This window comes from Electrophorus electricus, chromosome 17 (genome assembly GCF_013358815.1).
Source record: "Electrophorus electricus isolate fEleEle1 chromosome 17, fEleEle1.pri, whole genome shotgun sequence".
Taxonomy (NCBI): Eukaryota; Metazoa; Chordata; class Actinopteri; order Gymnotiformes; family Gymnotidae; genus Electrophorus; species Electrophorus electricus.
In genome coordinates this window covers 4390318-4533333 of record NC_049551.1, presented here as the reverse complement: position 1 = coordinate 4533333, position 143016 = coordinate 4390318, and the positions used below count along the sequence as shown (strand labels likewise).

Genomic DNA, 143016 nt, shown 5'->3' with positions numbered 1-143016 from the left:
GATGTGAAAGGGTGTCAGACTTTAAAAATCTTTTCAAAGTCTTCCAGTGTATGCTTAGAATATTTGAGACTATAATATCTTACCGACACAAGTGCAGATTCTTTGGTCAAACCACAGGTTAGGCTGAATTTCTGATTGTATGTCAATTTATGCACTTAGACGCTTCACTGAAGTATTGCGAAATCTCTGTTGAAATGTACAATGCATAAAATAGACAAAACGTTCAAATGCCTATCAACTAAAGTTTGTCGGTGACCAAGAAATCCATAAATATCCATGTTCAAATTAGAGAGGGAGATAGACAGCAAGAGAAAGGGAGAGAGAGAGGGAGGGAGAGAGAGGGAAAGAGAAAGATAAGCACTCTTTGTTCTTTTCCATTATTTTCTGTCAAAGTGAAGCCAGGATCCAGGAACAGCAATCTTATCTTCAATTAACCATAGCAAAAGTGAAAGCCCTTTAACGGAGCTTGTTCAGCTAAGCTGTGGCTTCATTCCCTGAGTATCATGAGTCTCTCTGCTGTAGCCACGGCTGGCGGACGCAGATCTCTGGAGTCACGCTGCACAAAGCATACGTGGCCAGACAGCTGATCAAAGCCTGTTGCAGGGATTATGCAAAGCAGTTATAAAAAGAAAGAAGCTGAAGAGATTTTTTTTCAATTTAGTGAGTGATTCAGGCTATTTCTCAACTGTGCAACAAAAGTGTAACATGTCATCATGGCCCAGCGGATACAATGAAATGAAATTAATTTAGTGTCAAAAGCATTACTTATATATGCATGGGTACGCATAAATAATTTGGCGGTGTGGATGAGTGAATGTGCTTTATTTGTTGAACATCACTGGCCAAAAAGAAGTTGGCATATGCACCGATGTACATATATACTCCATGTTGGATGAATGAAAATGAATTCTATGGAATTCATTCTCTGAGATTTTTTTGTTTGTTTGTGCAAAGTGGTGGAAACACAACTGTATACTGAATGTGTTGTGTTCTGCCGTGGAGAGCAGCCCATGAGTGCTAACCTAGCACAATGTACATGATCGTTGCCTTTGTAATGACTGTTATGTGCTCTTTGATCAAAATCTGGTGACAATGAGAGCACATCATTGACATTGTTCTTCAAGTGCAAGCACTCCAGTGCTTCTGTCAGGTACGTGTGAAATTGTTCACAGTCAAATTATATACTCAGGTGCTCTTTTGAAAGAGGAAAGTCGCACTTATAAAACTGAAAAAAATCTGACAATAAAGCACAATGAAAGACAATGGACTGACATTACACATAAGAGGCTTATTCTTTCAGCGAACATTTTCTTCTAGAAACCACACATTTCTCTAGTTCTGTTGGGTTTTTTATTCCTTTATTAAGCCTTATGCCCTGGCTATCACTGCCAATAATTATTATTTGAATATATTTCAACAACTAGCACAAACATATACTTAATCAGGTGCATCACTGCGGGGGGGGATTAATGCAGCGGACTACCCACGGTTGCCTAGGTTTTAGGTTCTAAGTTCTAGGTTCTAGGTTCTAAGTTCTAGACTTTTATATCATGGTTTAGGATGATCCACGATATTGCTTAAATAGTTAAGGGATTACGCTGACTCTAATGCTTTAAATTGCTAAAGATAATATATTACTCCATGTTCCCCTTCTGTTTCATATTTCATTACCAGTATCATCTAAACCTGTACACACTGCTAAATACACTGTGTAATATGGAGTAATGCTTCACTTGGCACAAGGACCTTTTTACCTTCACCAACATGTGGGTCAGATCTGGGGCTTTCAGGAGGCTTTTTGATGCCAATAGATGATCTCGGGCATCCTTGCTGCTGAGGAACTGTGTTGCTCCCAACTGTGTTGTCCCAATCTCCCTGACCTTCCTTATCACCGGACAGCAGGAGCTCCCTGGCAGGAGCCTGGCAGGCGCCTCCTCTTTCCTCACTGGGGTCAAATCCTTCCTAGAGACGACGTCCGAATACTGAGGCTGGAATGCCACGTAGTCTGCAGGTGAAGTGCCTACAAGGATGGCAAGACTTTAAACAGCTTGGTTTTGCTGGAGGACTTTAGGGACCCATGCTCCGCTGGAGCACGCACCTGACTCTGGCTGAAGTCATGAAACCCAGTCCGCTTGCTTGACGTAAACCTGGTGGGTGCAGCTTCAAGAGAAATAATAATGAGAAATATGGAATGGAAGATTGGTATAAGAAAGAATAAAGTGTAGGTGTGAAAAAAAGCTTATTTTTAGATAAGCATGGCACACAATGCGTGATTTTCAGTGTGGTGACTGTCTGAGTCATGTTGCAGCTGTTTGTGGTTTACATTTATGTTGGACTCCAGGGTTTCATTTCTCACTACTGAAACAGCCTTGGGGAAAAAAAAACGAGAGACTGCACAAAGTCATCATTAAAGCAGATTAGTGTAACTGAGTTTCCTGCATAAATATTTTATCAAAAATTCCCAAGTTTGCCCTCACTTTTCTATATGTAGATAGTGGGTTTTTGGGTTTTTTTTTTGTGGTACTGTGTTAGTTTACATGCACAGGTTCACAACTGTTAGTTGGTAGTTCACAACTTCAAACCTCAAAGGTAATAATAAGCAGAACTCCCAAAGAGAATGGCCAAAGGTTTTCTTTCTGAAGGGTTTATCTGGGATTCAACAGGCCCCAGTTCAGGACCATGGATAGAAACAAACAATCTATGAAAGACCAGGATTCACTTGAGAATTAAATAGCATGTAGGAAGGTCAGGGATTGTATATCTTGCATACCATTTTTCATAAATGTATGCAATTTAAGATAATTGAGGGTTAAAGGCAACAGGATTTTCTTTTGACATAATAGTGTCAGCAGTGATTTTGGGCAAGTTTCTTGCTGAAGGAGGTATGGTTATCAGAGAATTTACAGTTCTCTGTAGGCTATTACTTTATCTTGGCTGTAGAGCATAAAATGTGGAACCAAAACCTATGTATAAGAATGCTGTTTTTGTAAAAATACAGCTGAACTGCCAAACCATTATAATTCCCCTATGCTCTTTAATTCAGCATTATACACTAGCTGTGTTCATGTTGTTTACAAATGATCATGTTATGCTCCTAGTAACTGCTTTGTTAGAGATGTTAGGTAGATCACCTGTCAGTTGTAGAACACTTCTGAAAAAATGGAAAAGAGATTGGAGTGGGTGAGTTATTTTTTAGGTTTTTAATCAAAAGACGTATTGTATTGTATTTCAAATTATTCTGATTACATTATTTTGATATTCATTTTCTGATGAAAAACAGACTTCAATGTCTACCTCTTGGACACAAACAGTGTAATTAGGAAGTACCCTAATTAATTCAGAACTCTCCAAGCATTTACAGGTTCTCTTTTATCAAAACCCTTGTTAATTTTCTTGTTTCTTATTTTCACAACATGGTATGGTGAAGCAGAGTATTTTCTTCTGATTTGAGGGTCTGGAATAGGCCTGTGTTCCCGAAATATTTCCGGCATCACCACAGGAACCACAGAACCGATACCTGCCACAGCATTCACAATGGAACACCACTGGCATGTGTCCACAAGTCAATTACAAAGCTGTGGAAGACGTGCTGGGGCACCATTAAATGCGTTTGAGGTGAGTCAGAAAGAGGTCTTTACATGTGCAAAGGGGAGTCATATACTGCACCGAAATGAATCACACACAGCCTTCTTTGCCATGGAATTGTTATTTATGTCAGGTTAATGCAGTAACCATGTTAGCGTTGTATGAAAAAAAAGCGAAAAAGCAAAAAAAAAGCAAACCCTCTGGTTATAAATGCAAATAGCCTCCTATTGTGAGGGAGGAGTGCTTCTACTGTGGGTCATTCTCCTTGACCACACAACATCACATTATCCAGACTACATGACTTTATACCACATTGAACTTTCCTTAAAGTAATATAATAATGTAGATGAGAGTTACTACTGAAGATGATACAAGATCTTCAGACCAAAACATAAATAAATAAACAACTAATAGATTAATTAATCAACTTTTAAAAAATATTAATATCATATTGTAAAGTTTCGTTGTACCCCTATTTCATAACAAATAATCCATACACTTGCAAAATAAGACTAGGACTAATCTGTGATGGTAACAAAACTGCACAACACACAAAGCTCAGTAAGCTTTCTAGTCTGTTTCTCAGGCCCATGCCAGCCCCATTCCTAAGGGAAGCTTGGGAGTGCACACTGGGATGTGCTCTGAACAGGGCCTGCCCTCCCTGGGTCACTCATTAAGCCTGGGCTTCCAGTCTTCCAGTCTGGGGCTTTCTCCTTGTCAGTCTGATTGCTGCCTCTGAAGCAGTCCTCCCACTGCTGCTCTTTTCCTGGGATTGGCAATAACAGCAGTTCACAGTCAAAGTCAGCCTGTAGATTCTATTCTTAAAGAAAAAAAGAAAACTGTAGACCTAAGCAGCCTAAACATGACAGAAGTGCTCTTTTCATGTGCATAACTTGGACTATTGTGAAGAGCGTGAGCATACAATTACAGCAATGGAGAAATATTGCTGATTGCAGATCAGCACCACCAAGTCTAATGTTTTATCTCCCGCAGTGGGAGGGCATCCACCCTCTGGGTATGGGGTGAGAATATCATCCTCATGGAGGGGTTTAAGTAGTGTGGGGTCATGTTCGTGAGTTATGGGAAGAGGCATTGTGATATCAGCCATAAGTTAGGTGCAGTAGCTGCAGTGGTGAAGAAGGAACTGAGCTGTGACATGAAGCTTTTAATTTACCAGTCTGTCTACATCCCCACCCCATCTATAGTCATGAACTCTGGGTAATGGCGCGTACAAGAGGTCGAAATTAGTTTCCCCCAATGGGCAGTGGAGTTTGGGCATCTGATGCCCCCTGGTTGCCTCCCACTGGAGGTATAGCACAGCCGAGTGGGAGTAGGCCTCAGTGATGGGGAGGGATTATATCTGATGGCTGTCTTGGGAACACCTGGCAGTCCCCCAGGAGGAGCTGGAGGAAGTGGCAGAGGACAAACACCAGGTCTTCTCTGCTCACCCTATTCTCAATGCAACTCTGAAATGGACTAAGTGGAAAATAAAATATGGCATGACATAGGTACTATTTGTTTTCAGTGCAACCTTTGAAGTAGCCTACTGTTTCCAAGGCAGAATGAATGAATGAATGAATGAATGAGGAACAGACAGAGAGCGAGGGACTGACTTTATAGCAGGGATTGAAGGAAATGAGGACTTCATGATCTATAACTCTTAGACTGTGTAAATAGTGTAGGATGCTACATTGTCTATCCACATCTATTGTTAATATGGTAATAATCTACTGTTAGATAGATAGATAGATAGATAGATAGATAGATAGATAGATAGATAGATAGATAGATAGATAGATAGATAGATAGATAGATAGATAGATAGATAGATAGATAGATAGATAGCAAACATGCCTAACTAAACGCGATTGTACCGCTAATCTATAATATAGCTTCCCCTTATAGCTCGGTGGATGGTACTTATACAGGTACATTTACGGTAAACATCAGGTAGCCAATGATACTTGCCTGTTTGTAATTACAGAAACTGCGGGGAGTCTAATTATTAGCTGTTGTATATGTTTACGAATATAAATTGACCTTAGAAAAATTAAGCGAATTGTAAAACGACAGCTTGAAACGTCCGGAGGACAGCGGCGAACAGAAGACTAGGTTTACAGGCTTAATGAAGGGGTGACGTGTTATTTCGGGTCCTTAGTCCTTCCTGCTCGTCGAAAGCTGTGTGAGTTACTCTCAGACCCAAAAATGTAAGTGATGGTATTACCCAACTATGATTTGACAAATATAATCAAATACCTCTCTGTTGCGCTAAAGACATATGGTACTGATTCTGTAACTTTTGTTTATGTCTTAGGTCGAAAGTAACGTTTAAAATCACCCTGACATCGGACCCCCGGCTACCCTACAAAGTGTAAGTCTGACAGTTCATCTCATCTTCAGCTCCGTCCCGTACCCTCGCCGTCGTCTCTGCCCCGTCAGATGGCTCTTTGTCCAGTCCGTGTCTGGTAATAATCTAAGAAAGTGTACGAGCGTCGGCCTTGGATGTAATTAAAGTTATAGCTAGGTAGATTAGCTAGCTAGCTGCGTATCGTATCGGAGTTTTATGCTTTACTGGGCGAAATATTCGCGCTTGGCTAACTAGAGTATTCACTGCAGAGTATGAGCGTGCAAAAAATAGTACATTTCTGTATACCACATGTCAGAAAGAGCATGTGCATCTAAAATAGCCCAGATCACCAAATCATTCCACATATGGTAACTCCAACGAGAGAGCGAGAGTGAAACCTTCTAGTCCAGGTATCTTAATGTACCTAGTATTGTATCGCTTATTCCCCAACACACTTACTAGGAATAGTTTGTTTTCTAGTCTATTACATGTGTTTTCTGCTTCTAACTTGCTTAGCTAGTTACGTATGCTGACGCCAATGCATAGCTAAAAATGTACAAAAATAGGACGAGTCCTACTACAGAATTCAAAGAACCAGTGCGTAAACTAGCTTGAAAGCTGGTTGTTTTTACTGTGTTCATCCTACTCCTATAAATAAAAGCACCACGTCACATGTAAATAAGTCCAAAAACCATAAAAGGGCTTTAGTTTGCTCATGTAGGTCATGTTGGCCATACTGGCCATAGTCCCCTGTCACTCACTCCTGCTCACGAGTGCTGTTTGTGGTTATCAAGCAGTCTGTACCATGGTAAAACCATGGCGTGAAAGTGAGGTTTGGTAGTCGTGTTGATGTTAATCTGACTTCTGTGAAGACGATGTGTGTTTGATGACTAACATCACTTGTAAGCAGAAGAGAGTAAGAGGCAGAGGTGTGTGGCCAGTGAACAGTGTAGCTACTTAATGAGCACTTTGCAGATTTTCTGTGGTTACTGTTTCCCATCTAATCAATTTCCTCTGCAGGCCTCATCCTGTACTTTCTTCCCTTGAAAATGTTGGTGTATTCCCTCCTCTTTTTGTGTGTACATAATCAATAATCATTAATTATTCAAATGCTAAACATGCTTTTGAATTGTACATGTTTCTTGAGACAGTCACAGCAAATGGTACTTCCTCCTCAGAGCCTACTTAATGACCTCAGTTTACATTTGTTCCCATAAAACCTATAATTGATTTGTGAACTGTAAGTGCATAAAAAATTGGTGCTATTAAGGCACTTGACTGGGATGTTGACGAGTACTGCAGTTCATATCCCTCGTAAGAAGGTGAGGGAAGGTCAGTAGGCCAGGTTTGCAGTGGCTTGCGCATACCTTAAGCCTAGCTACCCTTGTAGAGTGTTTCACCTTTCATTCCAGATTTTTTGGTTTGGATTGTGAATGAGGATATAAAGGTAAACTAAAGCACCTCTCTTTCAAATGGAACAAAATCTGGGTAAAAAAAAAAAACCAACCTTGCCGTTGCCCACAGTGTGCACTATGTTTTATTTTAGGTGGAGTAACCAATTATTGGTATGTTTAATTCTTGCAGTGAATGTTCTTTGTTTGATGAGTTCTTTCTGAAAGCAAGCCTCCCATACTGGCCAGTACTCTGCATGTTCAGCAGTGCAGCCCTACAGTCTTGTAAACTAGAGGAACAGCAAAGTCTACTCAAGTCTCGCAGAACCAAATGACCACATTGGCTCCATGCTTTCATCTAAAATGACTATTATGGACGTGCCCATGAATGAGGAGGTCTGAGGCAGCTGGTTTGGTGTAGATCAACATTTTTGGTCTATAACACAAATGATCACAAATCTCTGTACTGTACACTGTTAAATATGCCATTGGAAGCATGCTGCTTACTTAAGAACTGGGCCTGGGCCAAAACGTGTTCTGCTCTAGACTCTTTCCTAGTTCAGGAGAAAGTACTGTAGCTCTGACCACCGGATTTAAGAACCTATGAGCAGTAGCCAACAGACGGTGAGTCAGTGTGTAATGTTAGCACAGAACAGATTTTGGTGTCTGTTGTGAGTGTTCGAATTATAAATCAGCATAAATTAACTGAGTTGGGCAATCCTTATGTAGGATAGATTTATAAAACAAGTGACTAAAAAGCTTTTTAATATTCTAAGTGTGGACTTAGCTTGCCCAATAACTGCCTGTCCTTTTCTACTAGGTTCAAGCTATTCTCTTTCAGGGAAGCATGCTTCGATCATTTTGAGAACACTTCACTAATTACTTGGCATTGTGTTGGTGCTTTATCTTAATGTCTTTCATTTCATGTTGTGTTTCAGATTAAGTGTGCCTGATAGCACACCATTCACAGCCGTGTTGAAATTTGCAGCAGAAGAGGTGAGATGGTTATGCCTGCCCAGTTCTCCTCCTGCAGATCTACTGCCCTGCTGCTGACTAGTTATAAGCAGCCCGACCGTAATATATTTCAGATCGGTTGTGTTTGCGAGACTGGATGTCTGAGATTGGATGAAGTTTGGGGCCTCTGTAGATCTCCAGGCCTGGATGGGGGGTGGGGGGGGGGGGGGTTGGGTGATCTTACTTGCGTGCTCTCGCGCTCTCTCTCTCATTCCATTGTCTTATTAATTTGTCACATTAAATGCCATCATTTTGGGCTTGATTGCTGCCTTATATAAAGGCTGATGGCTTTGTGCCTTTGCTGTAGGTGCAGCAGTGGGTCCCTCCTTTTTCCTCCATTCTTCACCCTTTTTCCCCTCTTCGCTGTGTTCTCGTCTTTTGTCACGTTTTGTTTTAATTATTTTCTCTCCTTCTCTTTGCCCTAAATTTCCTCCTGTCTGTTGGGTAGCAGATGGTACAGCGCAGACAACACTCTGAACGCCGTTCCCGTCTCTGCCGCGAGTGTGTGAAGGGCCCATTATGAGGGAGTCGGCGTGAAGGATCGCGCTCGTTTCATGACTTTCTGAGCTCCCCGTGGTGGCAGCGCGTTGTGCCCGAGCCGAAAACCCAGCGGCTGCGCCGGCCGCCCCAGCACACTCCTCCCCGCTCCCTGGGCACTGAGCACGCCTCCCCACATTCACAGGACTTGGAACGCGTTCTTCGGATTAATTTTCCTCGGTGCCTCGTGAATAAAGCGCTGAGGCTGACGGGGTCATAATGGGCTCGGGGGAACGTGTGGACTGGAGAAGAAGGAAAGGAAAAAATGATGAAGAACTCGGGCTTTCCCTGCTTTATTTCCTCAAACGTCTGCTGTGGTGTCGGTGAACATTTTGAAGGGGTTTTCATCTTCTCTCCTTGTCTGTCAGTCGCAGTCCGTCGCGCTGTCCCGGTAGTCCCTGTGGACTAGCGTGATGAGGCACTTGCTTCGGTTCTTTTACCTGCAAACAAAGGCGTGTGCTGAAAATTGCCTCAGTTAAATGTATTCTTTCTACAGAGGACTTCTCATTAGCTTGACCCGGTCCTCGCGTTCAAAGTGCAACATGATTTGGGAAGGGGGCAGGCAGTCATGCAGTGACACCGTGGCTCTGCTGAGAAATGCCATGATGCAACCCCCACTGATCCCTCGTCTCTCCCCGCCCCGCTCTTATCTCTTGCGCCACTCAACCCCAAGAGCCTCTTTTGTCATTACCCTCATGCTTTTAGACCTCAAATTACCTGCATTAAACGGCATCAGCGCCGAGCCATCGCTGAAAGCCATTGAGTACCATGCATAGGGCTGTGTGTGTGTGTGTGTGTGTGTGTGTGTGTGTGTGTGTGTGTGAAGCCATGTAGCTCTTTTCATCTCTCTCTCTCTCTCTCTCTCTCTCCTCTCTCTCAGTTTAAAGTGCCTGCCGCTACAAGTGCCATTATTACAAATGGTAAGTACAGATAAATGCTTTTTTGGTATGTTTTATTTATTTATTATACTTTTTTCTTTTCTTTTAAACACAACCTCCTGGTAAACCTGGCTGTATATGGTGCCAAGCCTTAAAATACAGTAGGGAATGAATCAGTCACAAGTTCCTGCACGTATGTGTTAAACCGACAATAACAGCAGGCAGACATGCAGAAGTCCTGCATCTGTTTCCACGCGGAGTGGATGTGGCAGGCGAGGCTGTGCGGATGGACTGCGCTGAGGCCTGAAGTGTGCGACGCTCTTCAGTGCTCTTTGCTTGCTCATCTGCCGGACTTATTGTCTGCTCTGGCGGTCTTGACTGTTTTGTGCGCATATCTACCACAGGGATGTGTCTAACGCTTTTCTGGTTGTTCTTATGCAGATGGCATCGGAATCAATCCAGCCCAGACAGCAGGTTTGTCTCTTCCTGAGCGGACACCATGCAGCCGGTAGCCCTGAGGGTTTGATAATTACACGCCCAGCTCCGTTACTGGCTTACATTGAATTGGCCTTTCTCTCCAAACCTGTGCCCCTCCTTATAAAGTCCGGCTCATGCAAACAGAGCCTGTGGGGGCCCCAGGGTTCGGAGGAGGGGCAGAAGGTCTCCTGACTGATGGGTAACAGCCTAGTGGCATTTAGGGAGATCACATTAGACTGAAATAGAATGCTTCACTTTGAGGACCTGTATGTAAATTTCACATATTAGATAATGAATATCGATGATGCTGTCTGGTGTACTGCAGTTTATATGGCAGTTTGTTTTTGCCTTTGAGATCTCGTCTCTCTTTGAGGACTGTAGTTCAGATGTTTCATTTCATATGCAGTCTCACCCTTGACATATGTGATGTAGCTATCTGGACCTAAGAGGTGTCATTTTCTATGGTCTTATGTCCTATATGCTCAGTTGAATCATGTAATAAAAGTGAGCATAAGTCGATTCTGAAATTGGTATAAACTGATCTCAAAAAATTGTCTCTGTGGGGGGGGGAAAAAAACCTGACCTATGAAATTGTTCAGTGGGAGCCCTCGGGAGCCCTGCGAGTCGGTTTTAACCTTTGGTGCAAATGGATAATCAGTAGAGAGATGGATTAATGTACATAATCTGGTATTACCAGCATCACACGATGGTCAGTAGCCTGTTTGTTTACCTGAGTCAGTGACTAGAAATAACTTGTAATAAGTCGATGGTGCAAATGTACTTTAGGTGTCATAAATGCTTATTTGCAAATGTATTTCTCAGTGTCCTATGACAATTTACACAATGAGGCAATGATTTTCTCTGCTTGTGAGCACATTGCTCCAAATCCAATAATAATGAGCCCAGTGACAATGAATTAAGGTGCAGAATGTCAGTTATAATTTGGATATCCGGGCTGAGTGAACAATTAAGACCTACTGGCCCCACCACCAGTCTTCAGTTATCAGCTTGCTTGTGTTTTGGCCAGCTGGGTCAGAACACAGTTGGCTCTGGTGCAGTGAAGCCACCAAAAGGTGTTGAGTAGATTATGGGGGTGATGGCAGAAGTCTGTCACTGTGCGCTCGCAACATTGGGGCCCACGGAAATGTGAGTTCCACTAAAGCAGTTCGTCGTGCAGCTGAAATGAAATTTTAAAAAAGCAAAGCAATCAGACAGCCAGCCAAAACATTAGTCAAATGTATTAAAAAAAAAAAAAAAAAAAAAAAAAGCCCTAGCTCTTTGGCACACTGCTCACTGGTGAGCAAACACTGAGGAAAGAGACCTGCTTAAAATCAAGAATGGTCTCTAGCCTGGAGGGATAGATGCACCCATCGGTGTGATAAAATGCAATGTACCAAAACGACCAGACCGAGCAGAAGTATACCCCAGTATCACCAGAGTTTTCATAATAACACGTACACCCCTGGTAGTCCAACAGAACCTTAAAGATTTTCAAAACGAACGGCGTTCTTGCAGAGTTCCGGGGCTCCGGTGAAATGAAGATTAGACAGTGTTAGAAAGCAGAAGGAAGGAAAAGAAACTGCACCAGTAAGGCACAGTACATCACCTCACACGCTGGCATGGGCCTAGCTGGATGACTCACGTCTTTAGTGATGGCGAGACTGCCAACAGCAGTAGCTTGATGAATTCTGAAGTGTCGCAAAGCATCTTAAGAGCTTAGCAGATGGCGCGGCCCATTGAGACGGGACAATGACCCGAAACCTGCAGCTAAAGGCACTTAAAAAAAAAATAAAGAAGTGGTCCGTTCTCTGCCGACCCATGGTGATCGTGCATTTTACTTCCTGGAGTCAACCCCCACCCTCACAAAAGCAGGAACTGGAAATGGCGGAATTACAGGCCTAATGCGTTACAGGCCAGTGTCTAAAAAGGATTTCCATTATATATAAACACCTTGAGATTAAAGATAACATTTTAATCGTTTCATTTCAAATCCTGTGTACAGCAATGCATAGTCTAACCAATACTAATTCTTTACAGACTACAATGTTGTTTTTAATTCTATACCTTTGTCACTCCTATTTTGAACCTTCTTTAGATTTAATGATTAGAAAAGTTCACTGAATAATGCAAGTTGCTTTGCCACAGTAGGCTTTTGGATAAAGATTCCAGAGTGGACTGAAGTGCAGTGATTCCAGGTCTAGATGGTTGCATTCATTCTGCCTTGGAGTCCTAAAGGTTTGGTCTGATCAAGACCTTCACTTCTCATCTGTAGCTGGGGTATTAAGATGGCGCTAGCACTGCGTGAATTTCTGGCGCCATTTCCGTCTTGTATGAGTAAGTGTTTTTAAAATGGGTTGCAAATGTTGGTGGTTCTTTTTTTCTGTTCCCCCCCTCTGTCTCTCCAACTTTGCAGGAAATGTGTTTCTAAAACACGGCTCCGAGCTCCGCATCATACCACGGGACCGTGTGGGTACAGGACGTCCCCCCGTGGCCCTCTGACTGCCCTGGCCTTACCCTTCACCTTGGCTACACAACCGGCCTGTGTATTTATTGTCCTGCCCCAAGACACCAAGCCTTGCCTCCCGTACCAGCCACAGTGGCAGGTACTAATATCCATCTCCAGGACCTGGGGCCATGACCCATAACCTCCTGCGTTGATTCATGGTTTCTGGGCACTTGGCTTTCAATAAATTTCAGTTCACCCACTAATTCCAACGACCACCAGTCATTGATGTAGTGGTTTTAACTCTGGCTATGTCACATTGTTTCTTCAGTTGTGAAATGCTATATATACAGCATGCTGTGTAATTTTTATACTATATTCTTTATGTGAAATGTACTGTGTCAGCATTTTTTAACTGGTTATGAGTTACCTCATGTCTAGAGTTTGTGCCATTAGCCAGTTTAAAGGAAAATTTGAAACTTGCTTTGCAGTTCTTGAACAAGTGATCCTCTTATCACTTTAGAACTGAATGAATATGGCCTCTGTCTTGCAGGAATAACATATCTTTGAAATAAAAGCCTTTCAGGAAAAGAGGAAACAAAAATACATAGGACTTACACTGTACTTCACAGAGATTTGGCTTCACGAAAATCGCCCAAAGTTTCCAGTGTCTTGAAGCTTCATCCCCTATTTCTTTGAAGCTCAACCACATATTGCTTAGAAGAAATAAAATATATTGGCCTAAAATGAAGGTGGGAGGTTTCTCAGAGCCGTGACGCATCAGCTCCCGCTGTTTTTAGGATGGATCTGCTCGGATGGCTGGTTACTGTAGATCGGAGGTCTAGCCGATGCGAATGCCACTGTGATGGACTGAATGCGTCTACTGCAACAATGTTTCCGGTGGTACCACTTATGGACGTTTGAGCTGTATGACCAGTATAGTATGGAGAGCAAATAAAATTCTATTTCACTAATTCATTCCCTTACTATTAAATCCAAAGCACATACACACTTCTGGTCTCTGTCTCCTTTCTAGTACAGTATTATTTATCTCCACTTTCTCTCCTTAATCCAGTCCCTTTCGCTCCTCGGATATTTTCCGGTGTCGCCGCTCAGAGCAGAGAGGGAGACCGTGGGCTGCTGAGTCACAGTCTCCCACCGTTTCTCTCCATCCTCCATTAGGGCCGGGCGCCGTGGGAGGGTCCGGGTATTCAATCGCCCATCATAATGGAGCTTTCATTTGTTTTAATCAGACAGCACGCAGGGCCCATTGCCTGCCAGTCATTATAGAGGAAGGGGGAGGGGGCGAGGCCATTATAGATTCAGCGGTGCGGTTATTATTCTAATGTAGAGGGCCTACTTTCTGTTGCGTTTAAGAAGCTGTCACTTTTCTCCAGGTTCGTTTGCTGAAGCTCGCACCCTTTTATTAGCCGTGAAGCAGACGCTGCATTTGTGAAGGCGTTCGAACGCTGCACTCAGTTCAAGGAGTTTTTCATTTATTTGGTTGTTTGTTTATTTTAGTCTTTGATGTATTCTGGTGCATTAATGTGAATAATGCATATACCGGTGATGTCAGCTGCTTACTCTATGCAGTTCTTTGTTGTGTACTTTATTTGTGCAAACGCTGGTCCTGTTTCTCACTTGTTTTGTTTCAAGTGTGTGAGTAAGCATGTGGCCATACCCGGGCGTACTGTTGGCCTCCTAAAGCTAAAGGATACACAAAATTACACAAATGTCTTGCATGATGAGAGGAGGCATACAGCCATATTATGATTTACATAAATTCAGGTCTACACTAAGAGTGCAATCATGCAAATTAATAGCATGAAACTGTTGAATATTTATGAAAGATGGTACATTGATTTAGTACTGTGCAGTATGATAGTGGTGTGTGTGTGAGAGAGAGAGAAAGAGCGAGTGTATTCTGTTTATATTCTGTTATGTGAGGTTTATACACTTCATTGTCTGAAAACTGGATACTGTAACCAAGACTGAGCTCTCAAAGCACAGCTTTCCACACATTTATTCTTATCAAGACACATTTAGTTAAAGACATTTAACAATGTCAGTGCCATGACTTTGCAATGCATTCGAAAGAAAAGTAACACAAGAAAAGTAACACAGGTATCTAGCAGTTCAACACATTCCTTCATATTGCAAGGAAAAATCAAACGCTCGTGTCATAAGACGTTTTAAAGATGAAAATGCCCCTTTCTGTGTCTTTTGACCTAGCAGCATGCACTTGTTTTTATATATATAATGTATAAAAACCCTCTTGCGGGGGCTTGGTGGAGTGAATGCACTAAAGATAAGCTGTCACCCTCTGCCAGCTCTGTGCCTCTTACCGTACAGCTGAGAGAAGGGGAAATGAAGACAGTTGCGTGATTATGACTTGTCTTTCTGCTTTGTGCTCCACCGGCATAATTGTTTTTCTCCTTTCAAACTGGTAATTAATTTGCTGCTTTTGGAAGCGGCCCAAACAAATGCCGCCTGAGCGGGTACGCAGAAGCGGACTGTCTCGCTCTTAAAGGAGACGAGCTCATGAACGGCTGTCTTCTCCCATCATGAGTGGACATCTACAGGAGCCTAAGTAGATATGAAATATGCAATACAATTGGAGTATCAAGCAACTCAGAGGTCACGTAAACTGATGCTCAAGCTTAAAGAGAAAGATTGTTTTAGAACATTTTTTTTGCCTAGCTACCTGTTCTTGCCTTTAAAAAATGACTCATCTTTTATGAGTCCTTTTTAAAAAAAACAAAAAACAAAAAAAAAACTAGATTGTCGGTCTTTCTGATTGCCACGTTACCTGTCTGGGGCCTTAATGTGAGTCAGTCATCTGAGCAGATCAAAGTGCAAAACTTTTACTTTTCTATTTATGGATTCCTGAGATGCTCTGACCTGCTTTACATTCTGTTAGATGGAAGTGTCACGGTGGCAAGACCAGGTGCCAGTCCTGCAGCTTCCGATTAATTCCGCACTTGATCCCGCAGAAGCGAGGCAGCTGAATCTTGGCCACGGTGGGTGGAAACTTCTGGGAGCCGGAATGTTGGTGCAGGATCTCCATAATAGAAACTGTTCTTAGACCAGCTGTGGGCTTTCGCATCGTAATGCTTAAGGCTGGAGAAAGAGGCAGAGAAGCCGGTCGCCCGTCAGCAGTGAAGCAGGGCGAGATCTTCGTCTATGTGTGCCCGCCGGGACTGAAGGACCTGTGAGAGTGTGGGTGATAATAAGACACTTGGGTGAAGGGACTGGTGCATGGTGTGTGTGTGTGTGTGTGTGAGAGAGAGAGAGAGAGAGTGAGACAGTAACACCTGCTCTGCAGAGCAATGTGAAAATAAAACAAAAGGCAGAAAGATTCCTCAGCAGGATGTCAGTGGCGCTCTGGCAGCTGGTCGGGTGAGGTGACACTGGGAATGTAAATTTAGAGGCGACGTCACCTTGTCGCGGCTGAGTTGACTGAGGAAACGGAGCCCTTTCGTAGCATGGCACAGCTGTGAACGATTGATGAAAGGTGCTCAAACACGTTGCTACCGGACGTCTTCATTTGACGGCGTAAAAACCCTCCACCAAGCACGCATCGTTAGAAACCCCGATCTGCGCTCTGAACGGAATCAGGTTGCACGGCACCAACAGAAATACGACTGCTCGAAACTTGGCCCAAAATCGTGAGCTCCGCGAATAGATTGTGATGTCGTTATGTACTACGATTCTGGGTTTTGCGAGGTAGCCAGCAGGCGCTAGTGTCTACAGCACATCAGGCCCAGCACCAGTGTGTGTAAATCTCCTCGGGAGACTGCTTACTGTTATTGTTACTGTTATTGTTGTCGGGACGTGTTCTACATCCCGAATGGCCTGTAGTCACAAAGGTGCAGATGAACAAGCATTTTCCTCCGTCGAGGTCTCAAGGTTTTATGCAGATCCACAGAAGCATATGTAAGATCAACTGTATTTGCGAAAAGCCAGAAGACAGATTGCAGCGCTAGACGGTGAGAGTTGGATTCTGTCTTTCTGTGCAACCAGTAATTACGCCCTCTCACAATCTCTCTCTCCCTCACTCCTCTATCTCATCCTCACCCCCCCCCCCCTTTCTCTCACTCTCTCGCTCATATCTCACATGAAAAAACCACGATGCAGTCATTCATAATGGCTTATTATACTCGAGTCTGCTGTAAGAGGCTTGAGACGGCGGTTGCCTTTTCAAAGCCGTGCGTCTGCTCTCTGGGGAGCGAGGTCAGCATGTAGAAAGGGATGTTCCTGAGACCCGACACCTCCATCCCCTTTAATGACGACCATACCATCCAGACAGCGACGGTGCTAGTTAAGGTATCAAAATACAGGCAATGGGACGGCCGTGCAATCACCAGAGCATAGTGTATTAGAAAAGTCTTGTTTCAGTTCACAGAATTGTTCTGGGCGCAAGCATGTTTATTTGCAGACCAGCAGACTACCGAATAGCCCTTGAGTTGACTTCACGCCTATGCGTACTTATTAAAAAAAAAATAAAATTAAAAAAAAAATAAAAAAAAGACCTTTTTCCCAACTGCCAGTCCTACTTGATCTTGCATAGGCGCAAATGTTCCGCCGGTCTGATCGGCGCCAGCTTCCCGTCTAATCTGTCGCGGTTCGGACAGCGCTCCGGGCGCGTCTCCGTCACGGGCTCTATGGGTGAACGAGGCCAGATCGCTTTGCCTCCCACCGCTTGCATTATCGGAGAGCTCGCGGGTACAACTGCACCGTGGCCCGTGAGACGTGCTATCTGCCCACCCTCCGTGGAGGCCCCGTTAGATTTCATTTTAGATAGCCACTTCTAACAGAAATCCAGGATTTCTCACTTCGCCGGACTGCGATTGTGACAACCAGGAAGAGCTATTATTTAATTTCGTCTTTGTGTGTGTGTGTGTGTGTGTGTGTGTGTGTGTGTGTGTGTGTGTGTGTGTGTGTGTGTGTGTGTGTGTGCTGGGGAGGGGGGTTGGGCTCTGTAATCTTACCTGTGGAGGTCATTTCTGAAGTTGTTATAAAAGGCAGCATGATTACGTCGTTACGTTTTCTATTTCCAAGTAATTAAGGTTACACAATAGTGCAATATCGCCATCTTCTGGATATCTTGGTTTATTGTCATATAGGCTGTGTATTTATAGTAATGCAGCCTTTGAGGCAGCTTGCTTAATGACATCTTGCCTTTTTGATCAAGAGAAAAGGAGCTGGCACGGGACTAAGAGCTGCTATAGTTGCCCCAGCACTAGCTCAGAATGTATGAACCAAAAGCCTGGAAAACATACACACTGCACATTTCTGTGTTCCTTTTGTCTAACGCCATCATTTAAATGCCTTTGTTGCAACAGCTCTAAATCCCAGCCTGCTAGTTGGTTGAATTCCTGGATGGTGCTTTAACACACCAAGGACTTTTGTTTTGTTAAATATCCACCTTTTTCTCGTGAGTTCCATTAGAATCATTTATACTGCTGTGATTTAATAATGCTAAGCAACACTGGATTCTTTGTGCAAAACCTACTTGCACAGCCTACCTGAAATACCACTGTGCTGCTTTTAATGAGTAGCTTTAGCTCTGTCTAGGAGTGTGTGCTTGTCTGAATTGAAGCATTTGTAATGTCCGGCTGTATATAAATGGTATGCGAAGTAGAGGGGCACCTCTGGACAGTATTAATTTGTAGCTGTTGGCTGCTACAGAGACACACATAGGTAATAGTATAGGAGACACTTTCCCAGTAGAGGGCTAATGAGCACCAGTGGGATAGCTTCAGCCTCTCTGTGGGTGCTGAGGAAGAAGTTAATGCAAAGGTTGACATTTGGACTCAGTTGAATACACATTTGAACATCTCAGTTCAGATTAATTGATCAGATTTGTGCCGCTGGAGAGATACAGACCTAAAATAATCATTTTATTTTATAAAAGCAGAGTGGAATTATTTTAGTCCATATACTTATATATTATTAATACCAATTTGAACTTCCTCTAACAGTATTATGTAAGTTCTTATGTGGCTCGGTAGTTATACTCTTTAATAGTGTTGTGTTTGTTTGTTCTTTACCTTTGTTCTATCATGGCGTGTTCTCAGACGCCATCTGTAAATTCTTCAAAGGCTTTGTCATCCGGAGTTAGTCCTGTGGGGAGAAAGAAAAGAACGCCAAGTGCCATGCCCCCGTCCTGTCTTTAATAACGTAGGGAGGAGAAGGAAGAGAAGATGGTTGAACTTCGCAGCTCAGGGTATGCCTTAGCCTGCATGGAGCAGGTACAGCTCACTGTTTGCCATTTCTCTGGCAACTATCATGATTACAAACTACAGTGCTCATGGTCAGTAATGGGTTCTCACACTCTACTTATGTACAGCTCTTTTAATAGAAAGGACTATTTTGTTCAAAGAAAAATGGTACTTTTCCACATTATTTCTCTCTTTCTTCCTGCATGTCTTTCCTTTCCCTCTTAGGGGAAGAATATTAGTGATGTCCATTGGGTAGAAAGTGTGATTACAGATAAGACAGTGTATGGTTGTGAGACACACTTCAGAACTTTTATGATGTGATACTATCTGAACACGTTTTTAACATCGCGAATACTCATTAGAATATATGTGTATATATCTGTGCATTTTACATATATATAGGGAGAACTCCACTGTACTATCACAACAGATGCTGAGAGAGTAAAAACGTATACACAATAGTACACACAATTTGCAAAAAATAAGATGTTTCTGACAGAGGTCCTTCATGAGCTTCACATTTGTGTTATACTGGTAAGTGTTTCATTTGTACTGACATTCAGTGGGAGGTAAAAAGGTACGGTAATGACTTGGGTTTAGACACAGCTACACGATTCATACTATCAAATTCCATTTTATGTTTTTGTTTCCACCACTAAATAAGAGCTATTAATCAATGCTAGCTTCATTTGATTTATTCTATTAAAAAAAAAAACAGCTTCTTGACAACTCTTCCTACTGCAGGTATATTTACAAATGCCATATATGCACCAATGACCAAGGCTGATCTTGCCCGCTCTTGTAGTGCCTTATAAACAAAACGGCTAGAGCGTTGATAGTGCCATTACCCATCTTCCATGCAGCACTATTAATCTTATAGATAGCTCTATTAGGTTGCCATAAGTAGGCCTTCTGCACTGCTGGAAGACTTTCGTTTTTTTAGGCTTGGTGCCCTTGGGAACTGTCTAGCCTGGCTAAAAAAAAAAAAAAAAACACAAACACATCCTAAAAATAGGTATATGAGTAAGCAAAATGAAGGACAAGTAAAATGAAAGTGCTCTGGTGATGAATAGACATTGTGTGGTGTGTTATCTTTCCACTTCAGTAAAATGTGATTCACACAACCTTGTGAAGTTCAGAATCAAAAGCTCTCTTCAGTTTAAACAAATCTGCATATGCAAATTAGCTCTCAATGCCTGATTCCCCTGTTCAACAAAGGACTAATGACATGGCCACTTGCAATACATCTTCACCTGCAAGGTCATTAACTTTGTTTTAGGAGGGGGGAATCGCCCACATACAGATCATGCCTTTGCCCCAATAATTACAGAGAGTTCCAGAAAGAGCCAAATTTAAGAGCAAAGTGCATGTCACAACATGGAGAAAGACACCCAACTGTAGACAGCTTTTACGTGCTGCGTTCTCGTGCGTTTCAGCTTTTACATGCTACTAAGAAAGTCTGTATCATTCTACCCATGCGGGTCAGTCACTCTGTGGTGTACTGAAAGGCAATAAAGCCATCAAAGCACCTGCTGATCAAGGGGAAAACGGAATCCTGCTGTTCTTTTGCTATAATTCACAGTCTAGCGATTGTTTCAAGCCATAGATCTCAATGTCGATTCCGCACTACTGTCAACTTCTTTGCGTTTTAACTTTGATTTGCCCTCTAAACCCAATTACTCCTCGCCGACCTATTCAGGAAGCGCCTGGATGAACCTATGTGTGTCCTGAGCGGGCTGCCGTTTGATCTCTAGATCTGTTATTGCCAATCTGACTCGCCCCCTCCAAGAACGGCCGGCTGTGGCTGCTTATCCCAAAATGTTATTTAAAGCTCTGGCGGTTTCTTTTCCAAATCCACCAGAACAGCCAAGCCTTGCTTCATGTCTGCAAGCTGATATACTTTGTCTAAACACATGTCAATTTTCTGGGTAGCCAGTAATATTTATCTGCTGTGTGTCCTTAAAACATAAGATTTAAACAGATGGCACATTCCACTGAAGAGAATCGGTTTTATTTGCCAGGTTTATTATGCATATGAAGAATTTGTCTTAGTGAGTGTACATGTAACATTCCAAACAGACTAATTGGACACACTGGATTTGTTACAAATGTACAGAGAAATGCAAAAATATATTTTTAAAGGGTATGTAAATAACACATATGCAAAAAAGAAAACAGGTATGAGAGTGATATAAAAGGGTAATGCTGAATAAGTACACATAAGCAAAGTCGGAGAAGAACTTATAGTATAATATACAGACTGTGCAGGGTTCCCAGACTGTTCTCTTCCCTTGACTCTCCAAATGGCTTTTTAGTGCAGAGATTTGAAGTTCTATGGAAAAGTCCTAGAAGATACAGGAAACAAGGCACTGGTAATGGCCTCACATTCACTAATGAGCTAGTTCACGGGGAAAAGGCAAAGAGAATGGCCTTTTGAAAAATCCGACAGCTGGAGTAGAAGCCTTGAAATAACAAAGCAGAGATCAGACGAATCTTCTGAACCTGACGCACACGTAGAGGGGACGGGTATGCGGTCATATGTTGTAATTTCAAGCACTTCGTCTGGAACATTGCTGCAGACCGTTTACCACGGAGGAAATGTTTATTATGTCACGTTTTTACAGACTTCTTGCTGAGAGGTTGTTTTAAATAACTCAATTTTGTATCAGCAGGTGGCGCTAAAAGACTCGTAGCAATGATGTTGACTATCGCCGCTTTAATACCCAGATTTTTTTTTTTCACAGATTCATTTTTCACAATGTATTTATATATGGCGGTTTACAGAATCTTTTATATATTTGTCTTATATGTATTTAAAAAACATCACACTGAATATTTGGTTCAGTGGAATTCTCTTCTGACTGTTCTAAAAGAGAACTCAGTACGCATATATTTTAAACGGACCGTTTCGTCCAATAGGAAAGGCGGGTGGGCGAGCGCGTCCCTCTCCTCCAATAGGAAAGGCGGGTGGGCGAGCGCGTCCCTCTCCTCCAATAGGAAAGGCGGGTGGGCGAGCGCGTCCCTCTCCTGCTGCTTACACATACAGAAGTTAAATCCGAGTGCGCGCGCCGCTGGTGCGAGAATGCCGCCTGAGCATCCTTGTTCGCGCGTGGGGTGTTGCAACTTTCTGCGCCCATTTCTTTCCGGATTTTACGATAAGAGTCGCTTGTCTCTGTCTGAGCATTTTCGTTTGAATGGACACTAGGTCCTGTTAGCAGGATAAGAGATGATGGAATTCTGCACGCGTTTTATTCTCCTGCTCTCAGTGACAGGTAGTTCTGCACAAGGAGTTCGCAGTTTTGGACTGTCGTACGCATACAGACCAGAACTGTCGGAGGACGCAATACTTGTAGCAAACAACGGGATACGCGTGCCTTTTGGGAGATCGGTTTTCATTGATCCGATCAACGATTTGGTTATTGAAGTTCGGCCGGGTGATAGGTGCATCTTATCAGTGCTTGATAACGACCCGTTGTCTCAAAGACCAGGGCATCTTTCTCCCAAAAAGTTCCCGTGTGAATTCGGTCCCAACGATGTGAAATATTCGCATTTCGGCTCCAGGAGCCCCGCTGAGGACAGAGTGAGACTGCAACTCAGGTACGACACTCAAACTGAGACTATAATCATCCCCTTCATGCTGGAGGTTCAAGTCCTTTTCACGCAGCTGGAGATTGTTACAAAAAATATGCCTCTGACTGTTGATAAACTACACGGCACAAGTAATCCAATTAGCAGAAAAATACTTGAATTTGCATATGACCGAAAATCTGAGCAGTGTGAAGTCGCATCGTTGGCTGCCCGCAGCGAACTACCTAGATACGGTAAAGTTACTGATGAGAGAAAATTAGAGAACACGATGGATTGCGAGGCGTTCCTCGTAGCAGATATTCGCTACAAGCACACTTCTCTTCACAAGTCCCCAAACAGGGACTACATTCCAATGACAGTGGAGCTACGAAACCAAGAGAATATTGTACTGAAGCAAGAATTCTTTCATGTTATGATCCGCATAAAAGAAGGGCTAGCAAACACTCCTCCCAAACCAAGCCTTGTGGCAATGATGATGTTGGAAGGGGATCAGTTTGTTATGACAGCTTTGACTCCAGACATGTTAGCTGCCGAGGACACTGAATCTCATCCCGATGATCTAATTTTCAATATCACTTCCCCCCTTTCATATGAGGAAGGTTATATTGTGAGTACAGATGATAGAAATTTACCAATAACGACTTTTTATCAGCGAGACCTAAAGGACCTGAAGATAGCTTACAAACCTCCATCCCTGGACTCAGATACAGAAAGGATATTTCAAATTGAGATTGAAGTACTGGATACAGATGGTGGCATCTCAGATCCTTTTGCCTTTATGATTGTTGTAAAGCCAAGGAACACACTTGCTCCAGTGGTAACTAAAAACACAGGACAGCTCCTGTATGAGGGTCAGTCCAGGCCTCTGTTCACTCAGAACAATTTGGAAATCAGTGATGAAGACAACCTGGATGCCGTGAGGATAACTGCTGTAAATGGTCTCCGTCACGGAATGCTCACTGTTCTTGGATCCAGCGAGAAGCATTTCACTCCAGCCGAACTGCAGACTGGCACCGTTGTCTACCAGCATGATGGTAGTGATACATACAGTGACAACATCATTTTCAGAATGTCAGATGGCAAGAATGAAGTGGAGTTTTTGTTCCCTATTACAGTCGTACCCACTGATGATGAGCCCCCCATTATAAATGCTAACATAGGATTGGTGTTGTTTAAAAACCAAACATTACCTGTTTCTCCCCTAATGCTCAGTGCAGCTGATATTGACTCAGAGGATTCTATTATTAAGTTCAGCATTGAACCTCCATTCTCTACTATTGGTGAAGTGCTGCTGAGGCAGTCGGAGGCTCCAGAAGATCCGTCCTCGTGGAAATTCAATATTGAAGATGGTGTGTATGAGAAGGCTGTGATCGAATGGCTACAGAAGGACATCGCTGATGGAAAGCTTTTCTACAGACATACAGGGCCCCATATCACTGAGGCAGTATCTGATCAGTTTATCTTTAAAGCCCAGGATGATGCTGACCCTCCAAACCAATCAGATGAGAACATATTCTTTATTAGGGTTCTTCCTATTGATGATATTCCACCTGTACTTTTTCCCGGCACGGCGTTGCAGATGACAGTCTATGAGTATAAGTTGACTCAATTTAAAAAAGATTTCCTTCGTTATACTGATCTGAATTCTGAGGACAGAGACCTGAAGTATATCATAACTCAGCCACCAACTGACACAGATGAAAAGCATCCAGTTGAATTTGGATCAATAGTTTTAACAGAACACCCTAACACTGAGGTAAGAGAATTCACTCAAGCACAAGTGGACCATCATAAGATTTCCTACAGCCCACCAGACACTGATCTGGGCATCACAGCACATATTGTGCAGTTCCATTTCACAGTTGAAGACACTGCAGGAAATAGTGTAGAAGGAATCTTTACCATATTTCTGCAGCCTGTCAATAACAAACCCCCAAAGATAACTAACACTGGTTTTACAGTCTTTGAACGGGGCACACATATAATCACAAAAGCTGAGCTTGATACTACTGACTTTGACACAGATAGTAAACAGTTTTTTTTTTCTTTGAGCCAGACTCCACAGCATGGTCAAATCCAGCTTAGCTTTATTGATTTGGTCAAAGGAAATGCTTTCACCTTAGCAGATATCTCCGATGAAAGAATTTCTTATGTTCAGAATGGAGACGAGACAATGAGTGACTTCTTTAAACTGGATGTCAGTGATGGGGTTCATGTGGTTACAATTACAATAAGAATAGTAGTGAAACCCACTGATGATGAGATTCCAAATCTGAGTTTCCCACCTGGTACCATTGGTTCACACCTGGATGTGCTTGAAAATGGAGCAACTGAGATTACCACCAGTGTAATCCAGGGCAAAGATAAAGACACAGATGACCTCAGGTTGACCTTCATTGTTGAAGACGCCCCTGCATTTGGAGAGATCCTGGTGAATGGAATGCTTTCCAACAGGTTCACCCAAGCTGATATAATCAGCGGTTTGGTGGTGTATGCCCACACCAGTGGTGAGATTGGTCTTTTCTCCAAGCAGGACAATTTCAACCTGACCCTCACTGACATGTCTGATGACTGGGCATTAGGAGGAGGTAAAGTAAGTGGAGTCTGTGTTCTTGTCACCATTCTCCCAGTAGATAGCCAGGTGCCAGTGCTAACTGTTGTTCCAACATTTACTGTTCTTGAGGGTGACAAAAATACAATTGGAGGTCATCAAATAAGGGTTGAAGATGCAGACACAGTAACCGAAGACATTTTGTGTACTATCATTGTGCAGCCAACATCAGGTTATGTGGAAAACATCTCCCCAGCACCAGGTTCTGAGAAGTCCAGATCTGGCATAGCTGTCAGTGCTTTCACTATTAGAGAAGTAAATGATGGCCATATCCTTTATGTCCAAAGCATCCATAAAGGAGTTGAACCAGTAGAGGACCGGTTCTCATTTAGGTGCTCAGATGGTGTAAATTTCTCAGAGAGGCAGTTCTTTCCCATTGTAATTATCCCCACGAATGATGAGAAGCCAGAGGTTTTTATAAGACAATTTGTGGTGATGGAGGGCATGAATTTCATCATCAAAACCGCTATCCTGAATGGTGCTGATGCTGATATTCCTGCGGAAGAACTGACTTTCATCATTTCAGAACCACCCAAACATGGCTTCATCTTCAACCAGCTGACCACTGGCTCCATACCAGTCACCAACTTTACTCTGGAGCAAATCAAGGAAGCTTCTAGTATTATTTATGAGCATGATGATTCTGAGACCACAGAGGACAAACTGAGTGTTATTCTGACGGATGGAAAACATAATGTGGAAGGCACTGTCATGATCGTGATTACTGCAGTGGATGATGAGACTCCAAGATTGGCCGTTAACGATGGTTTGGACATTGAAGCTGGTGAGACAAAAGAGATAAACAGTAAGATTCTGAAGGCTACTGATTTGGACTCAGATGATGACACACTTGCATTTATAATTCGTTATGGTCCAAGCCACGGTGTTCTGCAACGCAAAACAGAACTTGGTTCTTTTGAGAACATCACAGTTGGCATGAACTTCACACAGAGTGAAGTAGATCAGGGTCATATACTCTACATTCACAATGGGCAGGAAGGCATCCGTGACCTATTAAAGTTTGATGTAACAGATGGCACAAATCCACTAATTGACAAATATTTTTACATCACTGTGAGTGGTATTGACATGGTGTTCCCTGAAGTTGTTAGCAAAGGGGTGTCTTTGAAAGAAGGTGGAAAGGTGACACTTACTACTGACCTGCTCAGTACCAGTGACCTCAACAGCCCAGATGAAAATCTAGATTTTACCATCACCAGAGCCCCTGTGCGAGGACATTTGGAGAACAACGACACACCAGGAATGCCCATTATGTCCTTCACTCAGCTTCAGCTGGCTGGAAGTAAGATCTACTACATCCACACATCAGATGATGAAATCAAGATGGACAGCTTTGAGTTTGAGGTCACAGACGGCTACAACCGTGTGTTCCGCACCTTCCGTGTGTCAATAGTTGACGTTGACAACAAGAAGCCTGTCCTTACAGTACATGAGCTCCTGGTGACAGAAGGTCAGAGCAAACTTATCACACCTTTTGAGTTGACTGTAGAAGATCAGGACACAGCTGAGCACCTTTTGAAGTTCACTGTCATCCAACCGCCTATCCATGGCCAGCTGTTCTTCAATGACAGCCATCCAGTTACCACTTTCACAAAGCAGGACCTGAATGAAAACCTCATCAGTTATAAGCATGATGGCACAGAGTTGAATCAAGACAGGTTCTCTTTTACTGTTACTGATGGAACACACGCACATTTCTACGTCTTCCCTGACACAGTGTTTGAGACTCGTAGACCACAAACCATGCAAATCTCTATTGTACCTGTAGACAATGGTGTCCCACAAATTGTGGTAAACAAAGGTGTTACCACTTTGAAAACCTTGCCTTCTGGTCACCTGGGTTACCTTATCACCAATATGGTACTAAAGGCAGAAGACAGGGACAGCAGCCCAGAGACCCTGTTTTTTTACATTACCAGGCAACCAGAGCATGGCTACCTAATCAACGTTGGGAAGGGAAATGATTCCATCAGTACCTTTACTCAAGGTAAAGTGACATTTCCAATATATCATTATCCTACCTATAGTTATATACCTCTGAGTTTTATGCTATGAAATGATATGGATGATGTGGAAATAATGTGTTGACAGGGATGCTCAAGTATTTGACAATAATAGAAAAAATAGTAGAATATCATAGAATATGTTGAATATTGTTTATCATTTTTCAGCTTCAGTTTTACTAATGTTTATAATGTTAGGCTGTTATCTCAGCAAAAACTGCAAAATGAACCTGAAAACATGACAACATGAGCCGTTCTTTTCACATGAATACACACACACACACACACACACACACACACACACACACGCACACACACATAAAATGTTTGATGCATTTAACATAAACTATGCATAAAACTAGTTTATATACTATGTATAGAAGAGGTGCTAAAATATAGAAACTGTATACATAAATAAAACAAAGAAATGCGCATATAAAGATAAACAGTCTTATATAGCCTACATCTGACTTACTTCATTGAGATCAAAACACGAATAAACACACCTTATTTTTCTCTGAATTGCATGTATAAGTTAAAAGATGTAGAGATCTGTGTGCTCAGTAGTGCATATAATGCAGTGCCTGTGACCACTGGCATCTGCTACACCTTTCATTCTCTTAGAAATACTCTATATGTATAATTTTGACTCTGGTCAGTAAATGGTTATTTAGGACAAATGCCAATGGATACTGACATGGGAACCCACATAGAAGAGTAAGTTAAATACAGCACTGTGTCATATTGGGTGCTCATTATATAACTTATTCAGTTTTTACATTTCCACAATATATATAAATATATATATATATATATATATATATATATATATATATATATATATATATATATATATACACACACATATATATACATATATATTTCATGGAAGTACCTATGTATGGAAGTACCTGTTATGATCTTTGACAATTTCTGTACTTATGGTTTAAATCTTTTGTTCATTTAATGAACAAAAATTAACTTTCACCTTTACTGAAATCCCACACTAATAGATGTGTCAGATATATCTGGTGAAGTCCCACACTAAAAGATGTGTTTAGCCTGGAGCCTTATACTCGGTCAGGAAACTAAAGCCTTCACATATGCGCCTTGTTATGATTCATGATTCATTAAGCACACTTTGCCTTAGAACACCGCTCTGCAAGACGATTTTTTACGTTAATTTGTTCTTTTATCCCAGTTAGCTCATCAGATAAATTAACCGTGAACAAGAGGGAAGTGTTTAATGCTGCCTTAATCGACTAGAAAAATGGTTAAAAGTCCGTTACCCTCAATGAGCTATTTTGGCACTTATCATTTATTACTTTAGTTTGTTATTGCTTAATTTTACTTTAAGGAGCAGTCAGTAAACCACTAACGAAGATGCTCACGTCGTGATGTCAATGTAAAAACACAAAAGTCTGCGTGGCAGTGACGGTGGGCCTTCATTTCCCAGTTAGAATAAGAAAACGTAATTACAAAAGAAAAAGATAAATCAAACATAGAATTATAGATCAATACACATGGAGTGTGCGTCTTCACTCCGTTCACTTAAAAGGAAAAAAGTTACCATACGTTTAATGTTAATTTCCTGCCAGAAAAACCATTTAGAAATTCACATAAAGGTTAAACTTGATGTTGAAAACTATGTTGTGTTTGCCTCCACGCTTATATCCCGGGCTTTTACCTTCTTGAATGAAGGGTAAGCACACCCGCTGTCGTGGAACGTCCCCCCCCCCCCCAAGTGCAGGGGTTTATTTGTTTGTAGCCACACCCCCGTGATGGCGCACACTTGTACGGGGTTTATCGTTAAGTGTTTGTCAGTCTATTTAAACCCCCGTCAGGACGTGCTTCACTGTTGGTCATTGTTTGTTAGCGTCTGAGTGCAATGTTAATATTCATATGTGTCTAGCCTGTGTTAAGTGTGCTGGTGTTGTGTGTGTGTGAGTGCCACCATTGTCTTTTACGTTCAATGTTATTAAATGTTTCACAAAGTCGGGGGAGTCTGTGCGTCGTGTTCCGCGCCGTGCGGCACTCGGGTGGGCTCTTGCTCAGCCGCTGGGACGCAGAAGTGGGGGAGGCCCAGTTAACAAGCTCGTCAGACAAACGGTGCAGCTTTTTTATTTACCAAGTCCTCGTCCCGATGGGCCCCTGTCACGTCCTCGGTGGCTTCCGATAAATATTTGACGACGAGTGGCCATGCTGGTGCAATGAGAATGGACGTGTTTCTCAATATAAAGAGAAGCTGTCTGTGTGCATAGGGAAGCGTAGATTTACAATTTCCTGAAGCTTCCTGCCCGTATCAATAATGTAGCGCCTGTGCTGGGGATGGGCAGCAGCTGTGAGGGTGATGGCATCTCCAGTTTTTCTTTCACATGCCGTTCACTTTTATAATTTCAGAATGAGATGTCAATGAGATTGGTGCTGGGAAACAGTCTTTAAAGACCTCTGCCTTGTCTGTCATTAGAAGAACCATGTCTGTTCTGATGGTTCTGAGACAGCTTTTTTGGCGAAGCATCAGCCTACACTTGTGTGAAAATTACTTGCTTGTTTCACTGTGAGGAGCAAATAATTGGAAGAAATCCCCAATGCAATGGCTACATGAGTCATGCATCATGATAGCCAAGACTCCACTGAAGCGATAAGACAGTGTAGCGAACTGAGCTCATCACAGATGCTCAATTCATTGAGCCTTTCTGAGACTGTTGGCATACTTACTATGTAGACTAGGTTCATGGATCTTCAGCAAAGACCAACATGAAATTTTAAGGCTTGCTTATTTACTTATTTATCTATTCATTTTCAGCTGACATTGATGACCTGAAGATCTGCTATGTCCTTAAAGATAAGGACATTGCTACCAGTGACATCTTCCAGTTCTCAGTGGAAGACCTTGGTAAGACACCTGTCACGTTCTCCTAAAACTGGTGATCTGAAGTGTGAACAATATTCACATGTATGTTTTCTTGTTGTTTTTGAAATCTCAGATCAAGTGTATTTTAAAAAATCTATTTCACATTGTGTGATGGAGATACTCATTTCATTCACTTGTGGCATAAATACAGGAAATGTTTTCAATGAGAAACCATGGAATTTGTTATGCAAGTACTTGCATAAACTGTTTAAAATACATAATATTTAATGTTAATATTGAAATAATAGTTGATATTGGGATAACTGGGGTTATATTGGGTTTAAGATTAAGGCAATCAGTTCCTCTTTGGCACACATAATCGGGGTGTGTGTTTGAATTTTCTTCTTCCTTTCTAAGAGGGAACAAACAGAACAGAAGTCCCAGTTAGGCCTTATAGTGGGGGGGTCTTTCGCTCACCAGCCCCGACCCCCTACTATTGGAATTAGATACTCTCCATCAGAGCCACAGAAAGTCAAACTGAGGAGCTGATGCTTAGTAAGACCTTCAGTACAAAAGAGTGTTTGATATTTAAGACCCGAGGCAAGATGGTAAATAATTGCAGCTTGGGGGTGGGCAAATAGACTGCACTCCTGTCCAGACTAACAATTACCCAGAGTATTAGAGGACTCTTATTAGTGGCTTGTCAGCATGGGGGGATGGGCAAACATAAGCTTTCACCCTACAAAAAAAGAAGGTTCAAACACTCTGGGTTTTTCTGTAAAAGGATGCCATAGCTGTCCTTTTCTCTCATGCTTGCGCTTAGCCCCTTTTCACATGGCTCTGATGGGAGAATTTGCCGTGTTTACCAGTTTGACAAAATTACTAAATTCCCTCCAGCACATTTAGGTCCAGAGTAATCTAGCCTCATGCAGGATTTTATCACCATATGCGAGGTAATTTATTCGCATGTGGCTTCACTGTTTCACTCCCACACTTCCGTTTACCCTGTGCCATCGCTGTAGTCCCGGGGGGGTTCTTCCTCTGTCTGCTTGTCACTCATCCCAGCCTGAGGGAAATATATCCATCCTGTTGTCCTCTTCTCCATCCAGACAGGCATACTGGAATAGAAATAAAGGGGCTTTAACTTTCGGAATGTGGTGGCAGAGGTTGGCACACCAGCCTGGTCTGATCTCAGACCTGTGGAGTTTACTTCTTCGAATTCTTGGCGGTCGCTTCGGTCCACCAGGGCCCGTGGCGATTCTTTTTCGTGAGAAAGACTCCGGCTGAGGAGGAATTTCTCATCTTTTCCTTCCTTTTTATGGCAGTGGACCAAGACAGAAGGGTGCTGCTGACTTGGCCTGGCTCGTTCTGCTGCTGTCTAAAGAATCCTCTTCCGTTCCAGACTTTGTGCTGTAATCTGCAGGTCCCACTGGCTGCTGCTCAGAGATTACGAACACTCCGCCATCTTTCGCTGTGTGCGAGAACAGGGCTAATTAGACAGTTTTGCAGAGATTCTGCTGCTTTTGGAGAAACTGGGCTCAGTGGTGCTTGAAAATTCTTTGATGACTCGGAATTCAATTTTACAGCCAGTCAAGCGCAGAAAGTGGCAGTGAGTTGCATTTTGTAGTATTGAAGCAGAATGCTGCCTTTTGCATCTCTTCTATGTGCATGTGAGCATGTGCAGGCTCTGTGCAGTCACAAATAGCCACCCATGGCTGGAAATGGACTTGTGTCGTTTCCATATCTGTCTGCAGCCAATATCTTGTCAGCCACCGTTTAGCCTAGACACCCCTTGCTTTCTTCCTGTCAGGACCTTATCTCCTTTTGCTTCAGGCTATGCCCTCTACACTCCGTCACACACCTATGCCCCTCTAACTGTTTTTGCAGGTACAGACAGATGCTTTGAGCAGAACCCCCCGGTTGTCTCTTAAAGGTCAAAACAAATACTGCTTTTCCTGGCTTGCAGGGTAAAGAAGTTGTTGTCATTCAAAAGCTACTTTCTCTATAAAGAGGGGTTTATTTATATCCTTTTATAACAAAGGGAACCATACATGCATGGTTTCTTGGTTGTGCACAGCCAATGTGTTTTTTAAACTGGTAAAGATTACGGCATGGAAATAATAACATAAAAACATAAATATGCATATTTACCTTTGTTGAGTGAGCACACAAAATGTTGTTTTTTTTCCTGACAATGTAATGAACTAGAACCAAAGCTTTTGAAAAGCAATATAATACACTTATAGGAAACATTAAAGCCCTGGCATCATGCAGAGTGCCGATGAGACAGCGGGAGAGCAAAGAGGCCCGTATGACTCAGCAGCACGGGGTGAGTTTTTTTTACCTCGCACTGCAGGACCGAGAGGTTCTGTTTCGTTTTTCGTCAACTCCCACTTCTGCCATTGTAGATTTGTCACCGCCTCCCCAGCGACAGCCAGAACGTCTCCCTCTGTACTTGGAGGATGATGGCATGCGCCTGAAAAGAACCCCCAACCTTTTAGCCCGAGGTTGAACCCTGGCGCCCTCAGGACACAAAAAGCCCCCAGGGCAGTGCTGCATGAAAAGCGAAGTCAATCCGAGAGGCGTTTCGCGGGAGCACAGCAGTCGGGTCGCATCAAATATTCACAAGTTGCTTTCATACGCCAGACGTGGGACCTGGAAAACCTCGGGTCACCGCCCCCCTTTCTTTAGTTGACGACCTGCCTCTTGTAGACGAGGATTCCGAACAGCATTTTTGGGGCACCGAATCTTTCCTGGACTGTATAGAACTGTATAGAGACTTGTGGTCTGGTGCTCAGGACTATAGAGGAGAGGGTGGAGCTGTGTCCTGCTGACCATGGGTGGAGCTGTGGAGCCATATGCCTGACCCAGTTCCTGGGCTGCATGCTGTAGCACCCTTGCTTAGCTGTGTGAGTCACCGGCTGACAGGAATGGTAACACCAGCTCAGTCTCCAGTCAAGTGTTTCCTTTAGCCTCCTGAAGCATTGGAGACATTTTATGCCACTTCCACATGTCTGTTGCTCTGCCCTGTTCAATCACTGAACCTACTAGGAAATGAAATTGCACGTTTAACTGGTTGGCATTGGAACAGCTTGCATTTTATTGATGCTAACTGAGGCATTTAGACTCTAAGATTATTGTAATGTACATACTCCCAGTTCTTTTGTCTTTCATATTTTACTGAATACTTTATGTTAACTGGGTTGGGTGGAGGAACTGATCTTAGCCTGCGATATTTGACACACATAAGCCCATACCCACAAAAGTCAGGAGAAATCTCATATATTTAGGAGAATTAAACATTCATAGATGCCATTTATTTTTATGGTGCCTCAATTTAGTTGTCAGTGAGAAACTATTTAACAGAATATTGGTGTAGCCTTTGAAATTGCACCTAGGTGTGATATCCAGGTACCTGTCAATCCTAAATGCCAAGTCAGCTAGTTTTAAAGTTAAACACAAATAGAAAATAAAGATTCAGACTTCAGAATTAGTAGAAGAGAATTACTGGTCCTGTCCTTTATTGCAAGTTAATATTAACAAACATGATTGTTAGACATTCTCCGGAGGGTACCTCAAGCAAAGAACCCACATTTCTAGACATTTGTCAGACGTGATTATGTATTCACCCCACCCCACCACGAATGCAAAGACTAATATGTAAAAGATTACATATTAGTCTTTGCATTCGCCACCATTACATCCAAACCACACATTAGGCAATATATGCAAACCGATATTCAATACCCACACCAGTTGGAACCTGTTGCCACTACAGTCCAAAAGAAGGCTTCTCTTGAGCTTATCCTAAAGAAGATTGTTTTTCTATACAGTCCTGATGCTGGTGGAGAGGTAATATATCTTACACTGAGGTCCAAAGAAGCCTACCCAGGATCCTTTTCAGAAGCCTGCAGAGGCCTCTTCACTATACGCAGATCATTCTGAAAGGACACAGAATCTCTATACCCCCTTATGCTATATGTCATTAATATGTCTAATGCAATGTTAAACCTCTTTTCCCTGTAAACACTCTTTTTATTACCTCATACTGCATCCTCATTGTTTTTTTGTTTTGTTTTGGGTTTTTTTTGTCTTTGCATGTGGTCCATGCAGGCATCATGCATGCACCATACATCTTATTTATGTACAATTCCTTATTTTTCCCAAGAGCCACATTCCTATTCAACTGGTCTCTTGGTTTAAAGCTTTCACTTTTATTTTGTTGCTATTAAAGATTCAGATCTGGGACTGAAATTGCCAGGGATGACAGTTGGTGCTTTTTGTCAGTGGTAATGGTATGTTTGTTGGGCCTCTAAAATTGTAAGCAATAATTAGTTTATCAGCTTGATAGCTTCATTGTCAGAAACCTCAGTGATTTTCTCCCACCCAGTAGCAGCCAGTCTTAAAAACCGGGCCTCAGTCCAGAAGACCTGAGATTTAAATCTCAGGACAGATTGGTTATGGAATTGAGCTGGCAAATGGGCAGGTTCTTGGTGGTGTTTTATGGGTGGTGGTGGACGACTGTCCAGGGATGGTGTCTTGGAGGCAACCTGGCTCTCTCCCAACCTGTGTCTCTCAGTCCATATTAGTTTGGGGAGAGGATAGACAGTGAGAGAATTTCTTTTTGGATTGCACAAATGAGGCCACATGCTGTTCTAAGCAGAAGTGGAGATTCCTTCCATTTTGGCAGAACAGCCAGTCTCTGACATGCTTGTAAATCAGCATGGAGATGTTTAAGGTCCCCCTGAGGTTCCGTCATCTGACAGTCTGTTGGAGGTTATCTGCTCACGCTGGCATTGAGGCTGCTCCTCTGCAGAACAGAGGAATCACATTAGATAAATAATTTCTTGGATGTTTTTCTTTTCCCTCTGCATGGCGAAGTTCTGTCAGTGGGCGGTGTGGGTGTGTGAACGGTGGGAAGTTGTGTACGTGTTTTCAAAACTCTTAATGAAGAAAACACTTTATTAAATTGTTGTTTCCCATCATTTATAATTCTGCATAGCCTCACTGCTGGAGTTTGTACTTTTTGAAATTTGAGCCATGCATGATTGTAACTAATTGTAAACAGTAAATTAAACAAGGTATGAGGCTGAAAAATACTGAATGTATTAACTCTGTTGTAGTCATACAAGGGCTTGGGAAAAAACATGTTGGTACATTTGTTGGGTGGTGTCTACATTAGCCTACATTATATAGTCTTAATTGCTGTTAATCAAAGTTAGTAGCCAAGTGGCTGCATAAAGTCTGTTTTGTTTTGTTTTTCTCTTTGTTGTGTTGGAACAAATTTTTCCTAGAGTCAGAGAAACAGTGTTTCTGCTTTATTTTTTCCAAGGAGAGGGAGTTCAGGTAGCACTTATTCTGCTCCTTCCCGCTCACTCACTGTGACAACCTGATGGCCTCTCATTGGCTGCTGAAGCCCTCGGAACTCTCCGCGTCCAGAGGACCGAAATGTACCCAGCTTCTGGCTCCATGTCCATCCATTTCTAATGGCTCTGCTGCCTTACTTCACACTCACACATCACATCTGAAGCTATAAATACAAAATCTTGACACTTCTCCCAGCATAGAGATGGCTGTAGGAATAATAACATATAGTATAGTAAACTTTATTTATATAATACTTTATTATAGAAAAGTTCCTAAAATGCTTTGTAATGCTTTACATTTCAAAGACAAAATGAATTAAAATAAAATGAATAATTAAAACTTAAGTATTGCAAAAGAATGATCATTTTTAAACAGAATCATTATTGAAAAACAACTTTAAAGAAGTCATTAAAAAAAATGTGTTAACATAATTTTCACAAGTGCTAAGTGTGACAGTAGCTCTCAGACTGTCAAGGAAAGAATTTCAGATTTTGTTGTTGTATCTGAGAGCGATTTCGCAAGCCTGAGTAGAGGCACAAGGACAGCAGGGGTGGTGTTAGTCTGCATCATGGAGCTTCTCTGCTGCTGAGTCAGGCTTCCCTGGCAGTCCTGGGCCAAATTAGGCTGCTTATCAAATTATTTCAAGTTTAGTCAGAATCTTTGAGCATGTCAGTCGATTTTGCGTTGATGCATAATGCATACCCAACACTTACGATGTGAGTGGGAGGATGTGGTAAGGTGGATTGGGATTGGTTCTCCTGTAGCGCTCACTCTCGGGAGGGAGGAGACTTCAAGCCCCCATGAGTCACACTGAGATCTGAGATAATTAAATAGCTAGAGGCAGCTGGGCACCGCACACATTTTTTTTTGATGCCTGGGAAAATCACATTTGTTGATTCCAGCCAGCCAGTTAAATCTCTAGAGAGATCCGCTGACCGGTTCCATGAATCCTGGATTTGACTAGTGGATTCAAGCTGGAGAAATTTCCCCAACGCTTAGGCAATTTTCAGATAGAAAAGCGTTTATTAGTGAAGAGAGAACCACCCCTTCTCCCTGTCAATTTGAGATGACACAGTGGCCTTGTGCTTCTCCTGCATATTTTGCTAAACAAAGCCAGCCGTGTGTGAGCCGCAGTGCAGCTCACATCTTTAATTCAGACGTCATGTTTGGAAGGCTGAGCTGTACGGCACACTAAGTAGTTGTGTGTGGTCGGCCACTTAGTGACCTCTGTGACACACTTGGCTGGCTTCTTGGCCAGCTCTGATGCACTTGCCAAAGCTCTCTGCTGCCTGATCTGGCCACTAATTTTGCAATTCCCCTTTTTCATGGTCATGAAATGCCCAAAATCTGCAGTATCTTTAGACATATTGTCTTAATGGATGGCAGCAAAAATTGGGAAAGAGTGGTGAGAGGTGATAGAGGTTAATTATTTTATGACAGTACAATATGTCTCCAGTTCTATTGCATTACATAGCAAATGCATAATAAAAAATGTACAGATGTAATACAAATGTAATACATAAATGATTTATCAACAAAGCAATGTCCTTGTTGGTAATAAATGTGTCATCGTTTTGGCTTACCCTTATTTCTAGTTGTGCCTATTTTCGTTCAGACCTTCAGTAAGCGCTGACACATTTCTTGCAGTCAGCATACCCTTGTACTGAGCCGCATCTAGAGGGCTGGAAGTACCATGGTGTTGGAGATGTTCTTGGAGATGTGGGGATGTTTGATGTCAGCCGGGAACCCTGAAGCAATGCGCTAGCCGAGGCTTGAGAGTATACAAGGCGAGGCTGCAGCTAGGCCCAGCAAGCTGGCAAAGAGAGCATGGTGGCTGATGATTATGCACTAAATTTAATGCTTACTTGAATCACTGTGACCGAAATCCCAGTCGGCTCTGCAATAGCGCGGAGCTTGGCATGCATGAGGAGTAGACAGAGCTAGAACTTTTATGTTTATGCACATATGGATTTTTGAGCCATGACGTGAGTGTGTGTGTGTTTCTGTGTGCGTGTGTATGTTTTATCTGTCTAGTCTTAGGGTAGAACGCATATGTGAGATGAGCTGAGACTCTGAGGGTCTTTAATTGAAACCGCCATTGCTGAACTTTGTATTTGCTTTGAAAAGGTCCTGCTTGTCTTTCCTTTTCTGACCTTTGTATTCTGGGAAATCTGTGCTTGGTGTTCCTGGTATTCCTCTGAATCCATGGTGACCTGCAATGGGATCTGCCTCTGAATGTAACCAGATGCCTACTGTCAAAACCTCACACACAATGCTTCATAATGTGCAGGTTTGTTCACAGAGCAAATGACCAACTTGCCAATTTGACAGAAAGAACACGTCCCTGTTTATCAGCCGTTTTGTCATACATGTATCATACATTCCTGATTTTGCGCCAAGACAACTTAGGCCTAATGATTCATTTTCTGACATCACATTTAGAAATGCCATGGGAATGGAGAAGGGAGCTGACGCAGTGTGTATAAAGTGTTTGTGGGCTACTGTGGTTCTCCAGGAGGGAACAAGCTGAAGGGACAGAGCTTGCGTGTGGACTGGGCTTGGATCTCCCTGCAGAGGCCCAGCTACGTAGTGGACGAGCAGGCCGGGATGCTGCAGGTGGAGCTCCGGCGGCGAGGCTACCTCGGCGAGACCTCCTTCGTAGGTGAGTGCATGATGGACGAGTCCTAGTTCCACGCTCTTCCTTGTCTCTCCTGTCCATTCCCTCGCAATGCCTGGCCAGCGGGCAGCGCCATAGCAGGAGACGCCCGTTATATTTGTTGTGGATGATTTTTGTGTGTGTTCGTGATTTTTGCTGAATGTTTCAGACTGTGCGGATTCAGAGAGTTGACATGAACCCAAATGAAAAACAGTGCTAGTTTCAATCACCAGACTACGCAGGATATAACAGAATTTCAACTGCAAATCCTCATCACTCAGTTGAGTCTGTGCTCTCAGCATGAGCTGTTATTGCATTGGCTTTCTTGTGGTGGTTTTTAATCCACTGTTTGAGATGTTTTTGTAAGTCTCAGGGACTGAGATGAAAGCTTGCATTCTCTAGTAGTTGTAGAATAGGCAGAACGACTGCACACGTGTGTGCACCTCCTTATCGCTCCTTGCCATGAAGCACGGACTCTGCAAGGTCCACATTCACATCACTGAGGGGCTTGATTCATACACTGTGGGTGTGAGTCTTCAAACACACAAGACTGTTTAATCAGAAAATAGAAGGCAGTAGAATTCAAAAACTGCAGCAGGCTCCCAGTACTGCACATTGTCTTACTGTACAATGACAAAACTCATGAACAGTTTGACAAATTTAGGCCCATCAGTCAGCTTGTTAGATACCCCGATGTTTTCATCCAATTCAATAACCTGTGTACTTGGCCTGATGGCATTAAAGCTGTTTTTAGATCTACTACAGGCAACTGAAGACTTGCTGTAAATATCTTTAACTCATCACGCAACTTGGGCCATATCCCAGTGCATTTTAAGCTTATTGTCATTAAGCCACAATTAACAAACGATGTTTTTGTCAAAGATTTTAGAGAAGGTCTATGCTTAACAGCTTGGCTTCTATTTAAGTAGCAGTTATAAATGTGATGTCTTCCAGGCAGGGCTCAGGAAACACCACGGTACAGAACTAGCACCAACCAAAATGGTTTATTGCTGGCTTCAGATCATGTTTCTGTTGAATGTAACTGCAGCACAAAATCAATCAAAAGACAAAAAAAAAAAAAAGTTAGATGGCCAAGTTCTAATTTGGTTTAGATCCCATTTGCCAGGCTGTTATCAGTTTGTTGGTGTACATGCAGAACTTTCAGAGTCTAAAAAAAGTGCATCATGATGTTCCACAAGGTTCTGTTTTAGGCCCCCCGCTGTTCTCACTACCCCCCCGGGATATGTAATTCATAAACAATGTTTGTCTTCACGTCTGTGTCAACAATACAGATTTAATTTTCCAGTAAACCCCAGAGTCTGCAGCTTTATTTGGATGAGCATAAACTTTCCTTCTTCCAAACTGTCACAAGTGAAGTAATATTGATGGGTAGTAAATCTGCATGTGATTAAACTTTGATTTCACATCCGATTCTGAAAGATTCCTCAGCGAAACCAGAAATGACAGTTAAGGATTGTAGATGCAGTGTTAGCATTTGATTCGCACAAAAATCTCAAACATTTTTACCTGAAAAACATCCAAAATGATGCACATGCTGTCCCTTCATGTTGCTGAGAAGCTCGCACACGATTTTATAACATCTAAGCAAGATTATTATAATTGATTGTTAGGCTGGTTGTCCCACTGTTTCACTGCAAAGGCTTCAGATGGTCCAGAATGCTGTTATCCGTATCCTTACCAGGAAGGGAAAGTGATCATATTATCTCTGTCATATCCTTCGCATTGCTTGTCCAGTCTCACAGGGACTACGAGGTTTTGCTAATAACAAAGTTTATAATCATACCGACCTCCTTGAGCAGTATAGACAGTCTTGAGCACTTCGGTCATCTTAGGCGGGTTAGCAGTTAGTCCCGAGGCTCAGTCGCTGGCAGATAATTTTCTCACATTGCCCCTAAACTCTGTCCCAGAGGAGATCAGGAATGCTAGCTTTATAAACGGTTTTAAATTGAAACATTCATTCAGTTTTTCGTATTCATAGTCCATCGGTTCTATGTAATTGAAAAAGTCATCTGTGGATTGTTTCACAAATTGTTTTTATTATCGTAATACTATTTCAAAGTTGTATTAATAACTGTCTTATTTTATCATCTCTTTGGAGATTTTATGTATGTGACTTGTTCTCTTGTGCTAATTATATAATTAGGATTACCAAGTTATAACAGTAAGATTAAATAATCTTATATTGTTGACCTTTGACACTGTGCCGGCCCGAATGCCGCGGGGCAAGGATTAGGACGCACAAATATCTCTGAATGACGAGAAACATTTATTAACACAAGGCGAGAGATACGGAGAAACAGTAAACAGTGTGGCACTCACATAAAGCAGACGCTGTAGCGTGATACAGACGATGAGCCATAAACAGCTCACCAGACAGAATCGATACGCGCACACAAGCATATAAACGAACAACGACCGACAAACAGGACGCCAACCACAAGGGTTTAAGTACACACATCAATGCCCTGATTAACAAGGTGCAGGTGTAAGAAGAGGGGGCGTGGCCACAGAACTCACAACAAACATCTCCCACGGCGAGTGGCGGGCCGTACCACGTGATGTGTGGGATGGGGGCGCGTACCATCACAGATGCGTGATTCATGCTAATTTATTTTATTTTATTTATCTCTCTGATTTTATGACCGCTAACTTTTATTACTGTAATTATGTAAACCACTGACCTTTTGGACTCAAGATGAAAAGTGCTATATATAAATAAAGATGATGATGATGATGATGATGATGATGATGATGATGATTATTCAATGTAGAAAAAAGGGATTTTATGATAACCACTCATGAAAACCAAAGCACAAAAATATGATGAAAGGAAACAGAGATTAAAAGAAAACAGAGAGAATGAGACAGGTAAGGAGCTCGTGGTCAGACTAACAGGGATGTGGAAAAAGAAAAGAAGATTTTCTCTATCTAGGGAGCAGAAGACTCTCTTACCCATTTTCATGATGGCTTTAATCAATCAAATCATTATGCAAACGATCTATTCAGTCATACAGCACTCACACTCTCTACCAGTCAAAGAGAGGTGTTCATCAGGGAATCATTTCAAAGCTTATAAAACAGGAAGTGCAAGATGTTGTTGCAGGTAACCCTCTACTCACCGCAGTTCAATTAAAAATAAAGACTGACTTTAAGACATCAAAAAGACAAGCGGGTTCACGCTTGCAATTCCTTGCGGCCAGTCTGCCCACACCAACGCACGCATCTCCACTCCAGATCTCATGTAGAGAGGAGGCCGCATCACTCGGACAGGAGCTGCCTGGCGGGTCCTCTCTCTGGGCCCACGCCTCCATCTTTCCACCCTCCATCCATCCTCCTGCCCTCCAGACTGCCCCCTTCACCCGTCCACCTCTCCTGTCCTGTGCACCACGGTTTTGTTATGGCAGTGGACTCTGCTGTTGCAGAGATGGCACCGAAAGCGAAGCTGTTCCTTCACTGCACTTTTCTTCGTTGCCTTTGCTCACCACATCTCAAGGCTTTTTATCTTTGATGATTCTTTCCCTGCACGTTTCATATATTTTTCACGTCGTTAAGAGCAGGCTAAAGCCGTATCGTATATATCAAATGTGAAATTGTTATTTTTCTTCCATGCACTCCCCACAGACTGTAATCAAATGAAGGCAGAACTCTGATCAATAGGCAGAAACGTGTTTATTAAGCTTAGGGTGAGAATGCTGAAATTGGAACGGCTTTTGCCATTTGGGTCTTTACTGTAACCATATGGCTGGTGCAGGCTGATCCTAGAACTGCAGTCATATTAGTCATTACTGCAGTCATACCCACAATACTGGCAGATTGAGGTCTTTTCCTCTTAGTGTCTGTTTAACTTCGAAACATTAAGAAACTTCAGAGAAAAACATTAATATTTTTCTCACATTCTTAAATGTTATTTCCACTGGGCTGATTTCATGTTAATTAGCGCACTTTATAGTGCCTCAATAGGATGTCTGTGCTTCCTTGTCAGTGTGTAGTTGTCAGATAATAGCTGTCTAATTTTGATGGAGCACAGTGTGACTTGTACAGGCAAGATTACTGGGCTACAGGCCTGCACTAATCCTGAAGCCTGAAGCGATTTAATTACACCCAGCTGTTTGGGTGCTGGGGCAGAAGGGACCCTGCCAGTCCCTGTGCTGTGATGTGACTGATCAAACGCCTTCAGGTTGGTTCTCTGCAGGCCTCCACTGTGAGAGGACCCACCATGGCCAGTGAAGCGCTAAGCAACCGCAGGTGATCCCCTGACACGGGAGAGCCATTCTAGATCCTACATAGCTAATCTCAGATTTACCATTCTTCAGTAATTACTCTTAAGTGTACCGATAAAAAGCAATTTTATTAATTCTGTGTTGTTAGTTTGCCATCTAGTGTCAACCAGAGGAGGATGGGTTCTCCTCTCAAGGTTTCTTCTTGTAATGTTGTCACAAGTGGCTTGCTCATTAGGGGACCCAGAATTTCTGTAAAGTTGTTTTGTTGTAGCACCTTTCAGAATAGCAGGTTTTAACTGAATTGAAATACTGTACAGGTCCCAGTCAGGATATACAACCAGTGCATACACTCAAACACAGCCAGAATGTTCTAGAATGGCATCCATTCATCCATTCAGTGGAGTAGTAACATCCCCACAGATGTTACACTGGTCTTCCCCATATCCCCATACACTCCTAGAACAACTGTATATACAAGCGCCCAATCTTCTGAGAAATTGCTGGAGAAATCTTACACAGTAAAAGAGCAATGTGATTGGCATCGTGTATGCTGAGTGTTGTGCCATTATACCTCCTCCAGACATCCTTGAGTTGTAGGTGTGCCCCTCTCGATGCACTGTTTCTGTTCTGAAGCCTTGTGTAGGCGTCTGTAATGCTTAGATATTTCGGAGCAACAGTTATTTTCTCTTATAAATAACCATTTTACCAAAGGGAAATATAGCTCTAATTCTTTATCCTAAAATGAGTAATATGCCTGCTTCTGCAGTCCACTGATGTTCAGATTCCCTTGGCTTGGTAACTGCTAAGCAAGAAAAATCAATGTTATCTTTCCCAGTATACCGTCTAAGCTGAAGTATGTTTTATCTTTGAAAGCTAATTCACTTCCTCCATATCCATGTTCTTTTGAAGGAATCAGCACTCTGGACGGCACCGCGGAAAAGGAGAAGGACTTCCGGGGCAAGTTCCAGAAGCAGGTACAGTTTAATCCGGGCCAAACCACCGCCAAGTGGCAGGTCAAGATCCTGTCCGATGAGAAGTACGAGCATTCCAAGACCTTCCACATCGTCCTGTCCGAGCCAGTCATGGGGGCTTTGGAGACACCAGCAGTCTCCACAGTTGAAATCGTGGACCCAGAGGATGGTGAGAATACTTACTGAAGCCTGTCTGTACACTTTTCTCTGGGGCTGTATTTTTTGTGGAGATTTTTACTTCCCTACTTCATTAAAAACTTGAAACAACCAATGTAATAGGTACTTTTTACACATCTAACAGAAATCTTCTTGTTAATTTGGCAGGAGATAAAATTGGACAATCTAAAACAAGCTCATTCTGACAGGCAAAGTAAGGCAAAGTCCAAACCCAGAAATTGCAGCCTGTCTGACAAAACTCACTCAGCCGTAATTGGCCTCAGACTATTGTGGTGTGCTTAAAAGAAATTTATTTTCCTTTTCAGCTTTCTCTGGCCACAAATTTTCGAATCATCTGTGTAAGATGTCGGTTACATAAAGAACAGCGGGCTTAGCATGTTACTCCATTTTGATCAAAATGTCAGATCAGGCTATATTCGTCAGTTCACAATGTGTTACTGTGCAAAATATCAAGGGGCAAGCTGGATTCCTTCTGAGAGTCACAGCGTGGGGTCTGTTCCTCTCCCTGCTGCTCTTAAAAGCACAAAGACTAATATTAAGCTTCATATTGAAGATGTGTTTTGCTCTTTCTCTGGCTAGACCCCAGTTACATTAGCACTTCATCACTCCGGGCATTTATGGATATCCATTCCCTCCCCCACACCTCTCTTTTGTTCTTCTGTCCACCATACAACGTTTAGGACTTACAAGACGTCTTGTCAATAGCAATTTTCACTACCTGGAAGATGGGTTTACAATGAACGGCAATGCAGTGTGTGAAGACAAAGTTGTCTCTAAAACAAACCAGTTTCTTCTCAAACAGTGCCAATTCAAAAACTGTAGAGGGGATCTTCTAGAAAGATCACACTGCTTTAAAGTCAGGCACAAAACTGTAGAACTCGATATAGACAGAGCACTGATTTCTAATTAGGTCACATATAACATTGATACATTTAACGTTCATAAAATAAAAAGGAAACTACATTTAAAAGAAGTTAAGAGATGTGAAGTGGGATGTAATAGTCTTACAGTATCTTATAAAGGAACTGGCTGATAGTTATCAATTAGTTTAAAGTTCTGTCTTCTTTTTTCAAGTCTAGTAATGTATATAGAGGGGCTGGGATGGGATGTGAAATCACAGTCATTTTGGAGGCAGTGTACATCCCTTTCACTAACTGCTCCCTCTCATATGCTGTTATCATGGCACACAGATATGGAAAAGGTCAACACTTTGTACACAACAGCTTTATAAATGTGCACCATACAAAGTATTCCCAGCAAATTTATTATTAAGTATTATTATGAAGAAATGCCTCTATGGGCTCTTTCCCCAATAAGACAACAGTATCATCTTCCTACTTAAGAGACGTGCTCACGGTCATCCCCATGAACTGAAGTGTTGATTATCTCCACACCCTGGTCCTCAGTGGGGAGAGGTGGCATGTCGATCGTTCTTCTCCCAAAGTCAGTCACCAGCTCTTTTACGTTTTTTAATATTGAGGTTTCGAATATTTACCCTGCTCCTCTCCACTAAGGTGCCCACCACTGCTCCGCATGCTGGTTCATAGTCATAAGAGACCAGACCCCCTGCATATTTTGAGCACATTATTCATTTTAACTTCCTTCCTATTTGAAAAAGATTCAAGGATCTCATGGCACAAAACCAAACCTCTGAAGCTTGTCCAAATGTCTTGAGGGTAAACCTGTGTTAAATGTAAATCACTAATTGGTGACCCAGGCTCCTGGTGCACAGGTTGCTGGTGCATGCAAGAGCGACACTGCATCCTTAGGTCTATCCCACAGCTGAATACATGATGACAAATCCGTCCAAAATATTAAATAACAATGTAACATTGAGTGGTAAGGAGGCGGATGCACGTGCGGTGAAGAGCGAGATTTATTATGGGCAAATCCAGAGTTGTGGTCGATGTAACAGGGTCATAGAGTGAACACGCAGAGTCTGGGAATACATGATTAACAAAAGCACTCAATGACAAAGGCTAGATTTAATACACGGAGGCTAGGATTAGCAATAACCAGCAGACACACAGGCAACAAGGCAGGGTTTAAATACATGAACTAGTAAGAGTTAACTAGACACAAGTAGACGTTAAAACAGTCACACTAGATTTCTTTGGGACAGGGACAATGATGGCAGATTTAGAAAATGCTGGAAGTCTTTGTGATTTGAGAGAATTATTCAAATTTAAGTGAAAATAGAGGAGAGTGAATCAGCAATGAACTTGTCTAGAGAGACTGCGTGAGGTCCAACACTCTTCTCAGTTCTGTTTCAGGAACAGATATTTGACCTCCAGTTCCTTACTAAAGAAGCAGGAACTGACACTGATTTTACATTCATTGTACTTGGTGCTTGTAAATCAAATCTATAGTAGAAGTTATTAAAATGGTCATGGGGTCTGAGATTAATATGCTGGACACTGTTTTTGATCTTGAAGTCAGTAATATACTGAAGATATTTCCATATGCCCTTACCATCCTTCATATGCAGTTTATTTTCTAATCTTTTTAATTTTATTCTAGTCCTCTTCACAGCCATATGAAATTCATATTTCTATGAATATATAGCCGTTTATTGGCACATTTCACGTCAGGTTTTATATAAGATTTTAATCTCTTTGGTGAATCAAGCTAAATTCATGTTAAAAACAGTTCTAATTCAGGCGAGCACATACGTGAAAGCTCAACTTTGTCAGTGCACTACCTTTGATACATGAAAAGACAATCTGCCACCACTTTGTTTCAACGAGGCGTCTGACCGATCACCTCAATGAAGCCCTGCTGGTGACGTGAAGAACTAAGAATATGCTTGTCCAGCCAGGTCTCCATGGATGTCTCGCTTTGAATTGATGAGAGCAACTCAAGTCGCCTTTCGTCTTTGCCAGGGACAGCACATTGGAAAGGATGGCAGTGGACAGTGCTGAGCCGGGCTTGCATGTTCTCAGTTTAACTAAATCCCTGTCTTTCCATGGCTCCTAAGCTTGGTTCACAGAGCATTCTGACCGTGGGACCGTTTTGAGCCAGTCCTTCAAAACTCTGAGGAGGCTGTGGAGAGAAAACTGGGGCTGCCATATACTGAGAAATACTGTCCCAAATACGCAAGTTTAAATCGCTCGAATGGAAACAAATAGTTAACAAGAAAAACATTCTCACTCGAGAAGACCAAACACACCGACATGAAAAAGAGTAGCACTTTATCACCATAACCAGCACCGTGTAAGAAGCCATGTATTCCAGTAGCGAAGGTTTCTCAAAGTATTGAGGGAATTAGAGAATAAGCCGTTAATCAAAAATTTTCATCTTTACAAGATAAGCCAGCAACACATCTTACATTTGGCTGGCTCTTTTAAATTGCTTTTCTCTGTCATATTTTAGCCGTGAGTTGTGGACTTTAGTTTCATTGTTTGCTTAGCCACCAGGGGAATGTTGCGTTCTCATTTTTATAAGCAAACATTGACTTGTAGGGTATGAATTAACAGAGACTTATTTTTTATGTTCGCCGCAGCTGCGTTCTTTTACTGGCTTTTGCCAAGATCCCTTGGCGCTTATCATCGCGCCGTTTCGTGCCCAGCTACGATGCTAGTGTTATCTCATAGAAAACGTATCCCTCTATGTAAAACCTCCTCTGCTTCCCCTGTGAGCTAATTACCAGCCTTATGGCAGGGGTTTGTTTTGCTGAGACCACGTCCCCAAGGGACGCTTGCTGTGTCAGAGAGCTATAGCTCTGTGAGTGGTGCCCGTGCTCCAGACCTACTGCTCTGCCCCTCCCTCCCTGCCTGGGATTAATTACCGTTTTAGCCCTTATATTTGTGTAGCATCTCCTCCCAGTAGGTATTTGGTCTGTGTGCATTTATAGCTTAATGAAAGCCAAGGCTCTTTTTTTTTTATTTTGCATGGCAGATCCTGGGAGACCTGTCTGACCTACTAGTCATGACATTCACCCACCATGCCTGCAGACATTCCGCCGGCATCGGAGAGGCCGTTGCTCAGGCTCAGAGGTTTTCAGCGAAACAAGCACGCAACATTAGCGGCAGTTTCATTAGCTTAGGCGCAGGTCCCAGAACTGTTGTACGAAGAGGGAGAGGTCATGCCGTAAGGGCTGGAGGTTAACGTCTTGGGCTTCCGGACCTTTCTGGTGGACTTAATGTCGCTATGTAATTTCAAGGTGAACTGAACTTGTAGACCATGTTTAGGGTCCTTGAAAAGAGGTGTGATTACATGCACTGGTTGGTCTGGGCAGGACTGCAAGTGGATTACAACTGTGTGGGCCACAGATGTGAATAAGAAGGGAGCTGAAAACGGTTATCCTCGTTATGGTCTTTTCTTTCTTTTTTCCTGATCATGATGCTAGCGGTCATAATTGCAGGACTGATACAAGATAACTAACAACAAATGTGTCGTCCTCTGAGGTAGCTGCTACGGCTGAGACATCCTGAATTAGTTCTCAAGGATCAGAATACACGCAACCTATTTACATTTACAACAATTAGCAGACACCCTCGACCCTCGAACATACATCAGTACTTAATAGTTGTTTACAGAATAAATATTTATTCTATTACATTAGGTATACCAACAGTTGAAACTTATGATTTGTACTGTTGGTGAATTATTGTGCTACCTTGTGCTGTCCCCGTGGTCAGTTCTAAAATAAAATCTTATTTCGCAGTGAAAATGCAGCCATATGTGAATTGGCTGTCTATGTAAGATGTGCTCCCTAAGCTGACCTTCCTGTGGGGACACAATAAAGATCGCCTCATGACCTTCTGACCACAGTGGAGCTTTAAAAGAGCTGACATTTCAAAAACAGCTGACACCGGGATCTTTTGAAGAGTCCCATGGATGCAATTCCTGTCAGTGCCGCCATATTCCGCAGGGTCTGCAGTAGTCTCTGGCTCCCTCATCTCTGGAGCCTGGCTGGGAATGCACCGTCTGATGGCTTGGATGGAGGAGACCGTGGTGAGCGGGGCAGGGGCAATGAGAAGACGGCGAAAAAGTGCCTGCCTGCACGTTCGCACACACACACCCCCTACATGTCACTGGCTTTGGATGCAACCAGCTGGAGATCCAAAGCTCCACCTCTCACTTTTCTCCTGACCTTTCCTCTTCTGGGATACTGGTTTCTCTCTCGTGAGTCAAGAGAGGTGTTGCGACTATATCCAAGTATACAGTGAAATGAAATAGCGTTACTCCGGGACCATAGTGCAACACAAAAGACCACAAGTGCAAACAACAATAAATACGAAATGGTCACAATAGCATAGAGTGCAACAGCAGCCAATAAACAGCACTGAGTAAGAGGATGTGCAAAAAGATGTTAAGTCGAATTTGATCTTTATTAAATACAGTATTGCAATATTATAGCAGCAGACATTAAGAAATGTGAAAAAGTGCAAAAGAGTGTGAGATTCAGTATTATGATAAATATAGTATTCTGACAACCTTAGTTAGGAGATGTACTGAAAAAGGAAGTGAGTAAGATGGTGTCAAATCTGTGTGTGTGTGTGTGTGTGTGTGTGTGTGTGTGTGTGTGTGTGTGTGTGAGGGTAAGATAGTGTCAGTTAAATGTGCGTGGGGGGTGGGGGGGGTATGTGTGTGTGTGTGTGTGTGTGTGTGTGTGTGTGTGTGTGTGTGTGTGTGTATGTGTGTGTGTGTGTGTGTGTGTGTGTGTGTGTGTGTGTGTATGTGAGGGTAAGATAGTGTCAGTTAAATGTGCATGGGGGAGTGTATGGGTGTGTGTGTGTGTGTGTGTGTGTGTGTGTGTGTGTGTGTGTGTGAGGGTAAGATAGTGTCAGTTAAGTGTGCGTGGGGGGTGGGGGGGGGGTATGTGTGTGTGTATGTGTGAGGGAGCATCAAGTCAGTCTCTGGGAATCGAGGAGTCTGATGGCTTGCGGAAAGCCTGGGGAAAGAAACTGTTGTTGTCTGGTGGTGAGGGCCTGAATGCTTCCGTACTTTTCCCCGGATGACAGGTGAAAGAAGAGTTCATGTCTGGGCTGTGCGGGAACATCCACAGTGCTGGTGGCTTTGCGGATGCAGTGTGTGGTGTAAATGTCCGAGGTGGAGGGCAGAGAGATCCCGATGATCTTCTCAGCTGTCCGCACTATTAGCTGCAGGGTCTTGAGATCCGACACTGAGCAGTTCCCAAACCAGGCAGTGATGCAGCTGAGGGTGTTCTCTATAGTGCCTCTGTAGGACATGCTGAGGACAGGGGTGAGCTTTCCTCAGTCTCCTTAGGAAGTAGAGGAGGTGGAGGAGGTGCCCATATATGAGGATTGTATGAAAAAAGTCAGGCTGAGGAAAGAGCTAACTCGCACCTGTGTGTTTGGAGAAGCCCCTGCGTGCTAGTGGTCGCTTTCTTTTGTCCCCTGTAGTCCACTTCGTTGAGTAAGAATAGGTTGTAGATCCTTCAAATTGCTGCAGATGCAGCAATTTTCTTTCTCGTAATCTCTCGCTCTTGCTTTCTTTCTCTCTTACTTTCTTTCTCTTTCTCTTGCTCTCTCACTCTCTCACTCTTTCATGCTCTTAGCTCTCTCTGTCTTTCGCTCTCGCGCTGTCTTTCTCTCTCTCTCTCTCTCTCTCTCTTTCTCTGTGTGTGTGTGCCTTACCTTTAGAGGAGGGTGGGCCAGCTCTGGCATGAGGAGCAGAACTGAACCGTGAGGGATGGAATATGAGCACACACATGGGGGATCTGGGACGAGAGTCGAAACAGAGTCTGAGTTGGTTTGTTTTTCTTTTTCTTTTTGCCTTTTTTCATTTTCTTATTGGTCCCACCGTGACTGTTGGAAATGGCCCCCGCATCCCCTGTCGATTTCCCAACGTCGGCAGATTCATGCCACTTCTGCCTTTTTGATCGATGGTTCCGTCACCGGCCCTGGCTGCCTCCCTCAGTCACTTCATTGCACTACAAAAATCTGTTTAGATCTTGACTTCACTCCTTCATTTGAAAACAGAAGCGCAGGCGTGTTCCCGCCCAGCCAGGACATTTCATCTGCCGCGGTCAATAGACGCGTCTGCTTGCCGAATGCCGAGCAACTTCCCAGAGGGACAGAGGGTTGCCATAAAGGGCAGTAAAAAATTGAATACAAAAAAATCTGGGGCAGGCAGACTTTTACATCAGGAAGCTTTATTTTCTTTCGTTGTTTGTTTGTGCTGAAAACAATGCTTCATTTTTGGCGAGGCGCAGAAGATCCCCCCGCCCACGCAAGATAAGGATGATTTGAAGAGTAGCCCCACCCTCAGCAGCCAACCCCCCCCACCCCCCCCCACCCCCCACCCCGTGAACGTACTGCCTCAGGGTCCTGCACGGCCAGGCGAGATGAGGCAGTGGCCGTCTTGTCTTCTGCCCCGACAGAGACCACCGTCTTCCTTCCCCAGACGTGCCTGGCCGTGGAGGAGGACGCCGGGGAGGTGCTGGTGCCCGTGCGAAGGAGCGGAGACATAAGTGAGGAGCTGCTAGTCCTCTGCTACACACTGTCAGGTACGCGCTCGGCCAGCGGCCCCAGGAGACGTGTTCACTCCTCCACAGTTCCAGTACAAACTCCTTCCTTCTGTCTACACTCTCTGGCCTCTCTATTAGGGGCAGCTGTCTTTCAGGTGGATGGTGGGTGTATACAGCCACACTTACAGATGCGTGCAGGTCTGCTACCTTCCCCGCTGTCCATCACTTATCAGTTTCTGACCACAGGGCCACCACCCTGATATATCATTAAGTGGTGGATCGTTCCCAAACCAGCAGTGACATTGGCAGGGTACTGGTATGGTACTGACATGGTAGTGGGTGGTGGGTTGTTTCTGAGGTACTGCAGTAGGGCTGGCCTGTTTATATAGGATGAGCCCCAGCAGGGTTGAGAGTGATGTGCCAGCCCACAGTGGCCCTGTGAAACTGTCCACTAGTGAAGGACTGGGGGATGTCTGTCACAGCCTGTGGATGACTAACACAGCCTATAGATGGCTAACACAGGCTGAGGATGACTAACACAGCCTATAGATGGCTAACACAGGCTGAGGATGACTAACACAGCCTGTAGATGGCGAACACAGGCTGAGGATGGCTAACACAGGCTGAGGATGACTACCACAGCCTGTAGAGGGCTAACACAGGCTGAGGATGGCTAACACAGGCTTAGGATGACTACCAAAGCCTGTAGATGGCTAACACAGGCTGAGGATGCCTAACACAGCCTGTAGATGGCTAACACAGGCTGAGGATGGCTAACACAGCCTGTAGATGGCTAACACAGGCTGAGGATGGCTAACACAGCCTGTGGATGGCTACCACAGCCTGTAGATGGCTAACACAGGCTGAGGATGCCTAACACAGCCTGTAGATGGCTAACACAGGCTGAGGATGGCTACCACAGCCTGTAGATGGCTAACACAGGCTGAGGATGGCTACCACAGCCTGTAGATGGCTAACACAGGCTGAGGATGGCTAACACAGCCTGTAGACGGCTGAGGATGGCTAACACAGCCTGTAGACGGCTGAGGATGGCTAACACAGCCTGTAGATGGCCACCGCTAGCCAGTTTAGTGGCAGGACTGTTAAATCTGGTTTTTATTTTATTTTGCAGCAGTTTATGTATTTGACAAGATATGATGTATAGTGGCACCTTTAGAATCCAGACATGGTTGCTTACAATAGCCTATTCATGCATTTTGTTTAGTGTGTATTAAAGGGGGAAGCTCACAGGAGTATCTCCCTTCCTAGTCACTGCATACAGCATACAGCTGTGGAGGAAGCATATAGCACACAGTGTTTTTATTCCCCTTAGCATACAATAGATTCTTTTAAGCAATCATAAAAAAATTAATGTATTTTTGGCAATTCCTGAAAAATGTAAATTTTGAGTTTTGACCAATATAGTTGTTTGTATGAATAATCGTCCTAGATTTTAGCTTCTATCATTATGCAAATAGTTTGATACATAGTCACAGTGAGACAGATTAATTGGTGTTTGGATGTGGTCCTTGGCAACTTTGACTGAAGAAATGCCTTGGATCTCTGAACATTCTGTTCAGTGTAGCTTAATTCCTTCTCTCTGTTCTTTCCTCTTCTCTCTTCCTGTGTGTCTCTCTCTCCCTCTCTCTCCTGCTCTCTAACTCCTTCTCTCTCCACCCTTTCTCTTTCCTCATCTTTCTCTCTCTCTCTCTTCTCTGTCTGTCTCTTCTCCCCTCTCTCATTGTCTCTTTCTCACCCTCTCCCTCACCCTCTCTCTCTCTCTCTCTCTCTCTCTCTCTCTCTCTCTCTGACCTCCACATCCCACCCTGCCCCCCCCCCAGGCTCTGCTACTGGTACGGCCCCCGGCGCAGTGCTCTCGTACTCTGACTACATCTCGCGGCCGGAGGAGCAGGCCAGTCTGCTGCGCTTCGACAAAGGCGAGGTGGAGAAACTGTGCCGGGTCACCATCATCGACGATTCACTGTACGAGGACGAGGAGAGCTTCAGTGTCTCCCTTCGCGTGGTCCTGGGCGGCCGCCTGGGACTGGAGCGTGCCACTGCTCACGTCAGCATCCTGCCTGACCTGGACGACGGTAAGATGGCTGTCTCTCAGACGGAGGGAGCACGCATACTGAAAGTGTAAGTTACATGTGTTACCAGACAAATAAGATCTATACACAAAAGTAGAATAATGACCATTTCATATTAACATGCTTAGATATTCACACTCAGTTATTAGTTCAGCTTAGTACATTTATGGCATTTAGCTGATCCTTTTGTCCAAAGCAACTTACAATTACAACTGAATACAATTTGAGCAAATGAAGGTTAAGGGCCTTGCTTAAGTGGTGGGACTTGAAGTGATAACCTTTTGATTACTAGTCAGGTACTTTAACCACTGAGCTACCACTGCCCTATTTAGTATCTTATTTCAAATGTTTTTTAGCAAAATAAGAAAGTTTAGTAATCTTTTAAGACATTGTCAGTACTGAGAACATTTGATTTTATGTTGTACATCAGAAGTGAAAGAACCATTTCCACCAGATGAAAGGCCATGATTAGACTGAGTAGTCTAGTTTCCTTTATCATATTTTAGAGTAAACAATATACAGTATATAAACTCGGTCATTATGTTCCAGGTGTAAGTCTGGGAGTCTGGGAGCTTTTGTTTCTATTTCTGGCTTGCCGTGCTCCTCCGAGAGTCACGGGTAGAATGCGAGCACACGGCTTAACCAGGGTTGGCTTCACGGTAGGGAGGCAATCTCAGGAGACTTTGGCTGCGAGAGTGTCCAGTGCAGTCAATGAAGTTCTCAGAATAATGTGTGTTTGTTCAGCATGCCTAGGGATAGCACTGTGTGTGTGTGTGTGTGTGTGTGTGTGTGAGTGAGTGCGTGCATGTGTGTGTGTTTGTGTGTGTGCGTGCACTTTTATAGACTGGACGTGGATTAAGAAGAAATCCAGCATGGTTTAGACTCGTGTGGGTGGATTAAGGTATAAAAGTTTGATTGATTTTTTTATTTTCCTTCCCACGTGACACAGCCTGAGGTGGGGCAGAGCCCTGCACGGGGGGGCAGAGCCCTGCACAGGGGGAGCACAGATCAGCTGTAGGAGGAGGGCACTACCTGATGAGAGATTTGCTCAGGGTGGCTTGTTTTGACATGCTTCAGAATGTAAGCCACATCCTTGTGGATGCGCTCATACTCACATATGCACACGCACACACACACTCACTTCGGGCTCTTAGGTATTAGAGGTTTTCCGAAAGATATTCTCTTATGTCGGTGCTTCTCCATCCTGATGGCCTTAGATCTTATCTCTCCCGTATCTGAATCTGTCTTTGAATCTGAAGGAAAATCCCTGAAACCTCAGGCAGGTGTATTTGAAAAGGGTTATGGGAGATCTGATATTTGGTGAGTATCTATAGCAGAAGATGCCAACGAAGCTCATTTTACTTTAATATTTTTTAAATAGGTTATATATTGGAATTTTCTTTCTTTATTGATCATACACTTATTCAATTTCAGCTTATTGTACAAAAATTTACTTTATAACAGAGGTTTAGAGTTTATGCAGTTAGAAAGGTATGCCGAGATTAGATCAAGTAGCTTGAAAAAAAAAAAAACAGCTTTCTGAACACAGCACTTATTTTAGACAGTACAATTATTTTAGACAGTACACTTATTTTAGAGAGTACACTTTATTTTAGAGTGTACACTTTATTTTAGAGTGTACACTTATTTTTATAGTGTAGCCAATGGATATGACATTAGTTGTAGAATGAGCCTGATTCTCCTTCCTCTCACACACATGCCTGTCTTGCCCTTATGTTTCTCACATGGTGTGTAAGTAGGGCATGTATTAGTCTTTCTTGAGAGAGTTTTTACTTCTCTGTGCTCTCTGGTGAAAGAGGTACACATAGGGGGTGAGTGAGGTGCTGAAGTTTAGTTTTGGCCACATATTTAAGTGACTACTTAAGTGACTACTTTAGAAATTAGTTACTTTGATTGGGGGGGACAAATAGCTTTATCTTACATTTCTGGCAAATAAGAAACTTAGTTTGACCAGCCCTGCTAGTCTTTTTGATTTTAGAAGTGAAGAGTGTGACTGAAGAGATGGATGGTGTAGCGGATGGAGAGATAGCCATCAGCAGGGGAGAATTAAGAGTGGTGCTTCCACTCAAAAAACAGCCTTTGTGTGTGTGTGTGTGTGTGTGTGTGTAGCAGTAGAGGTGGGAGGAGTTAGACAGGGGTGGTATTTGCCCATAGGTCTGCAGGTAAACAGAGCAGACTGAGGATGGCCATGCCGTAGACAGCTCTGGGAGGAGTGTTTGTGAGGTGTGGGTGGGTGGCTGGGTGCTTGTGTGTTTCTTTGTTTGTCTGTAGGTGTGTGTATATTACTAGACCAACAAAAAAAGCGGAGCACACTGATGTGAAGGTCAGGAGTTCAATTCAATGTGAACTGAACCTGCTCTTCTCCCCAAAACTCAATTTCCCTTCTCATCTTTTGTGTGGGTTTATGACATTCCTGTAAGTGTGTGTGTTTATCTGTGCATGTCTGTGTGCATTCATGTGTGTATGTGTGTGGTTTCAGGTTTTATTTTGTTGATAAAAAAGCAAATAAAACAGTAAGAACAACACACCTGGGGTCTGTCTGAAAGCGTGTCTAAGGGAATCAAAGATTTAACACAGCTGCTTCTCTTTTTTCTACTCATCTCTCTTTCTCTCTCTCTCTCTCTCTCTCTCTCTCTGTGTGTGTCTCTCTCTGTCACTCCTTCTCTCTCTGTGAGGGCTAATGGACTGTGTCAAAACAAGTCTGGCATACCGTTGTTAGCTGCAGGCCACTACTGAGATTAAAAGCTAAGTGAACTGGTGGCCAGTTTCTGCACAGATGACACTCTCACTGCAGGCACGCAGACACAGAGCTTCACAGGTTCCTCACTGGTTCTTCATATGTTCTTCTCTGCCGTGTGCCGAGTTTGTGGTCATCCACAAGACCACGTGCAAATTCACCCGCAAAGCGTGTCTCAGACGGTGGGAAGCTCAGTGGATATCAACAGAGAACATGGCATTCACCTGCAGATGCACACAAAACATACATTCACCACACACACACAAGAACCACACACATGCACACACAATAACACACACAATAACACACAGAATAACGCGCACGCGCACACACGCACACACACACACACACACACACACACACACACACATACACACAAGATGTTTCCTTTACTGAGATCAGATGAAATCATCATCACCATGGAACCATAAACACAGCTGCTTGAAAAAGAGACTGTGCTCCCTTCCCTGCACCATACAGAAACACCTTTTATGTGAACGTATATCAGTCGATAATAAGTCTGCCAAGCACTGTTTCATCTTCCGTGTCTAATTGCTACCTCGGGGTGGACTAAAATGCTATTACTGCAATGCAAAAGTAAATTATTGGTTTTGGTAAATGTGTTGACACAAGTATTCTGTAAGAATCAAAGAACAAGATCCAAACTGAAGTACACAAAGAAGCTTGAAAAGAAGTGTGACATGGTACATTTTGAAAAGACAATTTGGAAATATGGTTTTGATTTTTAATTTTGGCCTATTTTACAAAGGCCGTTAGGTGACGTCTGGTGTCCTTGTCAGCTGCCTTTCTTCTGAGTCAATAACTGCTTTTTCATCACTGTGTTTTGCACTGAGTAAAAATAGCGAACATTGACAAATCACTGAAAATAACAGAACTTGGAACGTTTCTTCTATTTTGTCTAGTGGGTTTATTCCTTCCTTGTAAAGACACTCTTGTCAAAATAACATCAACCTCCCTCCGTTATCTGCCACAGACAAACACTTCAACAAGCTCTATCAAAAGACCCCCCCCACCCACCCACCTCAGCATCGGAGACACAGACTTTTATCTCCAGCCCCAGACGTGAAGGAGCGCGACTAGCTCCTGTCTGGGAGAAGGTTCTGTTAAACCAGGCCTGAGTTCTTCTCCTCTCCTCTGGCACTTTTCTGACTATGATGTGTTGTTATGGGGGGTCTGTCGCCCCAGCCGCTGCTCCCAATGCCTCAATCAAATACAGGCTGGGTTGTGTGGGGGAGACTGTGGATAATTGTTCCTTCTGACCGCCAGAGCCAGTGAGTGATTGGAATGCGAATTTACTGATAGAATGTGTTTCTAGAATGTGCCGGAGAGAAAGGGAGCAACAAGCAGGTCGAGGCTGAAGCGGGCTGCAGGTGAAGGGGCTGACCGTGGCCGCCTGGGCGTCCACCTGTTACAATTGCACACACACACACACACACACACACACACACTCACACGAGGGAACGGATCCTATTGCAAGAAGTTTTATTTTTGAAATGAAACAGATTGGAGAGCTCAGGCAGGTATTCGTAGTCAGGTTGGTCTGAAGTGGGGCAGAGTCCGGGGTGGGAGACGAGGTCTGAAACACAGGCAGGCGTCGAAAGTCAGGAAGACAAACACAAATCTGGAGAGCTCAGTATACAACAGGGTTGGCAATACTTCATGACATGAATGTGAGAATGGGGAGTTTAAGTAGGGGAATAGTAATGGGGAGACTGGTGATCGGGTGCGTGCTAGTCTTCTGGCGAACCAGATTGGAGGCGCGTGCGAGAAGAGGTAGGCGTGGCAGTGCAGGTCTGAGCGTAGCTCCTGGTGTTCGTATCACCACCCCATACCCTGGTTGTTCCTCCACCAAACCTGGCTCTTCCTCCTCCGGCCCCGGCTCTTCCTCCGCTGTAGCTGAGGGCATTGAAGCCTTGTTAGGCACTCTCCCAGACAGGAGGAAGACTCCCAGTGCGTCCCCCCATGGGAACTCTCTTTCACAAGAGGCTGTGGAAAAGCCTTCAGCAAGGCTGCTTCATAAATCAGCTCCACTTCGTTTCTCCTCTCATCTCCCAGGCCGTCAGGTACGACATCCCCGAGGGCTGGCCGGGATCTCTGCTCTCTCCTGTCATGAGAGATGCTTTGAGTCAAGAACTGCTGGTCTGCAGGAAGGCACAGTTTTGCGCAGAAAGGCATCGTTCTGCCATGGCCTACCTCCGCTTATCAATCACACTCACCACTTCTTGCCGACAGTCAGGGAGCTGTTTCTGTACTCTTAAGTGAGTACAGTTTGGGTGAAACTGGTTGGGTGAAGATGGTAATAGGTGACAATCTGTTGATGATACTGGGTTGTTTTTTTTTTTGGTGCGTGTGAAAATGTGTGTGGGTGTAAGTGAGAGAGAGAGACAGCTCTGTCTTTACGTGGCTGTTCAGTCCCCTCAATTCACCCTTAGTGTCAAAACCCCACCACCCTCCAACACGCGCACACACACACGTCAAGGTGTTGTCATGGAAACCCATGGCCAGGGTTCAGTCCGGAAACTCAGAGTTGGCTGATGTGGGATTACTGGCACTTTTAGTTAGGGGATGACTTTAGCGGGGGACAGGTTTTGGCATGAAGTGATTTCCTTTCCTGCTTAAAGAAGATGTCAGCAAATTAGAGGGATAAGAGGAAAAAAAAAAACAGTAACTCTCCTTATACTTGTTAATGTTGTACTGATAAAGTTAATAGCTGAAATGAACATTTCCAGCTCTGGTCCCACTGCGCCACTCACTCTGCTACATGCATGTTTGCTCTGCTGTCTCAGCCCCGTTGTTCTACTTTGGCGATCGGCAGTACCATGTGGACGAGAGCGACGGCCATGTCGACGTGCACGTGTGGCGGATGGGAACGGACCTCTCCAGAGCTGCCGCAGTCACCATCGGGTCACGTGGGACAGAGCCACCGTCCGCTGAAGGTAGGGGCTCGTGCATGCGTGACCTTCTGCAGACGCGACACGGGCTCAGGTGTGTGTGCTGCTGGTGAGTCTCTGGTCAATGAAGACATTGCTCCACCATTTCTCCTGATGCTGCCATTCTGTTCACCTGTTTTGAGTTCCAGCATGGTCTCGCCCTGTGAACTTTGGCAGCAATGTAACACATCACTATTTATTTGTTTATTATTTACCTAGCGTTTATTTCTCCGGGCTAGCACATGCTACAGTGATCGTTAACTGTAATGTTCAAATTGGCAAATTGAATTAGTGTCAGTGGATGAGGTGGGAACATGAAGTAATTTGCTGAAATTACTGTGTCAGGAGCATTTCATCCTCCAGTTTTTCCTTTTTGGTATTTAGACTTCATCGTTGGTAGAGTCTCTTGAGGAAGGAGGCTGTGAGTCAGGGAGGGGAGGGTGGGGTGGGGTATGGATTTTAAAGCACTATAAGTGTTGTCGCTGAGAAGCAAAAAAACAAAACTTTACCAGCTGAACAAAATGTCCTGTAGTCTTCCCACACATCTTAGCCACTGGCATACTGGGGAGAGCTGAGAGCTTTACAAAGCGCCCTTAATAAAGCAGCTCCAGCACTTTTCTAAAAGAGATCCTACTATGAGAAAATGATTCTGGGCTTTTAAATGTTATATAGCCTGTACTCTCTCCCTCGTTCACGTCGCTCCGGGGCCTTGCGCTTGCTTCCTAGTTGGAGTGGACTACGTAGGGATCAGCAAGAGCTTGGATTTCGCCCCAGGTATGACCATGCAGACTGTCCGGGTCACCATCCTGGACGATCTGGGCCGGCCGCTGCTGGAGGGCACGGAGAGGTTTGAGCTCGTCCTCCGCATGCCTTCCAGTGGCATTCTGGGAGAGCCAGGAAGAGCCACCGTGTTCATCAGCGACTCTGTATCCGACCGTTAGTATGCTATTGCATTACTGGAATTCGTGGTCATTTGCAGGCAGAACACAGAGTTCCTGTCAGTAGCCATTTTTATATCAATGGCTTTTTTATAAAAATGTCCCAGTGTCCTATTTTTTCTATGCTTAGACTTCAAAACACATCTGCTTTTCAAACAGGTTAGAAAACATCAGAAATTCTAAGGTTTTAAAAAGGATGTGCTCAGACTTAAAAAAAAAAAAAAAAAAGGGCATGGAATTTGCAATCATGTCCCTGTGCACCATAATTGGGGTAATTCCATAGCAGTTCCCAGTTTTCCCATTTGCATTTTTTCTGGTTTTCCTTTGATCTGCAGTACCACAGGTGCAGTTCAAACAGGCTGTTGTGGTAGGAGAGGAGAGCGAAGGCCACATCAATGCCTTGGTCCAGCGCAGTGGTGACCTCAGCCACGGGTCTACTGTGCGCTGCTACACCCGCCAGGGATCCGCCCAAGTGGACAGAGACTTCCATGAGAGGCCCAACACCGATGCCTCCATCATCACCTTCTTACCGGGTAAAGTTTGTGGTCAGAGCACAGGAGTGGCGCTCAAACCGCACTGCCATTAGCGAGGCAAAGCTTCTACCCAACGCCCCAGTAGCAGTCTCCCAGGGCTGCCAGCAGGGGGCACTACCTAGCCTACACTACACACACGAATGCACACATAACACAGTGCCTCGATGTTTTATACAAAACATATTCAGCAGACCAAGCCAATAAATGAATGAATAAATATAAGGTTTGTAATAAATATAAGGTCTGTCAACCGTGAACACGTGAAGGAGGTCCACCCTCTCTCTCCAGGGGAGGTGGAGAAGCCATGCGTATTGACTCTCGTGAACGACTTGCTGTTTGAAGAGGAGGAAGAGATGAGGCTTGTTCTCGGAAGCGCCAGAAGCGACTCCACGTATGGAGCATCCGTAGGCAGGCGGAACGAAAGCCTCATCAAGATTACAGACACTGCAGACAGTAAGAGTGGACAAGCGGCAAACGCTTTTCTGTCACTGCCGTTATTTCCATTTTGTTCTTCTAACTTACGGACCTGCAGCGGACGTTATACTGACACGGGCTTCCAGGAATCTAAGGAAAACCAAATGCATACATCACGAGTAAGGAATTTTCTACTCTTACTCTGCCCTTCTTTTCAGAGCCGGTTATCCAGTTTTCCGAGACAAAGTTCAGCGTGACCAAGCCGAGGGAGCCGAGTCGGGTGACCGTGGTGAGAGTTCCTGTGCGGCGGGCAGGGGACTCGTCCGCGACGTCTGTGGTGAGGGTCCACACCAAGGACGGCTCAGCTGTGTCGGGACACGACTACCACCCCGTCTCTCAGGGTGAGGAGACACAAGGAGCGGCCAACGGAAGCCCACGCTCCCACCGTTGTTTTGGGAATGCTCCAGAGAAGAACAGGCCCCACAGCTGCACGCCTTTCCGGATCCTGTGGATCCCAGAATAACTTCTGTATGTGTGATCTAGGTTGGGCGTTTCTGGCTCAGGCACTGAGGAAGGTGCAATCTGTGTCTGTGTGTTGTTGTGTATGTGCAAACAGATGTTGAATTTAAAGAGGGTGAAACAGAGCACGTCGTGGAGGTGGAGGTGCTGTTCGATGGGCTCAGAGAGACGAGAGAAGCCTTTACTGTCCACCTCAAGCCCGATGAGAACATGGTGGCAGAGACCCAGGTGATGTGGACTGCCCTTTCACAGGAGTGACGCCTTAACATGGTCATGGATGAACCCTTAACATGGTTATGTGTAACATGGTCTTAGTACAGCATGGTCATGTGTAACATGGTCTTAGTATACAGCATGGTCATGTGTAACATGGTCTTAGTACAGCATGGTCATGTGTAACATGGTCTTAGTATACAGCATGGTCATGTGTAACATGGTCTTAGTACAGCATGGTCATGTGTAACATGGTCTTAGTATAGCATGGTCATGTGTAACATGGTCTTAGTATACAGCATGGTCATGTGTAACATGGTCTTAGTACAGCATGGTCATGTGTAACATGGTCTTAGTATAGCATGGTCATGTGTAACATGGTCTTAGTATACAGCATGGTCATGTGTAACATGGTCTTAGTACAGCATGGTCATGTGTAACATGGTCTTAGTATAGCATGGTCATGTGTAACATGGTCTTAGTATACAGCATGGTCATGTGTAACATGGTCTTAGTATAGCATGGTCATGTGTAACATGGTCTTAGTATACAGCATGGTCATGTGTAACATGGTCTTAGTACAGCATGGTCATGTGTAACATGGTCTTAGTACAGCATGGTCATGTGTAACATGGTCTTAGTATACAGCATGGTCATGTGTAACATGGTCTTAGTACAGCATGGTCATGTGTAACATGGTCTTAGTATACAGCATGGTCATGTGTAACGTGGTCTTTCATCAATTCCACAGTAAATGTCGTACATTTCTATTGTAATATGTAATGTTATGAAATGCAGGGGTAATTCATCAAATCCGCACGGCCATACAGTCACCTCTATATAAAACGAATTTTCAACAATCTTATGGGTCCTTCCATTTATTTTCAGGCAACCAAGGCCATAGTGTACATTGAGGAGACCAACAGTATGGCTGACGTCACTTTCCCCTCGCTGCCACGCGTTGTGTCTCTGCTGCACTATGATGATGTCATTAGGAGCGATCTCAGTGCCCACCCACCTGCTGGCTACCCAGTAGTCTGTCTCACGGTACGTTTGTCACCACCAGCTCCCGCTTACCACAATTAATGTGTTGCAGTGTACCTAATTGCTACTTTTGCTTTTTGCACAGTCTAAGTAAATGAATTACTTCATAAACTTTTTGTTATTCAAACTTTTTAATATTTAACATGGTAATTATGCATTATTCATTAAAAGTCCTGTTTAGTCCAAGGCCGGCTTTAACACTTAGAAAACCTGTCCAAATATTACCAACTGGACATCGTAATAGTGAGTAAAGGTACATTGTGATTGCATTCAAAATTCAGTGACCTGCCAAAGCTTTTAGTAAAGCAGCATCCATAAGTGTAATGAAATGCAAAGACAAATTTTGGACCAATTGGCAACCATAAAATGCTTCAGAATAAAAGCCCTTGTGTAAAAGTCTCCGAGTTCTTATAGAGACCGTGCATTCTTTTGGGAGCAAAATGAAATCAAGCTGTTCATTATTTGGGGCACTTTGCAGGCTGTACTAATATTTAGAGTAGCTTCTTTTGTGCGGCGATAAGGATGTTCATTATTAGTCAGGTTTTATAGGGCTTCAGCGTGGACAAAAATCAGGAGCTGAAAGGTTGGTACTTAAGTGCTCTGTCTCAGTCCAGTGGGTGCAAGAAGACTAATGGCTGCATGTCGGGGACAGGGGAATTGATTTCCACCTGCAAACCCACAAGGCCCCACAGGGGAAATGCAATAAACCAAATCACTTTGTGCAAGTGCATTATTGGGAATCAGTATTTATAACTCTCCCGGTAACCTTCATGTGTGTGATGTGTTCTTATGTGTTTGCGTGGGTGTGTGGGTGTGTGTGGGTGTGTGTGTGTGTGGTGTTTTTTCCTCGTAGCTCAAGCATTGTTCCTTAGCTCTGTCTTGAAAAATGATCTCTGGCTTCTTCTTGCTCTGCCCCAGGCTTGCAACCCCAAGTACCCAGAGTATGGCAAGATGGCCTCCATCTGCGCCAGCGAGCACATCAACGACACTTTGACGCGCTACCGCTGGCTCATCGGCGCCCCCGGTGGGCCAGACGCTGTCGCTGGCCCCATGAGAGAGGTGGATTTCGACACCTTCTTCACCTCCACCAAGATGATCACCCTGGACTCCATCTATTTCCAGGCCGGCTCGCGGGTGCAGTGCTCCGCCCGCGCCGTCGGCAAGGATGGCACCGAGGGCCTGGAACTCAGCAGTCCCGTCGTGTCAGTCAGCGTGGACGAGGGTGAGGCCTCTGAAAGTGACATTTGCCCTAGCACGTACCAGGGCTGGTGGTCGAGTCCGAGCTTTGGTACCAAGCACAGAATAACATGACTTGCCAAGCTCGTCTCACCATTGATCAAAGTAACTGACATTGTAAAAATTTTGCTGCATGCAGCGATTTTGATGTCCTGGGATATAATGACACTGCTCAACAGTTACAGTGAAATGAGTAAAGCTATGGGCAAAGGTCAGTATTGGGTTGAAGGTTTCTTGCATCTGCTGGGTCTGATAAATGTTGTGATGCATCAGTACACTGATCTTTCCATCAAAACACCCACCACTGCAGTTTGGTAACCCTCATTTACATACAGTGGCCTTATGTAATCTAGCATGACAGAGACCAGTACTGCTGTAATTCCTAACAAAACACCTAGTGTGCAAATGTTGCTTCCATTATTTATTTCAGAATTTAGTCAGTCCATGGAAAAACGTTGTCCCACAGCTTTTTGTGTGACCATCATCCTCTACCACACCACTCCCCAAAGATTACAAAGCATAACTCATCTAAACTTTTCTAATGCAACTATGGCGATTCACTGTAGAGAGTGAACCCCGAGTTGTTTGTTGGGGTGTTGGAAGCATCATGCTGTCCTCCAGCTGTAGCTCTCACCGTTCCCTCACCGAGAGCGACACACTGTGCCTTCAGGATGGCTCAGTGTACCACAGCTGAAGTAGCTGGCTAATGACTTCTTTGACAATTCCTTGGCAGGAATGTGCCAGCCTCGGACGGCGGGCGCAGCGGGCGCCGAGCCTTTCTCTGCCAAGCTCCACTACACAGGCGCCGAGGAGCCGGGACATACCAACCTCATCAAGCTAAGTGTCACCATGCCCCACCTCGACGGTGAGAAACCAGCACAGTCCTCTTCTCCAGGCTGGCCTCTGCTAACATGGTCGGTGCATATCCCGCAGGCTGAGGCAGGTGTTAGCGTCGGATTCATGTTGTGACGGCTGTCAAAGCAAATATAAGCTTTCGTCGTCATTTTAAAGATAATTTGAGAGATAGCTGAGACGTTTGGGGGGGGGGGGGGGGGGTTGGAGTCACCTTGTCATGGCTGGGAAGCATCAGTGCAGTATCTTGTTACTTTTCCACGCACTTCAGATCTTAAATGTAGGCCACAAAGACAACCGGACCTAAGAATAGCTCCGATAATTCCACTTTGCTCCACCTCTCTACTTTACTTTACAGCTGTTCATTACCTTGTAACTCCATGGCAACCAGCAACACCTCTAACTTGCATGCAAGCTATAGGCATTCAAATGACAGTGTCAGTGTGCCTGGGGAGAGAGCTTTTAAGGCACCGGTGAAGCATTGTTCTCTACAAAGCCCAGTGCCTATACATCAGCCGCCTTCTCACATCTCTAAGCTGTATGGATCGTGCAGGGGAAAATGCATTAGCTTCAAGTGTGATGTGTTGGAACTTCATAATGAAATATTATTTTCGCTCTGGTTGTGTGTGTGTCAGGTTTGCTCCCTGTGGTCTCCACACGTGCCCTCTCCAACTTCAAGCTGACCCTCAGCCGGGACGGTGGCCGTGCCAGCCACCACCGCTGCTCCAACCTGCTGGACGCGGCCGAGGTACCCACGCGCCACGGCTTCCTGACCGGGGCCACGGGCCACTCGGCCGGCGTCGGCGAGAGCGCGCCCTACCAGCACAGCGCCCCCCTGAGGGGCCAGGCTACACTGCGCTTCTACCGGAACCTAGACCTGGAGGCGTGTCTGTGGGAGTTCGTCACCTACTATGACATGTCCGAGCTGCTGACGGACTGCGGTGGGAGGATAGGAACGGAAGGGCAGGTGGGCCGCAGACGCATGCACTTCCAAGTGTGCGCGCGCATAAAAACCCAGTGCATTTAAATAACACTGATTTTATGCAAATTGCAGGGTCTACACATCGTATGCCTGGAGATTTACAGGCAAATTATTCATTTGAAGATCAGTAAACTTGCCGCTGCCATTATTCAAATAGATCCCGATGCTTCTGGCTTTAATGCTAAAAACTGTCATAGAAAGTTGAACTTGAAAGACGCTTTGATGTGTTGAAATAGTCCAGCTGCAGCGGTAAAGAGCAGAAGCAGGCCGGAGCGAAATTTGTGCTTTTTCCGCCAGCTTGCTTAATCCAGGACTCCAGGAGAGATCATTGTTCTCTGGTTTTCTGGTCTCCTTTTCTTCCTCGCGACGATCGATGCCGAGGACGTTCATTATCGCGCGTTCGAGGCTCAGTTAGTCCGGTTCTTTGTGCTCGTCATCGCAGCAGCTTGACTCTGATACCACTTTACGGGCTTCCGGCCTCATCAAAAGCTCCTCCACATGGCAGGAGCACAAAGGGAGGCTTCGGCAGTTAGTCACCCGCTGGCCGGTAGCGGACGACTACGCGGGCAGAATGCGGGAACGCGTGGCGCACTCGTTTCCGCGCCGGCCCGGTAGACCTCTTGAAATCCACCGCGACCGTCTTCTCCACGTGCGCTCGCTCGCTCGCTCCGCGTCCACGCGAACTCCGCTCCTTCACGGTATCGGCGTCGATTCCAGCGTTTTATTTGACGCTCTCGTAACCAAGCAACTGCGTCGCCTCTGAGTGGGACCTCCCCCCTGCAGTCCCGCCAGCCTTTTGTTTTGGGGTTTATGTTTCAAGTGCTTGAACATCCTTCCTGAGTTAGATCCTTAGCTGTGGGAACCTCTCCTTGAGAAGTCTAGCTTCAGGTTATTAGCAGATTGGGGACGGGAAGGAGAGGGTGGTCTGTTCCCGTGTTTCTGATCGGTGCTAGTGTTCCCCGTCACCCCTCACTCAGCTACGGGTCATGTGCCGTGTCCCTTGTATACGACAAGCGCTAGACCACGTTCTCTTGGGACAGGAGGTGCAGGACTTATTTCATGGGGATTTTCTTTCCTCCCTTGAGTAATTCCAGGCTAGCAGGTGTCTGGGCAATCCTCATTAGTAGTAGGCCGATTTTCACTGCATGGTGCTTTGATTATAATTGACTATGTAAATGAGAAAATGTTTCTTTCAATCAACCCTAGATTATACGCTGAGACACATAATCCTTTTCTGTGACAAAGTGGATGCTCTTTAATTCATACGTTTTTGCTTTGGCAAGAAGGCAAAACTAATAGGCGTCTTTTGGTAGCAAAATGCTGAATACTAGAGCCCCCTAGTGGAGGAATAGAATAATTGCGAGGACTTTTTAGTTTAGGATACAAACCCTCTTATTCCAGTCTGCATTAGAAAAAAGTTTTCACCAGCACAGGAATCGTAATTACCCCATTTATTTATATTACATATTTTATGCTGCCATGTAATTTTCTGATTCTGTTAATTATGCTTAACAACACACGCCCCCTTTGGCCTGCTTTCCGGCTGCAGCGTGTTGATGGCTGTGGGTTCGTGCATAGGTGCTGAACCTGGTGCAGTCGTACATCACCCTGCGTATCCCACTGCACGTCTCCTATGTGTTCCACTCCCCCGTGGGTGCTGGCGGCTGGCAGCACTTCGACCTGCAGTCCGAGCTGCGACTCACCTTCGTGTACGACACCGCCATTCTGTGGAGAGACGGGATCAGCAGCCCGCCGCAAGCCGAGCTGCAAGGTGAGACATGTAGAATGTAGATGTGTGTGTGCGTATCTGTGTGTGGTGTCTGTTACTTTATTATGTTGTGTGTGTGTCTGTCTGTGTGTGTGTGCGCGGTGTCAGTGTTACTTTAATATGTTGTCCATGTTGTGTGTGTGTGTGTGTGTGTGTGTGTGTGTGTGTGTAGGAGCTCTGTACCCAACCAGTATGAGGATTAATGACCAGGGCCGTCTGGTGGTGAGCTTCCGCACTGAGGCTCGTTTCAGGGGGCTGTTTGTAACCTCACATCCTGGTGAGAATCACACTGCCTTTATATTTCCATGTTCAGCATTTGGCAGATGCTCTTATCCAGAGCATTTATCAGTATTGCTCTAATTGCTCTACCAGATGAGCTACAGTAGCACCCCTGTAGAGGTTCAGGCGTTTTGGAAAGCCTCTAGCCCAGTTAGAAGCATGTCTATGAAAGTAATATTTTAAAATATTTTGATATTTTGAGTATATTGTTCCACTGTGACCTTTTACATAAAAAGATAATCTGTTTCCAAATGGCACCTCCAAACCTTCTTTTCCCTGTCCAAGATGGTGACTGTATCTGTCTTCCTTTCACCCAGCATCTTCTCTGACCTCGATGGTCATGAGTAAAGATCACCCTGGGTTGACCTTCAACCTCTCCTTGGTCAGAAACGAGGCTGTGTCTAACCCTCTCCGACAGCAGTGGACGTTCAGCTCCGACTTCGCTGTGAGTGTGCCGGAGTGGCCGGGCTTCCTGCTCTCGTGTGTCAGCAGTACTGAGAGCGCCCGTCGTCTGTATAATCCAATATTCCTCCATTCCGCCCCTGGGCCTTCTTATAGCGGCATTATTTGTTTATTTTCATGTCGCTTTGAGTAATAGTTTTCACTGTATGACTACAGATTTGTCATGAATAGACCACTTTCATGGCCGGCATCATGAAACCTCATATATTCAGTTTGATTTGATTCAATATTCCGAAGAACTATGACCCTGATGTCTAACGTTAGCTGTGATGAGTGTGCTTCTCCGCTCCTCTGCATAGAGCTGTGTCCCTCTGCCTTACACTGATCTGTCGGCCAGTCGGACCCCAGGGTGTTGTGTGGCGTGTGGTTTATTAAATGCCGCTAACATTCTAATACTGATACAGCTGAACTGATATTTACTTGCATTTCTCCCCCACTGCATATTATATGTCTTTTAGGAAAGATTTTTTCTGTGAGTTTAAAAATGTCCTTGTGCGTATGCTGTTGGAATTGTACTGAATATGGGTGACACATGTTCATCGCTACACAGCTATCTCTACATGGCTCTGTGCATACGTGTGTGTGTGTGTGTGTGTGTGTGTGTGTGTGTGTGTGTGTGTGTGTGTGTGCGCGCAATGGCTGTGTGTGCTGCGTAGGTACGTGATTACTCAGGCACATACAGGGTAAAGCTGATACCCTGCATTATAGCACTGAACATCCGGTCCTCACTCACAGCTGTGTGCAGCCCCACAGAACCCATCGCATTTGATCTGGACATTCGATTCCAGCAGGTAGAATTAAACTCCACAGTCCAACTTTCCTAGTCATCAATGTACGGTTGTGGGAATAGTGAATTCAACAGTATCATCTTATTTCCAGGATCTGGTTTAGCGATTTTATCACTAGTGCACAGGACGCATTTATAAAACTAATTATCTTAAATTGGAATAAAATAATATTAACAGTAATACAATTAAGAATTCTACTTCTTACCTTCTGTTTCTTCCTTCTGCTCTCTGTAGGTGAGTGATCCTGTTGCCATGGAGTTTAGTCTGAACACACAGATGTTCCTTCTGTCTAAGCGATCTGTGTGGCTCTCTGACGGAGCCGTGGACTTTGTGCAGGACGACGGCGCAGCTTTCTCTAAGGGTACGTCCGCAAAAACCCACTCACTCTTTGAACTGAACAGCTCCAGCCTGCTCTCGTCTCAATTTATTCTTCTTTTTCTCATTAATTGGAATTGTCACTTGTGGCGGTAGATACACTAAAGACAACTAAGAACAAAGACAAAGTTAATCCTTTAATCCTGTATTAGGACCGTCATCTTGGAAAAAAAAACACAACAAAACTGACAGCTGGCGGCTGGCGGCTGAATGCTATGAGTAATCTGTGCTGCAAAAATAAACAGCAAGAATTTGCATGATTCAGACTTTAAATTATGTTCTGATTATGTGGTTTATTGCCACAGCAGGGGTATTTGGGCTTCTGGCAACAACAGACAGTTTTGGTGGTTTATCATTCCTGTTAAATCCCAGCAGCCAAACCTCCTGCAGCTCAGTTTCCAGGACATTTCTAGGCTTTTGCACATTGCTGCTGATCACAGTGAGATGAGTTTTCAAGTCTGTAAAGTAGTGAGTGACCTTGTGGAAAACTTGCGTGTAGTTAAGTTTCTCAGTCTGAACATAAGTGTGGTCCTAACTCATTTAGATGGTGTTTGCTGACTCACTGGTCATTTTCTTCTCCTCCAGGAGATGTAATCTATGTGCGGGTGATGGTGGACCCCGTACAGAATCTGGGAGATTCCTTTTCCTGCAACGTAGAGCAGGTGTACTTGTGCGCTGGGGCTGATGGATATGTTCCCAAATACAACCCTCCTGAGTTCCAGTTTGGCTGCCTGGCTGACTCCCCTGCCTTACTCTACAGATTCAAAATTATTGTAAATATCTCACTCTGCACTCTAACATTTTGGGCTATTTATTATGATTGATTTATATGCTGTTATTTGTTTTGAACCTCCCAGTGTTATTTGGGTATTCTAGATGATGCATGCTTTCATGACAAAATGTTTTCTAAACCTGATTCATGCATGAATGTATCCTAATGTGATCCAATTTTCATCTAAATCACAATAAAAAATAAAGTCTTATTTAACAAATAGCACACAAAAATGATATAGTTCTTAACTGAACAAATGGTTTAAATAATCAGATTTATTTATTAGGATTATCTTTTTATGCAGTGCTGGTTCCTTTGAAATACTTTTGATTGGACCATATAGCATCATATTTCACATATTGCAACAGAATTGCTGTGAATGGCAGGTAACCAAAATTGTGTGCGTTTTATGTGTCAGCTGAGGTCAAACTAACACCTGACCTCAATAATCCTCCTTCCAAGAAGTCATTATCCTACAGGCTCTCACACTCATGAGCGTGATTGTGTAATCTTATTTGTTCAGTTATTACTGTCAAACATTGTATGATGTATGTTTATTTACTATAATGAATTAAATGAAGAGATATCACATTTTAGGAACCATACATGAAGAAATTCACATCATTCCAGAGGCTTCACAAACTTTTTTTTTGCACACCATAAATGCAATTAATAATGTAATACAGTTTGTCAAAACAGTTACCAAAATGATCTAATAAGCACTGTTGAAGTGTCTTATAATGTGTTACAATGCAGCATTTTTTTCTCAACACTCATCTTTGTGTTGCAGGACAAGGCCAAGCCGGAGACTCAGGCCCAGGCCTTCGGCAACGTGGGCTTCAATGCTGTGCTGGCCATGGATGACCCAGAAGCCCTTGCTCTGGTGAAGCAGCCAGGCTCAGATGGATTCAGACTGGACTCAGCTCCTCTGTTCCAGGTTGGCATCTCTGTGACCCCTAACTGTGCAGGATGTTCAGAACAAGCCCAACAACAAAAACAGAATATGAAAATCGCTAATTGTCACACAGACGATTGTATTTGTTTAGAACAGGGTATAGAACCTTGCTGCTCAAGTGCAGTCCTAGAGAACCCTACAGAGTTTAGTTCCAGTCTAACACATCTAATCCACTTAATAAAGTCTTCCAATAGCATCTTAATATTATTGCCAGTGTTGAATTAGATTTAGAACTGGACAGTGATGGCAGTATGATATTTGTGTCAACTCTTTAGGTGGCAGTAGGCAGAGAGTGGTACATCCATACAATCTACACGGTGCGCTCCAGAGACAACGCCAACCGCCGCGTTGGCAAGAGAAGCGTGGAGTACCACTCCTTCACAGCAGCGAACAGCACCAGGCGTGCAAGGCGTTCGGCCCGAGGTGTACCCACTGCTGCGGCGGACATCGGCACAGAGAGCAGCCGGGGCAACAACATCGTGCACATCTCTCTGGACCGGAGCCGGCAGCGGGCCGGCTCGGTGGGGGAGCTGTTCGCCGACACCCTGCCTCCGCGCGAGGCGGGCGCTCATACTGGCCAGGGCCGAGCGCTGACGCTGGCCGGGTCCTCCGTGGGGCTGCTGCTCGCCCTGCTGCTTGTGGCCATGCTGGTGACAGCAAGGCGCTCGTGGCAGGCGGAGGCGAAGAAGGCCTCTTCTTCCTCTTCCTCCTCCCCCAGCACCGCCGCCAAAGCCGCACGGCCCGTCCTGGTGAGGAGCGGCTTCGGTTGCCCCAATGGCGCCGAGGTCTAAGGGCCGGAGGTTCGGCCCACCCCCTCCTGCTCCACTGTCAACCCCCGCCGCTCATGTCGTGGTTCAACAAGTGCCTCGGACAGATCCAGCCCTGTGGCGAGCTTATGGACCAAATCACGCCCAGCCCAAAGGAATATACATCCACATTCCGACTGAATCAAGCCCTAAGTGGAATGGGTTTAACTTGATACCCAATGCTTTACTGTTCCAAAGTGAGCCAAGACTTGTGTTCTACTGCTGAAACTTTAGAAGGTACTTCAGGGTAGGCTACAACTATTTGCTCTCTAGGAAAATAGTATATTTTCAATAAATGGATTATTAAAATGTTACTGTGACTGTAGTTCAAAAGTATATGCTGATTTTAATGGTCCCATGATTATGGTGTTTTCTGCTTTTATATCATGAGTGTTAAATATTTGCATATTTTACTGAAGTTTGGGTAATGGGATTACATATTTAATGTAAAAAAAAAAATATTCTATTAAATACTTTGAAGAATACAGATGCTTTTAAAAATGAAAATAATTCAAGATTACATTGTCTTGAGAAAATAATCCTGCCTCTGCTGTATGGAATAAAAAATAAAATGGATAGGAAAAATAATTACAGGATTGATAATAAAGCTGAAATATTTAAAAAGCATTCATGTTGAAAATCAAAATGTTAAAGGCAAGGAATACCAGAATATAAATATCAGAATACCAAAATATGTCTGCGCATTACATTTCTCATTGTCGTGTTAATCAGATGATCAGTAAGCAGTAAGAAAATGCATTTAAGATCAAGTTACATAATGTCCACATCAGTGATGTCCACAATGTTACGTTAATGTTTGTGTTCTGTCGTTGTTCTGACTGGCCATTGTGCACAGATGACAAACTCTGGGTAGAGAAACACTGGAGCTGTATTATTTACCTTGCTTGTTGTCACAAGCCATACACGTGTGTCATCACAAGTTTTCACTCTTTAAAAACTACCACATTCCATGTCTGCTGTTCATTTTTTCAACTACTGTGTTCAATGTCTTCACTTCTTGTCATGCATTGTTGCACATGCTCTTCTTGAACTGCTCTGCATGTGTGAGGGTATCCGAGAGTCAGACTGAAGGCCACAGAAAAAGGATGTGACTCAGGTACTCAGACTATTGAAGAAACTCCTCTGTATGCTTCAGATTGCTTGGACCTTGAATATAGCCACTATAATGTTTAATTGTTCAATGTAAACATGCACATACATGCACTGCTACTCCTTGCACCCTTTCTGCAGAACTGTGGAATCTGGTCTCTCTTTTCTCCTTTATCTGTCTGATCACAATCTGCAGTGTTTTTCTGGAACTGTACTATCCAGTTATTTATTCTTTTTTGCCACTGCAGGCTGTACCTGATTATTAAAAAACAAATGCCCATGGTGATGTCTGTGTATGCCATAAATGTTTTAATGTTTAGACTTTTGTTTAGCATGTGCCAAAAATAGAATACAACTGACAAGTGATGCTTGTCTTCTTGGCATATGACAGTTTCCTCCTTGAAAATGCATTCCTTGTATTACAAATATATGTTCTATGCAATGCAGTTAGAAGACAAAATGTTTATCCACTTTTTTGTAATTTCATATTTGTTTAATACTTTATTTCTGTGATGCAAGAGGGCACAGCAAATTTGCATAACAAAAATGACCACAAATTTAAGAATATTTGAAACATGCCCTTTTTATCTATGAAATGTGTTCATGGTACAATGTTGTGTTTAGAAATGTTCACTGTGAGCCTAGATGTTTGTTTTAATATTTTTTTCAGAAAAAGGAAAATAAATTATTGCATTGTCCAGTCCACATTTTTTGGCATGTTTTAGAGGACATCTTTACTTGTTGGCGTAAGCAAGTTATCAATTATGTAAACGATACGCTTACAATATTAAATATATTCTCGGACTGTTTATCAAAGAGGTTTAGCATGAAGAATGTTGAATTTGTACTCAGTGAATTTGTGTTTTTCACATAATCAAAGACACTTGCAGTCAGTGCTCACTGCACTAGGTACACCTCTAATATGTACATCTTAAAGAAACACAATCATATAAACTTTAACCCTTCTGTTGCCATGTAGAGGTTAATACACCCCCTCCAGTCCATTCAGCATTGGTCATTGACTAACCAATAGGATATTATTTGGGGGGTTTCTTTAGCATTGATACAGGCATGTTGCCACCCAACAAGGTTCCAGTAATGGCCGCTGACCATTGAACATAGTCCCTATGTGTAATCCTAAAAGCCGTTTTTAGTAAATGCATTGAGTGAGTGTGGAGGCTACATAGACCTATGTATTAATTATATTGTTAAACATTAGTGTACACACATTTTGTTAACTAAGGCTTATCCCCTTTTGCCACTGATCTTGTGGTCAACGTGTTTGTGAGACCAGGGCTCATCGTGACCTTGTCCCTGATATGACCCAAAGGAGTTTTAAAGGAGAGACCTGCCAGTATACATAGATGATTTAGCCTGCTTCATTTCCGATGTTATGCTTGGTTGTCTTGTGGGTTTTTTTTTTTTGTTTTTTTAAAAAATGCCTGTGGTGCCTAAAATATTTGGATTTTTTCAGCCTCCAGTTTGAAAATCCACTACTGGTCATATTTTTTGTTTATTTCTATAGTGGGTAGCATGCGCCGTCATTCAAGTGTGCTATTAAAACATCTTACACAAACAGTAGAGAAAACATGTCACTCCATTAAAGTAAACAAAGGTTTAACAAAGGCTTATTTTTTAGACAATATTGACAAAGGCAAATATGCATTCCCCCTACACTGTTCTTCAAACAAGACCATCCTCAAGAAAATGACAAAAAAATAAAAATAGCAAAACTCTCTACAGTCTTTACATTTTACCAGACCTGAGCATTGCTAGCCATACAACCCTCCTTCATTGACTCTAGAATACATGCCGTCTCGGTTTACAAGGGATTACCGATCTAAAGAATACCGTCCTTTTAACTTCATATTTATGAGTTTAGACAAGTTCTCCAATGGTCTCCACATTTTCATAAATGTCCTGTCATTACCATTCGTAATCGTCATTATCATTCACAATTTGGAAATCTTCCTGGACAGGTCAGAGAAACAATATAAATAGAGAAACAATTGCAGCAGTTGCTGTGCTATGAATCTGCAAGGGTAAAAAAGGAAAATCAAGTTTATTCAAAGACTCAGCCTGAGGACGTCTCCGTTACACGCACAAGCCACTGTAAGCTACAGGCGCTTGGTGTGTGTGTAAGGGAGGGGGCGACCTCTCTCCCCTTTCTCAGCCCACCTTTATACCGTTCATCAAAAGAAGCGAGAAACAGGAACAGCTCCCTACCAGGAGTTGTTCTGCCATGCTGCTACCATCTTCCCAGCACCAGCGTGAAGAACCTGGGGTGGGTCAGGTAGTGGTCAAGGTCTGGGTCAGAAAGACGAGACGAAGCGCCTGTAACAACTTACTGCACAAACGGTTCAGGACATTGATTAACTACAAATTTTCCATCACACATAATCGTTCAGAAACGTCTCCGTGATGTATATACATATATAAAATGGAAATATCAGAAAGGACATAGACCCTTGCTGCGGTGGTCCAGCTTCGAGCTGCGTGGTGCGTCCGGTGTCATTTCCGTTTTTCTCCCGCACTGAGCACTTGGTGATCATGGCCACCGCCGGGGATACGAGGGGAGAGCTGCAGAAGGAACTGGTTTGTGCGATTTGCCTGGATTACTTCGACGATCCCGTGATTTTGAAATGCGGTCACAATTTTTGCCGTATGTGCATTTTAATGCACTGGGAAGAAAACGGAGGCGACGACATCGGTTACCAATGTCCGGAGTGTCGGATGGTATGTTGTTTTGTTTTCATCGTTTGCTAGCTGGTGATGGCTAGGCTAGCTAGCGTTTGCTATCGCTAATAAGATGGACAAGTTAACGTCAGCTGGCTGGACCAGCTGCAATAGTCCCACATTATAACTTTTTTTTTTATTTTTTACCTTATTTCCTTTGCCATTAGTTAAGATATACAGATATGGCTAGCTGGAAATAACTGTCTTGTTTTTCGTTAGTGAGCATTTGTGAGACGTTCATACATGCTAGCTTGATGCACTTAATGCGGTTAGTCATATAACGAGTTAGCTAACCAGCTGAATCTAGACGAAGTAGCGTTATATCACTACGTTTAATACCTAACCAGCCAAGATATGAGTCTAGACAAGCAGTAAGTAGCTATTATATCACTAAGTGTCACTAGCTAAGCGATGAGCGGCAGAGCTTTTAACAGCAGTAGGTTATACTAGCTGGTTAACTTCTCAATGCGGCGTATTTTAAATATGTATCTAACTGTATTTACTATCTCTTTGTATACATTATATCTTTGGAATCGATTTCTTAAGAAATTGTTTACTTGCTCTGTGCACCAGTCAGGTCTATGAGTTCTGTTTCTAGCAAAATTGGGTTTCATAAATCATGTTGACTATATCATTTTGCAGGTGTTTGGCAAAATGAGTTTCACGAAGAACTACTTGGTGAAGAATTTGGTGGACAAACTGAGTGAGTTTGACTGTTTAAAGACGTGTAGGCCACATGCGCCTGTGAAACCAGTTAAAATGGATGGGAAGTGTGAAAGACACCACGAGGAGTTGAAACTGTACTGCCATACAGACAGAAAACCCATCTGCGTTGTGTGCAGAGAATCCAGAGCTCATCGGTACGTTTCATTGTGAGCGATTTTATGCTTGCTGCCGTTCGTTACTTAGTCCTGTTTTCTGGACAAGCCAAATTGAGCAGTTTACTTAATTTAGTTTCTCAATGAATTTATTTTACCTGTTTGTGTCATGGACATTGTGCATGTGTTTTCAGACACCATGATGTTGCACCAGTACCGGAGGTTGTTGAGGATATGAAGGTGAGGTGCAGTGATTCATGCTACCAGATTTTGCACTAAATTAGCAACCGATGTGCACGTTTTTAGTGCTTCACTAATAGTGCAATTTTTCTTAGTTCACAGAGGTCTGTGGCAGTACCTATTTAGTGTAAGGCACCATTAAGGTGACGCTGATTGCTAATCGCTGCTTCTTAAGGCTCATGTAGGTAACTAGGGTGCCACCTGGTTGGGCCGGTCCTGCTTTGTTTGTCTCCAGGGAGAGCTGAAGTTGAGGCTCATCAAACTGAATTGGCAAAAGTCCATGTGTGCCAGAGTCAAAGCCATAGATGAGCAAGCCAAATCTGACGTCAAAGTAGGTAGCGGTTCGAGTCCTCTCAACTGTAACAAAAATCAGGCTTTAGATCAGTTAGTCTGCCACCTTGCCCAAACCCTGTTGACAACAGTTCTCCATTCGACCTCCTCACAGCTGAAGAAGCAAGCTTTGAAAGAAAAGATTGAAGATGATGTCGGCGCTTTGGTCCAGTTCTTGCTGGACGAGAAGGATGGGCTCCTGGAGAGGCTGGAGGAGGAGGAGGTGGCAACGACCGCACTAATAGACGAAAACCTCAAACTGGTGGAAAGTGAGGCAGCTAAAGTGGACAAGGCCATCACTGACATCCAGAACCAGCTCAGCGAGGGGGCTAATTTTGAGGTAATTTTGAGGCTGTCATTTCTCTAGCCCCACCCCCCCCACCCCGACACACACACACGCGCACACACACAATTAAAGAAAAAAAAGCACATTTTTAATTTGTCTTTAGAAATGTATTGTAACCTTTTACATTATGGCTGTTATTCACAGAGTATCAGTAAAGCATACTCAAGGTAAGTCATTTCATTTTACAGTTATATAAAATGCGTTTTTTGTTTGGTTTTTTTCCTTTCTGATTTTGTTGTTTGCACAAATGGTTATATTGTTGGTGTGTTCTGTCCTTCAGCCCGAGTCACGTGAACCTCACTGTCCAGGCGGTGAACTGCCCTCCCGATTTCACAGAGTTCACCGGCCCCTTTCAGCTCATCCTGTGGAAAAAGATGATGCATGTCTTGCATACAAGTGCGTAAGAGTGTCCCCCTCGCGTGTCCCCCTCGCGTGTCCCCCTCGCGTGTCCCCCTCGCGTGTCCCCCTCGCGTGTCCCCCTCGCGTGTCCCCCTCGCGTGTCCCCCTCGCGTGTCCCCCTCGCGTGTCCCCCTCGCGTGTCCCCCTCGCGTGTCCCCCTCGCGTGTCCCCCTCGCGCCCCATAACCTAACCCTTGTGTTTTGTTCCACCAGTGCCCCAGAACCTCACGCTGGACCTAGACACCGCGCACCCCTCGCTGGCCATCAGTGACTTTGACACGAAGGTGGAGGAGGGTCGTGTACGCTCGCAGGAGCCCGACCTCCCGCAGCGCTTCACGCGCTTCTTCGGCGTGCTGGCCACGGCGCGCTACGCCAGTGGCCAGCACTACTGGGAGGTGGACGTGCGCGACAAGGGCGTGTGGTACCTGGGCGTCACCACCGAGTGCAGCAACCGCAAGGGCTTCGTCAACCTCTCGCCCTCCGCCGGCTACTGGAGCCTGTGTCTGCAGGACCGGCTGTATGCCAACGAGGAGGACTCGCGCGTGCCCGTAGCCGACTACTGGAACTCGCCGCGCGTCGGCGTCTTCCTCGACTACGACCGCGGCCACGTCACGTTCTTCGACGCCGTCACCATGAAGCGCATCTACAACTTCATCGCCTACTTTGACGAGCCCGTCTCACCCTTCTTCAGCCCGGGCAAGAACGACCCGGGCAGCAGGCTACAGATCTGCCATTTTTACTGAAGGGAGCAGGCAGGCTGATGGGGAAAACAGAACAAAACCTTAGCATTTCCGCGATCACAAGTTTCCGTTCCTGGGCATTGTGCTCCCGGGAGGCGGGAGCGCTGTCACAGGTGCCTCAGACTGTTGAGGTCCTTTTGAGTTGGGATTGAAATTTGGGAGCACGGTGCTCTGCTCCAGCCATTCTGTAAGAACCGGTGTCGGTTATCCTCATTACTGATGGATTACGATGTAGCCCTACTGAACTTCAGGTAGAGACGACTTGCAGGTTTTAAGCAAATATCAAGTCATGCTGCTCATTACGTCTCCTTTCACCTCAGTGTTGTCTTGTGTCTGTCATGTTTCAGGTAAAAGTAACAAGACTTTTAAAGTCATTTAAAAAAAATCTGATTCTGCTCAATAGCAATGGAATTTAGGTCACTATGTTTAGAAAACTAATAAGGTTTTCATTTTGTCAAATAGTCCTAGAGGTGTTTTAACTTTTGAAACCTCTAATTTAAATGCTATGTATTCCAGCATATGGTAAGCTTTACATCAACATATCCAATGCATTTTTTTTTCCCTTTGATAATGTTTTCACATTTGGACTGTACTTTTTGCGTTGAATATATTTGTACTTTAATGTAACTGAGTAACTAGTATATAACACCTTATACTTTAAAAAGCACACTTCATAGTACTCACAAATTCTGAATTTTTGCACTGGCTGCAGACAGGCAGGCTGCTATGCAACAGTAAAATGTTTGCACAGTTTCATCATAGTGATGTGTAAAGTAGGACACATTAGGACTTTCTTGTTATTACCTTTCTTGGAGCTCTGAGCAGGGCCTCGCTGAGCCGGTTCCCTGCCTGCCTAGGCCTAGCTCAGAGCTTCGTACGTGTGCACACTGCTGCACTGAGCTGGGGGCGGTCCTGCAGTGGCCCGCTCTGAAAACCGTTGTTATGGCTACACCAGAAACTGGCCTGCCACATACAGACATTCACAACTTTTTTTTTTTTTTTTTTCTTTTCATATAAATAACTTTGTTCCAAGCTAAAAGCCTCTAGTTTTGTGTTTTGTTTTTTAATGATTGTGTGCCATCTCTTGGAAAAACCTCTTTTTTGTGCCTCATGAAAGACCTTGTGTTGTCTTTGTATTTTAATAATGAAAGCTTTTATTTCAGGTAATTTGGTATTTGTTGTCTTTTTGACTGAGGCAAAGCAGTCTTATAAACTGAAAGGTTGGAATGAAGAATGTTGACTTTATTTAACGAGAGTAGGTTTTCTGTGTCTGCCTCACTGACTTTAACTCGAACCCTTTGGTTCACACCTATTGACGCTATTACGATGAGCTGGAGAGTGGGTTTTGACTGGGGTTAAGATCAGACTCATTTACTGGCAAACTTTGTCCTCATCATTTGTTTTTTTTCCCCCTGCCCTTTGGCTTTGAGATTGTGAACTGGTTAACATGTGTGGTCTATTTCTGTAATAACTACTGCAGAATGTCAAGATTTTTATTTTCTGCAGTAATGCATACATTTGGAAAATAAAGTTTGACTCATGTTCTTTTCGTCTGGTACAGCTGGACTTCTAACGGTTTCCTTTTTACCGGGTTACTTTTAAATGATGCCAAATGTCACTTTTTAAACAAATTTGGGACACATGGTTTCAAGATTTTCAGAATTCACAGCTTTTGGGATATTGGGTGAAAAACATTTTAAATCTATTAAATTATAAACTTCATATTTTTAAACCACTTATGGTTGATAAGTAAAATCAATACACTAATGAGGTCATGCATCTTCTTAGAGTTCCTCATTGCCAAATGATTTTAATTTCAGGCCAAGCGTCAAGTCCTCCGTTATTCCAAGCACTAGTTCACACCCTGGTAAAAGTGTGACGCTAACCATTGTGCAGGGCTGTGTGTATGAACCATCTATGAGAGGAGTACTGACAAAGCAGTGTCAAAGTAGAAACATTTTTTATACAATTGTTCCCAGTTCTAAGACCATTTTTAAAATAGTTTTCCTTAAACGTGATCCGTCAGCTAATTGGGATGACCGTCCTAATTCCCTTCGCATCTTGATGTGCTAGGTACCACAACTAGTCCATATGCATCTGCATAGCTATGCTCTTTGTTTTGTTTCGGCTCCATGGGTGACGTGGGTAACCAAAGATGGCCTGGTTGTGTTTGGAATTAGAAAAGCACAAGCCTGCAGACAGCAGGTAAACATGTGCAGGATAAACAGGATCGTGATGGGACTAGTAATAAACACCCATTTCCACTTACGAGGCTCCACCAATCGGAGAGTTAGAAACGGCTTTAATCACTGGCCGAAGATGACAGCATTACAAGTATTTCAGTGCTGCAGGAAATATGCCAGGACTGCTGGTAAATCCTCGTCAACATGCAGAACTATTCTCGGACGGATGTGATGTATTCCCAAACTTTTCAGCTATGACCCACCATTCATGAACCGCTTGCAGTGTAACAAAATAGGTCAACAGGCATCAGATATAATGACGACTGTGCCACAATGGGGCTTGCAAAAGGAAATGGACAGTTCTCAAAAATCAAAGTTGAAACTGGCCAGCGGGGATCGCAGGGGGCACTTCAGTAAACAAATCAGAGAATAAAGACTGTACAAAACATAAATAAATTAAAACGAGGAATACTGCTAAAAAGCACCACCTCTGCCATACTGATGTCACAACAATGCACTGGTAGTACAAATGAAAATGATTATATACAGGAAAAGATATAATACTTTATATAGGAATCAGTAAAAGGGCTATATGTTAAAAGCCATTGTGATACTTTAGCGAAGTGAGCACAATATACATATCCAAGTCATTGTTTTTCTCTCTCTAGTTCTATTTTTAAGAGTTCCACACAGAAAATATCCTGACAAATTATAAAAACATTTTAAAAATTTGGAAAAACAACGGAAAAATAAAATCAAGTCCTTTTGGCTCTTCGTTTTGTTCTTTTTAAAAGGGCACAGCTGGGCAGAATTCCGTCGAAGCTTGCCCAAAAAATACAGAAACACGTTTGAGGTGCCCAGACTGTGGTAAGCTACTCTATACACTAGCTGAGGACAGCGGAAGCCTTATGCCAGACCAGCAATAAACGGACATTAAACATATGCGAAAAAAGAAAAGCCAAAGTGCTAATTTTACAGGATTATATAATATATATACACACATATGCATATTTACAAGTGCGCATATACACACACACACACACACACACACACACACACACACATGCATACATACATACACAGATATAACAATATCCACATTGTGTTGCAGTCAAATGATAGACAGTATGACTTTGTTCTGCAAAATAGTGAAAGAATAGAAGCTGGTATTAAGATTTAGCCCATACTTGCTTAAGAAACTGGTGACTCCTTGATAAGGTTAAGACACTGGTTTTAAAAGAAAGAAGCCAGCAAACAAAAGTGTTGCTCCGTGAAACACAAATTGTATGCAGTTTTCTTTTACCAACTGAGTGAGAGATAAATGATTACTGGAGAGCATCTGTGCTTATTGATAGGACTATCCCCAACCCCCTTTACAAAATCATATGGTCTGGATCAATTGTTTCAATTAAAAAGAGTTCACCATCTTTTTTCCTTTTCTTTTTTGGGGCACATGAAAGGAAAGCGCTCTCACACTTTCCGTTCGTCCAATATGGTTCGGTTGCGGCTCAGAGCTGAACCGCGTGTGCAAATGCGACATCCGGAGTGTGGGAAAGCAGGAAAGCAGGCAGCCAGCCGGGGCGGCTCTAGGGCGCCACCACTGCTACTGCAGGTAGCGGTACACTTTGAAGCAGTGGTTCCCAGAGTCAGCCACCACCACATGGCCGTCAGAGGTGAGGGCCAGGCCCTGGGGCCCATACAGTGGGTCTGCAGAAGTGTTGATGTAGGACAGGAAGGATCCTGAGCTGTCGAACACCTTGATGAACGAAAGAAATCCAGGCATTGATGTGGAGTACTGAAAATAATGTGCTTTACACGATTATGAGCAGTAAAAACGTTTTTTTTTGCTGTTGGAACAGATAGAAGGCTTTGACGCCACTATGTGTGGGCTGTAACCTGGGCACATATCAGTGAAAGCAACTATTTAATTAATCAAATAAAGGATTTTCAATTGTTTGAAAAGTAGAGTGGCTTTGAGCACCTGCAGTTTGTATAACGATGTGCAATGACAGTGCATTTCTGCTTTTCTAACATACTTTTAACCCTGCATTTTTTCCACAACACATCATGGCCTTTGCCATGACGATCATTTTACAATTGTTCTGGAGTCCTACTTCTTTCTATTGCTTTGAGGCTGTATGCGAGGTGCGCGTCACCTGTATCCTGCTGTTGCCCCAGTCTGCGACAATAACATTGCCGTTAGCATCCACAGCCACGCCCGTGGGGGCATTGAACTGTCCGTTGCCTTCGCCATGGGAACCAAATTTGAAAAGGAACTCCCCATCTGCGCTGAACACCTGAGTGAAGAACAGAGGTTTCACCATCACACTCTGCATCAGAGCACGGGGACCGACACATCTGGCTCAGCCAACATGTTCTGCACATTTGACTGTCTAAAACAGATGCAGGCTTACTTTAACAGAGTGGTTATGGAAGTCTGTCACTATGATTTCATTCTTGTTGTTGACAGCCACAAAGTGTGGACCTGTAGAGACATATGGCGGATACAAATCAGGAATCAGCACGTATGTCATTTGACTGGAGCAGGATCCTTTGAGTAATCAATAATCTCAAAATATATAGCAAATCAGTAAAAAAAATAAAATAAAATAATTGTCCTAAAATTTTCAGTGCAGGCATTCGACACTTCCTGACAAATCAGAAGTTTCAATAATCACTGTAAATCTTAGGAACAAAATCAATCATTCTATGTTAAATTCATGTGAAGCCCCCCCCCTTCAAAAAAAAAAAAAAAAATTTGATTCTGCAATGAAAATGCATGACAGAGAATCACTTTATTAGGTACACCTACCCTACATCTGCACATAACAGGCTGCTAAACGTATTAGTCATTAGTAAGCTGTAACCTACCACTCCGGGCAGTATTATACTCTGAAGTCAGTTGACTGGCTGTACTGGAGTCCACTACTCTAAATATGCTCTCTCAATCTTTAGTAGTCTCTTTGGTGAATGACCCGATGTTGACCAAAGGATGTGTGTGAACTGGGGGTGTTTAATAAAGGTGTTTTAAGTTCAAATGCACTTTTAAATATTCATTTATCAAATACAATTGAATACAGCATAAAGATGTTTGCATTTATATATACACATACTCAAGATAACCAAGCATAAGGCACAATTGTGCAGAGAGCAAGACCAGTTACCTCAGTCAATAACTTCTAAGCACCTAGAACTGAATGAAAAAAAGACTAGCAGCCAATAGATATGGCTATAGGGTAGGTGTACCTGCTAATTTGGCAACTCATTATAACATTTGCAACCAGTTTCCAATCAACAGTTAATTAAATGTCACGGTCATCTTACAGTAGCTGGGGACGAACGTTACACAGCACGCTGCATACTTACTGAACCCAGGGCCAGATTTACTAAGCTTTTGCTCCAGTGCAAAGTTTGCACCACTTTTTTCTAAAAGGGACAGGGGACAAAAACAGAAAAAAGGGGTAAGGTCAGAAATGAGGTGGAAATGAAGCAACGCAGGGGGTCTCCTTCTGCAGTATCCCAGACAGCAGCGCAAAGAGGCGGAGAATGCGTGGAGAGCAGCATTTGGCGTCTGCAGTGGGCGTGGGAGGGCAGCAGGCCCCAGCCATAGAGCTCAGCTAGGGGCAGGAAACGGGAAGATTAAATGGCAACATAAGCAGGAAATGACAGCAAGCAAAAGGGGTTAATAAGATAACCAAGCGTCGGGAAATCCTTAAGACATAAGTTATCCACGTGCTTCCTCTCCATGCTCACAAATAGAGATTGAGGATGCGACAATAAAATCTAGGAATTCTTTCTTTCTTTCTTCACCCTTAAAGCTGACTTAGAGTGCACAGTAATGGCACCAAAGCCAGAAGTTGAGTCTAAAAGAGTCACAGACAGACTCATAAATAAGATTTTCAGCGAGCAGCTATGTGGTTGAGGAACACAGAGGAGCACAGGACAGAGGTCTTACTACATTCTTTACACACTGAAACCGAAGCCTGGGTAAATCTGGCCATTAACATGTACTCAGCTTTAGCCTTCAGTATCTTCGCAGATGTGGTCCGGTCAAAGCCTGTACTCCATAAAATAGAGAGTTGGATTTTTGGTCAGAGATTAAGGTTAATCCTAGGCCACATTGAACTTGAACTCGGGATTCTCTGTTAAACAATTTTTAGACCATGACTTTGTTTAACCCATGTCCATAAAATACAAATAAACATTTCTAAAATGTTTTTGTTTTCTATACAACACAACTTGTTATTAGGTATTACAGTATGCAGCTTTAAATAGTCAGTGGAGTTATTTGTCTATATAGCATTCCCTAGTGGCTCGAAAGGATTCTCTGCATTCTGCTTCACAGAGTTTTGAATTTCAACAGTGTGTCTGTGTGTGTGTTATGTGAAGCTAGCACTCAAGACCACAGCAGATCAAACACTGCGAAAGGTGTCCGTGAATTAGGCAGGTTATGAAACAACAAGCCATCACAGCGCAACAGGGGGCGATAGGCTCAGATGAGCTTCAACCATTAGTACAAGCGATGCAAAACCACACTCCCACCCAACACACACACACACACACACACACACACACACACACACACACACACACTTCCATCCAACAAAAGCCCACCCAACATATGCCCACCAAACACATACACTCACATACACACTCCCACCCAACACACGCAAAACAGCACCACCATCTCGATTTAAATATGGACCCACAACAACAAACAATAGACCCACTAAAGCTCTACATAATATTGGGCGTTGCATCTTAACCAGCTTTTGGCTGCTTCGCCCCACTACCTGCAAACTGTCTGTCCGAGGTGCCCCTGGCGCCAAACTTTGTGACCAGTTTGCCGTTGGACTGGAAGATGAAGACGCAGCATGCCTTGTTGTCCACTGCAATGATGTGGCCATTGCGGTCCATAGCCACGCCCTTCGGTCCCATCAACCTGCCTGCCCCGATCTTATTCTGAGCACAGAGAGAGCAGAGGACAGAGGGTGTGGAGCTCCCACTAGACGCAGGCAAGTACGCGAACGGATGTTCTCAAAATCAAGCTTTCTGCACATTAGATAGCATCATCAACATATACAAAAGCTCAGAGATAAAGGGACAAGACAAGCATTCTTTGACAGGGTGCTCGGAGGATCTAACTCTAGCGTAAATCTCCTCTACGTTAACTTTGCATTTAACTTTTTGATTAATCTGGGCCCTAGTGATCTTGTCGGCGGTGCGCTAGCACTCCTCACCTTAAACTTCCCATCCGGAGAGAAGATGCTTATCCAGCGGTTGTCATAGTCCGCTACGATGATGTCCCCGTTCGTGTCCACGGTCACCCCCGTAGGCCTCTGCATCTGGCCTGGTGAGCGTCCTCGGACGCCAAACCTCAGTTTGAACTGCCCATCATTAGTAAATACCTACACAGGCAGAGACGTACAACCACATTAGGACCTGGTCAAATTACACTCATGTTTTGTAGAATGTGTACGTTTCACTAACGTTTCCCTCTCACGGTTCCCTACAGTCCTTTACATTCCCTACATGGTGGTGCTGTTTGAATGCAGTGAAATTGGCAAATAAGCCAGAGCCACCTGTATGCACTGGTTGTTGCTGTCTGCCACCACCACTCTCCCGTTGCTGGAGGTGGAGATGCCTTGGAGATTAGTGAACTCGCCTTTCTCCCGCCCTCTCGTGCCTGGGACAGAGTGACCCAATGTGAAAACACCACCTACCACTGCCTGCACAGGCATTTTAACCTAATCCCAAAACCTGAAATCCTCAACTTTCTTCAAAGCTAACTACAAACGCCAGATGTTGCTTTTGGTTGTGCAATACAAAAAAAAAAAGAACAAAAAAAAGACCTGCACTGCCAAGTGTCTATTGTCTAATGCCCTGCAAAAAAGAGCTATAAGTACACTAGTGGAATAGCCTGAAATCTGTTTTCTGCACTGAATGGTTTTAGTCTTACCTACTCTGTAGATGAGCTCGTCCTCAATGGGGTTCTCCTTCTTCTTGGTAGTGCTGTACATGCTGGAAGGCCTGCGTACAGCCTTCTGTCTGATGTGCCCTCCGGTCCCGCTGGGCGACTTCACCCTCCTCTTCACATCGTCAGGCGACTGGGGCACGTCGGAGGGCTTGATGGCGCGCAGGCGAAAGGGGCTTCCCCTCACGGGCTGCCCGTACAGCAGCAGGGCGAAGGAGTACTCGCCCTCAGAGCGGAGCGTGTAGCCCACCTCATACGTGCCATTTTTGTTGTCAGCCACCTCCACGTCAGCCGCCCGCCCGCCGTCGGCCGGTGTGATCTCCGCGCGCAGCGCCGCATTACCCGTGCGCACCAGCTCGCCGTCCCGGTCCTTGGTGGTGACGGTGACAGCGACAGGCTGGCCCACCACGGCGTGCCGGAGGCCCTCGCCCGTGGCCACGCTGGTGTGGCTCACGGCGCTGGTGGTGAGCAGCGCGCCCAGGTTCTGGATGGAGCGTCGCAGACCCTCAGTCTCCACCTGGCACTGTAAGTGGGCGTTCTCGTGCGGCCGCTCGGGGAAGTCGTGGCGGGCGAGGGCGCCCACGCGCTCGCCCATCTGCTTCTGCACCAGCAGCACCTCGGCGGCGCTGCCGTGGCTCAGCGCCTGCTCCGTGAAGCTGCAGCTGGTCTGGATGTTCTCCCGGCCCTGCTGCAGCGCAGCCAGCTGGGCCTGCAGCACCTGCATGCGTATACGACAGGCGCAGGCACACACCGGCTCAGAGTGGTTCGGGATCACTATCGTTTTACCAAAACTCTTTCATCTTACACAGCAAGCTGCAGGCTCTACACACAAACACACCCACACCTTAGATCACCTTACACATTTTGAAGGTGGCTTTTTTTAAGATACCTGTGTTCACCTGCAACAGTACTGATAGGATCATTAACTGCCATTTTACTGACAATTCAGCGGCAAGTTTCATAGATCTCGTTACTCCTCGTCCTCCTCTCACCAGCAGCCTAGTGGAACATTTTACTTGGGATTTAACTTAATGAATGCAGCAACACTGTAGCTCCGCTCAAAACCAACATGTTTCTGCACATTTTAAAGACCCCTGGAAAAACTCTACCATTAAAAATCAAAAGACACTGCAGGAAAGTGGAATGAAAATGGACACACAAAGCGTACAGTCCACTATGACATTGATTAAATTTAAACTGAAACTGGAGCTATCAAGATGAAATGGCTTTTACCACAACTGGTTAACCACAAACTCATTGAAAAGGTAGCATACAATATTATCTAAATTCTAGCTGCTTAAAGGCAGTATTGCAGTCTGGGTTTCAGGTTCTTCATATCAAAGAATCTGCATTTCTTAATGTTCTTAGTGAACCAAGACACAGGTAACTTGTGTTTTTTTTTTTTTAGATCTCAGTCGAAAACAAGGGGTTATTTTATTGTTTACACAACTGGGTTGGTGTCTGTTTTAAATTGGTTTCAGTGCTACCTGAGGAACTATGAATATTGTGCTGTACATAGAAATTGTACCCGTCAAGGTTCAATCCAGGGACCAGTACTATTTTAATCTATACATGCTACCGATAAATTAATAAATACAAAATTTCCTTCCATCAGTATACAGACTAGCTTCTGACCCTGAAAGGATGTTTGATTCCCTAGAGCAGTGGCATTCAAATCAGCCCCTCAAAACCAAATCTGGTCGGGATTTTGTAATTCCTTGTAGTTGATTAAATGATTTATGTAACTGGTCACTGTGTTGTCACAGCTGACTCTTAGTTAAAGGAAGAAAGGAAAATCTGTAGGACTTACAGGTTGAGGACGGTGATTTGAATACCCCTGCTCTACAGGATATCATATCCTGAATGTGTCAATCTTCTGCAGCTAAACAAAGACAAAACTGAATTTCTTATTACTGGGAATGGGAAACTGGGAAACCTTGCACTGGTACACCTACAGACTCTATCTGTGAAGCCTAAACTCGATCTCAAACAGCTGCGTGTGATTTTCAACAACTTGTCTGGACTGCTGTAAAGCTCTAGCTTCTGGCCAAGTACTCCACCACTAACCTTCAAGTAGTCCAAAATTCTGCGCTAAGAATTTTGACAGGCATGAGAACGAGGGAGTAGTGAGGATAACGGAGGACATGCAGGTGATTGGTGTGAAAGAGGAAGATGCAGAAGACAGAAAGAAATGGAATCAGATGATCCGCCAGAGAGACCTCAACTGGGAATAGCTGAATGAAGATAAGAATGAGCGAGTATGTTGCTCTTGCCCTTAGACCGTTGCATTGGCTGTGCCTGTTCAGATTAGCTGTTAATTAACCTTTGACTCCTGTACTTTATTTTCTGTTTTAGATTTTAGCTTTTACTTTGATTTAACTTTTTTTGCTTTTGTATTTTTATATTTTATATCTTGTGTTATATTTTGCTATATATTTAATATATTATTATCCTAATTAATTCCACTGAATTACCAGTGTATCTATCTTTCTCTAATGATCTTTGTAAACTTTGTTTTTAAAAGTGCAATATAAACAGAGCTTATTACTAATTTTATTATTACACCTACCATCACGCAATGCTGTTCATGTTTCACTTCAAAGCCAGTTGTAAGTTTATTTCAACTGTTCACTACTTGCTCATCTTAAGTACAATGCATATCTCAAACAATCCAGAAGAGGGCACTCATACACTTTTACACGGTCTGTCTACGGAAACACTATCCTGGTATCTAACTACAGAGGTTTATTGGAATGTATAAGCTAGCCCTACAGTGACTCTATCACCAGTCACATCCTGTGTATAGCCTAGGCCCACCAATCACACAGTCTGACAGCTAGGCATGGGGTGTGTTGATCTGCAGTGACACTACAGTGCGAGAGCAGAGCTGCGACAGACCTTCTGCTTAGAGCTGCAAATATTGTCCAGGTCGGCAATGAGGGCAGCCTTCCGCTGATGCAGCGCCCGCTCCAGCTCCTCAAACGCTCCGCTGATCTCGTTCACTGCTTCGTTCTTCCGCTCCATGAGCTGTCTGGAGATCTCGCTCACCAGCTCGATGGCCGCCGCCAACTGCGGCAGTCTGCCAAAGAAACGCACACGGGTCTTAGGGAGTGCTGATCCATGTGCTATGAAATAGAGCCACTACCCGCTAAGAAATAAAACCTCAAAGGATCGTTTTCACCTGCTAGTCATTTACAATAACTTTAGAATAGCATAGTACACAGGTCAGTGTTTGGTAGGATGACAGGATTCTGGCAGATTAAACATTTATTCGTGAAACAGAATTATTTCATTGTACTAAAGTGAGTGGTACTAAACACCGAGTCGGCTTACACAGATACACAATCTCTTTTCCTCTGGAGGAATTTCCTTCCCTACAAAGAGGGGTTTCAAAAGAGTTTGCCTGTAAGGAAGCGTGCTACCTGTTGCGGATGGCATCCAGCTGGCTTTTCAGGGCTGCTTTGTGCTGCTCCAGAACATCCCTCAGCGGCACAGTGACATGCTCTCTGTGCTCCCCCTCCGTGCAGTCCAAACACATAGCCGTTTCACATGATTCGCAGTAAAACTCCATCACCTGCAGAGGGCACAAGAGAGCATCCCTACTATTCACCATCATGTGATGGTGACAAAATGATCCCAAGTCAAAGGAACATTAAATTACGTGCACAAGCAAGATTGCCCCCCAGCAGTAACAGTAACAGCTTTTTATAGAGCGTGAAGAGAAGTCTCATCCTAGGTAGCTGAGCGAGCATAGAATCAATTTATATAGATTTGCAGTTTGGAGACAAATGTAGGATTTTTATATCCATAAACCAGACCCTGCTGGTTGCGAAAACAGAGAATTATAAAGATGTCCTCCTGTACTGTGTGATGTGTGTATCTAATCTTGGATCTCTCTGTTGCTGCATTTTAGCCTTTGAGATGACTGAAACCAAAGATCCCAGATGATTTAGGAACAGTCCTGGAAGACGCATCCATGACAGTCAGGGTTGTTATTGGTCATTTCATGGTTTAGAGGCAAATAATTCAAACAAAAGCACTTTTTTTGCTGGTTTTCTTCCCTGGTCCTTCCAGTTTTCCAAATCAGCTTTCTGACTCCGTGCTTCACTAGGTTCTTTGCTGGTAAGGATCTTACCGTGCCCTGGTGATTGGGGCATGACAGGGGTTTCCCAGCAGCAGCAGCGCTGACCGACTCCAGCATGCTGCAGGCCTCAGGACGGGAACATTCGGGATCTCTCTGCAGTACCTCCATCAGGTTGGTGATGAAGAAGTTATTCTGCAGCGCCGCCACGCCCTTCTCGGGTAGAATGGAGGTCTGTCGGCACACCGGGCAGGACAGCGTCAGCGACTGTGGAGGGATGTAGTTCTGTAAGCACCTGCAAGACAAGGGAGGGGACCACACAAAGGACATTTATAAGGGTCGGAAAGGAAGGTCGGAAAGGATACGGCATTCAGAGACAGAGACGGAGAGAGGGGTAGAGGGGATTGTAGAGAAGTGAAAGAGCATCAAAGCGTGAAATGAACGCAGTGTGTTGACTCAGGCTCAGAGGGAGGCCAACCAGCCTGCTCTCAAAGTGCGGTATCAGAGCAGGAGAAATGGCTCTTGGCATACAACAGCTATTCATGCTAGTTCCTCTCACTATGCCACAGTTCCTGCTCTTCTGGACATCGAGACTACTGGAGCCTGTGTACTGATCCATAACTATGGAACTGGCCAGAAGGACTTGTACAACTAAGGGAAGGAAACAAGTTTTTTTGGGGTTTTTTTAGTACAAGTCTACTGTAGCGTCTACAGGATCAGAACACTCCCCAGGCAGGACTCAACATAAAACATTTGGACAAGGGAATGAAGCACTTAGATAATTACATGTGAACTGACTGAAAACCAAACACATTCAAGACTGCTGTAATCCAGCGTTAAACTGCACTGCATCATTAGCCATATTAACATTATCATAATTAATCCAATAAGGAAGGAAATAAATAAACAAGCAAAGAAATAACTAACCATGTATTTTAAATAAATCATGGCGCAGAGTCACTGGCTGTAGAGGTGATGTACTTTCAGATCCACTGCACAGTGTGGCTCTACGTTAAATTTCAGAAATGTCCTTTGCTGAACTCACAAGCAGGGCAGACAAGGAATGAACCACAGTGGTAATGGGCTACAGCATGCTCCAGTCTCACGCCCCTACAGGCCAAACCCCCCCTGTGGCCTTAGCTCATGGCTTGGAATTGATGCTTTTCGAAAAATGGGGTTTTTTTTGGTGTTTTTTTTTTTTATTTTTTAAGTGTAATTTTGTGGACATTCACACAATATTCTGTAACATTTGCAGTCAAAAATTCCAGTAGTGTGTTTCTAGTGAAACAACGCACACTTTGCCATTGTCTGCACTTATGGAATCACATGACGTTGCTGTGGTTTGATCTGAATACGCCCCTGGTGGTGCGCTCTTAATACTGACAGCGGGTACCGTTCCTGGGGAGATCTACTCCGGAAGTTTGGCTTAAGTGTGTAGGAAGGAGGCAGGCAGTACCGTTCACAGAAGGTGTGCAGGCAGGGCAGCACTTTGGGGTTGTGGTAGTGATCCAGGCAGATGCTACACACCAGGAACTGCTTGTCTATCTGCTGCACCACTGGACTCGTGCTGTCGGTCTCACGCTTCGCCATAGCAAAAGACATCCACTGAGGGGGACTGAGTCTGGAACACACCTTGTACTATAAAGACACCCAGACACAAAGACACATACGCACACAGAGTTAGGACAAAGTCCACCCGTAAAACAAATACTACTACAGAAAGTTGTTTCTGACCAGGTAGAAACTTGGATGAAGATGTTGGATGGGCGTTACTACAGCTTGTTCAAATGAGGTCATTAATGGCTCCAGAGCTCAGCTGTTCACCATCATTTGTTTGCCTCGTATGCCTGATCAGCGAGACCAGAGCCATTACAAGCTATTAAATCTTTGTTAATGGAGAACACTGAGGTCTCCTATATGACATGTTCCTCATTCCCTCATCCACACTGGAATTCCCATTCTATGATATTACCAGTGCTGCATTAGCTATTAGTCTCTTGTTCCGCTCCTGACGCCTCACAGCAACTGGCTCTGGTTGCATTCACCTTTCCGTGCTGTCATGCACCGGTCTCCACTCAGGGTTCGGTTTAGATTTCAGTAAACATAAAGCAGCTCCATGAACTAAGCTGGCGAGAGAATGAGAACAGGCTTGAATAACAGCACAGGCAAAGAAGGGAGAATAACACTTAAGAGTCCTTTCAAGTTTACAGTCACCCACTGAGGTCAAACAGAACCAGCTGAAGAATTACGCAAGGAGGAATATCACATGCAGATCAAGGGGGAAACAGCTTTAAGGAGATTTAGTCAAAATGTACTCAACACTGCTCATCATTCTACTCTGTCCTCTGTTAAGACCTCTCAGTAAAACACGTTAACTCCTAGTGGACATACAGAGCCTACGGAAACCTCTGTTTATAGTGATGAGTCAGCGCTTCAGGTAACTGTAGGGGTTTTCAACAGACCTCTTTGTTTTCCTGCAGCTTAGATTTGATCCAATTTAGCCAGACCCCCTTCCACAATATGAACATGGCCAAAGTACCAGTGGCTGAGACACTTCTGCTGTGACCTACAGGAGATGCCCTGCTTCTTTGCCATGGCATGCACACGCGTACACACACGCACATGGACGCACACACACATGCACATACACACACTTCCCTGACATTCACATGGATGACAGGTCACTGGTCCAAATGACCTGCTGTTGATGGAGTGTATCTGGTTCACATGTCCTGCTGCAGAAGCAATGTTTCTGGTTCACGTGACCTGCTGCAGAAGCAATGTTTCTGGTTCACGTGCCCTGCTGCAGAAGCAGTATATCTGGCTTGGCTTGGAGCCTGGCTCTGTAGAAGCAACCCTGGCGTTGTGTTGCCCTGCTGCTGTCTGTGCACTACAAACTTGTGGGTCACAGGCTGATTTGTTATTTCTACCTCCACCCTATTTCACCCCCACCCACACGCATCAGCCTCTGGCAGCACATCTGTCTTGTCACACAAATAAAGCCTTAAACCCTTGAGAGTGACCGGCAGGCTGGTCAGTCTCTTCATGTGTTTTGCCTTCACCACACCCCCTGCCCAGCTACCCGTTCTCTCCAAGGTCCTCCACCCGACGTTTTTATGACGGGCAGTGTTTAGGACAGCTCTGTCCCCAACATCCGCATCTCCCTGCAGTGCTCTCGGACGCTTATACCCGTGCATGATCTGGGCACTGGCTTTCAAACGAGATGGACGCACGAGTGCCGCATAAGGTCCGTGCGATATCTAAACACCACCCCCCACCACCACCACCACACTTTTGATGTGATGATGCATGGAGACTAAAATAAGACAGGGCTCTCACAGCTTGGGGGTGAGAAGGGGTCAGATGCCTCCGTAGTTGGCTGGGAATTGTGGGATGCCATGCTGAGAAAAGGGACATGGATACTGCGATGAGCAATTTTCTGGATTAGGCATGGAGTGGACACAGTACACACACACACACACACACACACACATATACACACACACATACACACACACTCACACTCACACACTCTCACACACTCTCACACACTCTCACACACAGACACACACACACTCACACACTCACACACACACACACACACAGGGTAGTGTGCCACTGACTAGCTTTGCATGTGCACTAATCAATTGTCCCAATCAGGAATTTCTGAGATAGTAGTCACTAAGAAATGCACATATTCATGTTTTACGAGGTCTTGAACCAGTACTGCAGTTACTGGTTACCGTTATGCCACCAAAACCCCAGTCGTCAGTCCCTTTCGCAGTGGGGCTCTGAGGTGTCCTTTCAATCTGAGTTCGTTCCGATATATGAACCAAACCCAAAGACAAACTCGCACTGTTCGGGGTGCAAAGCAACATGGCGTTTATATGCAGCTGCTGAGGAATCCTACTGGTCAGGCCAGCTGCTGGCGGCCATGACCCAGAAGCAGCCTGGCCCCGTCAACACGGAAAGGCTGCGTGATTTATAAAAGGGAATTTATAAAAGGGAATGCATTTTGCCACTAACCCTGGCCTACATCCTTCCTTATTGTGTACAAACAGCACCTGTATGTAATCTCATATCAACAAAGCTGATTTAATTCCAAGGAGATCCGGATGACGCGCTCAAGCGTACACATGCGTGCATTGCTCTGCTCGAAGCTCAGATTATACCGCAGAAGCTCAGTCCCTCCCCTCCTTCGGACTGATCAGTTAGCCCCCATGAATTTGGTTTTGAACTTCATTTGAACCTGGTCTGGTTCTGAACACAGCACACACAAGTAAGACAACGGTTTAAGTAATTCAGAGTGTGTGTGTGTGTGTGTGTGTTGGCATGTCTCTTTGGAGTGGACTGCCCGTGTCATGGTCTTTCTGTATGTTCCAACGAAGCTCAAACGTCACATGAAGGAAACGGTATTAATAAGGCTTGCCAGCACCCTGTAAAGGAGCTGTCCCCGAGAATGGAAGACCTGTAACAACAGCATTCTTCAGAACCCTAGTCATAGCCCTGCAGTCTACCGAGAAGCAGAGAAGCAAAGCCCCCCCCCCCCACACACACACACACACACACACACACACACACACACAGCAGGCATTAGCACAGACACAGGAAAAGCGAAAACTCACATGCACAAGCAGTTTGGAGAGATCTCAGGCGGGCTTCATTGCTGCTTCCCGTGCTGGGATTGTCAGACGGGCCCAATGCCTGAACACCACCACAGATCCTCTGTCTAGCTCGCGTTTGCTCCCTACGCACCCAGAGCTCGGCTCCGTGCGTCTCTCCCTTCCCTCTGCCTGCCTGCCTGTCTCTGTCAGTCTGTGTCTGTGTCTCTCTCTCTCTCTCTCTCTCTCTCTTTCTCTCAAACACAGCTGTGATGTCACAGAAGGGCCAGAGGCTAGGTCTGAAGCCACACCCTCCCCAGCCTGCTATACGCCGGCACCGAATCCACGCCCACTGCTCTTCCCTTAAGCTCTTCTCCCATTGGCTAGGTAGCAGGATCCTGCTGAAAGCATGGATTGCCTCAGAGGCTAACAATTCCTACATGACAAACTGGGTGGGGTGAAAGTCTGAGAGGGAAAATGGAGAGAGACAGTTTGGCAAAAAAATTATAAATGCCTTGGTCAGTCAAGTGTTACTGTTCATTACTACATGAGCTCAGCTAAAACAAAAGGAACATGTTTACATTTACAGCATTTATCTGAGGTTTTTATCCAAAGCGACTTACAATTACAAGTGAATACCATTTGAGGGTTAAGAGCCTTGCACAGGGGCCCAACAGTGGCAATTTGGCAGCGGTGGGGCTTGAATTAGTAATCTTCAGATTATTAGACAAGTACCTTAACCACTGAGCTACCACTGCCCCTATATTGGTGTCTGACAGATGAACATTTGTGACGTGAAAAAATTAAGAACCTCTACTGGTTGACAGGTCCCAGTGCCAGGAAAATTAACTTCCCCATGACAACAGAGTGCTGCATTGGGTGCAGCCCAGCCAGGGTATACGTGGACCAGAGCACCAGACCTCCTGCTTTAGAAGAGGGCAAAGCTTCTCCCAGTAGCACAAAAAGCCACACATTCCCACTGTAGTGGTGAAAGTCTAATCAGTGTAATTCTAAACAAGAAGAACAGATTACCACCTTACACATATTTATTTCATGTGCGGTAATCTGACATCAGAGCTAGACTATATTAAATTCACCATGGTAATGTTCATCACCCTTCCGTACAGCTGTAAAGATTAAATGCATATGAAAAAGTTTACCATTAATCTCACTTATGACTTTTTAAATCTTCGCTAACCTCATTAAACAGAACTGACATGAGCACGCAGTTCATTTAAAAACCATTTCAGGCAATAAACGCTGCTTAACACGATGTGAGGAGCGGGGCAACATCAGATTAGATTAGACTCCGCAGTGGTCCTACTGTATACAACCTGTGCTCTAGTATTTATATATACAGACATGTACTGTATAAATAAGACTCATTCCACCTTTCTTTACAAGCTAATATTAATGCAGTAAATGGTAGAGCTGCAAAACTGTAATCAGTCTAATTCTAACAAGAACAGATCATCATGACCATATTATATATATATATATATATATATATATATATATATATATATATATATATATATAAAAATGTGTGAATCTGACATAGCAAGGGGTAGGCAAGGAACAGCAATCAATCACTGTTTAAAGTGTGGGATTGAGCTCTAGGGCTTAACGTGTGGGATTGACTCTACCGCTCTATGCAGTGGTGTCCTGTTCCCACAATCACACCCACTAACAGAAATATCCAGTTTTGCCCAGTTTTACCATGGTGTGTGTGTGGTAGATGGCCTGCACAATCTTGCATAAGCCTTCGTAAAACGAACCTTTATATAATGGTCCGAGGAAAAGGGTGAGGAGAGGTTTATCGTCATTGCAAATATTTGATGCAGCAACACGTGCACTAATCCCTTTCGCCTTGATAAACCCGTTTCTGCAGGAAATGTATGCATGGAGCACAAAGCTTTATGTCCATCTATGACATTGGCCCCAGGATATTCGCAGAGTGATGCTATATTGTGGAAGACGAATATTCCCTCACTCAAGGAGGCCTAGACGTCACTCTGCACTGCAGTTCAGGAAATCGCCTACTGAAGCAGAATTCCGGCTCGCGACCAATCCGCTCGGCTCAGAGGAGAAACGCAAGTCCGGCTCGCGATCAGCCCACTCTGATCAGATGGAGTACCCAAGCTTCTCCACTTACATAACCTTGTGTCACAAAGATCACAATGGGGAAAGTGACTCAACCGCATGTAGGATGTGTCAAGATATAAGGACACAGGGTAAGGAGGTTGGGGAGTGGGAGGAGCAGAGAGGTGGAGCACATCCTTGGTGGCATACTCAAGAACATATTCTAGTACATATTCTTGAGCATCTTAGTAGTTTCTTTCCATGGTCTTCGTGGTTATATTTTATAAGTCATTACAGGGATTTTGGTATTTTATGAGTGATCAACCACTGATCAAGGAAAGCTGATTGATTCACATTCTTTGTTCACATTCAACGGAATAGTTTATGTATGGTATATAGTATACTTGAACACATTCTTAGATGTATACTTCTTCAGAAATAGAAGTGAGTATCCACAGCACCTTGAAATAGGTAAAAGCAGATGCAAGTCGCATTGTGACTTCCTGACATTTCTTGGCACCAGTTAAACACTAAGCACGCACAGCATGTCAGTAAGGTGGTAGGGCCAAAGAGGCAGGCAAGACCTATGAAGGCTGTGATGGCTGGCATCTGCACGACCCCTGCGTTCATGGTCTGACTCTGACGCTTGTGCACAAGCCCTGTGCACAAGGCCTAACTGACGCATGTGCACGAGGCCCACACCTGAACAAGATTCCAGGTCCTGAGAGCAGTACAGGCACTTCATGGCCTATCCATATGTCTCTGTCTCTCTGTCTGGCCTTCCATCCCAGGGTAAATATTCCTGAAGGAAAAACGCATGTTGCAGAGTAAACATGATGGTCCAGAAATAAACCCGTCCTTTAAACAGCTGTGTGTGTGACCAAGGGGAGGGCTCCCCACCCCCAAACACAAACAAACTGCAAATCCTTCGTCGCAGAGCTCCCGCGACTTGTTCTGCCACGGCTCCCAACTGCAGCGCGGACCCGACCTGCACTTCCTCGAGAAGGTTCAGGTTCCTCGCTCTGAGGTTCAGGACCAAGGCAGGTGGAACACTTTTCTTCCCTCTGATGGTTGTGGGGATTAGCTAAGAGCCACATCTACAAGACCTGCATGATTGTTGTTTAAACCCAGAGAAGAGCTGGGGATGGAAACACGAGACGAAAAACATCAGACGCAATTTTTTGTTGTTTTCTCGAGTTGCTCGCAAAAGGCTGCAGAGGTGGCTTGCGCTGTGCAACTGCACAAAACAAACAGAGACGGCCGTGCCATGCACAACCCCGGCAGGATTTTACAGCATGCTAATGATGAAGTCGATTAGCCATGGAAAATGATTTGGGTGTTGGCCATTACTTCGCTTTACCCCCAAGCAACCCCTGCTCCAGCCTGCAACCGCCTGCAGTGCAGGAAGTAGCCCAACCCTTTCATTAATCCCTCTCCCTCTGCTGACATCCACTTCAGATCAATGAGGGCGCATCGACAGCCTGCAGAGACTCTAGAAAGAGCACCATTTGCATGGCAGCCTTTTGCAACAGTCTGATCCGGAACAGCGTAAATGCACAAGGCTAAAGGCCAGAAGCATGAGGCAAGGAATCCACAAAGCCTTGGACACCTGGGAATGCACATCAGAGCCCGAGCTCACAAAAGAGGAGACTGGTGGAGAACACCCCCCCACCCACCCCACATGCCTTCCTGAGGAGCGGCGTGCTGGACCAAAACGCCCAGACACTCATACTCAAATCTGCACACAGATGCATGCAATACACACCGGACCAAATACACAGTTACTCGTTCAAGCACCCATGGTCAGACCCAACGGACGGGACCGCACGCACACGCACGCGCACACACACACACACACACACACACACTCACTCATGTGAGAAGACCCAACTCAACTGCAGTTGTGCAGTCTTACTAGATATGCTTGCCTACTTTAAATTGATCTCCTGTAAATTGAAAGACAGGGAAGTATAAAAGCTATTTACAAGCCAGCTATGCAAGTCATGCCTCAAACCAGTTCTAAAGGCATTCTGAAGCAATCAAAGGATTAGCCTTTTCAAATTAGTTTTAGAAGTTTCTTCAAACAGTCAGGAAACATTCCTTTCCTGTATTTTCTTGTATATCTTCAGCAAATCTGTGAATGTGAGATTGAAAGCAAATTCATTTGAAGTTACTTTTGAAAAAGGCACAAACCTACAGTAACCTCAAAGAACCCGCACAGCTACAAGACCGTATACGTGCGTGGAAATCCTTACAGCACGCAACACTGCAAGATATTGGATCATGCCATGTTTTGACATGGTATGTACAGACTGAAAATATTAGGATTAACTTTAACCTCGGTGTATGGAATTATGCTACCCTTCACAATAATCCTCACTATTGATCCTCCAGGCCCTCGAGGACACAGTATTGTATCCTAAATCTGACACAAGAACTATGGACGTGACAGAAATGAACCACACCTAGCCACCATGGTTCTGTTAATTTCCCAGAAGTATTCACATGTGAAAATGCCTCTCAAACACACTCTTCCCTGCAGGGCTGACCAACAGCCTCTACACCTAGCAGTCTCAGGCATACACCTGTCAATCAAACGGCATGGTCTGAGATGGGCCAGTCATTAACAGTCATTAACATCTCCATGCCAAGAAATAAACAAACTAACGGCAAGGGTATCGACACCCACCCTTCCAGAGAGTTGACATTAAGGATTTGGGAACACTGAGCAACAGGGCAAAATATGATTCATGAATATGATTTTTGAATGAATGAGAAATGGCATCAGAGACCCACAAACCTTCACACAGAGGTCAAACCATGAAGACTCAGAGATTTATCACATGCCCTTACACGGTCAAGCTTCCCACATTAACAGCAGACTAAACCAAGTACACAAAACAATATGACCATGAGAAGGCCATTGGAGCTCCACTGATGAGATTCTTATGGGTTCTCCGTCAGTCTCATTTAGATACCATTCCCTGTCACCAGCCCCCTCAAATGATGACCTCACACTGACATCATGAGAAGGAGTCACATGTCTCAGTCTTTAAAGCCACCTTGCGGCAATGCAGGGACACACAATTCGCATACATTAAAGAGAAGATTCATCCATCACCCAGTCCAGTGAGTGTGTGTAGAGGACTTATTTTGCAGTAGCTGAGGGGGGGTGATATGGTCAGTAGCTGACCCCTAACCCCCCCACTTCCTGCTTATGCTTTGTGTTGGTCCCACATTCCTCTCTAGACACACGCACACACACCCACATAGTACACACAGACCCCCCCCACACACACACAGACACACAAACACACACACAGGCTACACGCACAGTCTCACCACCCTTCTGAGATCCCTCCTAGCAGCCCAGCCCAGATGCACCAGTGTTCAACCCTTCAGGGCTGACTAATGTACCTCACAGAGTATTTACAGCTGCCAAGATGTCTAGCTGCTGGGAAAACGCTGGGACAGATGGGCGTCATGTTCCTTATGAGTACTTTGGCATTTTCCATTTGATAACAAGAAATGGGAAGTGTGCAGTTTCTGATGCAACATGTTTTGCCATCACCAGAAGCCTCCAGCGCCACACTTGCATTATCAGTGGACAAACCACAAAATCAGATCAAAGGCACAGCATGAGCATCTGTCCAAAGGTCAAAGGCAAAAGTACACATGTGAAACTGTGTATTTGACAAGAGCCAAGCAATTCCCCGTGTCTCTACACAGAGACATCACTGAATCTCACATGCACACACGCGCAATCACACGCATGCATAACTTCCCTTATGCAGACAGAGAACATACACAAATACAGCTATATAGCAATATACATAGCTCTGTAAACACATATATGTACTGCACATGCACTTCAAACACACCCACACACAAATTTGAGTTTCCACACATGATTAGATTTTGTGTCTGACTTAACATATTAGGTCCGTCACCTCTTTGATAACAGATTATACTGTAATATTGTAATGTATTTGTGAACTATTTGACAGTAATTACAGAGTATGGTCAATGGACAAAGGTTGTCTGTTAAAGGAATTTCAGGCTCTGAGAGAACACAGCCACAGTTGATAGTGATGTTAACATCACACAGTTTTCCTCTGCACCTCTGCCTCGACTCCCTCTGTTTTGCATAAGCAGGCAGAGGCAGCACAGGGTGGTCAGGGGGTGCAGTGCCTGTGGCAGGTATCTGCACTGTTGGCACCGTGTGTCAACCAATACACACCACCCAGGGATAAATAGGGAAAAAACGTAAAGTGGGGGAGACGCAGGCTGGAACAAATGGAAAAAGAAAGGATGGGGTAGCAGAGATCACTAATTGCATGGTGACATAATCCAGGCGGACAGGAGAGAACGTGGGGAAGCTCCCCAGTGCAGTACTCACGTGAGCTTTCGCAGAGAGAGAGCGCGTGAGCGGAAGAAGAAAAAAGCAAGACAGGGTTCAGGGCAGCGTCAGCGCGAACTTCCCAACACGCGGCCGGCCATCCTGACAGCTCTGCATCCCAGGAAGTTTTCGGAAAGCCGAGCGGGGAAACGCAGATCGCAGGAAGCGGAGACAGACAAAGCAGAAAAGGAGAGGAGCCGAGAGGCAAGCAAGCGGCAGGTCGTGAGCGAGGGAGAGCGCGCGCGCACGCATGTGTGTGTGTGTGTATGCGAGAGAGAGGGGGGGGAGGAAGTAGTGGGAGCATATTGGTTCTCAAAAGAGGAGGGGGTGTGGACAGCCAATGCTGTACGCGAGGTGCAAAGTAGACGTAAAATGGCAGGGGGTAGAGAGAGAGAGAGAGAGAGAGAGAGAGAATGTTTCCTTTATGGGGGAGAAATTCCTGCCACAGGGGGATAATCTATTTCTCCCTCTCCAGAATTTGGACTGAAACACAAGCACTCCACATCCAACCAAACAGCAGATAGAAGGGAGGGAAGGGGGGCATGTCCTGAGCAGCCAGGGCGATTCCTCCGTGGCTCCAGCGTAGGATGGCACAGCTGAGAGATGGGCGCCTGCTCCCGGGACCCTGGGACCGGTCAATGGCTGCCCTTGTACGACGAGGGCGGATGGCATCTCTGCTGCCATCATGTGAGCCCCATTGTGAAAGGGCCTTTTGTTATCAGCAAGGCTGGGTGCGGGGGTCTAGCTCACCGGCATGCAAACTCAGACTCGGAAGAATAGATGCGAAGGGGGAGGAATGTTTGAGGGGCAGCAACACAGGGAGACGAGGGGTTTGATTGGCTGAGCGGGTGTTAGGCAACAGTGAACTGTGACTGGCCAGACAGGAGGAGCCTAAACACAGCAGGGACTAGGACGCAGACAGCATCGAAGCGGCCGCTCAGGGAGGCCAGGGGCAGGCGAGCCCAAAGTATGCCACACTTTCAAGACGAGCTAAAAATAGCCCCGTTGTCTAGCGGGGCCGACAGAGCGGAAGAGCGCATCTGTGCTGTGTACTGAGCGTCCGCGCCCACCCCGTCCTCCTCCGTAAGGTTGTGGAGAAACACAAACTGTGGCCAGCGTGAGGAGCGGAGGGTGGAGAGGGTGAGGCGTGAGCCATAAAGGAAAAGCATGCGTGGAGACTGTAGAGGGCGGGCCAGGCTCAGGCTCATGCCTGGATTTGATTGCACGAGGGAGCCATGTTGCCATGGAGACTGCATCCAGTGCAGCAGAGCGGATCCCAGATGGCTGCTGCCTCTTATCCTGCCCTCCCTGTCCGCCTGTCCATCTGTCTGTCTGTCTGTCTCCTAGTAGGCTAGCAGTTACCTACTAAAACATAGACCTGGTAGCCTCATATACATCTGCTTCACAAAGCCATCCCGAGAGAGAGAGAGAGAGAGAGAGAGAGATTCAAGACCACTCGAAAAATCCCCCGACTAGTACTTCATTTCCACGAGGAGTGTGCCAGTGTGACACTGCGTTTTTCCAGGGTTTCTCCTGCACACAGCTCACTACACACACTCTACGGTAGTCATAACACACCACAAACGCTTGCAGAGAACACTACACAAAAACTACATGTTTTAGGCTACTTTTACCACCATCATTGTGTGTGCATTCTACTTGCTGCTGCAGAATTATGGGCATGGATTGAGTTACCTTGATGTCTATTGATTTATATTGGGATTGAACACTGTGAAACTGGGGCTTCCCTTAAGAAATAACCAACAGACATATCTTGATGTCTTGGGTAGTTTTGCTGAATAGTGTATGAACTAGCCACATATGTGCTCATTTGTGAGGTAGCGGTTAAGCTCTCTGACTCATCACCTGGCACCAGCCCTAGTGCTACATAACAAGCACACATGAGCTGTGTTGCATGACATTTAATGCACTCGCATCAAGATGCCTTTTTTTTCCAACCACTTCCTGATATGCGAGAGCTCTGTGGTCACATGATGGGAGAAAGCTGAGGCTGGAATGGGCCTGTTGTAATTCTGAAGGAGTTCCAAAGTTCAATGCTCATTGTACTATCCATCTGTGGGTCAAAGTTCACTCCAGATAGACATAAGGAGAGTCAGACTTAGCACACAATGCATTTTCTCCTTCTGATTAAAGAGCATTTCTTAGCACACACTCTGGCTATAGTGCTCTACTAAAAACATACTCTTCTCTGGCCAAAGTGAACTTAAGCTAAAACAGTACATCACATTTTTCTGGTCAGTGTATTCTGCAGTAAATGGTGTTATATCAATTCCCAGAAAAGACATGCAAACATGCCGTGCACTAAAAAGGTTGTCGCGGAATACATCGTGTTTCCATCACATCCTCTCACAAGAAACAGTCCAGCAGTCTAAATGAGTTGCACAAGTGTTAACCAGGAATCAGATCATCATCATCATCATCATCAGAGCTGCTATTCGATACTATTCAAACTCATCTTAGCCAAGTTAAAGTCAGACATGGATTCTCAGTGGGTCTTATTTCACAAGTCCCCAGGGTTGGGGGCGTGGGGGTGGTGGAATGTAGGTTATGCCTTAACTGAGTCATTTCCACATGTTCCCCATCAAACAATACTCTGGACACAAACACTAATGCCCCATCTGTTCTTTGCTGCATCTAGGTTTACCTTCACTTCGTCTCTTCGAGCTGAACATTGAGTTTGGGTAAATAGGGCAGCTCATGACTATTCTGGAGAGAGATTATGATTAGGGAAAAAGAAAAAAACTAAGAGGGATTATGAAGAGGAAATACGACTAGAAAAATCATTTGTAACAATCATTTTTATAGAGTTTCTATTTGCGTTTGGTAATTGAGTTTCTCCAGCAAAATTGTAATTCGCATAAATCATTTAAGCAGTTACAAGCACACCACTTAAGGCATGTTACTGACCACGCAGTAAGTCCATTAAATGCCTCATCAGGGATTTAACATTTTACACACAAACCCCACTATAGCAAGTTTGAAAGTTTCAGACCCCAACTTACCCAATCATTTTGTCGATTGCGTCAAGCGTCAACAACGAGGTTCAAGTTCCCAACGGCAAGAACGTTTTTGAGTGATCTGTATACAAAAGAGATGCAAAAAGAGGGAAAGAAATAGCGACAGGAAACGTTATCAAGTGATCAAAACTTCGATCAGAGTTTAGTGTCTCACACATTCCCATGCACACTGCAATTGTTTTGCCAATTGCTTTTCTTTGATGACATCTAGTGGAAGATTTGATGAACTAGAAATACACCAAGTTGGTAACCAGTCTGATCGGGGTATCTTAGTTTACACTTTATTATGAACTAAGGCATCTCTGAAGAAAGCAGATTTTTTTTCTGTGAATTGTTCAGAATGGTATCTGAATCTCTGTAACAGTCTAGAAGCATTCAAAACATATGATGTATTTGCTGCCTGGGTTTCTTGGTAAACTGGGTCATAAAATCTATCACATTGGCAGTGGGGAAAAAGCATTCTTCATCTGTACTCTGAAGAGAGTCATATTTGCTGTTTTTTGTGAAGCTCAGGTTTAAGTGATTTATCAACAAAGTCAGTTACATCTTGGTTTTGGGATAACTCAAAACATAATTCAAACAATTCACAAGTAAAATGTTTTCCTTAGGAGGTTCTATTAAACACCACCCCCTTCAGGATAACACTGAATAATAGATTATTAATTTAAAAGACCTAGTTAAAAACAGAAAAGCATCATCTTAATGTTTACATACCTTTTATTACAACAGATATCCAGTTTTTATTGAAGTCTGCAGTACATAAGCTCTTAAAAGGAGTTCCCTCAAAGTTCTTCAGGTCTTCAAGAGATCTGGTGGTTCCAGGCTTGTTTCACTCTGATCCAGGTCAAGTCTCTCTCGTGCTCATGTTTGCCTCCCCTTCATGACAAGCATATGAAGTCGTGTACACACACCCCGTTCGAAAGCCAGATGCTTGACAGCTCAGCTTTGTGGTCAGGCAAATTTAGGTACAACCCCTGTGACCACATGCAGCCATTAAATACAGGCTGCTATGTACCTGGAGGCAACACACATTAAATTCAGACACTATGTGGATGTTCCAGATCTCATGTAATATAAATTTAAAAAGCACTTTAACCTTAAAAAGGTTCTTAAAAGATGGCAACATCTAAAGCCATAAATGTTGCACAGCTAGATTTTAGGATGTTAAAATAGGGACCACGCTGGAGGGAGCAGAAGCAACTGGGGGCGGATTTGTGCGGGAGCTGGGCAGATATGGGTCCTTCCTGAAAGAGGAGTCTGTGCGCAGCGACTTTTTCCAAGAGGGTATTATTTCACTGCACCACTGGCCAAGTGACAGCATGCTGTAAATAACACCATCTCCTAGGCAACAGGGCAAAGAGTCTCAGTTTCTACCCAACCACTGAGAGAGAGAGAGAGAGAGAGAGAGAGAGAGAGAGAGAGAGAGAGAGAGAGAGAGAGAGAGAGAGAGAGAGAGAGAGAGAGAGAGAGAGAGAGAGAGAGAGAGAGAGAGAGAGAGAGAGAGAGAGAGAGAGAGAGAGAGAGAGAGAGAGAGAGAGAGAGAAAAAAACACACATTCAGAACAGACCTGAAGCACATACAGAATAGGGAACACTGGAAATAAATCAGTCTATTCAGTACAATCAGGCCTTGAGGTTACATTAGCGCCATTCTGTGTGGTAAAGCAGAAGAATCCGGAGTCATCACACCCTGGGCGTGACCCTAATGCACCATGGGAGGACTAATCCCTGCATCCATCCCAAGATCTCAATTCCACTGCAGCAAAACAGGAGCTGGAGTTAAAAAGCAAAACAGTATTGAGCAGGTCATAGTCTGTTTTTTTTTTTTTTTAAAAGTACAAAAACATGAGGGTTTACAAATAATGAGGGGGGAAAAAATATATTTGTCTTTCCAGAATGCATCATATTAGATTTGAAAACTTTCCTAGCATGAAACATTTCAAAAAGGAAAATACAAGACCAATGTGAGCTGAAGATCTTGATGTGGATCGCCACACTTTATTACATAAAAAGGTACAGCATGCTTTAGGACACATCAGAGCAAACACAACAGTGTTTATCAGTTGTGTACAGTGTTCAGCAACTTTAAATGTATAAAAGTCAGTCGTCTAAAAATACCACTGACAGTTTAAAGTTAAGATTGTAACAGAATAAATTTGCACTGTTGTATACAGGATTCACAAACCATGGAACAATCCTGACCCAAGACAAGTTCACATTTACCTTGGATCACATTATACCGTGTGCAAATCACAAATACTAAAATGATTTAATAAAACCCTAAAACCAGCTGTGATTGGCCTTTCTGAGTCTCTACGTTTTGGTGTTGTGAGCCTCCCCTACTGAAGCGGGCCTGCCCTTCTCCCCAAAGCGCCTGAAGAAGGTGACCAGCGCAGAAGGTTCCGGTCTTTTTGCCACAGTGGGCTCTCGTCCATGTCGTCTCGGGAAGAGCACCCCGAAATGGGATCTGGGGTGATCGGGCCCATCGCCCACGGAGACAGACCTCAGCAGAGGGCCTTGCGTCGGAGTTCGGCCCGAGGAGCGGGCTGACAGAGGAGATGGCTTCCCGCCAGTGTCGTATAGTACCGAGGCGGACAGGCTGTGTTCGTAGGAGCGGCACGTGAACGGCAGGAGGGGCGGCCGGCCACGCACAGGGGTGTCGGGCAGAGCCCACACGCCGTCGTCGGGCTCGTCATCGAAGGTCGTGGAGGAGAAGGAGTGGCGGCGTCGCTGGGCTGGACTCTGTGGCAGTATGTGGGGGCTGAGGACAGTCCAGGGCGAGCCCGGGCCATTGTAGCCACTCTGCAGGCCCACGTCCATGTCCCGCATCTCCCGGGGAAGGGGGGACGAGACGGCATCCCACACTCTCTGGCACTTGAGGTCTCTATTTGGACTGGTGGTGGTGATGGCCTGACAGGGCGACACCTGAGATGCTAGGTTATCCAGACTCTCGCCGACAGCCTGGCAGGGCGACACCTGAGCTCCCAGGCCACTCAGACCCTTGCTGACGGCCTGACAGGGCGACACCCTTGATGCCACTTCTCGTTTCTCTTCTTGGTCTCCTCTCTTTTCACAAGGCTCCTCCTCTGAAACAACCGAGGCATTCCTCACTACCACCCTCCTGCAGTAGCGTGCCTTGTATGTGCTGCTCTTGGGGGTTGCCTCATCTTCTACGCTCCATCCTCCTTGGTGCACCGCCGGGCTATGTAGAGTCGCCGTGCTCCTGGTTTCCTCCTCTACAGTCCGGCTCCCCTTCCCCACCTCCTGGGGCTGTTCGCCGTTCAAAACCCCGGTCTCGCCCGCCTTTGCCTCGAACAAGTGGCTCTGCTCCAGCGGCCGGCTGTCCGAGACCCTAGTCTCGGCTTCCTCTGCCTTGGCAGGGCTGTATGCGGCAAGCCCAGGGCACTCAGGCCGAGCCTCACCCTGGCTCAGCACCTCAGCAGAGTTCTCTCTGTTAGCCGAGGGCTGGCGTCTGCGCGGGGCGTGCTCGGTGAGGAAACTGGTAAGGATGGTCTCCAGCGCTGTGCTCTCAGGGGCCGAGCCCGTGTCCCGGGCCGAGCAGATGGTGATGGAGCGTCGCTTGGCGACCCGCTCGAGCGCCTCCTTCTCCCGCTGCTGTCTCCGCCTCTTCTCCAGCGTCTCGCGCTCACTGTTCTCCTGCTCAACAGACAGGAGCAGAGCTCAGTGCACACAGCCACTCGAGGTGGTAAAGTCCCGAGCACTTAGACGGGTCATTTAATGACCTTCCTCCAGACTGAACCTCGAACAGGACATGCAAAGGAAGTACATCAACACTGAGTACATAGAGCAGGACCATGACAGGACTAGGACTATTTGCCAGTTTTAGAGTATCGTAATACACGGGACAAAGTCAATGTCGTGTCCTTGTGTTGCACCAATATTGCAGATTTTGGCCCCAGTAGTCAGGGAACAGCTCTGTAAACAGCAGGACTACCCAAGTACCTACAACATATCTTACATCACACATGCAAAAGTAACATAATGCCACATTTGTTTCTGAATATTGTGATCTACCCACAAGAACTTGGGAAACAAAAACCCAGAAATATTACTTCATCTTCACATCTAACCTGTGGACTCTCTTTCTCTCCCTCTCCCCCCCAAGATGTTCTGACCACAAACACAACGGAATACACATCCATCAGTCAAGCCTCTGTGTATGTCTTGACTCCAAATAAAAGTCCTTGATAAACACTCATGCAATGTGCAGACATATGAAAACATTGTAAACAGATTACCCCGCTTATGATCATAGACTGCCCCCACAGAGACAGGAAGAACAACGGGAGACTCTCACCAGGCTCTCCTGACTAACACATGCCTTGTGTTTCATTTTATGAAGGTAACCGTAACCTTGGCAACAAGTAGAGTCATGACAATTTTATAACCGTGAAAGGGATCACTGACTGTGCTGTATGGCGCAACAAAGAAGAAAAAGGGAAGAAAAGAACAGTCAGCGAGGCAGACCTGTATGGCTCTCTCGAACTTCTCGCAGAAGGAGTGGAAGATGAAGCAGCATTCCTCCAGCCTAAACGTGGCCGGATCTTCACAGAAGTACTCGGCCACAGCACCACTGAGGGAGTCTAGCTCCCGCAGAGAGGCCTCCATATCAGCGAGTCTACTCTCAGCCACCTACGGACATGGACACACTTAACAAGTGTGTTTTCTTCGGAATTCTGAGGAGTGGAAGTGATGAACAGGACAGTCTCACCTGCAGAAATTCCTCCAGCTGAGGCTGCAGCTCACACTGTCTGCTGGCATGAGTCTTGGCTTCTTTGATTTTCTCCATTTCTCTTTGAAAGTCCATCTCCACTTCCTGTTTATGGATCCTGGAGGCAGCGTTATACGTGCAGACTGAACATGCATCATTGTAGCATGCTCGGTCTGTTCAGATATCATCAAGCGCTCGCACTGTGGTCAGGTGGCCATTACCTTGAAGCCTCTCCGATGTGTTGGAGCTGTTCTGGAAAGTTCCGAAGGTTGGGGTCAATCTGCAGTGCTTGCTGTGGTTCCGAGAGCGACAACACAAACAAAAAAATAATTTAATAAATAAATAAAAACATTTACAAACACACTGAGGTATTAGAATTGATAAATGAATATGCAAATGTATTTGAGTGAGGGTACATTACCATGGCAACATAGTGCATGAGGTTCATGCCAGGTTTGTTGGCTTTGGTGTCTACTAGTCTGAGCAGAGACGTCATTCTGAATCCCAGAGCTCGACCAGCGTAGCCGCCCTGAGCAAATCCACACAGAGAAAAGACTGAGCTTAAGAGAGGACATGCTAAGCCCAAAAACACCACAATAGAATGGCTACAGCAGTGCTAGGGCCAGTCCTGGATCTCTACGCGACCAGACACGGACCAGACGCACGGAGGCGGCAGGTGCTGGAAGCAGCAGACTGGGCCACATGTGGCTCTCACTCACAGCGTTCATGTAGTTACCAGCTTTCAGCACCAGATGGATGATGGAGTGAAGATCATCACATGCCAGCAGCTCTGCAGAAACAAGGAACAAAAGGTGTTGTGCTGTAAAAGAGAGATGTTCTGAAACATTGTTTCTCTGGAAACCTCAACTCACACACTATTATGCAAGTACCAATTTTCATACTTTGGAACAGAAAAAGTACATATTGTCAGTAAAAGTAACCTTTACTTAATAACTGAACAACTACTGTGTGCAAACAATAACTCGGTTTGCCAAAACAGTAAAGGGCGGTCGGAAACTAGCAGACACTAATTAGACACCAATTCAAGATTACAGGCGTATATGGCGATGGTGAGTGGAGAGAAGCAATACCATTAGCTGCTGCAGTCATGACGGCGATGGAGTTTCTCGCCTCCTCTATGAAGGGGAAGAACTCCTCCCTGAGGAGCAGCCTCTTCAGTCTTTCTTCATACCTGCAAACAGCACAGCCCATGACTGTCTACCAGAGCCCCCCCACCCCCTCCTCCGGGGCTTTTTACACCACAACGAGGGCAAAAGGTGCAAGGTGAAGTCGGGACTACACCTGGAAATCTTATTCTGAAGCTGTATGAATTTTAGGCAGTCAGATCAGAGCGGGCATAGCGGTCCGCAAGCCTCCAGAACGGGGCTGCGACTACAGCACCCGATGGCGATTTCGGAACCGTGCGACTCACCTGGGAACTTTAACCAGCATGAGCAGGAAGCGGTCGGCTTCAGCTAACTCCGACACGTCGCCGCCAAACGCCAGGAGCTTCTTCAGCTGGAACATACACACGGTAATGTTGTTTAAACCTCACACGCCAGCTTACGAGCACCTTCCTGGACATGGATCGAGCCTAGACTTGGACCAAACTACTAAACTGACTAAATTGGGATGAGTGGATAATTTTACAAGCACTTAGTTCTGCTCAGGAAGCACTGAGCTCCACAGCTGCTACTGCCGTCAAATTTTACCTCCAAATCATCAGGCAAGAGCTTGCTCAGCTCCCTCAGTCTGCCGGGGACGAAGCTTGCATTTCCCTGTCTCACATCCTCAACAATGTCCTGCATTGGCCTGCAGGGGGAGCCAAGCATACAAAGACACAAGTACATAACTATGAGCTGAGAGATTTAAATGGTATTCAAAAGCTTTGTATAGACTGCCCTGCTATTAAAGGATGCAACGAAGGCATAACTATTCAATCCGATTTTCCCCGTTGACGGCACCTTAAACAAAAGGTAAATGAACTGCTGAAATTAGGTGGAATTGCAATGGTCTGGGTTAGGATTGAAGGAATACCCGCAGACATGACTTCAGTAGACCATGAAGAGATTCCTGACACTTTACACATTAAAATAGTACTACCATACGCGAGATTCATGACATTCTGAGCACATCAAAATAGAATTCAAGTTTTGTCCTGTTTTACAACTTTCATATTTGAAGACTCACCACTATGATGAGAACACAATTAAATTCAGATACTGAAAGGTTTATTTACAGTTTAATACCACAAAGGTTCAGTTGGCAAAGTTTTATCTCTATAATTGCTTTGTTCTTGGGACCATCTGAAAACAGCACTGACTAAGGTGGGTGTAAACATGAAAGAACACAATGTAGTTTTGAGAAAGCCAGCCATCCAGCCATAACGTGGGGAAGGACATCAGTGCTTGGTATTGCCCTTGGAAGTGCTGGTCTGCCCTTTACGCAACTCAGCAGATAAGCAAGTCAATGCTCTTCCCCTGCCAACAATAACTGTTATTTTGTTATGTATCCATGCACTACAATGATCCACACCTTGTGAAATATCACCCCTCTCTCTCTCTACTTAGTCCACACTCTCTACTAAGAACATATCCGAGTGCTCAACATGATACTCTGAATTCATTTTCTGATAAATTATCATGATAAATTCTGGTAAATCAATAAAATACTTGCACCCCACCTCCCAATAAAAAAAAAAGGATGAGTAAAAAAACAAAACAGTAATCTTGTAACTAGCAACAAATCACTATCTCCACAAGAACACAACCCTGGTCTTCTAATCAGTCACCAAATGAGCATTAGATCTCATCAGGGAAACAGCAGGGAAGAAGTAGGCTCCACAACTGAGGTCAGGTATGGAACTAGGCACTACATAACCTGGCATGGAGATCAGGACATTGTGGTGGAAACAGCCCGAGAGGAAATGTTTCATTACTTCAGTTCAAAAACGCACCTTTTAAACTGCTTCAAGAAAATCCCAACATTCATACTTTTCTTCGAGTTGATGATCGACACCTAGAAGAGGAAAAAGGAAAAACCAACAAGAGGGAAAAAAAAAAAAAAAAAAAAAAAACCAGCTATTTACTTTGACTTTGATGAAGTGATATGAAATGACAACGTCAGTACCCAGCTGGGTAAAGGTTGCATCATTCTTTTACTTTAGCACACACACCCCCGCCCAAACTCTCCGCAAGCACAAAAATATTTCTGTGAATATCAGCAAAAACAAATACGCACCTGACAATCATTCACTCATTTTGAACAGAAACTGACAATAAAATAAGGGGAATTACACAAAAAAAAACAAAACAAAAAAAAACACCTTCTACAGGTTTAAACAAAGATGTTGCCACAAGAAGAACATGATCTCTGTGGTTTCTATTGTTATGAACACCAATAAGCACCCATCAGCCAGAGTCACTTCTGCCTTACACGCACCATGTTCCTTGTGCACCGGCTCCAACGCAACACAAACACACAGACAATGAAATGACCTCTATAAAAATGGCCTAAATTTCTCAACTCTGACAGGTCAAAATGAAGCAGGCAATGGCTTAAATGCTCCCATGAAGGAACACTGTCCTGTAATGAAACAATCACCAAGACCTCAAACAGCCAAAACTGCCAAGCCGGTGTGAGGATACTTAACTGAATGATTAATGATGTATGACAGAACTTCTTACTGTATGCGTCTGGTTAACAGAATGCTTAATTCTGTCCTATACCACACTGAATGACACGTACACCATTCGTTAAGGACGGTGGTTCCACATGTCACTGTTAATAATGAACAGTGTTCATATCATGGCAAACATGGAAAAACCTGCAGCTGCTTGATGTTACTCTGTGTCATTAGCGTGAGGGCTATGAGCAGTAAAAGGAGTCCAGTGACTCAGCAACAGCCTTCATCACAACCGAACACTGCTGGAGATTAAGCATAACCACAGATAACAGCAGTCTTCCAGTCGAGCAGGATCTCAACACTGCAAGATTATTCTTGTTTAGGAGCCCATCCACTTAAACGTACCGAACTGCTACATCTACGACAGCAGCCTAGCAACCAGCGCAGTGGCTGTTTTGCTTGGGAAGGGGGCGGCATACTGCACTCACGGGCTCGGCGGCGGCACAGCTCACTGGAAGCCCCCACACGCTCTTCTTGACCGTGCGATTGCCCCGGCGGGTAAGGAGCTGCTGCTCGCTGTGGCTGAAGAGCTCCTCGATGCGCTCGGTGTCCAGCGGGAAGTCCTCCAGCGACCGCCGCGCCGTCCACACATTCCGCTTGCCCACCACACTGTGCTGGGGGATGGTGTCCCAGTTGAAGTTGCGCATCCGGGAACGCCGATGGGTGCCTCCCCGAGATAGCGGATCACCCCGAGAGCCAGGGGGTGGAGGCGGGGGAGGTGGGGGTGGAGCTGGGGCTGGGGGTGGGGGTGGGGGTGGGGGTGGGGGTGTAGGTCTGACTGGCGCAGCGTCATTCGGAAAGCCAGGAGATGAAGGCTGTACCAGGAGCTGTGGTGGCCCTCTGACTGCCACGCCATCCATTGGCAATTACACAGTAGATATCTAAAGTACCTCAGATCCAAATGACTGCAAGAAGAAGCAGGATCCAGAGTAGCTGATTCAACAACAAGAGAAGGAAAACAAGCGTGATGATACATGAAACATCTAACACGCAAGGGTGTTTATGTTCACTGGATTTCACTGAACATAAACACATAAGGAGCTGAAACACTTACAAAACGCATAATGAAGTGAGTTTAACATACAAATAATGAGTCATAATATAAACTAACAAATTACGTCTTCACACCTATGGTCCATAGTTCACAGCAAACAAACACTTCTGCTGATAAGAGGCAAGTATGTGAAAGTGATAGTGATGGGAACTGACCACAAAGTCAGATAATTTTATGCAAGACTACCATACTCATGCAAGGACATCTATTTAACAGCTGGGTGTCAAAAAGCCCATTTGAAAAGTACAGTGATCGCTTTGTCTAACCAGTATCTCTTCAGATACAGTAGACAAATGACTCCATCAAACGCGTTTTAGGGCTTTGCCAATAACCCCACAGCTTACTGCAGTTAGAGCTGAGATCAAAAATATGCGACATTATCCAACAAGAGACGACAGACCTTCAAATACTCTTGACCAGAAAATCATTGGATTTAATTACTACTAGGTTACGGGGTTGCACACAAGTGGGTTTTTGCTTTTTGTTTGTTTTAAGATTTAAAGAGCTTCAGCTAAGTGTAAAATTAACCTTCAGGGTCGAACTGAAAGTCGAAAGGCAAAGTGTCGGCAGATCAACTTCATAAGCTAACGGTCAAACAACTGTCTCCTGTTATTATACGGAGACTCACAGCACGGAGAACTAACATTCTACGCGACAGACGTAGCGCAGAAAACACAATTTACCAAAACCACATACCACAGTAGGCTGAGGACGAAACACTCAGGTTTTAAGTACCATTCCTCTCCGCGGTAGACAGTCTAACGCCATCTCCCGTACCAAAGGCCCTTTATCGATGCCGTTAAGGTAGCCACGCCCCGCGCGCTCAGCGAGCCGCTCACCTGCTCAAGGCCCGCGCGCACTCTCCTCCTGCCGAGTTCTGGAAAAACGGTGTGCAGTCACAAGACATGTGACCACACTAACGTGAACTGGTAGATGCTCAGCACCACTGCTGGAAAGATAAAGATTCATTGTGCAAAACGGAATTACAATTCAATTCAAGTTAAAAAAAAAACAATAATAAAAAAAAATATATATATATATATATATATATATATATATATATATATATATATATATATATATATATGCGTAAGACCACTGTAGATGTCTGTTTTAAGAAGATTTCCAAATTCAATCATTCCACTGTATGGAAGATCATCTACTAATGGAAGTTTGAAAATGACTGCCAACTTGTCCAGGCCAGGATGCCCCATTAAATTTAACCTGAGAATAGACCATAAAACGTGGAAAGAACCCCAGAATTTCACTGTGGATGCGAAAGATTTTACACAGGAGACACATCAGTTGTAGTCTTTGGTGACGAGAAGCAACAGCAGAGCAAGACTACAGTGTGCTGCTGAGTGTGCATGAGTGTGCAGACAAGGACCTGGCGTTCTGGAGCCCCGGGCAAAGGGCAGACAAATCACAGATAAACTTGATTTGCCACAGTACCAGAATCCATATTTGGAGAAAACCAAAGATTTGATCAGAATCAGACCTGATAGAAATGTTATGGTTTGCTGCCTCGGTGCCTCACTAACTTGCACTAATAGAGTAAAATATAACAACCTTTATGCCAAAAATGGGCCATTCATGCAAGACACCCCTCAAATGGCTCAGATAAAAGAGCTTCATGCAGGAGTGGGCTATGTGTTCTCCGAGAAGACTTGTAGACATCTATAGGAACACATAAAGGAGTTTCCGCTAAGGGGGAATCGCACCTGTTAAGGGGTGGGATATATTAGACAGCAAGTCTGGAACTGCTGGAGCAGAGTATCTCCAAAATGGCAGGCATTGTGGGGTGTTCCCGGTATCCGATGTACATGTAGAGCGAAGGTGGGCACTCCTGATAGAAATGTGTCAGAACACACACCGCATGTCACAGCTCGCTGCATATGGGGCTCCGTAGTCACAGACTGCTCAGAGCGCCCATGTTGGACCATGAAACAACAGAAGAGAGTGGCCTGGTCTGCTGACCTTCTTTTACATCCTATGAATGACTGAGGGTTTGTGTGTCACTTACCGGGGGAAGACATGGTACCTGGATGCACTATGGGAAGGCGGCACAGCAGCAAGATGCTCTGGGTATTGTTCTGCAGGGAAACTGTTTTTGACATTTATGTGGATGCTACTTTTACACATACCACCCAAAGACTTTGCTGCAGATCAAGCCCACCCCCATCAGGGCAATGGAACTCCCTAATGGCACAATGGTGGCACCAGGTGGTTTGAATATGCCTGACTGGCGTATATTTACAGTGCATTTTGTGGTTTTTACCTTTTGTGGTTGTGGTTATTACCTCATTTAAAGGTGTATTTGAAGCAAAGGACTGCATTTCTCTTCTTGTGGGAATTTACATATTAAAGATTCTGCCATGGCAGTAGTTGAGAGTGCTCAATCAGAAGGGGACTTTATACCTACTAATATGAAACATTTTGAGTTTTTCAAGGAAATTGTGAACTGTCATGTCTGATTTGGCACACCAGATATACTCCTGTAACATCAGGGACATTTCACCTACTAAAATGTATAAAACACACACTTAACATGCCCTCAGTAAGTCAAAGGTGTGGACTGTGCTTGTGTCGTATAGCACTTGGCACACCTCTACTAGTAAGCATGAGTACTGCAAATGTGGCAATCTTCTACTAATGGGTCTGGGAAAGGTCATTTTAAAGCCATAACCAGAATTCATTGCGGTTGTCAGACAGATTGGTTTCAGGTACTCAGGATTTGGGCCACTAATTTGAGTGTCATCCTTTAAATGATACACTGCACATGTACAGTGTCTCTGGTTACTCATAGGTAGTCCCCAACTTTGCACGATTTTCAACCTTCAGCATTTAAAGAAATCTGAATAAATGGAAAATATACAAAGAGTCACTTTTTTGAAAACACTTCAAATTTTATCTTGCGGGCTTTAATACATCATTGCCATATTCCAGGGGTTTTGGTCAGAGTTAAAAATAAAGGCAGACATCATGGGAAACCTGTTTAAACTGTATGTAGTCATTCAAACACTACAGTATCACAAAGCAGCCAAAAATATTGATTGTATGCAAGTAATGTACTTTTCATGATGCCCTCAGTCTACTACAGTATAAAAGGTGACATTAAGGAATGACTTTCACTTTTCTCATTTCTGTGTTAAAGACTTCCAATAGCATTAAGGAAGAATGCTAAGAAAGACATGAATTATTTTTAGCAAAATGAGATTTGGGATTTTTCTCTGGTTGTCCCATCCTTTTAGTTAACATTACAGCAAAGAAAAACCAAACAAACCCCCAAACACCAGTCCTTCATTTCAGGACTACCTGAAAGTCTTTAAAAGAGGAAGACCACCATGCTCTTCTCCCTTTACACCATCATTTCCACTTCGATCTCAAGTAAGCAACTCTAAGTAGCAAATCAGGGAGCAGGTACAGGATCGCTCTCTGCTACACACACATACACACACACACACACACACTCACACACACTCACACACACACCCACACACACACCCACACACACCCACCCACACACACACACCCACGCACCCACACACACACCCACACACACACACACACACACATACACACACATACACACGCACGCACCCACACACACTTGAGGGGAGAGACAAAGTAGACAGGTGCCCAATCCTTTGACATTCAAGCTACACACCTGTTTCAGATGAAAGTGTTCCTCTTTAATCGCCAACAGTGTGCATTACTTTTCACACGAGTGAACGACAATGCAACAGAGTAAATGGTGGAGGTCTGTGGACCGCTTTAAACCGGAAAAAGCCACAGAAAACCCATTGGCAGACATAGCCAGTACAGCCAATATTAAAATCCAGTGTTCCTGCGAACACCTTCAGTATTGCTTCTGTGTGGGTTCAGACCTATTGTGTAGTGTTCAAAAGGTCACCTGTGTGTTGTACTTCAGTTAGATTGTATGTAGCTCATTTCTGAATGAAGGCTAACACACTCCATTAGCCATAGCCACTTGTGATCTACTGTGCGAATATGCTTTGTATTGTCTTTAACCAGTTCTCATACTTTTTTTTTTTTTTTTACACATGAATGAAAATGGAGAAAAGTACAACAGTTTAACTGCTCAGAATGTATATCCCTTTATGTTAGCATACAATAATTTTATAATTTAGGAAGCAAGAAGGTCTTACTTACAGAAAAAGGAAATAAACAGTTCTGACTGTGAGGGGCCTTTGTAATAAATAGCTGCAGTATTATAAACTATATTATAAATTAGAATTATAATTCCATTATAATTATGAAATGAAATCAAAAGCAAGTTTAAAAAAAAGAGGGGAGTGATCACTTCTTCCGCATGAATTGTTGGAAGCACACACACGCTGGTGTAGGTTAGTGAGTACAGGTGAACAGTGGAGCTCAACTTCTGCTCACAACTAATGAAGCACATGAAAAAAAAAAATCATACTGACAAATGCACATCTCATTTCTTGGATTAACCTCTGATTTGGTAACTTAAAACAACAGATACACAAGCAAAAGTGACAGAAATTGGTACATAGCACAATAATTCAGCACAATCCTCGGATGGGCAGCTGTTTTGGCAATACAGCTCGTAATGTTCACTCATCTTTCAAACATTGCAAATATTGCATTCGAACCCCTGGAGCTGAACACACAGCTATACTCCCTCTCTTTGTATCTTTTCCTTAAAAACAAAATAAACAAAAAACAAAAAACCCCACAAAACAAAACAAAAAAAACCCCACAATAAAACAAACAAAAAAACAAACAGGCATTGAATTCATTGGACACAATTGGAAATGGCATTAGAACAACCTTAATCCCAAGGCAAACAGTACAGTATACAATACTGTTGATGCCAAACTTCAAATCGACAATATTTCATCTGAATTGCTGCAGAGCAAATCTCAAATGCAGGGATTACACCAGCTGGCATAAAATGGACCTTTTCGTCCTCGAGGTTCTTCACCATTCTGAGGCTCCGTGAGCTGCGACGGGACAGGAACAGGAGGAGCACAGGTTCACTCCACGAGACGACGAACCAGCACACGGGTGCGCGGCTCCACCCGCAAACGTTTACGTAAAGCATTGTGGCAGAAGTTCACAAATGAAAATGTTTCCGGAGACTGACTGTGTATACTTTACGGAATCCCGCAACGAAGAAGCACATAGTTGTAGTGTTTTTGTACCAATGTGACCAAATAAAATGACGGTTAAGAACAATCTCCTCTGTATCGTGATAACTCGGATGTTCGTAACAAGGAAAATTTATGAATTTTTTATATTTCTTCTGGACACTTAGCAAAATAAATCATATCAGATCTATTGTCATTTAGGACGCACCTATAAATGTATTCTTTGAAAGTTCTGGAACAGGGGTGTTCAGTTGCTGGGTTGTCGCTCATTATCTACAAGTCCAGGTCTGCAAGCTGAACATCGCACACGGATAAAAGGGGAAACGTGGCAAGCTTTCTCATTAGTGGCAGAGAGACGAAGGTCCGGTGCTCAGGAGTTCTGATTGACGCCCACGGGTAATTTCCCCAGGGCACCAGGCCGGCGTGCGCCGACCTGCGGGTTGGCGAGTGTTTGAACCAAAAAACGCAACAACCGTTGGAATGAGTTAGACACGAGTGACGCAACATCTCATGACCAAACAGTTTTAGTGCAGAGAGAGGGAGAGAGATGGAGACACGGTGGGAGGGAGCGAGGAGGAAGAGGAACGGAGCACAGGTCGGAAAAGGCAGAGGCGGCGGCCCGTATCCGAACGCACGGGAACGCGGCCGGCTGCGTGCTCTGTCTGGATGACGGATCGGGGGGAGGGGGCTCGATTTTCCGCACTTTCACTGCTCCTCCAGCCAGGACGGCTTGTCGGCTCCGGGCGGCTTGAGCTTTATGTTGAACTGCTTCAGGGTCTGTTCCAGTTGCTGCTGGTTCCCGGCGAAGTAGGCGGAGATGGCATTGTGGAAAAGGAGAAGCTGCTTGTGCATCACCTTCACCTGAAGAAAGCGGAAAGGCTCGTGTAAAACACACCATGGGAAAAAGCAGGAGACTCTCAGAGAACCTCCACATTCTCATGCGTGCCATGAGAAAATGCATAAATGCATAAATTACAGAACACGCGCACGTGGCCGAAGCAATGACGATGTCTTTTGAAATGTAGCATACTAAAATCACAGCAGTTTGCACGTTAAACGGAGACGATGGCCCAAAGACCTTGTTCTCCTCCAAGAACTTGAGCTTGATGATGACGTCACTGCGCAGTCGCTCGTATTTGTCCTTGTGGATCTGGTACTGCTGTTGGGCCGTCTCGATGCGAGCCATGGTGACGGCGTCCCGCGGGCCAAGGTTCAGCTCCTCCAGGTCAGCTCTGTAGGCGTCAAACTCCAGCCTGCATGGGAGGGGAGGGGAGGTGAGGAGAAAGGAGGAAAGGGAGAGCAGATAAGAGCCTTTGAAAAATCACATGCTCGACAACGTTAAATGATGTGCACTCAACTCCCCTCCCAAACACTTTACACTCCCTGAAACATGGCGGTTTCCTGCCAGCAGTTCTTACCTTGCGTTCTCGTACATCTTGATGGTCATGAGCGTGTCTTCCATAGTCTTGTTAACAAGCGTGTTGATGCTGGACACGAAGAAGTTGATGGCACCCAGCAGCGTCTCCCCATTCTTACACAGCAGCTTCTGGGTTTCTGCGTTGTAGCCAAATTCGTCCTGTGTTGGGTGAGCAGAAATCGGTCAAACCAAAAGCCCCTTCACGTCACTCTCCCACGAGACCAGGCACTACGGTTGACCTCCTATGTCACACTGCCAGATTTACGCAGTCACTTTCCTTGCAGGCTCTCCTCATCTGATCAAAACACCGTTCGGTTCTAAGCTAGCCCGAGAGCGGGGTGTGCCTGTCGGAAGCATCGTGCGCTCACCCGCAGTTCGGGAGACTTCTGGCTGAGGTCGGCGAAGGTGTCGCCGAGCGCGTGCTGCGTCTGCACCATGCTGTAAAAGTGGTTAGTGAGCGCGCGGGCCAGCCGCAGCACGGTCTCATACTTGCGCTTGGTGTCACGCAGCACCTCGATCTGGGCCTCCAGCTCCAGATCCACGGTGCGCGAGCCGCGGCCGAACCGCTCTGAGATCAGCTGCTTCGTGCACTGCAGAGACAGAGATGGAAGAGGGTCACAGGTGTGAATGGCAGGGTTGAAGCCAGTTTGTTTGTGTAGTAAATGGATAAATGAGGGAACATTCCAGAAACCAATAGGTCTCCAATTAACCAAAATTCAAACGGAGTTTCTTATACATCCTGAGGTCACTGTCCTCTAGATCTTACCAGCCAAGGTTCTGGTTGAGCTCAGCACTGAAAGTCTCTGCACTCTGCAGTCTCTAATAAAACGGGCTGGAGCTTTCTCTATTGGTTGTCAAATGATGAAAATTTAATTCTGGCAGTAATGGCTGAGAAAGGTGTCTGTCAACAACAAAAGGCCTTTGTCTATAAGAATGGAGGGAAGCGTCTTGAACACTCTGAAGCTTTATAAAGCCCAGAGCTGCCTTTCATCTTATAAATGCACAATCTGCACCGTCAGATTCTGTACAGCAGTTGAGTGCACTGCACTGCAGCTCCCAAAGCCTCATAAAAGCAGCCTTTCCTCATTTTTGCTGACGGAGGTCCAGCCAGCCTGTGGGCGACAGACGCGGCACTTTGCTTCTTCGCTCGGTACGTTAACCTTTCCCTCACACCTGTGTTACAGTTTCAGGAGCTGTGGTGCGAGACCTTAACCCTGGCTCCTTATACCTGCACACCTGCAGCCTGTTCACACCCACCACTGCTCATGGGAACAGTTTCAAGATGAATCAAGACAATTCACACATGTTCCAAAGATAATTAAAAAAGAAAAAAGGACAGACATTGCATTGGACAAGTACTTCCAGGGCAACCAGTGCTAGTGACATAGCACTCTTATAACAATCCTTTATCATAAGGGCAAACATGGAAGGACTTAATAAACAGGGCCTGTGGACACAATGGTATGACAACTGAAGCTGTTACAAAAGTCATGAACACTTCTATATTTGTAACAGTGTGAAAACATCAAGGCATTGCTTTGGCACGCTCTCCAGTGGCCCTGAGAGTCAAATCACAACGGCGTTTACAAAACAAATAAAAGTCAAGCCCTCAGCTGAATTAAGCAACAACACAAGGACATTAAGCGAGAACATTATGAAAAACAAAGTATTTAAAGAAAATGCTACATTTCTGGAATCAACCCAGCTCTCACAGCACTGAAAGATTAAGTCACGTCACATTAGCATGAAGCCACAACACAATAGCATTAGCCAAAAAGAAAACCACTTCCAGAAAGGCTGCATTTGAGAGCCCCCAGGAAAGTGCTCCTGGCCACTAGTGGGCAACATTTCCCCATGAAAGTCTGAAAATTCATGAAATCACAAGCAAAGCGTTTCCTGGTCATCTCTTTACCATCTTGCTAGAAGTCATGGCTTAAATAGTCATAATATAAGGTCTGGGTTGTATAGTGATGTTCTGGCCAGCAAGCCATCAAAGTATTTATAATTCCTAGAATATTTACAGTGACATCAGACATCAGAAAGTGTGTGTCACCAAAACAGTGTTTCATTTTGGCTGATGCGGTGTTTGATACTAATGTGAGGTCACTTTTTAGTCCAGGGAGCGCTGGATTGTTTCTACTAATGCAGTGTTTTTAATGTTTCATTTTTCTAATGAGGTTTTCTATTAACATATTTTCTTTCTGCCTTCTTTTATATGTGGTCTTAACGCAGTTGTGTTCTTGTCCTTTTGATTTCTTCACAGATGATGTGATTTGGCTCTGGACCACCGTAAAAATGAGATGCAAGAGTAGGTTTCAATCCGAGGCCTTGGAGATCCTCGCGTAGTTCGGCTCAGTGTTTCCCTTCTGTAAAATGTCAGGATTATACAGAATTGCCAACCCAAACAAGGTGTATTATAGCAGGAACGACACAGGCAACTGTAGACTTGAGCTGAGGACTCTTATAATAAGACGCAAGGTAGCAAAGCTTTTCTTTCCTGGAAAAATAAGGACTGAGCAAGCTATTGGTTAAATTCAGACTACATTCACCTAGCTGTTTTTCCCAGGCCTCACAGAAACAGTTCTTGTAGCACCGTGCCACAACACTAAAATGAGCTCTCCATGGCTGTAAACAGTCGAGGCGGGAAAGGACTAACGGGGCTCCTACCTTATAGGTGTTCAGGCTCCATTTCTTCATCATGTCAAACTTCTCCACGGCAACGCCTCTCGTGGCCTCCTCTGCCACAGTGGGAGAGCTCCCGCTGTGCAGGCTGGGACCTGGAACAGGCGCAGACAGGCCAACACTCAGAGCCCACATCTAACCTCCCACACTCCACAAACCCAACCAAACGCTTGACTACCTGAGAATTTACTGCCTGTTAGCAGGGTCAACATGTTATATAGCCCTTATTCAGCATTTTCACAATTCTGGGCTTTTCAATACTGATATAATGGAAGCAAACAAGCCTTTTAACAAATCAGCAAGTTGCTTTTGTTATTATTGTGTGCTGCGAGCCTTCTGATCAATCACAGATATCCCAGAGATTTCTGAAGTTGTTTTAATGAATATTTTAACTATGTCACCTCAGGAGTTCACCAGGGTGTTTTTATACATTCCAAAAAGGTACAGAATATAAACCATTAACCAATCTAGAAACCACAGTAATTGTAATTATTCACTGTGTTTCGATACAAGACTTGGTCTGCGTCTAAATTACTGTGGGCCCACAAAGCAGCGGGTGGAATCGAGTTCTTTTTTGGGATGTTTTTACCTTCATCTGACACCTGCTTTAAAGTTTTGAGATGTGTTTATATCTCTTTAGTTTTTCAGTTTTCTGCACAGCTCTATTATCACAATGTCACATTTTTGTCCACATCATGCAGCTCTTTCAGTTGAATTGTGCGCAAATTGTTTTATTCTGTTTTTAACGCAAATGCTGTAATATTCATTGGCAACGCCTAAATTTAAAGATGAATGTGACTTCTCTCCTATAACATTCACTCTGACTCGTCCCAGCCATCATGACAGCAAAGCGTGAGCACAGGACAGCGTGCTAAAGCATGGAGGCGGGTGAGCCAGGAGATGGCAGTGAGAAAGCGTGGCATGGGAGCACGAGTCCGTGGCCTGGGGGCATGGTACCTGGGATACCGGGGAAGTCGTCTGATTGGTTGGCTATCCGGCTGGCCGCAGACTGGCTCGGGGCAACGTTAATGCCCCTGCACTTCGTTCGTAGGTCTGGAGGGGGGGGGTGGGGGTTGGCCACGGGTAATGAGGCACGTGGAGGGTATTTAGGACATTGGGTGTGGGGGTATTATTTGGGATTTAGAGAGAGGGAGTGAGGATGTTTGGGGAATGGATGGGAAAGAGGTTGGAGTTAAGTTTCCATGTAGGGATGAGGAAGGAAAGGAGAAACGGAAAAGGATGGAGGAAAGAAAAAAATGGAAAAAGAAAGTTAATGAAGATGAGAAAAAAAGGATATGAGAATATGAAAGTTAAGACATAATACTGCTGTCTGATGATAAACAGGCCAAAATGTGAAGTTCACTGACCAGCATCAGACCCGTAACACTGACGAGCATCAGACCAGTGTTACATCTATGAATACAGAGCCATCTCACTCAGACTGGATCTATTATGTTGTCACAAATGTCTATGATTTCTGTTTGATCATTTTGACCCAAATACTTTCTGAACCACTTGGTGAATTTGGTAAAAGGCAGTTCCAATCATTTCACCCTATTGAATTCCAGCAGAAAATCGCACATGGGGAAAGGGGAATTAATGCTTGAGGCCAGAGAGGTTAACACCAGCACCTTCTTCCCTTGCAAAAGAAAAGAGGTGTAGAGAGAGGGGAAAAAAAAACCCATCCAGAAGCCCAGAGGCGAGGATTAAAAGGAACGAGTCCACGTGCTCATCAGAATCCCAAACCATAGCAGAAGAGGACTGACGAATAACAAACACTGAGACAGCATGCGCCACACTGAGCTGGCACACACGACAGAACCCATGAACTACAGAGAGGGGGAGTGAGAGAGAGAGAGAGAGAGGGAGAAGGTGTGAGAGGGACGAAGCAAGAGAGGAGAGTGAGTGACCTTGTCCATCGACTGGGATTCGTCTGTTGCCCAGAAAGTGAGTGTTGAGGTGAATAGCGGGCCCTGAGACAGGAGACAAACAGAACGCTCTCTCTAAGTCAGCCAGCAGAGGGAGTCAGGAACCTCTTCCACCCAGTTGAAAGGCCAAGTGCTGATGAACATCTGATAAGGCGTTAACTTCCATCCCCAGATTCCAACCCCACCTATTTTTACCCAAACAACGCTGATCTTATATTACCAGCCAAGTCCAGCATCCACAAACATTCTCATGTCCTGTACGAACACACTGGGCTGCTTAAGCACGCAACAACTACACAGAGGGCACTGCCGGCACTCTTCAATTTACTTTAATGACTGTGACTTTATTTGACTTATTTTACACATTGTAATAATTTAGCATTTCCCGTCGGTACTGGGTTGAATATGAATTTATGTGCTATACAAATTTTCCTTGAAAACCTGCCTTGCGGTCTAATGCATTCCAGCTGTCTATCGGATCCTTATGACAGTATGATGATTTCTGTAGCAAAAGGTGTTTTACCCTCTCACACACACACACACACACACACACACACACACACACACACACACACACACAATCTGAGGCCAGTAACTGTGCAAAAGAGCTTTTCAATACAAATAATACAGTGCACAAAGCGCACATTCCTAGCATTGTTAAGACTGTTAGGTAGAGGTAGAGAGAGTGAGCGAGAGAGAGAGACAGACAGACAAGGACCAAGACAGAGCGAATGTGTGGGAATTGGAGAGAGACCTCATTTGAGACACAGAGTCTCACAGCCTCGCCTTCATCTACCCCAAACCGTACAGTTTCACAGTGGACTCGAGGAAAACGTCTGATAGGTGGAGCACACTTTGGAGAAACGGAGGTACGACTCACAGGTGGGAGCCTTGCCCTCGCTGTATGATTCAACACACACACGCGCTTGCATGCGTCAGAGCGGGGCATGGCGCACTAGCGTCAGCGTGACGGTCATACCTTTGATGGAGCTGGTAGGGATGATACCTTCTGCTGTGCCACCATAACCTCCCGATACGATGCTGGTCTCGTTAAGGTTGGGCCCAGATACCATTACCTGCTGCAAGTCCTACACACACACACACACACACAAAAGTCCTAAACACGTCCTGTGTTGTTATAGCATCTGTTTGCTATATTTACAAAAGCTTTAACCATACATACATATCCAATGACGATAGATCTATTAGGTTTGTGTTAGGAAAACACAAAAGAAATGAACCCAAAAAGCACGAAAGTATCCCCCAAAAGTATTAATGTGAATTTTAATTAGCTCTTTGAAAAAAGAACTTCTGCAGCATTCTAGAAGTTCTGCATTTGGGATTCTGTTAGGAACTGGCCTCATGTCATTCATACGCAGTGCTACAAGTGTCTGAATACAAGTGTTTCGTCACGCCAGACAGGATGTGCGTGTTTCTCCATGCAGCAGGAAGGCACCCTGATTAAGCTAGCGTCCCTGCGCTGCTGGGCCAAACGGATCCTCCGACCGGCTCGACACAGCTAAGGTGTGTACACACAGCTGCTGGGCCAGGCGACGCCCACGTTGCGCGCCCGGGCCGCATCGCTTCCACTGCTGGGCGTGGCCTGTGCCCCTGGCCACCGCCAGCGTGGTGCCTGGCACAGGGTCCCAGTGCACGAGCACTGCAGAACGTCACAAGTGCTGCCAGTGGATTAGTACTGCGCTGTATACTGGCATAAGCTCTGTACGGACACGGAGCAGACGAGGTGGAAAACCAGGAACAAAAGTCCGCTGGAACCATTAGGACACGGTTAGCCGTGGTGATTCCAGATGGATTTTTATGTTAACAGAAATGATATTAACGTTCATTTTTAGTTGTTAGTTAAAAATACTGCAGGAATGCAGCAGGATGCTTTTTAAAACCTCTCTTTTTCTCTCTCCCTCTCTTTTCCATTATTGTCATAGAACTGTTATGGGAAAAAAAAACAGATGAATCCAAATGGACTGAACCTTCTGTTATTAAATTTTAAAAAGATATCCTGCAACATCTGTCAGAATCAGGGGGCTCTCAACAATGTAGTCCCACACACGCACGCACACACACGACCCTCCACCAGAGTTCATCTCACCCTGTGGCCGGGGTGGCCCACCCTCCCGTGTAAACTCCACTGTGCGTTTGGAGCCTGCACAGACATGAGTGGGACACGACGACAGACACACAGAAAAAGAAAAAAAAACAAAACAATGCATAAACAAAACATGTCATTGTCATAGAACTAAAAAAAGATGGAAATCAAAGCCCAGCGTTTCATGCAATAAAATCATCTCATTGTGAGTCCTCAACCTCTCGTCGGCAGGTAAAAAAGTGACACCTCTGATCATCAGGCCAGATCGATGCTGAGTAACAAATGTGAGCAAAGAGTACAGCACTGAATTACAAATCCACAGAACACAGAGAGAGACAGAGAAGGTCTGGGTGGAACTATAAGAACGAACACACCAAAGCCACATTGCTTGGATGACAACAGAAGACTGCTTGAGCACGTTAAGGTTCTGAAATACGTTAAGGTCCCCCCATATTTCCACTGGCTACTCACAAGGCAACAAAGTTAAGGCCAATTAAAACTGCTGGACAGAATGATCCTTTACAGTGAGAACAATGCATTTTGTTTAGTACTTCTTTTTCAGTTGGTCATCATATATAATATTAGCAAATATGAGCTGTATCATGTGATTCTTTTTCATAATATCATAGGATGCTGAATAATACAATAGTGAACTGAATAAACCCATTTTACTTGACACCCATCCAGTTTTCATGGTGAAGTATTAGCTTTCTGTAACAGTAAATAAACAGATGTGTTAAAAGTTATTGTATATGACAGCCTAACAAATCAATGAATAGTGACAATATGTAAATGCATATTGACATACTGATGCTATACTTCAAAGGACATGCTGTTCAAACTGTAGGCTAAACGATTTCTTCTAACTTTAGAACGCCGAGGCAGATGGTAAGTCACGCTTGCCTTCGTGACAAAATAACCACAGAAAGACAAAAAGCCTGAAGTCTGAGAAGCCTGTGATTTGCACATTCGTTCAATGTGTCTGTTCTATCAAAAGAAACTGAAGGACACCAAAGTGCCATCTGTCTCTGCCTGAACCAGCCAGGCCTATTTAACATGGAACAGTCACCAATCAGACAACAGCATTTCTCTTATAAAAACAAACAAAAACAACTCTGCATCTGCACCCTCTCAAAGACTACAAAATAAAGCGTACATAGCCGCCATCCCTTTTTTTAAGGAAAAGTATTTTATGATCACAAACAAAACTGGCAAATGTTGTACATGAATGAGTAACAAATAAAATTAAATGCTCTAATCAACATGGGTGGTGAGCAGATGAAGCCGTTCTCAAACGCTGAAACCTTTAGGCTAATTGTCGTGTCAAGAAAACATATAACTACTGCCAGCCCAAGTAAATTACCTCCTTGGTTAGCAAACAGAACACTGTTTGCCTGCCATTCCTTTCCCGGATCTGAGACCCTGCAGTGCTTCCAATGAGGTGTGTCTGGAACAATGACCCCACCCGAGCTTTTGTGTACCCAAGACTCTGTAGTGCGAGAACTTTTCGTCCTTCCTCTTAGCTGTTCCCTAATCCAAGCGAGGGAACGGCACAATCTAGCATCTCCCATTTTCAGCTCACTGTAAAGACACGTTACCGTTGAAAGTCTTCACTGCAAAGTAGAAATTCTACACACAGAACCTGAAATCCTACAACCAGCACTCCAACGCGCCTCACGTGGGAACCCTCAAGATAAAAGGAATGTCCGAACCACCTGCTTGCTGGGCGTTTTTTCTCACTGGCCGTTTGCACATGAACACTTTCGCACATAAGGGCTGTTCCTAGCTACCTCACCCACCGCAGCAGACGTGGAACCACGGGAGTTGGGGCGAAAAGGGGCGCCAACCTCACCTGCTCGAGGCCGTCGTCCTCACCAAGAACCCTCGTGTCTCCGTTACTGTTGATGGGGATCTCCATCGTGGCTGCTTTGCTCATGATACTGTCCGTCATGGTGAACCCTTCCTGCGGCAGATGGAGGGGTGGGGTGGGGTGGAGTGGAGTGAAAATGAGTGAGCAACAGAGAGGAGTGAGAGGAAAAGAGAGAGAGGAGGTTTAGAGACAATTGACTGACGTAATCCAAAATATCTCACTTAATTGGGTCAATGACTCTTCATTTTTTGTTTGGGTTCTGTTTTCAGAAAGTGTAACAAAGCAATTTAATATCTGTGGATTAACTAGCAAGTCTAAAAACCCAGTGGAGTGGCCTTGAACCTTGACTGCTCCAGTTATGCTACAAGAGAGTACCAGCAATGCCGAACAGTTACTAGGCCCGTCACACCGGTGATCATGAAATGGTCATGTTACATGGCTTGAGAATGTAGAAGGAAAACAGCTGCCATGTCAGCAAGAAATCCAATCCAGAAACTTTATCAGCGGAACTGGTCACACGCGCAAAAGAAAATCACAGATTCTTCAGCCAGAAGCCCACTCACCAAGTCTACAGCCTGCCCAGACGCCATTTGTTGTGTTTCACATTTCAAACTTTGTAGGTTCCTTTGCAGTACTGTCCTTTAATACAGAGCAAACAAGGTGCACACTGAACCAGACAACGCGCCCGCCTAAGCAGTCCTGCCTGCCGGAGAAGCTTTAAGCACCAGCGCTGGGAAATTCGCTTTCAGCAGACAGGTCCAAGACAGCGTGTGACTCAGCTCTCATGGCAAATACACGCACACAGAGCTCTCCATGTCACGCCTCCACTTGACTCAGAGTGACGTGTGAGCAGCTGCGCGCCAGGCTGGGTACCGGGGGAGCTTAAGAGAGAAAGGGCAGAGCTCATTACCCAAAATGCATTTGTGCTTACTCAACAGGTGATGAGTGGCAGACTGATAAGTTAACAAATAAAAAGAAAGGCTCTTCACTGGACCAATAGTGAGAAAGACTACAGTAGGCCGGCAGGACGCAAGGCGCTAGCCACTTCTCATAAATGGCTTTTATGGATACGTACTCGTTTACTCAGCTTCACTGAGCTGTGATAAAAACTCTTTGCCAGGGGGTAAATGGTGGTAATGGAATTCTTACAAGCAAGTTTAAGTTTGTGATTTCAATGCAAACAATGGACACGCCTACAGGTGCTTAACAAACCGCAGCCTCTTTTGTGGGGCCTCTTGGACATTATCTCGATTTCGGTTCATGGGTCCAAAGTTTTTTGGACTGCCATTGTTGCGTTGTCTCAGGAATGCAGCTCTGGGCTGGCTAACGAATGGGGCTTCGGTGTGCTTCAAACGCCAGCTGAAAGGAGGCAAAGAGATAAGCCAAAGTCAAATGAAGAGGTCCGACTATCTGTGGCATGTCCTTTCACGCAACTACGGCGACCAGTTTAGCAGAAGGCTACACCTGACAGCTTTATGCAGTTCCCAAAGCCCAGAACTAATCATTTAATTCAAATATTCGTTTATACAAACGAATAAGGCACAATAAGGTTTTGTGAACGAAGCAGCAAATAAATGTTAGAACCTTAAGCACAGTCGAAGCAAGCTACACCAGGGGCACAGATCCCCCCCGACACCGACTAACCGGCTGTAGCGACGGTTGCCTTGGACACCGTAACACCGTACGTTTAGTCACACGAGACAGGCGGATTAAACCCGCACTTTTGCAGCGCATTGCACGGGGACGTTAAGATCCTGCCTTCGCTAATGCACCGAATCTACGCTATTCGGGCGATGACGCGCCCGAGGAGGTCAAAGAAGCGGCGTTTCGGTGCCAGACGCGCGTTACTGCGCACGGCATCCCGCCCCAGGGCCCTCCACGAACACGCGAGCGGCGAACACGCGAGCGGCGGACACGCCGCTGCTTTACAGCGGGTGGGTTTTCATTTCTAAAAGACACAAACTGAATATTCTTCGACTATTATTTTTTTTCTTAGAAAATACTGGAACAAGAGCAAAACAATAAATAACTAGTGATCTTACCTGTGCGTTTCCTATTCTAGGGTTAGCTATTTGGCAAGCTTAGTAGACTAGTTTAAACCAGATCATGCGCAAAGTAACCTTGACAGTCCAAAATGAGCGTGGAAATGATTTTTAAAAAATGAGGCATTCAGGAATATTAGTTAAGTATGGGCGATCTGATCATTAATGGGCTTTCGTCGTCTTCGGCCGTTTCTTCTCTCTAGCGGCTTGTTTGTATCATGACCAAACCAGCAGCCCAAAATGCCTTGCGAAACTGACGACGACAGGGCCGTTTTTCCTCTCACAACGTGGAACACGCACTTTGCGTAAAGAAGCAGCCATGTTGAGAAGGGCAGTCGAGGCTTTTAAATATTATTATTATTATTATTATTATTATTATTATTATTATTATTTTATTATTATTATTGATTAACTTTATTTAAAAGCACCTTTCATACATAAAATGCAGTGTTCCACAGTAAACGTTTGCTGTAAAACTCACACATATACTGCTATATAATGCTATATTGATCATTTATTCGATCATTTATTTCATTTATTTATTTAATGTAATTTCGAAGACATGAATTCAATAAATAAGATTTTCCCTTCTTTCTCACAGACAGTATGAGTCCAGCGTCCTTGTCAATCTAAGGCTGAAATGGCAAGGTTCTAAAGCGTGCACCACTTCGTCTTCAGTCTCCAGGCTTCGCACTGCTCGCAAATGCAGATCGAATGCAAATGCAGACAACGCATGTATACGTGCCCCCCTCCAGACACAGTAACGCTTATTCACGGGTCCAAAGTGTATAAATGAACCCAAACCATCACAGAGTGTTTCTAGCGTTCGAAATCATTAGATACAGCAATTTATCCCGTGTTGTATTTCCCCTAAAACCACCTAGAAATCATACTGGTTACATACAAAATCAGAAAATCTATTTATGAAATATAATTATTTTATACATAGTATACTATTTAGTTTTTTTTTATTTTTATTAACGGCCGTATTTGATCGGTCTGCCTACAGGTTGCTCGCTGACAATATTCCACAGTATGTCTTTGCCTTCGGCACCTGCAGTGTTACCCGGTCCGCTCGATAAAGCAGAAACGGGAGGCCAGTCTGACAGAACTGGTTGATAACTGACCAGTTTATGGTAAAACCGCATTAGGTCAGACGTTCCTGTCCCAACTTTATACGGTCTTATACCTTCAAAACTGTGAATAGAAATTTTTTATTATTATAATTTTTTTTTTTTTTTGCGCTTGGGGCTGTAACAGGTGTTCGTTCATGTTCGTTCTTTTATCAACTTTGCCAGCTTCTTGAAAATAACACACTGGCGACATGGAATAACTTCATAAGTCAGCATTTTTCCTCGTAGTTCTGAACCATTAGCATATCTGTTTTCCGATCAGCAGGTGGCAGTATACGTTCAGTAGTTAAAGTAAAACCGTTTCCAAGCCCTACGCACTCTTTAAAGTAACAGAAGACTGTGGTTTCCCAGTGTGTCCCACGGACTGTGTCCTGGCTTCCTTGTTATTTATAATCCACATGCTTCTCTACTTCCCCTCTCCTGTCATCCACCAACAAGTTTCCATTTGCACACTGACAACTCCCAAACTGATCTTAACACACTCTCCACTGCGCCCAGTGCACCCTTGGCTCTGATAAACTGTCTAGGGGTTGTTAAACACTGGATGACAAAACTATGACAAGATAGCAGTCATACAGGTAGGACCCATGGCCACTCTTGCTAAGGCTACCAATTGCTGTCGGGTAGATTGTATCTCCATCCACTACTGTTCAAAATGCTTTCGACTTCACACCCGTATTTCAGTAACACGTAATCTTTTTCCCCCCCACCTTTGCAATGGTTCCCCTGTTTGCTCTTTGCTTTATTTGCACGATGCAGAAACACTAGTTCCTACATTTAATACATCAGACCTTGCATAATGTAAATCAATGTTTTCAAGGCTCCCCCTCTGTCCCCATAAAACATGCTTCAATATGTGCAAAACCATCAGCTGCCCAGGTATTCATCCGCACTAGTAAATCTGTCTACATCTGTGTCTTCCTATAGCATCTTCACTGGCCTCCCGTTGCAGCTCGTAACCAGCTCAACTCTTCTCATCACTTAGAAAGCACTTCATGGGCTGGTCTTCTTTCAGACACCAGCGGTGGGACTGTAAGACTCTGAAAAACACTCTACACTTGGAGACAAACCATTCAGTGCTACTGACCTAAGTCTGTGGAAAGCATTACCTCAGCACCTCCATAACACCAGCCTTGTGTCATTAAAGTCAGAACTGAAAACACACATTCACTCAGTGCTTTCTCTCTCACATGCTACTCGAAAAACAATTTGCTTTCTGTTTTGGTCATGTCATTGTGACTGTGTGTGTGTCTGTCTGCCTGCATGTGTGTATTTGTGTATACATATAGTATGTGCGCATATGACCTGTGTTACTATGAAAGATGCCATATAAACAAAACGCATCGTCGTTATCATCATCATCTGCCTAACTAGGCAGTTCACTTGCTAGGACATTCTAGGATATTCACTCGCTCACACACACACACACACACACACACACACACACACACACGACATAATTAAGCTAAACACAGCAGCTGCTCTCTACACTGCTGGGTAAGACCTTCAGCATGAATGAAACAACATCAGATTTCAAGCTTCTGTAAGTAAGATGCTTTTAGCCTAAACTCACAGTGGTCCTCACAAAGAGCTGAATGAGTAGCCATATCTGCCAAACCTGCACATTGCTGCACATCACTTATTACTGACATTTTTTTAAAATTAAATATATATATATATATATATATATATATATATATATATATATATATATATATATACACACACGAACTAATTATTTTTACGTAGGTCAGACAAAATTGTACCCCACATTTCCACAGATGAGCAGCTCTTAGCTCTTATCTCGCATTGCATTGTAATACAGAAAACATGAACACAATATGTGATGTTATACTTTCACTGTCCCCCACCTTTTTAATGTGTTATGCAGATGTACTGCAAACTCACACCATTGTGTGTGAATCAAAACCGAATCAGAGTCTTAACTTTGCACTCCTTATGAGCAATACACTCTAAATCAGAAAAGTGCTGTGGAAGTCAAACTCCTTCTTATTTGCTTCTTCAGGATTGAGTCATATGATAGACAAAAACAACCTGAAACCATTGACTTTGTCTTGACTCACGGATAACAAACGTTTTCCTTAATGCCCAAGGATGCAGATGTTGAGGATTACTTTTCTGTCTCTCACTGACTCATGGATTTCCAGAAACTTCATCGACACAATTTTGCTGGATACGCAGACAAATAAGCAGAACAGAACAAAATTAACTACCTCTCATAAAACATGTGTTGTAGTTTTAATGGGTTATATTTTATATCAAGTGCAAGCAAAGTTAGAAAAGAGCACAACAGGGGCAATGAGAAGAGCATGATCAGAAATCAGAAAGGTCTCTTATTAAAGGTGTATTATTTACAGTATCTTTAATAGTTATAGTTTGTTAAGATGGCTAATAATTGCCCTGTTACTTTTGATGAGTGTGCACGTGCTCAGTATTTTTACGTGAGTAATAATGCCTTTGCTAGTGCTTTCAAAGTCTTAATTTTCCTACACTTTCTGCATCTGTGTACGTGTGTGTGTGTGTGCAAAGCATATGGGATTCATGTGAACACTTCTCCATTAATGTGCTATTTGAAACAAACCACCTTGCATGGTGAAGCCTGTGCACAATTATTATTCAGGTGGACTACTGTCATTATTTCTCAGTTAATAGATGTGTTTTGAATATCAAAGGAATAGAAAAAAACACCCCAAAAACTTAAAATGCAGGAGATTATAATGAGAATACGAGAGGTCAGATTCTGTCAGTCTTGCTGCAATAATATTCCATAATGGTTATTTACTTTGGATTTTATCAGTATGTCTATTTATTTTTTAAATTCTTGATGATTCACATTTAGGGGCATAATGCATTCTTGTGTGCAAAAATATTGTATTTGTATCTACAGTACACAACAAAAAAAAAGGGCTTTTACATAGCTGCTTGGTGCTCGTTGTTGGACAATATCTTTTTAATTATTCAATGGGAGATGGCAGGATGAATGATGGGATTCTGTCCTATTCCATCCAGGGCATAGGGATGGATACTGTGCTTCCTCCAACACACACCCTACTCTTAGTGCCACTCCATATTAATTGCGGTATTTGTCAGTATTTGTGAGATGATGTGTGATCAAAGGCGCATACTGATAAGCAATAAGTGCAGTCCTTCAGGTGGCCCCACACCCCACACAGTGCAGAAGTCCACACGTCCAGTGTGGCACACTCCCAGGGTGTAGTGCTTTTGCCAAGTACATGTGTTGTTCCAGTGTATCTGAAGACCCAGTGACTTAGAGCTGCTATAGTCCACTCTGAAGTTCATGCTGACTTCTGCAGAACTCAGCAACTCTGGTCCTCCCTCTCCTTTAATCTCATCCTAACCATCCAAACAGTTCTCCAAAGCCCCGCCCTCTAAAGCTTTGCACTCTTAGCACTTAGCCTACTCTTCTGCATAATGTGTGCAAATTCAAAATAATTATCAGGCAGGAAGCACTGCCTTTTTTAAGTGTTCCACAATTTTACATTCTTGAAAGTCCTTGTGATAAAGTGAACCACTATATCAACATGTGTGAATATTGGACTGTTCTTGAAATCACACACACCCACACCACCTTCTCAAGTGAACACCTAATACATCTAAACTGTGTAATGGTATACACACCATCACTGGGCCTACATCCTTTATTTTTACAACCCTGTGTAGGTCACAGAGCCGTAACAGCATTGAATGATTATTACCAAACAAATTAATAACACAGATAAAAGTGATAAGGTGAGAAAGATGTGTATTCATGACATAATATGTACAACTAGTAATGTTTAGTACCAAAGCAACAAACAAAAGCCACTCTAAATAAACAAGACATCTACACACACTGTAAAGCAAAACTACAAATCTACGCTTACTCCCTGACAATAAACATGAACACAACCCCAAAACAAGCAGGCGACCGCTTCCTACTTCCTACACAACCCGCGCACAAACAGATGCTATGTACATATACAATCAAAGAGTACTAACAGACATCAAACCGAACCAAGCGCAACGATGCAGGCTATCAGACGGAGTGATCACCAGGGTATTAAGACAAACACCATATAACTAAAAATGGCCACGAAACTGCAAATGTTGGATCATGCCAATCCATGAGAGTCTTCCAGTCCTAATACATAGCACATTTGATCATTAAACAAGCAAGGCACAAGTCCTTTACGAGGAGGAACCCAAACTGGTTCGGCAACCAAGGGCCGCTTTCTCCTTTACGGCACTCCACTTCAGAACTCCAGCGCGACCAGCTTAACGGAGCTGGAGTTTTGGAACGTCCCATTTAGTCTAACTCTCTTAACCTCTCAGCGGGAGGCCATGCTAATCAGTGTTAATCATTCTTAACACCACTGACTGGAACAAAGAGACAAGCGCCACAAGCGAGCTAAAACCCCACTAAAGCAAACAAACAAACAAACGAGATGTTAAATGGAACGCGACAAGGCGTTTCTTAATTTGGTGTCATTTTTCGACCACCTGCGGGTAGGGAAAAGCGGCAACCTTCTGAAGAGGTGTTTTTAAAAGGGCTTCTATTGCCAGGCTTTAGTTTTTACTGTTTTACGTGCTCCTGTTTTCAATTTTTCTTTTTTTCGTGACAAGATGAGTAATGTGGTGCTAGCACGCGTTGGTGTTTCAACCACAGCACATGCATCTAGGCTAGTAAAACGCTCACACGCACAAGCTGGCGTGACTGGAATAAAAACCCCACACACCCGTACGTACGTGTAGGCCTTTGAAGACAACCACAAGCAGACCTCTTCAAACCATATCTGTTTGGACAGAAAAAGAATAGCACAGCCTATGAAGAAAATGGCCCGCTCAATGACAGGGCGAGTAGAATTTGTAAAAAATGGTAATAAAAAATGAATGAACAAATGAAACAAAACACATCGTCTTAGCGCATAAACAATTACTAAATAATTATTGTGTTGCATACATTAGAAATATAATGATCAATAGTAGATAATTATCACACGGCATTTTTTTTTGGGGGGGGGGACTATAATCATTAATAGAATAATTGGTAGCTTTTGTTAAATTTGAACGTTTTAGTTTTATTAACATCACCAACAATTGTGTAAAGGAGAGAAATGCTGTATTATACAGCAATCTTCCATATACCACTAGGCAGCGCTATAACCTCTTGTAACATAATCATAATCGTGTGACCTAACCTGTATGACAATACATGTACAAAGGTGAAAATGAGTTCGATAAAAAATCAAATGACGCAAGAAATTTATACTGCGTTTGGATATTTAGGACTATATGGTATGAAGGGACTGTTAGTTAAGTGTCGCGCTATAGATGGCTTCAAATCGTCTATTCTAATAGACTAACTTAGACCTTTGGATCAACGGTTGTTTCGGTATTACCAGAAATTTGGAAAATAAGTCCACCCGCTTTGTAATACTGTAGGGGTTAATAGACATTAAAAATAAATAAAATGGAAATTAATAAAGCTGCACCTTCATATGAAGAAATGAACCAAGTTCTATATTTCACTTGAATTGTTCCAAATGCATAAAACATGTTGTTGTTGTTTTTTTTCCCAAAATGGCAGTAGTAGCTCAGTGGTTAAGGTACCTGACTTGTAATCAGAAGGTTGCTGGTTTAAGTTGCCACTGTTGGGCCCCTGAGCAAGGCCCTTAATCCTCAATTGCTCAAGTTGTACTAAGTCATGATTGTAAGTTGCTTTGGATAAAAGCATCAGCTAAATAATGTAAATATAAGTCATTTTCTTCTATAGACTGTCATTTCTATTAACTCAACTGCAGATGATTTCCTGTATTGGTCTCAGTATAGCAGAAAGCGTCAGACTTACAAAACCTCCTCAGGATAACAGGAGACCATTGGCAAGCCAGTGCCGAATGATCTACCCGCCTCTGGTCATTACAGCAGATTAAAGTGGAGGGCAAAACTCAGTGGAGCAACCAGACACTTCATCTTCAGTGTGAGCCCTGTAACACTTGGGAGATATTCACAACGGTACGGTACATTAAAAAGAAGACAGCGTGCTGTTCGATGTCAACACACCATGTTTTAAAACTGGTCGGTGAAATAAGTAGAGAGGCCTCCTGTGAACAAACCCCACAGGTAACACTGGTAAGAGTTGGATGTTTCCTCTAAAAAACCTACGTTGTTATTTCTGAGAGGTGAGCCCGACTGACTCAGTCTGTAGTCACGGAGTAAATTTACCGTAATAGTACTCTACTCAATGACTTTTCCCTTAAATATATCAACATGCAGAATCATTTATTCATGCTCAGAAGAAGACTTCGGGTCCCCTGAGTACATGCAGTCAGATTTACTGAGTTCTATCTCATGGGAAAATGATAAACACATGTATTTAGCAAGTCCTGGAGCGTGAGGAAACTTTTACACAGCTGCCTCTGTCACTGGTCAAAGCAACCATTTGAACTCACAAATGACCTTCGTAAAACTAAGCCAGGGTGCATGGCTGGCGCTACTTGGACCAGCATCACAGCACAGACGAACTGGAATGCTACCATCACACATGGGGCATCCCCTGTCTCATCTATGAGATTAAAACCAAACAGCACTACTACCTCAAAAAACCCCAAATAAATCCCCAATACAAACAGAAAACCAACAAAAAACAGCCCAGTGTCCTACATGTTTTCATGAGGCAAATGTGCATGTGTCCACATGCATGTATGTGTGTGTATGATCATACACAACCAGAAGCAGCTGTAGGAGCCCTGGCTCCCCACACTTACCAGCCTTCAGGCAAAATCTCTCTCTAGAGAGCCCTGTGATGAAGCGTCAGGGGCTGCAGGCTGATTCAAGCCTGCCCCCCTGAGATCCTCACTGCCACTTTATCTTCATGTGTCACGGCAGGTCAGTGATTGCACTCTTGTAGTTTCTCTGACCCGGCGTGAGCCCGAAACCCTGGCCTGCATGAACTTTTCTGCTAATGTTTCGATTCTGCGCTTGACTAAGTATGATTATCACAACAAATTCCTATGAGCTAGATTAATGTCAGTAATGGACTTAGTAGACCACAACATCAGTTAAAGTTATCATTTATTCTGAGACTTTAGGTATATACAAAACATGCTCAAAAATATATCATTAATAACAACATTATGGCTTGGAGACAATATGTAAATAATATTAATTAAAAAAACCTGATGTAAGACTTGAAGGTTTTATTTCTCTCTCCTTATCTTGCTATAAACATTCCTATGGCTCTATAGTAAACAATCTGAACTATCACAGGGAGTGTAGCACGACTGTGTGAGTGTGTGTTTTCACAGGATCTCAAACCTGAGGGTGACAAATTGCTCACATGCAACATGGCGGCCAGCTGTGAAGAGACTGCTTGTTTTCTCCATACATCCTCTGAAACCAAGAAATCAAAATGTTCCCCCGATTCTCATTTTCCAGAGGCCCCTAACCCACACTGTTCAGCATGAGCAAGGCTCGCACTAGGAACCTTAAAATGGATTGATGGACTGAAGTGCAGCTTTCTGATTCTGCAGCTCTGAGAGAAAGAGAGAGTGTGTGTGCACGTCTAGCTGTGTGTGTGTGTGTGTGTGTGTGTGTGTGTGTGTGTGTGTGTGTGTGTGTGTGTGTGTGTGTGTGTTTGAGAGAGAGAGAGAAAGAGAGAAAAATTACAGCTGTAAATACAGGTGTATTCCTGAGAGACTCATGAATAAAAATCTTCCACAAAGCTTTTGCATGGAAAAGGAAAACAAAGCTCTGTGTGTGTTTGTTTCAGAACACATAACGCTGCCACTTAACCCTCATCAACCTGTCTTTGGATTTTTCCAAATATAAGAAACTTAGTTTGGAAGGTTTAAAGCCTTCATAGACCATTCTGAGCCATATGATTTCTATATTCAATTTTTAAAATTGGATGCAGGATTTTCATTAGCTCTTAGATACATTATCCTGTGACAGACATTCCAGGTGTGTTGCATCTCCATCCAGGGGTCTTACTCCCATCACCACATCCTCAGTTTATAGTCTATTAGTTGATTTATCTTTGACCTTTTTCTGTTTCCGTGATTTAAAAATATGAGTATGCAAATCATATGGTTCAAACCGCACTGTGTAGGCCTTAAAGGTCACTGTGCAAAGTGTTCTTTTGCAAAGAACAGTGCAAAGACAGTAGCAGAGGCACCAGAGACAGACAGGGATTGACATATTCCGTATTCAGTGCAGTGGATATCAAAAGAAATGACATTGCAATGAACTGACTTCATATCAATTGGCATCATTATCACTGACAGCAGAGACATTTTGGGAAAAAAGCATTGATCTACTATTGAGAATTGCTAAATGCCAAAGAAAGTCAGTAAACATTCCCCAAAGTCCTTCTCCACCTTTCAGTCTAAGCAAAGGAGAAAACTATTTTTTTCCCCCAGAAATTCTGTCTTATGATATCTGATCCAGAACTGCCTAGCAAAAGGTATACCAATAAATAAATGCAAAAGGTTGACTTCTGACTCCTGGAAAATCATGCAGGGATTTGGAGGGCAGGAGGGGTCAAGAGGCTTGACAACAGGAAGGAGGCACAGTGAGCATGAATGAAGCCTCCAAGAATTCAAATTCCTTTCAAATTATATACAGGAGCCCAGAATGGCAACATGTTGGCTTGTTTGGTGGTTTGCTTAGACTTACTCTTGTGCATGACATCTCGTGTACCCACCTGGTCTTGCTTTATGGAGAGCTGTACAAAACCTCCGGATTCGCCGAAAAGGCACAGCTGCCAGGAGCGTACACATGTAACGGGCCACCAGCGCAGAGAGCATTCAGACAACCTTGCTTCAGCACAAATTCTCCTCCTTTTTGATGTCTTCCCAATCCCTGTTTTATCCCTCTGGTCTTTGTACAAGTAAACAGAGAGACATTTGGTCCTATGGCGAACGCTCTACATGCTGTGGTTGACATTAGCAGCACAATAGGATGAGAATGTCTTGCCTGAGTAAATCTAGTGTTTTTCCGTCTTAGTCACCAAGACAGAGATTAATGTCTTGGCCTGCTGTTGTGTTTGGCCTCAGAACGAGCTGGACTGAGGTGGAAAACCAGGATCTTAGCCTGTATACCCGGGGAGAAAATACAATCCATATCACACTTGCGTTATTCCTCTAGACACCCTTGTGGAGAACTTAACTCCCTTATCATAGCAGCATGTCAATGATATGAACACATGTAGCATGAACTGAAATGGGTGGCACCTGGTCTCAAATGCAAACTACCCTTTTTACCATTCAGCTGTCATAAATCTTCAAGAAACACCCACTCATACATGGGGAGTTCATCCTTAAAAAACGCAACTCTGCTCGTATCTCCAGCAGATGTGTCAGTGGAGCCATAATCACTATTTGCACGCCCTTATAAGGACACAGAGTGAGCTTGGTTTATGCTTGTCTCCAGAAGCTCCGCATCCATGTTCCTGTTACATTCTTTCACTGTCTTTCTCCTCTCCTGCTGGCCTCCACGCTGAGAGGATACACATAACATCAAAACCGAGAGAGCGAGAGAGAGAGAGAGAGAGAGCGCCATTGTGCTCAGACCCCCATCTCTGCATACTGTAACATACTGTCCACTTACTAATATCTGAACAAACCTGTCAGATTAGAGGCAAATCTAACAAAGACTTAATAGCAACAACTTTGCTTTGAACTTCTTTGGACGATGCATCTTCTTTCCCAGAACGTCTTGTTAGAGTATTTTTAAAATAAAATGTAGTCATTTTATCAAACCCTAGCCATCTCTCCAAATTCGGGCGTAATGTTGCTGCCCCTGCTGTATGCCTGTGGTGCTCAGCAGTAACGAAACCTCTCATGTCACATCTGCATGCTTCCCATTTCTACTCTGAGAGGTTCAGGAAAGCATGTTTTCCCTGGCTTTTATGCTTTATTGTCCTGAGAGGTTTTTAGGGAATATTATCTCCGTGCACCTGATGCCAACAGGCAGATGCTTTAGTCATTTCAACAGAGGTTTGTGCTGTAAAGTTTTCCTTCTGACTTACAGTCTTGCATGTGTTGTTTTGGTGCTGAATTGAGCATAATGTTTCAGAAGGCATGCTTTAAAGTTTCATTACATAAGAAATATTTAACAAACATGACAACTAATTATACACTGTGTTCAGTATTTCTTGTAGTTGCACTGTGTTTACATGCATCGATGGCCAAATTGCTTCACCTGCTTTATCAGCAATTTATCAGCGATTCTGGAGTCCTCTCACAGCCGTCAGCTGAGTTCGTTTATATGTGGCTTTTTTGTTACTCTGTGCCAAACTAAGACCTCATGGCTTTTGGGAAGTCCCACACCCCTTCCAGTAATCCAGTTTAATAACAAAGGTCCCTGCCATACCATGGCATGAGAAAGTCAAATCAATGAGCACAGAGGTCCAGTGATTCACATCACCTCTGTGATGTCTAATTATGATACAGATGGACTTAATTTCCCTTTAACTCACTCAGCCTTTTTCTATTGATGACTACTTGATGATAGGATCAACGTAGTCTCTTTGTTTTTTTAACTGATCTAGGAAAACCTTTTATTGCCTCAAATCGATAAGCTGA

General features: G+C 44.2%; 7 protein-coding genes and 1 long non-coding RNA gene across 23 annotated transcripts; 4 read left to right on the top strand and 4 right to left on the bottom strand.

Moving 5' to 3' along the window:
- The first annotated feature begins 5558 nt into the window (after positions 1-5558).
- ufm1 (ubiquitin-fold modifier 1) lies at positions 5559-13683 on the top strand. Of its 2 annotated transcripts, XR_003410028.2 has the most exons (7): positions 5559-5792; positions 5900-5956; positions 8262-8319; positions 9755-9794; positions 10194-10226; positions 12643-12832; positions 13226-13683. XR_003410028.2 is itself a non-coding variant. In XM_027000917.2 (6 exons), coding segments are annotated over exons 1-6 (276 nt in total). In that variant the 5' UTR covers positions 5559-5790; the 3' UTR covers positions 12729-13683. The 2 variants fall into 2 exon arrangements, 1 of the variants encoding a protein (XP_026856718.1); XM_027000917.2 differs by having other exon boundaries at positions 12643-13683.
- Positions 13684-21988: 8305 nt separating this feature from the next.
- LOC113571760 (FRAS1-related extracellular matrix protein 2-like) lies at positions 21989-64542 on the top strand. The gene is made up of 15 exons (XM_035535428.1): positions 21989-27103; positions 29926-30015; positions 37856-38002; positions 43147-43377; positions 50734-50859; positions 52662-52913; positions 58476-58625; positions 59346-59555; positions 59893-60090; positions 60379-60543; positions 60723-60905; positions 61121-61251; positions 62125-62283; positions 63199-63502; positions 64250-64542. The coding sequence occupies exons 1-15, from the start codon at positions 22123-22125 to the stop codon at positions 64483-64485; spliced, it is 7563 nt and encodes a 2520-aa protein (XP_035391321.1). The 5' UTR covers positions 21989-22122; the 3' UTR covers positions 64486-64542.
- On the bottom strand, positions 30152-32750 carry LOC118242823. Its single transcript, XR_004777068.1, has 3 exons — positions 32318-32750; positions 30978-31091; positions 30152-30385 (listed from the first exon to the last, which is right to left on the bottom strand). It is a non-coding gene; the product is annotated as an uncharacterized LOC118242823 (long non-coding RNA).
- Positions 64543-70175: 5633 nt separating the features above from the next.
- Positions 70176-71343, top strand: LOC118242850 (FRAS1-related extracellular matrix protein 2-like). Its single transcript, XM_035535764.1, has 3 exons — positions 70176-70731; positions 71025-71281; positions 71331-71343. Exons 1-3 carry the CDS (start codon positions 70651-70653, stop codon positions 71341-71343), a joined length of 351 nt encoding a protein of 116 aa, XP_035391657.1. The 5' UTR covers positions 70176-70650.
- Positions 71344-75137: 3794 nt separating this feature from the next.
- trim47 (tripartite motif containing 47) lies at positions 75138-81033 on the top strand. Its single transcript, XM_027000923.2, has 8 exons — positions 75138-75401; positions 76044-76261; positions 76414-76459; positions 76695-76790; positions 76905-77129; positions 77280-77302; positions 77416-77531; positions 77747-81033. Exons 1-8 carry the CDS (start codon positions 75216-75218, stop codon positions 78274-78276), a joined length of 1440 nt encoding a protein of 479 aa, XP_026856724.1. The 5' UTR covers positions 75138-75215; the 3' UTR covers positions 78277-81033.
- Positions 81034-81670: 637 nt separating this feature from the next.
- trim3b (tripartite motif containing 3b) lies at positions 81671-105823 on the bottom strand. Of its 7 annotated transcripts, XM_035535434.1 has the most exons (14): positions 105346-105823; positions 104617-104692; positions 91968-92149; positions 90566-90806; positions 89853-90004; positions 89329-89509; positions 86416-87148; positions 86039-86142; positions 85697-85864; positions 85250-85418; positions 83823-83882; positions 82871-82941; positions 82613-82753; positions 81671-82212 (listed from the first exon to the last, which is right to left on the bottom strand). In XM_035535434.1, exons 3-14 carry the CDS (start codon positions 92111-92113, stop codon positions 82060-82062), a joined length of 2319 nt encoding a protein of 772 aa, XP_035391327.1. In that variant the 5' UTR covers positions 92114-92149; positions 104617-104692; positions 105346-105823; the 3' UTR covers positions 81671-82059. The 7 variants fall into 7 exon arrangements, with proteins under 7 accessions (XP_035391327.1, XP_035391326.1, XP_035391325.1 ...); XM_035535433.1 differs by lacking the exon at positions 105346-105823 and having other exon boundaries at positions 104617-104706; XM_035535432.1 differs by lacking the exons at positions 104617-104692; positions 105346-105823 and adding an exon at positions 101594-101837.
- An 831-nt stretch (positions 105824-106654) lies between these two features.
- On the bottom strand, positions 106655-113907 carry fhdc3 (FH2 domain containing 3). Its single transcript, XM_035535763.1, has 11 exons — positions 113476-113907; positions 112319-112380; positions 111075-111174; positions 110795-110880; positions 110454-110554; positions 110082-110152; positions 109784-109891; positions 109584-109654; positions 109363-109480; positions 109119-109283; positions 106655-108287 (listed from the first exon to the last, which is right to left on the bottom strand). The coding sequence occupies exons 1-11, from the start codon at positions 113905-113907 to the stop codon at positions 106944-106946; spliced, it is 2658 nt and encodes an 885-aa protein (XP_035391656.1). The 3' UTR covers positions 106655-106943.
- Positions 113908-117771: 3864 nt separating this feature from the next.
- Positions 117772-131509, bottom strand: arfip2b (ADP-ribosylation factor interacting protein 2b). Of its 9 annotated transcripts, XM_035535467.1 has the most exons (13): positions 131280-131509; positions 130435-130596; positions 129801-130118; positions 129220-129330; positions 127371-127424; positions 126243-126351; positions 125246-125308; positions 124293-124388; positions 123321-123430; positions 121022-121243; positions 120655-120812; positions 120315-120489; positions 117772-120097 (listed from the first exon to the last, which is right to left on the bottom strand). In XM_035535467.1, the coding sequence occupies exons 3-13, from the start codon at positions 129825-129827 to the stop codon at positions 119942-119944; spliced, it is 1281 nt and encodes a 426-aa protein (XP_035391360.1). In that variant the 5' UTR covers positions 129828-130118; positions 130435-130596; positions 131280-131509; the 3' UTR covers positions 117772-119941. The 9 variants fall into 9 exon arrangements, with proteins under 9 accessions (XP_035391360.1, XP_035391359.1, XP_035391362.1 ...); XM_035535466.1 differs by having other exon boundaries at positions 129801-130596; XM_035535469.1 differs by lacking the exon at positions 127371-127424 and having other exon boundaries at positions 129801-130596.
- Positions 131510-143016: the final 11507 nt, after the last annotated feature.

Bases quoted from the DNA above. Each gene is read 5' to 3' on its own strand.
- LOC118242850 (XM_035535764.1), top strand. From the start codon at position 70,651: ATGGATGACCCAGAAGCCCTTGCTCTGGTGAAGCAGCCAGGCTCAGAT. The intron at 70,732-71,024 runs GTTGGCATCTCT...TCAACTCTTTAG, and splicing joins ACTCAGCTCCTCTGTTCCAG to GTGGCAGTAGGCAGAGAGTG.
- ufm1 (XM_027000917.2), top strand. The intron at 5,957-8,261 runs GTAAGTCTGACA...GTTGTGTTTCAG, and splicing joins CCCCGGCTACCCTACAAAGT to ATTAAGTGTGCCTGATAGCA. The intron at 8,320-9,754 runs GTGAGATGGTTA...CCTCTCTCTCAG, and splicing joins TGAAATTTGCAGCAGAAGAG to TTTAAAGTGCCTGCCGCTAC.
- arfip2b (XM_035535466.1), bottom strand. From the start codon at position 129,827: ATGGCGTCTGGGCAGGCTGTAGACTTG. The intron at 125,309-126,242 runs GTATGACCGTCA...CTCCTGTCTCAG, and splicing joins CCCTACCAGCTCCATCAAAG to GGCCCGCTATTCACCTCAAC. The intron at 121,244-123,320 runs GTAGGAGCCCCG...CTGTCTCTGCAG, and splicing joins GGAGCCTGAACACCTATAAG to TGCACGAAGCAGCTGATCTC.
- fhdc3 (XM_035535763.1), bottom strand. From the start codon at position 113,907: ATGGATGGCGTGGCAGTCAGAGGGCCACCACAGCTCCTGGTACAGCCT. The intron at 110,153-110,453 runs GTATTGCTTCTC...TTGTTTCTGCAG, and splicing joins CATGACTGCAGCAGCTAATG to AGCTGCTGGCATGTGATGAT. The intron at 109,284-109,362 runs GTGAGACTGTCC...CCATGTCCGTAG, and splicing joins AGCTGGAGGAATTTCTGCAG to GTGGCTGAGAGTAGACTCGC.
- trim3b (XM_035535429.1), bottom strand. From the start codon at position 92,552: ATGCAACCAGAGCCAGTTGCTGTGAGGCGTCAGGAGCGGAACAAGAGA. The intron at 92,150-92,483 runs GTAATATCATAG...GTGTCTTTATAG, and splicing joins TAATAGCTAATGCAGCACTG to TACAAGGTGTGTTCCAGACT. The intron at 86,143-86,415 runs GTAAGACTAAAA...ACTCTGTCCCAG, and splicing joins CGAGCTCATCTACAGAGTAG to GCACGAGAGGGCGGGAGAAA.
- LOC113571760 (XM_035535428.1), top strand. From the start codon at position 22,123: ATGATGGAATTCTGCACGCGTTTTATTCTCCTGCTCTCAGTGACAGGT. The intron at 60,906-61,120 runs GTGAGGAGACAC...ATGTGCAAACAG, and splicing joins CTACCACCCCGTCTCTCAGG to ATGTTGAATTTAAAGAGGGT. The intron at 62,284-63,198 runs GTACGTTTGTCA...GCTCTGCCCCAG, and splicing joins ACCCAGTAGTCTGTCTCACG to GCTTGCAACCCCAAGTACCC.
- trim47 (XM_027000923.2), top strand. From the start codon at position 75,216: ATGGCCACCGCCGGGGATACGAGGGGAGAGCTGCAGAAGGAACTGGTT. The intron at 77,303-77,415 runs GTAAGTCATTTC...TCTGTCCTTCAG, and splicing joins ATCAGTAAAGCATACTCAAG to CCCGAGTCACGTGAACCTCA. The intron at 77,532-77,746 runs GTGCGTAAGAGT...TTGTTCCACCAG, and splicing joins GATGCATGTCTTGCATACAA to TGCCCCAGAACCTCACGCTG.